Raw genomic sequence first — 144,179 nt, forward strand, 5'->3', positions numbered from 1 at the left:
ATTGGTAAAGAAAATTATGAATACACAGACAGAGAGAGAGAGCAGAAAATCAAACTACACATATAATTAATATGGAGAGACATCCTCAAGCTATTACTTGTCTACTAGATGGCAGGCTGGCCTTGAATTTCTATTATATCATTATCCTTCATAAAAACATGAAACATCTCATATTTTATAAAATTTACAATGTTACTTAAAATTGTTGACACTTATGACCACAAATAATAAAAATTAACCATAAAGTCATACAAAACCAATGTATCACTTTTAAGTATGTCAGAGAATCAAATGACACTGAGAGCAATTCATTTACTTGCCTCCTTTTCTAGACCCTTAAAGTAAATTTATTTTGTTAGGCAAAATGAGTATATCATTTACATTAAATCTTAGAATTAGGGAATTTAATTAGATAATAACTTCATCTTCCTGCAATTAAAACAGTAAATACTCCCATCAATTTTAGCATCAAAAGGAAGGCCTGCCTACAAGAAGGTATTTACACAGAGGCTCCTTTTAATGAGGAGCCTTCTGTGTTGCACTGAGGAAGCACAAGTAATGCTATCCTAGCTCTTGAGACTAGAGAGAAACAAAGGAAATTAGCAGGTTGTGAGTTAGCTCCGGAGCCCTGGTGGTTAAGAGCTCAGCTGCTAACCAAAAGGTCTGCAGTTCAACTCCACCAGCTGCTCTTTGGAAATCCTATGGTGCAGTTCTATCCTGTCCTATTGGGTCAGAATTACTTGATGACAACAGGTTTGGTTTTTTGGTTTTAAGTTACATCTTGGAGCCCTTGTGGCACAGTGGAAAAGTTGGCTTTCCCAGAGAAGGATGTGGCAGTTTGTGTTCATAAATATTACAGCCTAGGAAACCCTATGGGGCAGTTCTACTCTGTACCATACTGTCACTATGAGTCAGAATCGATTCAATGGCAATTCAATGGTTTAAGTTACCGCTACATGAGTGAAGCCCTTAGGATCTCCCCCAAAGTCAGAAAGTCCCAAATAACTTTTCTCTATGAGTTCCAAATACAAAAGACTTTTTAGTTAAGGACTGAGGGCCAAAAATTTGCCCCAGAATTATTTTGGAACTGTATGTATGGCTTTGATATTCTGAGGCCTCAAGACAAGAATAAAGGCTCAATCCAGAGAACTAATCTAGAACCAGAACACTTTCTAAAGGTGGTAAAGTAAGGCATATGGTAAACCCCAGTTTTGCTTTCTTATTTCAATTCGGTGTCAGTTTTTTGACTGGCCATGAGTTCAAAAGCTTGACTTTACATAGAGGTCAATGACTTGTTCATTAACTTTGCGGTGGATTAAAAACAGCTGCTCATAGCAAAAGGTGGCATCCATTGAGGAAACCCTGGAATTTAGGTTGGCTCTATAACTTGCTTTGACCAACAGAATACTGCAGAAGTGACATTGCAGGACTTCCAAGCACTGACGTCAAGATGCCTAGCAGCTTCATTTCTTACATGTTTAAAACCAGAGACCCCATGCTCTGAGGATGAAAAACCACCGGGAGAGAGAGTCCTACCATCTGTACAATTTCATCTGAGCCCAAGCCCCAGGTGTTGTGACAGCTGAATGTAGCACATGAGTGAGCCAAGAGGAGACCAGAGGGAGAAACAGCCAACTTAGAAAATTGTAAGAAGCCATAAATAGTTAAAGCCACTAAGTTTAAGGATGGCTTGTTATCCAGCAATACATAACTGAGACAAGCTCCTTGGGAAAAAACTCCTTTGTTTTCCTCCATCTTCTGGAAGAATACTTCTCATTGAGATAATCTTATGTACAAATATATAGGCGATTATCTGTCTAATTGGAAAAAGTGGCAAGCAGGCTAACATCCAAATGTCAGGCCCACTACTCAACCAGAGCCTTCCCTATTCCTTATTCCTAAAATGGCCACATCTGTGGCATATCCCATATGCCAATGGGAAAACAGTGTATTTTTAGAAGGAAAGGTTTATGTGTGAGAAAAGAAGGGGGGAATGGCAGAACTAAGCTAGCCCTTTGTCACTAACATGTGAACAAGTCTTAGGCTTCCAAGCAGGGAATTTCTAACTTGGGGAGGGTTGGAAAGTTGAGTGAATGACAGTCAGCAGGGAACTTTGGTAAGATTGGGTGAATAAAATACCATATGGGGAGAGCACGTTCCAGAAGAATACCAGAGTGTGTGGGGAGTTATGGGGCATGGGGGTTGGACAGGAAAATGGGAGCAGCCAGAGTCCTAGGACAGGTGACCCTCATTCCTTTGTCTGTTACAGTAAATACATGCAAACATTTCTAAGAAATAGGAGAAATGAAACACCATTTTTCCCACATGAGAGAAATATGCTCACATTGTAGCTACAGTAAACTGGTCAAATCATTAACCTATATAGACCCCCACAGAGATATCAGCCATTAACAACACTCCCACATGGTTAACACTGAGCCACAGTGAATTGTTGAAGGAGGAGGCTGATACCACCCTGCGAGTGTGGCTGCCTCCCTAGCAAGCAGGCAGCCAACCTTGACTACTGAGCTGCACAAAACAAGCCAGAAGAGCTTGCCCCTTCACCTCTGAATCAAGGCCAATCTAAAACAAAGAATCAATCCATGTCTGTATTAAGACTCACTGTCAGTCCTTTACACACTGTACATCTTAGACACAGTTGGATCTCTCTCTCTCTCTCCACCCCGCCTCCAGCATGGTTCCTCTTTTCTCTTCTTACAACACACCATAAGCCCTTATCACACAGCACTTAATTACAGGGGAACTTCAGTGCCTTCCTAACTGAGGATATTCTGCTTGAAGATGGGACCTGAATCTTCACAGATTTTTAAGTCAGAGCTTAGTGATTAAACTAGTGTTTTTAACCAGAGCACCAACAGAACCCATAAAGGACATACCTTTAATCTTCTTGCTTTAAAAGCATGCATTAAACTCTGTTTCTGTGTCTAACCTGGAGTCGCTCATAGCAGGCACCTTTAACAAATAATTGTGAGATGAATGAACGACTGATTTTTCTTAACTGGACCCTTCACTGCCGTTTCCGGTAGATTTCCCTTACTTACCTGTGAATTGTACAAGACTGGTTTTAGACCTAGCAGGGGAAAAAAAATAATAAATTTACTTAGCAAAACATGCCTTAAAATCAGTGTCACTGTCTGTTGCTGATGCTTCCTGACTGCCTCACTCTCTCTTTCCTGTTTATTTCCTTTTTTCTGATTGCCTGGCTACGATTTTGAACATGAACTGTACTTTGCTTCTTGCCATTCTGATGGTAGTTATTCACTCTGGTTTTACTCATGACCTCGTTCTGATCTTTGTTGTGTGCCTACTTACTTTTTTAAACCTTTCTTACTAGGCTTGTAACTCTCTCCTCTACACTGGCCCTCTCCCCTTCACCCAACTCAGCTATAATCAGAGCTCATTCCTGTGGAACGGCAAGATGATGTAGTAGAAAAAGCACTGGCTTTAAATCAGACAACCTGGTTTCAAATTCCAGTTCTGACACTTCTGTGTCACTTAGGGACCCAGGAAGAATTTGGGGAAGGCATTTTATGAAGGGACTACTTATAAAAGCATGGACAGGCTTAAGGAAGTCAACAGGAGCTGTTGAGCCACCCAGGGACTAGGAATAGTGGGAAGTCATTTCCATTCCTCACCCTGAAGAGTCAAGGGGAATAAATGGTGTTATAAATGATGATATTGAAGCTATGTTGACAGCTGGACCCATGAAATAGGGGCCACTTGACAGAGCTGTAGAAGATAGTCACTTCCAGAACAATGCCAAATCAGGGAGGTGGCGGGACTCCTCTTGCCTCCCACCATCTCATCTCCTGCTGGTGTGCCCCACTGGCTAAACTCAACCAAACACCAAAGAGCAAAGGAGGTTTGGTAATGTAGTCCATAGAGGTCAACATCCTGGGAATCAGGAAGGGAAAACAGAGCTTGGGGGACTAGAAAATAACCAGGAGATTTTCTTTCTTCATAAGCTTGGGCAAGAAATTTTAACTTCTCTGGCTTCATTTTCACATATAAAAAATGTTTTGTGAGGCCATTTTGAGATAATAAAATCAAAAGCACTTAAAAAATAATGTTGATTCATATTAGCCCTCATCTGGCCTTGCACTCTACATCTTATTATCCTCTCATGTTTCTGATAGTAATGCCTCAACCTAAAGCTATGACCACAGTTACCTAAGCTTCACTGCTGACCTTCTGAAGAGTTTTCTGGGACAAAAGAGTCAGAGATATAAATCCTCAACAAAAGATATAAATCAGAAAAAGAAAGGAAGAACACTAAATTAAAAGGAAGGTCTTCAGTGAAAGCCATGTTTCTTATTCACCTAGAATTCCTGAAAGCAAACCAAGATTGAGTGGTACCTACATGAGGGTCGGAAGTCCTTTTCCCTACTTTCTCTAGGAATCTGCCCAGAGTATGAGTTTAAAATCTGGGCTTCCCTATTGTCTTGCAGTCTAAAGACATCTAAACAAATTAAACTAGTCTTAAATCTCTCTTTGCTGGACCAGTGTCATCTAAGATTCTTGTAATGGGTTAGGCATTTCCAGAAACTCAAGGATTTTGAAAGCAGATTTCTAAATCTGGACCTATTCAATTAAACACAATTCCGTAAGTGAAAGCTGTGATGTCACATAACTACAAATAGCTTTGACATTTGCAATTACAAGCTTGTCTTTCTTTTTGGAGATATTGCCATTATTTTCAGAGCTACAAAAGACATTCGAGATCATTTAGCTGAATCCCTCATTGGAGACATAACAATTCAAATATAGAGAGGGGACTCACCTCAATCCCCTGATTCCTAGTCTGGTGCCCTTCCTACTGTAACACACAGTCTCTTTATATGAAAGCTCTATAAAAAACAAAACCAATCCCATTGCTGTCCGGTCGATTCTGACTCATAACCCACTGCCCTCAAGTTGATTCCAACTCATAGCGACCCTATAGGACAGAGGAGAACTGCCCCCATAGAGTTTCCAAGAAGCACCTGGTGGATTTGAACTGCCAACTGCTTGGTTAGCAGCTGCGGCTGTTAACCACTACTCCACCAGGGTTTCTTTCTGACTCATGGCGACCCTATGAGACAGAATAGAACTGCCCCACAGAGTTTCGAAGTAGCACCTAGTGGATTCGAACTGCCAACCTTTTGGTTAGCAGCTGTGGCTCTTAACCACTACGTCACCAGGGTTTCCAAAGCTCTATAAGCAAACAAAATTTCCTGAGGTGTTAAATTTTTTATATTAAATACTATTGGATATTCACTTTTTAAAATAAACCCAGTTATTAACTGGTTTGTGAAAATGAGAAGTTTTTAAAAATAGACACATCATACTATACAATTTATAAGTTCATATCTTCATCTGGGACATTCTTGTTGACAGAAAATAATCCATCCTGGGTGTTGATTCTCTCATTTTCCTAATGCTATATAACCATTTAATCACATTTTAAATAGCTATAATAATTCTGTCTCCTTCCTCTCTCTAAAAATAGAAGCTGTCCATCAGCTAATTTCAGTGGCTTTTAAATATCGCTGTCTGCTTTGTATTTCAGAAATGACTTCTAGCTGCCTCAGTTACACAGACCCCATCAGCAATACCCTGCTGAACTTATTCACTCAGATACCTCCAGATCTGAGCAACTGAGCAGTTTTAGAATCTGCATGTTAGCTCTGTGGTATAATGACTGATGTCAGCCAAACTTTGCCAAACATTTCTCATCACTACTAGTTACATCCCATTCCAAACTACTGGGCTCGCTCACTCTTTCTGGAGCACGCCCCCTTCCACATATTTGCAGTATGGATTCAACAATATGACAATCATTTTCTTTCCTTAAAGTGCCACTGCTGCAGTGGATAAAAATAACTTGTTACTGCTGTCACTGCCTGACTGGGGGAGGTGGTAGAGGAGAGACGAGAAGTTGCAGTAACTAGTCTGGATGTTTTTAACTCTCTATCTCTGTCCAAAAACTATTCTATTTCCTGGCCTGAGTCACTTAAACTCCTCCTAGTTATCCAAACTCTCTGGGACTTTAATGTTTTCTGGAGAAAACTAATAAATAATGACCTCCATGCTGAGCCAATGGTTTCTAACTTGTTTTAGGCTTGGGCCCTGGAATCTGCTGCCAGCTACAGGGCTTGTGTGAGCTTTGTTTTCTTGATAAAGAAATGGTGCTATGTTGCACAAAGTAGGGTATAGCATACTTTCCGTAAACTGCTAAAACTGTTCAGGGAATCCAAGACTCAGCCAGGCAAGTAAACACATTTAATAGTACAGTAACATGGATCAGGAAAAAGTTATTCTAAAGCACAGTGTCAAGAAAGAAAATACGCTCGCAGTTTATTTAATGTTTTCCTTATGTTTCCTCTGAACAGCGTTTATTCCTTGACAAGCTTCTCCTGTCCACTGCATCTAGCTCTCCTTTCCTGGGATGGTTCAATAACTGCAGTTTCTCACTGAGTTTGTTTATTTACTTACACTGCCATTCCTGTTCTCATCTAAACTAACACATGTCTGCCCAACACACGGTGAAAAGTAAATGTCTTTCTCCGTGTTTATTTCCCTGAAGTTGTCCACCAAATTGCTTTTTTACATCCCTCTTGCAATCTCATCCCATCCGGCTCAAGTATCCCGGATTAGAAAAACTGTCTCTGGAGTCCTTTTCAAAGGGAGCCTCCCACAGTCTTTGAATCTCCCGTGTTTTATGGTGCAGATATTCAGGATCTGAGGTATTAAATGAGAAGGAAAGCAAACCTAAGGAGGAGGAGCAGAGGTACAGGAAACGAGAATAACTTCTTTTTTGAATAACCATTATTGGAATTGCCCTGTTATCTGTAACTCTTCTGGTTCAAAGGGATTAACTAACAACATTTGCAACTGGACATTATGCAATGGGCGGGGGGAGCTCTGTGTGTGTGTGTCCTGTATAGGAAAAAAAGAGTTCCATTATAGAAATCAAAATGTCATAAATTCTTAAAAATAAGCCCCAAATCATAATCTTGAAAGGGTTGTCTTCCTCATAATATCAAACTGAAAGCAAACTTGATGCCTACCTTCAAAGTTCTAAAAATGTCATGTAATAAATGATATTTAATTAATTAAGGAATCATCACGGAAAAGCCAGTCTTTCAGATTTTAATTTTTAGCAACTTGACAAGAATGCGCATTTTATGTTCAAGTCCTTTTGTATCCAGGCCATTTCATCCCCTCAAACCTCACTTTTGGGCTGTTTGACAACTATACCACTAAAGACTCCAGAAATACAGGACAACTCATAATACTGCAAGCTAGCAAAATGGAATGCATTGGGTGATATCCTTTCTTTTTTCCTCCTCTAATTTATCAACACATAAATGGAAGACAATCCAAGAAGCTGAAACAGCCAAAGGGATTACAAATGGGAGAAAAAGAGACATACAAATTTCACCCACTCTTGTGCAAGGCTTTAGCCATTTTCTAAACCTAAATTATTTGGGCATAGGAATTGACAAGGTCTCTATGAATTAGGAGCGTTTTTTGAAGTGGCCTTCTATAAGTGTGTTGCTGTGTAATGAAGTGCTTTCAGACAGTCTGTTAAATACAACACATAAACCAACCCAGTGCCATTGAGTCGTACAGTTACATTAAAATAACTTTGGTGGCTTGTGACCAAATAATTACTTCTAAAAGCTCATTACCTTGTGCTACCGGAGAAGCTTATCACTAACAACAACCAGGGTGTACACCCCTCTATAGTACTGGCCCTCGGTTCTCCCATCCCTGAGTGGGCCAAGAAACCTTATTCTCTGCTGCCAGGGGTCCCCAACTTCTCCCGGAACAGAGAGAAGTAGTGGACCACCACCACCACCCCTCTCAAAGCTGGGAAAATCTTCTCAAATTATTACGCCCAGTTCTCCAGGGGAGACACCAAAATGCATATCAGATCCCCTCAGGAAGGCTGGGAGATGGAGAGAACGGGAGAGAGCGAGCCGATCGGGGACGAGTTAACTACGGAGCGAACTGCCTGAGGGGAGGAGGAACCCTCCAGAGCTGCAGCAAAGGCTCTGGAAGAAAGCCGCAGCACAACTACATTTCCAAAGGGACACTCCTAAGCGCATACACTTCTAGGTCCTCTTCCCTCCAAACAGGTAACTCCTGGCTCAGGCGACCAGTAGCTCCCAGTAAGCTTCCTCTGGACCACCCACCCGCCCAACACCCAACTGCAGCTACTTTTATTGAAAGAAAGAAAAAGAGCAAAGCAACAGAAGAGGCGCTAAGGAGGGCTGGGAAGGAGTGGGCAGCCAGAAAGCTTCCACCGATCTGTCCAGGCGCGAGAAGCGAGCTGCCCCGGGGCCAGCCGCTGCGTGCCGGAGCTGGGAGTGGGGTGGGGGCCCAAGGGTGCACGGCCCAGTAGAGCAGGGCGCGCCCAGCCGGAGGTGGCGGAGACAAGACGGATTCCGGGAGGGGAGCTCCCGCCCACGGGACCTTCGGCCTCCATACATCCAGCACGAGCGCGCCCACTTCTCCCCGCGAGAGCTGCCTGGCTGAGGGGCTCGTGTCGCTACGCAGTGCCTCCCCCACTCCTCCAAGCTCGTGTTCTCCCGCCGTCTTTGCAGTGTCCGGAGATGCTCCGCCGCAGACCCGGGACCCCTTAGGCGCCTCTTCCCGTCTCTCTGCCAAATCTCAACGCCTGTACTTTTCCAGCTCTCTCTTTCCCTCTTGAAATTGAAAGTTATTGAGGTCGCTCAGGGTTGTTGCTCCAGCAGTTTCCTTCCCCGCCCCCGAGCTCCCCCCGCCCCCCGCAGCCATCCCCCTCCTCTCCCCCTTCCTTCGTCCCCTCCCTCCTCTCCTATGGGATGCTCCCGGGAGCCCAGCCCAACACTGGAGCGGCTCCTGCTCGCGAACAGCAGAAGCAGCTCGGGGTCTCTCCGCCGCCCCTTGGCCATGGCCGCAGTGCCCGCGGCGCCCGCTCCCCTGCGCTCCCGGGGCCCCCGCCGCTGCCGCAGCAGCAGCCGCAGCCTCTGAGCCCCAGGGGCCGCCGTCGCCGCCTCCCGCCCGGATCCCGCCCGCGGCTGCCGCCGCCGCGCACCATGCTACCTGCGGCCGCCCCTGCGTGGCCGCTCGCTGCTCCCGGACCCCTGGCTTGCGGCGATGACAGCCACCCTCGAGGAGCCCCCGCAGTTCAGTGCTTGGACAATTTGAAAGTACAATAGTTGGTTTCCCTGCCCACCCGCCCCGCTTCGTTTGCCATCACATCACGCCTGTCGGATCTGAGTGGAGAATTGTCCCGCTGCTTGGGTTCTCTCTCTACCTATATATACGCCTAACACCTACATATAATTTTAAAACATTAAATATAATTAACAAAAGAAAAAGGAGAAAAAGAAGGGAAACATTACTGGGTTACTATGCACTTGCGACTGGTTCCTTGGTTTTTTATCATTTTGAACTTTATGGAATACATCGGCAGCCAAAACGCCTCCCGGGGAAGGCGCCAGCGAAGAAGTAAGTGCAGGGTTTTTTTTTTGTTTTTTTTTTTTTTTTGCCTTTGCTCCCTCCCGCCGCGTTCACCTGTCGGGTCGCTTTGCTTCTTCTGCGTCTGCTCCCAGGAGCCGTCCTCCCGCCCTGCACCCCAAGTCCCCCAGAGGATGTAACAGTTTGGGCTTTGGGGGGTGTTGAAGGCGTCTTTCACGCCTTCCTCTCTGTGCCCCTCTGTTCTCCGGCATCTCCCTGGGTGCCAGAGTCCGACGAACCAGGAGCTATGTGGCTCCCTCCTTCTTGTAACTTCAGGTTCGCGGAGAAGTCCCGACCTTCCTTAAACTCTCTCTAGGGATTTGGTCTTTCCTTCTGAGTCCCGGACAGGGGGCCTCAATCCTAGACCGCCCGGACGCCCGTACTGCGGGATGCCCTGAAGGCTGAGTAAACGCCAGGGGGAGACGCGGCTATGGCGCCCGCTCACCTCCTGTAGCTGCCTCGCGCAAGGGGACCCTCGGCTTGGCCAGGACGCTGCGCTCAGACGCCGAAGCGCCCACTGGCCCGCCGAGGATCGAGAAAGCGGGCGAGCGAGCGCCTGCGCAGCTGCTTGCCTCCACAAGCAGCAGTTGAGCAGCAGGGCGCGCAGGGCGCACAGGGTTCGCTTGTCTGCGCGTTTGCACTGCGGCCGGGTGTCCCACGCCCGAATGTACAGACCGCTGACCTCAGGCTCCTGGGAGCCGGAGGTGCCAGTTTTTCAGTAATTCCCATGTCTGTCACATGTGAGCGCTTTTACCATCTCAGGCCTTTTCGAGTAGGTCCCCTGGGGCAGACACATACTGACGGGAGAATTTACCCTAAAGACTGAATGAAGCTCGCCTCCTTGCTGCCTCTTCTCCTGACCCCTGTTACTTGTGAGGTTTGTTTACGAAGACTTCTACAGTGGTCTAGTTGGGCTTAAGTGGGCACCCCCATGGCAGCCTCAAACCCAGGTTGGCATGTGAAAGGTGGCGCCTTCCCGGGATGAAGGGTCGGATGCAAGGGTGGCACCTCTTCCTGATCCGGGAAAGCCCCCGCGCGCTCGCCTCTCTGATGTTTGTTCCCGCGTGGGGTGCTCCGTCACACATCACAGAACCAGGGGCGGCCCTGGCTCCAACGTTGAGGGTGCTGGTGGGGAGAGGGAAGGAAAAAGTATTTCCAGGAGCTCGCGGGGCGCACAGAGCGATGCTTTTGCCTTGGACCCTCAGACCTCCACGGCGGGGGGCCAACGACGAGCCGTGGTGCCTTGTCATCCGCGCGGAGCCCTCTTAGCTTCCGGCCAGCGAAGCCTCCCGGGGCAGGCGTGGGTGCAGCGCGGAGGACACACCACCAGCCTGTGTGAAATGTAGATTGAGTAATCGCTTCTCTGCCCTGCCCTGGGCGTCAGGATCCCCTGAAAGCTCCCTTTGTACCTCTCGCCTTGGGCAGACAAGGTTTAATTCACCTGAAATTTGTCTTTAAAACCGTGACTCGGCTGGAGCGCCAGGGGCTCCGGCCCGGCCTCGCCACCTCCAGGCTCGCGTAGCAGGGGGCAGGAGGGACTAAACGCAACATGTCAGGGCATCCGATTTATTATTCTTGGCCTCTGAATAGCTTGTATTCTTTTAACCCCCCACCCACTCTTTCATTCCAGCGGTGCGGCTGGCTAACGGGAGGAGCAGCCCAGGGCTCGAGCGGTGCCCTCACAGCTGGAGGTCCCCGCCTCCCCTCCTCGCAGGGCACAGCCAGGGTTCTTGAGTTGCAGGTCTTTGGGGGAAAGGGAGGCCAGACAAAGCACAACCTCCTACTTTCCATCCGCTCTTCCTGCTCGCGCCCACCCGCGTCCCACTGCCCCTTCACCCCATCGAGGACCTCCGGGTCGGGAGCCACACATTTGCGGGGTAGGCGCGAGGTCCCGAGTGTCAGAAGCGTCTGCGTTTGCAGCTTTGGGGCCCTTGTTTCTGAAGGCAGACACTGGAAAGAAAGCTTGCTGTTCAGTTCTTCCCACGTCCCCAGCTAGGCCCAAGGTGCGGGATGCTGCCCCGTGACGCTACCCCAGGGCTGCGGGGAGCGGCGGACTGATGCAACCCTAAACTTGGACTTTGGCACTGTCACTGACTCAAAAAGCAAATTGCTTTTCAGCCTGCTTTGGTGGTCTGTTTTGGTGGTCCCAAAATCCTGTCAAAGGCGATCTCTAGTTATGTCGCGAGGGTGGAAGAGGGAATAGGCGTAATTGGGTTGAAATTCCAATTATTCCGTGGGGTTGGGGCTGGGAGAAAGTTCCAGCAGAGGATGCGCCTTGCTCTTTTGCGTTTGAGTCTGCTTTTGCGGCGGGGTTGGCTGGTTCAATACTGGGAGAGTGGCGACCCCTTGCGTCCTCTGAGGAGACAGACTAGACTTTCTCTTGGCAGGTGCAGCCGGATTTTTGGGAGAATGGGGAAGGGGTGGAGGGTGAGGAGAGATCCTTACTAAATATCCAGAAACTCAAGGTCAAACTGCATGTGCACAAACCCATACGTATTGCTTAATAATAAAAAAAGATTCTTTGAAAATCTCTGAAAGAAATGAGTAAAAAACTTCTTCTCAAACAAAGACTTGGAAAACCTTTTAAAAACGAGAAATAAGATAGTGGCTAAAGAGATTTTAAAAAGAGACCGTCTTTTCTATTTTTTTTTTCTTCAAAAGGAAACTAAGGCGAACATTCAAGAGTATTTCTGCTGACCTGTAGATAAATAGCTTCACTTTTGAAAACTTTTAAATTTGTCACTAAAGATAGGAGATGAGAGGTAGAAAATTAAGGTCTGAGAATTATGTTTTCAAGGTTTCTTTAATGGTCTCTGAACGTTTTAATTGAAAATTTTCTTTAAAAATAAAAAAGATTTATTTTCAGCGTTGAATATTGTTAAGAGAAAATAACTATGGCTTATCTTCAGAAATAACAACCACACCAGTATCCTGCTTCCCTAAAGCAACAGCTCTTCCATGCGCCCCTACTTTGTTAAGAATTAGTGACCTTGGTTCCTCCTATAAAAGCAACAACATTTTAAATCAGACTCTTCTACTTTAAGAAAATGTCTATTGATTTATGGGTGAATAAATGCACAATAACTTTTTTAAATCCATTTGGATGGGTAAGCAGCTCCTAAACCCAAAAAACCCTATAAAGCAGCTCCTAGAAGTGATAAAATTGAATTAATTCAAGGTAGAAAATTAAATGTGGTCCTTATTCAAAAGTCACCAACCAGCAATGTTTACAGACGTAAGCCTTAGGTTGGAGGACAAGATGCTAAAGGAAGAACCCTAAATTCCATTTGCCTTTGCAGCTTGGTAGAGTCTGCCTCTGAATTCCATTTATCTGCTAATAAAGTTAGATATCGTATTTGCCATAATAATATAACCACAGTACCTTACAGCTGCATGACATTTTCACTTGGGTTATCTCATTTGTGCCCCTAAAAAGCCAGTTGAAGTATAGAAAAAAAATTTTTTTGAAGCATAGAGGCAGGTATTAATATTCCCATTTTGCTGAGAAAGAACCCCAAGAAAATAAAAGCTAAGTAATCTACACAAAGCCATACAGCTCATAAATGGAACTTGTCTCTTGCTATGAACCTCACAGTTATTTAAACTATATGCTGATCTATGTCACAGAGAAAATGTCAGGCTAATTAAATAATACATTTGAGGGTCTCCAGACCATTTATCCAGTATGTTTGGAGAATAAACTGTTCTGGCTGACTGAAAAAAAAAATTTTTTGACTGAAAATTTTTGAACTGAGGTTTATATGTATTATGCATTAGTCACCAATATAAAAGAATTAAATAATAATAGTGAAGCATCCTATATAGAATACAGTATTATTCTATTATTTAGAAGACATTGTAGGATCTTATTGTGCTATAAGGCTATCATTAGGAATATCAGATGCCATTGTAAAATCCTTTTTATTTGATGGCATCCATTATTTGAGTTTTAATTGTTGGATTCCAGATAAATACAAGTTTTTGAAAAACTATTATATGCATAACCTTAAAAAGCACCCCACTGCACAACCTATAAAACATTTAAAAGTTGTTCATAAAGGCATCTGGTAAAAGGAATAGGAACACAAAGGAAAGCATTTTTAGTGGTAAAAAAAAATAAAAACAAAGGTTTCTTGGAATATAATGGTCATTGCTCATTACATAGTTTCAGGTTTTGAGACAGTCTTTGAGGTTCTGATATACTCTTCATAATTATATTGTTAATCCTGGAAAATAACAAGTTCATAAAATAGTATAATCTAATTTTACCTTACAATTTGTAATATTATTTGAGTTATTTGAATGAAAGCATGGTTTGGATATTGGTTACAATGCTATTTTTTTTTTCTCACCTATCTGCTTTTGTCATCATTGTACCTTCTTTTTTAGAGAAACATTCTTTTACAGGTGGAAACATGGAAAAAAAATACTAGAGAAAATATCCTCAGCCACATATTATTTGATATCTTTATTAACCAAAGTCGGAATTCCAATCCCAAAGCAGTACTGGCAACATCTAAATGCAAGCAAAAGACATTTATTTTTTTGTGAACTCTAATCATCATTACACTCTCAGGATCATTTCTTAAAATACCCTCTTTGTTCTGTTATTTTTATTCTTTGTTTCTTACTTCAGTGTAAGGATTTCACTAAGAATATTAAAAATTGTATAAAAAAATGTCTTTTAGTCCCAAATTCCTCTAAGTAATTAGAAATACTAGAATGAACGTGAAACATATTTAATATCATCATTTCGGTATTCCTTTAAGCATGAAATATGAACAGTGTTTCAGCTTATAGGTAAGTAGGCTTTGCAAAATTATTTCCCTATTAAACTTTTCCCTGGCATTTAATATTCTACAAATTAGGTCCCCAGAAAACAATGAATGGAAATTACAACATACAGTAAAATTTGGTTTTCAAGTTATTATGGGAAAATCCATGCTATACTACTATAAAGTGAATTTATTGGTCACCTGATTATTTTAGAGTATTTGAATCTAGAAAGAGATCTCCAGGTTGCTACAAAATGCCTAAAGAATTTTCTAGGAAACTTAGTTAAATGGTTAATCTTTTTTTTTTTTTTAATACAGCAGTTTAAAAAATCCAATGTGATATCGTTATAATATTATGTAGAGTTTTCAGATACTTATGTAGGGTTAAGACCAAAAGATTCCTTTGTAATTATAAAAATGAACTATCAAAATATAAAATTATTCTAGCTATAGTGATTTACTAAATCATCTTTTCCCCTTTATCTTTCTCCAGATGCTTCATTTTGGACATTGTCCTGACCTCTCTCTTCCCACTTCCTCATGATTTCACACCCCCCCCAAAAAAAAATCTTTTTCCAAGTAGTGAATTCTTGAAATGCCATCAGAGTGGGTATTGTGTTTCAAGAAATGTGAGAATCAACTTTGGTTACCATTAGGAAAACATCATTCAATTTTGAGAGTATGGTAAGGATCATGCAAGACAGTGTGTTGAAATTATGTGTTTCACTTGGTTAGGACTCTTTCTCCTCCTAACAGTGCATTGCACACTGGCATTCCTTTGAGAGTGATAGTTTGAAAAAGTTTTGCATCATAAATTATGTAGATTTTTTTGCCTTGTTTCTTATTTTGAGGAAAATTTGGATTTCTTGTTTGTGGATTTATTTCTCAAGGTTTAAAATAATTGGATTATCTTAAAGTTTACCATCTGTTGGACAAGCTAGTAAGTTTGAGATGCTTTGCAATTGTACTTTAATAAAATATAGAACATATAAAATATACATCTGAAAATGGTGTTATCCATTTTTTCTGTTTATTTAATTCAGCCCATAAGATCTTTCCATTCAAGACTATTACCAGCATTCTGATTGAAAGAGTCATCCCACAATACTGAAAAGAATGGAATGTTCCATCTCGAGGATGTGGGGATGTTGAGAAAGCTTAACATCTGAATGCCATTGAATGCTAAGAAATCCCATTTTCTGCTCCAAAGGTTCCAATAACATGAAACTTTTAATCAAAATCACAAAATTCTTTTTGCATGTGAAAAGTCTGAATAATTCCAAAAACTTATCTTTAAAAATATAGTCACAGGTGCCTCGTATCTGATAAAAGCACTTTTGCCTTATTCATAATCTTAGCAATGGACCTAGCTGCCATTTGCTGTTACTACAATTCTTCTGAAAATTGTTAGGGAAAATTCAACGGTAGTACAGAATACGATTGCCTAATTGAATATAACTTGATAGCTTTTAACTGCCTTTATGTCTTATGCAAGAATCTCTTCTAATCTTCAAAACATTGTCTTATTAGTGTACCACCTGACCTTTAAGAATTTAATGAATAGCAAGCATCATAAGTTCATGGTAGACACTGAGAACTGAAAAGACAACCAGGAAGAATCCTTAGTATATATTGGGAAAAGTATCCTGAGAAGTAGAAGACCTGAGTTCTCCATTCAGTGCTACTACTAATTTCTGTATAACCCAGGCAAGTCCTTTTACCATACTAGATACAGTTTCTTATCTGTGAAATTAGGAGGGTTATCTAAAATTTAGATCTGAGAGATCCCTATAGTCTCTTCAACTTTTAATCTGTTGATAGGAGAACATAAATCTTGCTAAGGAGCCCTTCTAACTTAGTTGTTTTATGCAACTAAGATTAGCAGATGAAAATTAAGAATGCAAATAACCATCACCACTGTTTCCAGAGTTTTTCACAAGATGAATATAATAAATATAATATGTATAATAAATAAATATAATAAATGTCACTGAATTGTACATATAAAAATGTTGAAAGGGCAAGTGTTTTGTTATATATATATATATATATGTATGTATTTACCACAGTCACAATTGAATACTAGAAGGAAAAAATGGAAATAAATATAAGCATTCACTTATTATACCTAAACTCATCATATAAAGATTATAAGTAATTTATCAAAATAGAGAATGAATTAAATATGATATCCCTCATCCTTCACAGTCTCTGAACCAAAAAAATCAAACCCATTGCTGTTGAGTTGATTCCAACTCATAGCGACCCTATGGAACAAAGTAGAACTGCCCCATACAGTTTCCAAGGAGCAGCTGGTGGATTCAAACTGCTGACCATTTGGTTAGCAGCTGAGCTCTTAACCACTATGCTACCACAGTTAGTGCCCAAAAATCATAACCACAGAATCTATCAGCATATCTAGTCAATAGCAGCTTGTGCTTGAGTGTGGAGTCACAGGGAGCTGGTTTGGAATACCAACTGGAGAGTTGCTTCAGAGCTCCCCTACCATGGCAGGGCGTCAGAGCTGTCCTCTGCGGGTATGGAGTAGCAATTACAATAATCTAGGTTATGGGTAGTGACTGAGCAAGAGGGTGCATACAGAAGATGATTTATGTTGATCAATTCAGTAGATCATGACAACTAATTGGATATAAAGGGAAAGAAGAAGGAGGTCATATTTGGCACAAACCTTTGGAATATAAGGACTCAGGTATTAGTGAATATAAGGATGGAGACAAAAAGACAGGAAAGTTGGTGATGCAGGTTTTGGTAGGAAACTTATTTTTCTTTTGAGCTATCTTTACTTTGAGGGGGTGGTAGAATATCAGGGGCTGAAGAGAAGCACTTTAGAGTCACCCACATAAAGAGGATAGTCGAACACATAAGATGAAATCTAGTGGTGTCTCAGCTGTTATTATCAGAAGTGTTTGCATTGCTTACATTGAGAATTACTCTTGCTGCTGATATCAAAACAAGATGAAGTACATTAAGGTACTTCGCCTATTTTAAACAGTTTAATGTAGATTCTCAACTGTGGTTTCTCATTTTTGTGATACTCTCTGTAGTATCCCTAAAAGAATGTTTACTAGTATTGTGAGCTGCAGTTGTATATTGACAAACCTTCCAGTTGAAGATCATACTTGTAGTCTCATCACCTGTAGAACTATGTCACTTTGCCACAGATAATAAGGAGACTTAGAAAACTCTACACTAAGGAAAGATAAGAATTCTTAAGTTGTAAAGATGAAAATATTTTCTATCATTCCATTTGAATGTAGCATCTATTCATAGTAGTGGCATTCTACTTTCAAACAGATTTCGCTACAAAATGCGCTCTCTTAAAATGAAAGCATCTCGGAGAGGGAATCTAGTCCAGGCAGTCTACATAGTGCGTGGGTCACCTCGGCAACAATCCTACCGAGTAATTGTTCAGCCACGGTAACAGCCGGGCCTAAGCTCTCTTTCTCCTACCACTCAATATGGGGCTTCTGCATTAGAAGCAGGTTATATTTTCCAGCGTGTCTATTCTCGTCCTTTTCTGAGAGCTTGACGTGGACATGAGATTAGTTTTAGTTACCTTAAAACATCTTTCTAAAACAGATACACAATAATGCAGTGTACTGTATTCACTCCCCAAAATTGTCCTCAGAAAACTAGCTGGTAAGCATATTTATAATTATACCCCAATACAAAGCACATTCCTGAGAGTGAGTGGTAAATCGGCCCCCATTTTACAACCACATAATACAAACCACCACCACACAATATAAAATAACAGAATTTGTGAGCTGCTTATTTTAGAACACTGTTTTCTTAACATATGCTTGATATGTTGGTAAGAAAAAGAGCAGCTAGTTTCTCATTGTTTTATTCCCCTCTCATACAAAGGGGCCTCACAGGTATGAACACAATCATCTTGACAAAGACTGTTGATAAGCAGGAGAGGTATCAGTCACATTTTGCTGATAAGAAAGAGATAAGGTGATACATCAAAGCGTGTGTACATGGCTCATGTCAAACTATATTAATCCGCAGAGCCACTGTTATACCCTTGTGCATTTTATCTTAGGATACACTTATATTTGTTGTTAGAGTATTATAATAATGGTTATTATTTAAATAGCTGCCATTTTTTAGTCACCTGTAAGTGCCAGAGTCTGTACTTGATGTTTTTCCAAATATTATCCTCATTTAATCCTCACAACTACCCTGGAAGGAAAGTAGAAATAGTTCTACTTTGGTTGCCTAAGATCACTCAAGGAAGATGTGGTAGGACTTGGATTCCAGCCCAAGCCTAACTCCAAAGCCTGGGCCCTCCCTTAATTTCTTCACACCACCTCAACTACTGGGTCTGGTACTTCAGGCATTTTCTTTAACCTCGCCTTACTTTTTCTCTCCCCTACTCTCCCTTCTTCGCTCATTCTTTTTTTCTTCTCATTTAACAAACCACATGCCTTCTACAAATATTTACTACAGAAGTTATTTCTGTATTTTAATATTCTCCCCCACATCTTTCTTTTCTCAACTCTTTGTCCTGTCACGGTTTTTAGACATAAAACTTTCTGATTTTTTTTGTTGTTGTTGTTAGAAGCTATAGCATCGCATAAAAAAAAAAAAACTAGTGCATAAAAAAAAAAAGTGCATAGTTTATATGAAATAAGGTAAGCTTATTCTTTTTTATCTATGGTGTGCATATCCAAGAGAAGATTAACTTTGGCATGAGGATGTGGGCAGAGCCTATAATTTTGTAGTTAAATATCAAAATCCATTTATATAATTTACAACCACAATAGATATTTCACTGGCGAGTTTTTGTTATCCAGAAAAGTTATCTTTACTGTGCTTCATAAAATCTGCTATTTTTTTTTTACCATGTGCATTAACAGTAACCTCCACTTTGAATTCTTGCTTTACAGGCCTTGGTACAGTGGTTCTTACCTTGAGTTCCCATTAGAATCACTTGGGGATCTTCTTAAAAAAATACCAATGACCCTACCCAATGAAACAGAATCCCTGGGATGGGGCCTGGACATCGGTATTTCTGGAAGTAGTACTGGTGATTCTCATGTGCAACCAAGATTGAGAACTATTGTCAGATTCCTAATTCAAGAATAACTATTGTAGCTGAGCAACTGTTGAAAACAATGCTGGTTTCATGAGGATTAGACAGAATAGCCTTGTGTAGAGTGTGATGATAAGAGACAAGATATATGTCATTTGAACAAAGAGTAGTTTCAAATATAAAGCAATTTGATAGCATAGAATTGCTTACCAATAGACTGCTGTTAAACGTGTGGCACTGACAAGTACAGATAAGACTGTCTGATAAAGAATTGTCTCAATCAAGAGGTCAAGAAAAGAGGGCGAAGTGCACACAGTAGGACATGATAGTGAGTTTAACAGATACTGCCTTCACTGAATAAGAGCGTTACTGCTGGAGAGGAGTAAATCATGACTGAATGTGCCTGCTGCTGAATTATGCTATGGGTGGGTGAGTAAATAGGACAACTGTAGAAAATAGAGTATACCCAAAAATATTTTTTGAAGCTACTTAAAGGTTGTTGTTGTTAGCTGCCGTCAAGCACAAGGAAACAAAACACTGCTAGGTTCTACGCCATCCCCATGATCGGTTGGAGATCAACCATTGCGACCCACAGGGTTTTCATTGGCTGATTCTCAGAATTATATCACCAGGCCTTTCTTCCTAGTCCGTGTTAGTCTAGAAGTTCCTCTGAAACCTGTTGAACAATACAGCAACATGCAAGCTTCCACGTATAGATAGGTGGTGGCTGTTCAAAAGGTATGTTGGCTAAGAATTGAACCCAGATTTCTGACATGGAAGGTGAAAATTCTACCATTGAACCACCGATGCCTCTGTTACTTAAAGATAAACTGTTTTTCATCTCTTACCAGATGATTGGTAATATGCCCTAGAATCCTTTTGTCTTCTAGGAAAAATCTGATGGCTTGGAAACTGACTTAAGGAGAAATGTTCCCTTTATCTTTTATAGCTTCTACAATTCCTGGCCAACTCTAGATTGACACTGGTAATTAGTAAAACTACTGTAAACAGCATAGTTTTAACTCAATCTTAATGGGTTAAGTTTTGTGGTTGGTTGTTTATTCATGAGCTGTTTTTACTTCACCCCTAATATGCTCTTCTTTGGGTAGTTATCTTCATTAAATCTTGTTTATTATTCTTTTCTAGTCCATGAAGGATTTTCAAGCCTTGCTATAAAGCAGGGAAAGCTCCATTTAAAAGTGAGGTGGAAGTCTGGGCTTCCTGTCAGACTTAATTCTGCTTGTTAAGGGGGCTCCTTGGGAGAATTTGGGTTCCAGTGAGTCACTAGGCCAAATCCCAATAACCGCAATTGCCAAAAGCAATTAGACTGAGGAAAGCCAGGCTCCTTGGGAGCAGGGTCATCACAGCATACTTGAGCCATTGCCCCATGGTCAGACCTATTTACTTGTCCCTGAGGATTGGGAGCAATCATGAGTTACAGAGAGAAGGAAATCCACCAGAAAACAATGCTTTTCCACCAATTTTTTTCCTCAATAGGCTAATCACACTAAGCATGCAAGAGATGGAAATAGGCTGTCAGTGTGTGCACAATGCATCTCTGCACTAGCATCTTACAAGACACCTTTTCTGACTGCATGAGTGCAAATGCACACACACAGAACTCCCGCTGCCTTCATCGCAAGTTTCCCTCCCTCCTTCCTGAGTAGATAAAAAGAACTCAAGGAATTTAATCTGAGTCTTTGTAAAGGAGATGCCTGCCTAGAATGGGAAGGGAAGGGATTGGTTCCTTGTAAACATCCTTAGGCAAATTTAGACATAATATAGTTGAAGTAACACTTAAAAATAAGAAAATGGTAACACATTCCACCAGGAGAGGAATCCTAAAACCTCTAGAGGTAGAGAGACAGTCTTTCTATTTGCCAAGAGAAAATTTAGGGTTTCTTGTACCACAAACAATACCATTTAGAAATATGGTGTTATTAGTAGCTAAGTAGAAACTATCAGCAACTAAGTGTTGCTCTAATTTTAAACATTCAGTATATTAGAGATCAGAAGATTGTTGAACCTTTTCTATAGGAAAATATTCAAGTAGCACAAATGTATCTGTGCTTAATAACCGAAGTGCACGTTTTCCTTTGAAGCTGTTGGCACTGATGAAATACCTAGAAAGTGTATTGATATTCCATCACCTCATGTGTTGGATCTGTAATTGAACAAAAACACAGAGCACCCACTGGTCACTGTCCTTAAAGTGGTCAATTTCAAATTCCTTTGTGATTCATAATGACTTCAATACATGTCAATACTCCAACAAAAGCTTCGTCTACTAGATTCTTTTGCTTAAATATTTGGATGGGTGATGTTGTTTATTTTAAATCCACGGAGAGGCAGTCAGATTTTTTTTCTGGCCAGCCTTCTCTGGTGACTGGCAATTTGTAGGCATCATTTAGAAAATAAACCTTGACCTATATGCCGTACACAACTGAGAGTTTGAATGACCTGCTGTTGATATGGCCAGTTTAATAGAACAGTGTATTTGGTTTTCTTTGGTCTTAGTTTTGCATGTTTGAATAGTTAATGTTTTATTTTATTTTACTTTATTTGGCCTCATTAACCTGTTGCCTTGGAGTTGATTCCAACTAATGGTGACCCCATGTGTTACAGAGTACAACTGCTCCATAGAGTTATCTTGGCTGTAATCTTTATGGAAGCAGATTGCCAGGCCTTTTTTCCATGGCACCACTGGGTAGGTCCTAACTGCCTACCTTTAGATTAATAGTCCAGTGCAAACTCGGCCACCCACACCCTTGCTTTCCTGTGGTCTTCAGTTTGACAATCAGGTAATCAAAGAATAGAGTAACCATAATTTTTGTAAATTTATCAGCAAAACTGTGGCCTGTGTTTAATTATACCACTACGTTTTGATGGCAAGTAGTTTCTGCCATGAAATATAAAAGATATAGACAAATACTGCTTGGCCACACTCTAAAAGAGCACAAACTGAGTAGATGAATATGTGTTTCTTACAGAATTCAGTCTTTTTTTTTTTTTTCAAATCATGACTAATCTGTTGACCTAGAGTCCAAAAGGACCCTCATTGTTTGTTTGATAACAAGCAACAAGGCCCAAAGATACCATCCTTAGCCCCTCTGCCTTGACAACCCACTCATTTCATGCCATTCTCAAGTTGGTAACTCTTGGCTCCCTCCACAAAGACTGAATATAATTTTAAAGAGGAAGGCTCTCTTTGCTATAGCACATTTCTGTGACATCTAGGCAACTTTCCAGTTCTGTCCAGAGTTTGATGTAGAGCCAAGCTTTTAACATAGATCAGCGGGATTCCCTTGGAGGTAATTAGGCTTGCAGGATCATGTAGATGCATTCTTGGCCCTGGTACAATCAATAGTATTTGCCATTATACCCAGCACTGAGCCTGAAGCCCCGCCCCTGATTCATGTATGTTTTCAGTTCTATGGGCATTATGTGACCCTGCCTTAAAGTTTAATTTCTAATAGAATAAGGGAGATTTCCAGTCAGGGGAGCTCTAGACCATTTCAGGCCATGGCTACCATCTTCAGCACCCACCTGACTGTCCAGGAATGCACTATAAACTGCCTCTGACTTGGTATATTACTCATGCTATAAAATGAAGAATTTGCAGTCCCGGAAATGAGTATGTAATGGTTTTAGCCTAACTATTTAATTCATAGGCTCAGGGGCAGAAGTTCTCTAGTTCATTGGGTAAGAATATGTTTCAACTGAAAATTACCAAGATTTTCCAGTGCTGGGTATTTTCTCTATCCTTCTTAGCCCACACTCACATCCTCATCCACTCTCCAAATTCTGAACCAATAGTAAGATGAGTTGAACAGTCTTAATTTTAGAATCTTCCAAAGAAAAAACAAACACGCAGACAGCCGAGTTAATTTATAAAACACTGACACATTTATTTTGGCATTTGTATTGGCAGATTTCAGCTCTTCCCCTACTAACTCTTCCATGTTGACTGTCACTCAGCAACTCAGGGAAAGAACAAGTCGTTTCTATATATTAAGCACCTTGAGGGATATTGCAAAGAATAAGTTTGGTGTTTCTTCACATCTTTTGTACAAGTTTCTTTTGTCATATGCAATTTATTTGCTGGGTCTTTGAAACCTAAATAATTTCTTTAGTTGAAAACCTGAAGCAAATGGAGAGTTATTTTTACAAGAGCAATAAACTAAAGTGGCTGTTCAAATACTCTACTTGAATCGCTCTGCACACTGAAGTACCTTTTTGTTAATACAAACCCTTCATATTCTAGCAGGCAGCTCCCTGAAATTCTAGGACTGCTTAAACTACACAGCCAAGGATCTCCCCTCCCCCCACAGGCCAGCCCCCTGCTCCTGGGAGTATGCCAGCAATTTTGCAGGATTCATTCTGACAACTGTTCTGGTGTAAATATTTAGAGAACTCCTTTCCATTAGAGATTAAACAAAGTGTAAGTAACTGTTCCTAAATGATAGATCTTATTAATGTTTGCAACAGCAAGCCCTATGCTATACGGTGCGTAGACGATGATATGGTCGGTCACACTGGAGAGAGGACTAAGGGAGAAAGAATCAAGAGAGGAATTAGAATGAACTGTAACCTGAACTGCAAAATATTATTCTAAATTATCATTACAGAGATGACATCTTTAATGTGCAGAAAATTTAGGGGAAATGAGTTAAATTAAAAAGAGTAAAAAATTGCTACTGGTGTTTAATGGTTTCAAAGGGGTTGGAACCCCTGGAAGTGTAGTAGCTGAGAGCTACAGCTGCTAACCAAAAGGTTGGCAGTTCGAATCCACCAGGGGGCTCCTTGGAAACCCTATGGGGCAGTTCTACTCTATCCTCTAGGGGGGTGCTATGAGTCCGAATTGACTCAACAGCAACAGATTTTTTCAGGTTAAAAGGGGTTGAGGATTACTGATCTTCTTATCACCATGCCCTTTCAAATGCAATTCTTAGTTATTTCTTTGAGCTGACACCAAAATGACTTACCTTATCTGAGGACTTATCTGATGGAAGCTCTGGTTTCTTTATTATTATTATTCAAGGAATATTAAAAGGGATAATGGCTGGGCTGTAATGCTTATATGGGTGGTACCCTAGACAAACAAGCCTCAAAAGGTGGGAGCTCACTGGTATTCCTCTCCGCACTTTCCTGTTTGCACAGCATTTTCAAGTGTTATCAGTTAAGTAATTGAAAGCATTAAAGCTTTCACTGACTGCATTTCATATTCATTCTACAGTATTCATTATTAATTATACTGTATTAATTAATCCTATATTTGTAATAATAGTCTTAATTATTCCTGTGCCACTTGACTTGAAAAGATGTGCACCCTTTAGACCACCCATACCCATTACCGTCGATTCCAACTCAAAGTGACCCTATAGAACAGAGTAGAGCTGCCCCATAGGGTTTCCAAGGCTGTAATCTCTGCAGAAGCAGGAGGCCATATCTTTCTCCCGAGAAGCAACTGATGGGTTCAAAGGGTCAACCTTTTGGTTAGCAGTTGAGTGCTTTAACCACTGCACCACCAGGTTCCCTTATCCTTTAGACTAGCAATTAATTATTTCCACCTGCCCTTGATGATTTAAGGCTTACATTAAGTTATAAAAAGCAATGATTTTTAATTCAGTTTCTTTGTTGTTAAGTCATAATCTAAGCTTCCTGCTATTATCCACAGTTTTAGCTTTACAGGAGTATCTTAGGACATTATTTTCTGTGAAAAGCCGTTTTAGGGAAAAAAAAATGCTACATCAATAATATTGAAGCATCTGCAATGAGATTTTACTCCTCCTTGTTCTGCTGCAGTGCTAAAATGACAGTCATTCACTGCTGAGTCTGCAACTGAATCTCACTTGAATCCTGCCTTTGTTCATGGCTTAGCAAAGAAAATAATAAAAAGGGACCATAAGGGAGATAAAATGGAAACTTCATTACAACAGAATCATGTCTTTCTAATTGCCTTCTCAGAATCTAGATCTTCTTGGATTTGGACTATAATGAGAAAAGTCCCACATTAAGAGACAGGTAGACTGATTTCTAATTCATATTCTGTTGTATAATCTTAGATCATTTGGTCGGAGATTAGGTTGCATCACCTATAAAATGGGACTCATAATCTTTCATTTATCCTAAAGCAGGGGACTGATCTTAAAGTCCCTTCAACAGTAAGATCAATGAGTTTTCCTTTTTCCTTCTTGCAGCATGCTCTAACCTTACATAGTTTTCTGTCAACTTCAAGAGCTAGAGCTTGAATTCAAAAGCTTAAATTTCCCTTTGTATTTTCATGGAACTTGTTAGACCGTACTTTTAAAAAGCTGACAAATGAAAAGGAAGTCTTTTTAGGGGAAAAAATCTGGAAAAAAAAAACTAAAATTGAACTTAGCCTGAATTAAAACAGCATTAATTCATTCATTCATTCAGCAGCTACTTATTGAATATTTATTATGTGCTGGGATTACAAGAGTGAGTAAAACACACACATGAAACCTGCCCTGGTAGCATTTCACAGTGGTTAAAGAGAGAAAACACAGAGCCAAAATTGAAAAACAATATTCAGCTAAAAATCGTTTAGAACTCTTAGATATCCTTTTTAAGCTGTATCATTTTTCTTTTGTAGACATGTTTAAATAGACTTGGAAATTAGTGAGCGTTTACAAATGAGCCTAATGCACATGCAGATGTTTCTCTGGAAAACGGGTACTAAACAGCATGTGAGGATGAAGCAGGAAGATGGGTGGAAGATCGACTGAAAACACTGGAATTTATTAGGCCTTCCAGTATTTTCTGGTCTTAAAATTTATGACCAGTGAATAGGAGTGATCACTTATCATGACGTCTGTGACAATCATAGGAAGGATGCTGTCCGCACTGTTAACGTAGTTGGCATTGTTAGGTAAAGCTTGTAATGGAGTAGCATATTTTGGCTGAGTGGATTTCCATTTTCAGCAAGCTGACTGATTTCTGTAGTTGAACTTCCACACTAGTTCATTAACTGGAATTACTTTTACCAAACAAACACTAAAATATTGTATGATTAAAAATAGCTCATTTTTGTCCATCTCTCCGAGATGTTTTTCAAACCTTTTATGGTAACCCCTTGACCACTACATGGAATACACAAACCGATCTTAGAAGTGAGGATAGGGAGATTCCGTCTCACTTACTTTGGATATGTTATCAGGAAAGACCAGTCCCTGGAGAAGGACATCATGCTTGGTAAAACAGAGTGTCAGCAAAAGGAGGAAGACTTCAGTGAGGTGTATTGACACAGTGGCTGCAACAATAGGCTCAAACACAGCAAGAATTATGAGGATGGCACGGGACCAGGCAGCATTTCGTTCTATTGAACATAGGGTCTCTATGAACCAGAACCAACTCAGTGGCACCTAACAACAACAGTATACAGTGATCATTTATTATGGACTACAGAGGAAGATGGAAAAGCCCATGAGTAAGCTTGTCAGGTGTTTCTGCTCCTACTCCAGGATAATTTTCATGACTAACCTTCCAGGTCCTGACTTTATAATGACCGTTCACCCAAAAGTGAACATCTGAGAATGATTCAAACACTGGAATATGTTTTTAAAAAAAAAAAAAAAAAAAACTAGTGTGCTCCTAGGCAAGGGACTAAGCTTCATAAGGCCTGATTATTGGAGGGGTTTAATCTTTACCATTTATTGTGAACCTGTTAATGTGCCAGCTACTGTGCTATGATTTGGAATACAAGGAAGAATGAAGACAAGTCCAAGCCCTCAGGTCCTCAAAATGAAGTAAGCATTTTTAACTGCTTTTCTCCCTCCCTCAGTTATCTATGCTTCTAGTCTGGAATCTGAATGTCCTTATCTCAGTTAATTACATCACTGTTTTTTTGTTTTTTGTTTTTGCTCCAGTCTCCCTAGTTAGAAAGCCCAGAATCAACATACAATACTTTTTCATTTGCCCATTAAAAATTTTTTTTTTTAATCAGAGCCTGTTAACTCTGTCAGCTCTTCTTTGTAAATAACTACAGAATCCCACCCACCCCCTCTTTCTCATCCCGTTAACATTATCCTAATTCACCTAGCAGCAATGCCAGGAATATTGCGCAAAATCAAATTGAATCTCTCAACTTTTAGTCTCTCCTCCAAAAGGAGCCTCCTCTCTACCCCCAGAGAGTATCTACTTAAAACCAAATTAAATCATGTCATTCACTTGCCTATAAACATTTTCCCCAGATTATATGTAAAATTCAATCCAAACCCTCACCCTCCTCCCCTTACTTTTCAAAATCCAATTTGAATGTCAGGTTTTCCTAGAAGGTGCTTCCAGGTGGGTAGTTGCTTCCTTTGTAACAAGGCCTTTAGATAATATTTACCCTACTTTTTACATCTCTGTCACCATACTGGAGCTCCCAGATCTTATTCATCTTTCCATCCAAAGCAGATATTTGTCAAAGCAGTTGTTAGACAAACGGTCTTAAAGGAAGAGGAAAAAACTTGTTGGGTGTGCTCTATGGTATGTAGAACTTCCTGGGAGTTAGGATTAGATTCTATATAAGGATGTGTTTTTAATAAGTATGGCTGTAAAATCATTATATGGAGTGTTCCCAAATATCATGAGGATTATTTTACCACATATGATCAAGTAGACTGTTCTGGGAAGTAATTTAAACTAGATCCCTCTGAAGTTCCAAAGATTTTATGAGTCTATCAGCTGAAAGCTAATTAACTGTGTTGTTGGTAGGTGCTGTCAAGTTGGTTTTGACTCACAGTTACCCCATGGAGTAACTCATAGGGTTAGGGTGTAATCTTCATGGGAGCAGATCACCAGGTCTTTTCTCCTATGCAGCGGGAGCTGCTGGGTGGATTCCAACCCCCAACCTTTCTGTTAGCAGGTCTGCACTTAACCGTTGTGCCACCACAGCACTAAGAGCCTCTTAAACTACATGGTTATTTTCACTGTTTCTCAAATATTCTTTATGTATTCCTACATAAACACTTTTCACAACAATCTCCCTTTCCATCTGTCAAAATTTTTCTTTTCTTTCAAATTTCGTAACTCTTTTTAACTGCTCTCTTTAGTCTTCAAATACCTCAGCCATTAATGCCATTCGATGTCTCTTGAACTAACTTTCCAGTTCATCTATTTGTGACCTTTAGAATATAAAAATACTTATTATACTAACTGTATTGTAGGCTTCTTGAGTCAGAGACCAGGTTTTATCTCAGTATGAATAGCGCTACCAGTAATCACTGAATAAATACCTTTTTTGTAAAGATGGTGTAATACTGAAATTGTGACATTTGTATCACCTACCTCAGACTCACCTGGGGTGCTTCTGATACATACAGCTCCCTAGGACCCCGCTTTGAATTCCTGAATTGAAATCATTGGGAGTGGAACCTGTGCTCCTGTGTTGTAAACATGTACCTCAGGTAAGTTTTACACGCAGGAAAGTTTTATAAATGCTAGGGTCTTGGTAGCATACCAACATCATTCCTATGACACAGCTTTCTTCTTCCAGTCTTTTTTTTTTTAATAATTTTTATTGTTCTTTAAGTGAAAGTTTTCAAATCAAGTCAGCCTCTCACATATATACTTATATACACCTTACTACACACTCCCACTTACTCTCCCCCTAATGAGTCAGCCCGCCCCCTCTTCCAGTCTTTCCTTTTGTCTTCCAGTCTTTTTAAGCAGGTTCTTCTCTTCAGGTTCCAGAGGCATTCTTACCCAGAATGATGTGTGAGGCCACCATCAAAGCCTGTGTCTGCAGCCATTAAAAAAAGTAGCCACTCCCTATGACTGTTAGTGAGTCCCTGACTCCCCCAAGTCTACCACATTGCCTGTATGACAGAGAAGCATCAGCATCTACCCCTTCTCCAGCCTCCTTGCGTGGACGTTTTCAAGAGAATTTTATTGGATAAAACTGCCAGCTGCCTCAAATAAGGAAGAAATAACACAAGACTGTAGTTCGTGCTTCTTCAGTAAAACAGAATGTCTTACACCTACTGATTTTTAATGAAATCAGTAGGTATAAGACATCTCTGGGTGGCACAATCAATTAAGCACTCAGCTGCTAACCAAAAGGTTAGTGGTTCGAATCCACCCAGAGGTGCCTGGGAAGAAAGTCCCGGGAATGCCTTTCTGAAAGTTCACAGACACTGAAAACTCTATGAAGCACAGCTCTACTCTTGCACACATGGGGTCACCATGAGTTGGAATCGACTCCTCAGCAGCTTGTACTGTTATTAGGCTAATAGGTGCTTTATCATCATCTCACTTAATCCTCTCAGTCTCTCTCAAGTAGAGAGGAAGCCTAGGCTCAAAGAGGTTAAACAACTTTTGTCTAAATAAATAATCAGACTGTGAACTCCTTGTCACAGATAATTGGTTTTATTCATCTTTGTATACTCACTAACTAGCACAGTGTCTGGATGCTGAATAATTTAATTTTTTCTTTAATGAACAGCTGGATGAAGAGATAGATGTTGATTATTCAGTTAGTAAATGGCAGAACTGGGATTCAAAATCAGACTCTATATGGGTCCAGAGCCGGTGCTCCACCCCCCAGTCCCAATGCCCCTCTGGGAGTGTGCAGGGCCCATTCCTAAACTAGGTGGTGATGCAGTGAGCCACGCACATAATTTTAAAAAAATGTGTCATACTCACAAAGGTGCATGCATGTTCCTCTTCTGTTCCGTCAACATTCTTGTTAACTTGAAAGAAAAGTCCTCTTATTCTCTCAGCTCGGGATTTTGGCTGTGACACATAAAGTTGGATTTTTTTTTAATAGTATACCCCCTATTTGCACATTTTCTTGTGCCTGTTAAAATACCACAAGTCCCTCGCCTGCTGTTTGCTTATGCTAAGGCTTCAGCCATCAGATATGCTACTTTAGCATGCTATGTGGTGAGAAGATCCAAGTTTATTCATTATATAACAAAGTGGAGTTTGTTTTCAGCACAAACTGAAGTTTGTCTCACTCAAGAATGCAGAGCTAGTAACTGTGGGATCACACCCGTGCAGATTCGTTACCATTAAACTATCACATTTTCTGTTTATGTTGATTTCCAATTAGTTCTCTCCTTTAAAAAAAAAAAAAGAGGAATGGCTCTCCGAGCCAGGCCAGAGCACATAATGATTCCCACTGTTAGATGAACACTGTTGGATCTGTCTCATGAAAAACGCTGTTATTACCACCCACTAACTCATCAACAGGTTCTGGCTCTCTACAGAATCCGGGTCTCTGTTACCCCTATCCACCCCTTCTTGTCCTCTATTCACCTCCACTTGGGAGCATGGCCACTTGGAGAAGGGGAAGCTTTCCCTCCCTTTGCAACAGCTGGACATGCTGATTCAGTACCTTACATTTTACACCCGCAGCAGAGTGCATTAACTTTATGATAGATTTTCTACTGTGGTTAGGGAAAAAAAACTCTTCTGTAGTTTTGGTTCTACAAATGTTTTTTGTTACCGTTCCAGCAGTGCAATCAGCTATAGCTGTCTGGCAGATCATAAGAAAACTAATATGGTTTTCACTACTTTTGAAGACTCGACTTCGGAATTAGCCTATAGGTTGTTAATTCATTTGGTAAACAACATAGTATTGAGATTCAGAAAGGAAGGTTATGTTAGAAGTGAAAGCCATAGTGTTGCTCTGAATTATTTAGGCTGTGTCAATAAAAATATGTACTGCTAATGTCAACAATTTGGAGAACTACAAGAAAAGATTTTATGCATGATTACAAAAATTTGTACTTTTTATTCTCTGTCTTTGTTCTTATGACCTCTAATATATTTCATAACTTTCTTGTTTTTTCCTCGTGCTCCCCACTCGCCCCTATACTCCAATAAAAAGAGAATGAAAATTGAAAACCTCAAAGCAAACTAGAGTTACTGCTAGAGGGAGATGGGGAGGAAGAAATGAGACAGGAAATGTTCCCAAGAGCAAAGAACATGCAGATCAATACACAGTCTCTTCAAAGAATGGAATCTGAATATAAATTCCCAAGTTAGGGCCTAGTTACAACATTCTCCTCTAATATAAAAATTAATAAGAGAACATGTTTTCGTGAGATACCAGTTCTGTTGCAACATTCTTAAAATTAACCAAAATTAAAGTGAATAACAGTATCAGGCAGAATTTTTTCTTTCCTGTCCTTCTGATAGCTACTTAGTAAAGCAGAATCTAAATACACTTAGTATAAAATCCAGGTGATTTACCTTGGTCCATAAGGGCCTATAGAACCTGGCTCTAGCTTCCTTCCTTAACCTTATGGCATCACTCAGAGTGCTGCTGCCTCATTGGTTCCCCTGGTACTACTCCTCATACCCAGTTCTTCCACACAGTTTTGAAATCCTTGCAGCTGCTGACACTCTGCCTGGAATATTCTTCCTTAGGTTTGCTTGGCTGACTCCTTGTTCTCTGCATCTCAGCTAAAGGGTAGCCTCCTTAAAGGGGCCTTCCCTGACCACCTTATTTAATGTAGCTTTCCAGAGTTATTCTCCACCTAATCCACCATTTTATTACCTTCATAACACTCATCACAATCCTTAATCATTTAATTATTTGTTTACTTGCTTATTAACTGGTTAATGTCCTGAGACCTGGAACCAGATATCTTGCTAGCGCCCGCATTCTCTGCACCCTGTGTGGTGCTGGACACATAGTAGGCTCTCAGAAGTTTTTGTTGAAATAACTAATCATTGTATCCACAATGTATCCAAATATGATGCAACCAACTTTTGTTTCTTTCATTTCTGATTCCGTAGCATGTGGATAGACAAAGCAGGCTGACATCTAATCCACTGCCCTGGAGTTGATTCCAACTCATAGCGATCCCATAGGGTTTTCGAGGCTATAAATCTCTATGGAAACAGACTGCCACATCTTTCTCCTGCAGAGCCACTAGTGGTTTTGAACCACTGACCTTTCAGTTAGCAGTAGATCATTTTAACCACTAACTAAAAAAAAAAAAACTATCTACCAAATATTCATTATATCTTAGATTTCAGGAATTTTACGGCTGCCATCATTTGCTAGCCTTTTTCTTAATATTTTGAGCTGGCTTGATTTTAGTGGAAAGTCTAGCTAATTGCTACTGAATGTTAGGCCTGTTTTATTGCTGTGGTTTTATTTTAAAGTATTTATAGAATATAAATATTAGACTCCCTTCAGGAAATTATTATTCAGTAGGAGAAAAAGAAAGATTTTCCAAGTTCTCAAGGAAATAGTTTCCATTAAAAACAGTATGTTTCCCCACATAATAATGGTGGATTACTAACTGGGCTGCATTCAGCAGCTGGTAACTGCATTCCTCTCTCAGGAATTTTGTGAACCCGTTGGTGTGGGCACCAACTTTCAGAGCATTCGAAGTTGATTCAATGGGACAAAAGACACAAAAGACTCTATTTATTATCCTAACCCCTACAGGTCAATTAATGTCTGTGCCATTGACTCTGATAAAAAAAAAAATACGACACATATGTGTGCACACACATATTTAAAAAGCATAGGTAAAATTTAATCTATTTCATGAGTAAAACACTGGCCTATCAAAACATTAAAACCATCAGATAATAACCAGTATTTCAACAAAAGCCAGATCTATATGTATTTGTATATGGAAACATTTGGCTCTTTCAACAAATTATTATTAATCAAGAATAATAATGGAGTACTACTATGAATAGACCTCATTCACCTGGATTATCATTTTTTGAGAATGTAAATAGGTGTTATATCTCAGTTGGTAATGTTCAATCTAGCTCAGTTGGCATAACATAGTTTATAAAGAAAATGTTCTACATTCTACTTTGATGAGTAGCCTCTGGGGTTTTGAAAGCCTGTGAGTGGGCATCTGGGATTCCCCACTGGTCTCACCCCTTGGAGAGCAAGGAAAAGTGAAGAAAACTAAAAATATGAGGGAAAATTAGTCCTAAGGACTAATGGACCACATCTTCCATGGCTTCCTCCAGACTGAGTCCAGTAAAACTAGATGGTACCCGGCTGCCAACACTGACTGCTCTGACAGCAATCACAATAGAGGGTCCCGGACAGAGTTGGAGAAAAATGTAGAACAAAATCCTAACTCAAAAAGAAAGACCAGACTTGCTGGCTTGATGGAGAATGGAGAAACCCTGGGAGTATGGCCCTTGGATACCCTTTCAGCTCAGTAATGAAGTCACTTCTGAGGTTCACCCTTCAGCCAAAGATTGAGTAGGCCTATAAAACAAAACAAGACTGAAGGGGCACACCAGCCTAGGGGCAAGGACTAGAAGGCAGGAGGGAACAGGAAAGCTGGCAATAGGGAATCCAAGGTTGAGAAGGGAGAGTGTTGATATGTCGTGGGGTTGTTAACCAATGTCATAAAACAATATGTGTACTAGTTGTTTAATGTGAAACTAATTTGTTCTGTAAACCTTCATTAAACTACAATTAAAAAAAAAGTAATCCTGTTCATTCAAAAAAGCTTTTGTACATATTTTTCTTTCTATCCCTGACTCCCCAAAATTACCCAAATAGCTGTGGCAACCTAGCCAGTGTCAGTTCTGCTTTTATAACTTGGAAGTTTTAACTTATGAACAAATAAGAAATATTGACTCAATATTTTCTTGGGTCAACTCAACAGAATTTGAGGGAGACTACCACCTAATTCAAATTTTAACACAAATTTTTTTTTCTTAAAGTGAGCATGCCACATATTCCAGAGAAACCATAAAATCTCTTAATATTCAGTGACCGTAACATTACTCCAAATGTGATTCTGTAACAATGAAATCCCAAGGTACAGTAGAAAATTGTCTTAGGCAAGAAACAAGCCTGTTTTCTACAGATGAATAGATTACTGAAGTAAACAGCTTCATAATTTTATTTCGAATGATTAATTTTTCATAATTTAAGCATCCTCAAAGTGTATGTGATTTGGAACTTGATTTCTTTACCAGATACTCACAGGCACAACCCAATTAAAAGCAATTATTATAGGCACTTTATGTTAAATGTTTACTACTTTAATACCTATATTATTTTTAAAAAACACAAATAAATAGAATTTCTTTTATATTTACTGTCTTTATTCATTCAGTGGAGTTCCTGGGTGGTGCAAACGGTTAACATTCTCAGCTGCTAACTGAAAGGTTGGAGGTTTGAGTCCACCCAAAGTCACCTCTGAAGAAAGGCTTGATAAACAACTTCTGAAAAATCAGGCATTGAAAAACCCTATGAAGCACCCCAAACCAAAAAAACCCACTGCCGTCGAGTCGATTCCAATTCATAGTGACCCTATAGGACAGAGTAGAATTGTCCCATAGAGTTTCCAAGGAGCACCTGGTGGTTTCAAACTGCTGACCTTTTGGTTAACAGCTGTAGCACTTAACCACTATACCACCAGGGTTTCCCTATGGAGCACAGTTCTACTTTAACATACAGAGGGTTGCCTTGAGTCGGCATCAACTGAATGGTAACTGGTACTGGTTCATTCATCCAAAATTAACTCTTTATTGAGCAACTATTCAATAAGTAGCTGGATAGATTAGTTCCTAGGGCAGTTCTGGCAGCTAGAAGTCTGTAATCGAAGTTTCAGCAGGGCCATACTTCCTCTGAAACCTCTAGGAAAGAAACCGGCCTTTCCTCTTCCTAGTTTCTGGTGGTTGCCAGCAATCCTTGATGTCCCTTGGCTTGGGGCTACATAACTCCAACCTCTGCCTCCATCTTCACATGACCTTCTCCCCTGTATATCTCTCTGTGTCTAGATTTCCCCAGGCCTTGTAGTAGGGCTCACCCCAATCCAGTATGACCTCATTTTATCTTGATTACATCTACAAAGACTGTTTGCAAATAAGCTTGCATGCATAGGTACAGGATAAGTCTTGAATAAATCTTTTTGGGGATACAGTTCAACCCATAATACCTGCCCTGTGTGGGGGGTGGGATGAAGAAATGTTCAAACCCAACTAGATCCCTGCCCTCAAGATGTTTATAATCAGTGTAAATATCCTTATAAAAGCAGAGGGTGTGGGGGGAAAAGACAGATTTAAAAATAACTTTAATTTTGGAATTCCATTCTTCTCTCTACCCTGTCTCTTAAGGCCACTGCATAGATTAGGAAGTAAGTGTTGTGAAGACAATAATACCTTAGGGAGAATCTGTATATATTTCTTTAGTTGAAAATAATTTTTATTGAATATGTGAATTCATTGATTTTTAATTATCTAAATTATATAATTATGAAGTAGCTGTATATATTTGATACTTAACTTTTAACTTAGTCAAACCTATTTTCTAAACCTACGGTCTGTTACATCTTGTATTTCTGGAAACCCTTTAACCACAAATAAATGATCCTCAGAGGTAATTGGAAGCCTGCAATAATGGATTCCTTCCACATAGCAACTTACAATAGATATAGTACATTTGCAGTTGAGTTTTAAAAGAAGATTAAATTAAAACAAATCTTTGAACCTTGCAGTTAAGTTGTTACAGAAACAGAACTTGGGTTCCAATACTGCAATCAATTTGGTATGCCATAAACATGAATGGCCGAAGGTTTTGTATTTGCCAAATGCTATCTTACTTGGCGATCTGCTTCCGAAAGGTAAAAGTCTCGAAAAACCTATGGAGCTCAGTTCTACTCTACAGCCCATGGGGTCACCATGAGTTGGAATCAAACAGACAGAAACGGGTTATTTTTCAAAACTGTGTTCTGGCTGGTTTATCAAAGAAGTTGAATTAGCTCTCACAACAATAATACCTTAAAAACTGTTGTATCAGTTATGTATTGTAAGTTAAAAGTTATCAAACAGAGAGAGAGTAGGAAGGCTTGTTTAATAGCTAGAGAGGTAGAAGACATTCAGGTAGTGTCGACAGTCAGACATAGCAAATTGGTTTAAGGTATGCATTAATATATATTCTTTTTATATACTTAACCTTCATAAACAAGAAAAGGTCCTTCTCTATCAATTTTAGGGGAAAACACACTATTTTTTTGTGTTCACGTGATACATTTGTAATCAGAAGTTCCCAATTTAAAGTTACCATGAATTCTATCCATTTTTCTTCTCATACCTATCCCTGTTACACATCTAAAGTTTGCTTATATAAAACACGACCTGTACCAGATACTGAAGATCTAAGGTCTAACTCTTGATCAAAACTCACTACTTGTCCAGTAGTTTACAGTATTTCATCGAGTCTTAGTTTGGGGCTTCAAAATAAATAATTATGGTAGCCTTTACCCTTTTTTCATAGGGCAGTTACCACAGTTAATTTAGCATTATATTAAATACATACATTGGAAATCAAAATGGTGTAGAAATACAAATTATTATTAAACTCACCTGATAAACATCTTGTCTCTTGCCAAATATACCTTATTTTGAACTACGTTCCTCTTTTCTGGCATTCCTCAACACCTTCTCCCTTCAAGTTATCTTCTGTAATTAAGTAGCCGTCACCAGAGACTTACCTGTACATCTCCAGCCCCTGTGCCAGTCTTCAGTTCTAGAAACTAAACATCACTTCCTAGATATTTTGCAAAATTAAAGATCTCTTTATTCTAGACACCTTGCCCTGCTCTTCAACTATCATCTTTTCCTTCCCCTGGAACTCCTACCCTCTATATTGAGTGCTGGAACTAGAAATAACCCCCGAAATCATCTTTCTTGCTCACTCCACATTGCGTTGTTCACCACATTTGATTAATGCCATGTCCTAAATAGCCCTTGAGCATGCATCCCTTCCTCACCACATCATACTGCCTCTGCCGTAAATTAACCCATCATCAGTCTCTTTCCTTGACAACTGCATTAGCCTCTTCTATCTTCCATATCTGCACTGCTGCCATGGAAATTATCTTTCTAATACAGATCTGACCATGTTACTTCCCAGATTGAATCTGCTCCCCCCATTTCTACAGAACAATTTCCTTGGCACAGCACACAAAAAGTTCTGTAACCTAGACTATCCTTATGCTCCCAATCTTCTTGGCATTCTTCATACCTCCATTAACCACTACTTATGCACCAGTCAGAGCCCTGGTAGTGCAGTGGTTAAGTGCTCAGCAGCAAACCAAAAGGTTGGCAGTTCAAACTCACCAGCACCTCTGAGGGAGAAAGATGTGGCAGTCTACTTTCATAAAGATACAACCTTGGAAACCCTATGGGGCAGATCTGCTCTGTCCTATAGGGTCACTATGAGTTGGAATTGACTCGATGGCATCGAGTTTGTTTTTGGTTTATAGGATCGCTATTAGCTGGAATCAACTCGAGAGCAATGGGTTTATGCACCAGTTACATAGAATTCATGAAAATCTCTTTCTTAATTTGGGTACTTTGTGGTGTTCGCTCCACTAGTGCTACCATGACCACTATGTATTAATAAACTGCAGCTCATTTTCTAAGATTAAATTCAAATGTTAGCTACTCTATGAAGCCTCCTCTATCTCCCCGCCACCATCCCTATTTCCATGACTCCTATAAAATGATAGTAGAAAAGAATTGTTTAGAAAAAATGATTCAGAAATGCAAAATGAAGTGTGAATATTAGAATGGAAGAAAGAATCATGACAAACTAACATTCTATTTTCTGTCGTAGAAGCATAAGGTTTTAGAGCTGAAAGAGTTGTGACAGTCAATCCAGACCAAAGTTTTCTGCGGTTTCCACATAAAAAGTAAAAGCTCTTGCCTTAAGATGAAGTGTGGGAAATTTGTATCTAGTTGTGTAATACTGACTGTGTAATTTGACTGATCCTGATACAGCATTCGAGAAAGCAGTCTTTACACTACTCAAACATAAAACAAGTCTAAAATCATATAATCTGACCCTCACAGTTGCAATTTCCCTTAATTTCCACAGCATAGCATTAATCTTATAAAAGCAAAGTTTGTTGTCATTTGTACCCATCCAAATTCAAAATTCCTTAATTAAAGGAAAAAATACCAAATAAATATTCATTACAAGTTAAGACAATAATGGCTTCCTAGTTTTTTCAAAAATCAAATTTTTTTACAAAAACTTTTCATAATAAGACAAAATGAGAAAAAATAAATAAGCAAAAAAGAATGAACATAGCAAAATGTGTGAGTTGACTTGCTACGTTTTATTCGTAAAAATTTTAGAGGAAGAGGGAATTGAGCAAGGCACATTGTTAAAAAAAAAAAAAAAACATTGTTACATCTCATAAATTCAGCGAAAGCCATTACTGATTGTGGGAGCCATACAGAACTCTCTCCTAGAGAAGTTTCCAAATATCCAAAACCCAGTTTTTAAATGAAATTTATTTTAAGATATGCCAGGTCTTGAGGCTCTGAACATGAATCATGTTTATTTTCATAACTGCTCGATTTGAAGTCATATCATATTTGACAAAACTTTTAGGGTGGTTAAAATTAAAATTGTGTTTCCTTTTGGCAGCCACATTTTAGAAATAGGGGTAGATTGGATATGGACCAGCCTGATTCATCTTCCTTAAACTCAGACTCACTTAGTAGTACCCTGAGTTTAGAGCGATTTGCTTTCAAATCGAGGTCTACTTTTCAATAGACAATTCTTACAAAAATTTTTCTTATAGGTTGTTACCTACACCTCTGACTTCTTGAAATGGGTTAGTTTCTAAACATATGTGCTGTCTTTTCCCTTTCATTTTTAGGATATTTTCCCACTTAAAATATGCATACATTTTCTGTAAGTCACCAATACTGACTTACTGGCATGAAAAATGACCTTGTTACTTGGAAAGCAGTTTTTACTTGCAAGTCCCCCAGGTCCTATAATGTCTAAACCTCCTGTGCCACTTTATGTGACCACCCCGCCCCACAGAGGAGCATGTACAGGAAAAACAGGCTTCCCTTCCCTCACATATTTCCTCAGTTTATTTACAAAATGTCTTGGAATGAGAATGAGCTGCTTGTGGTTCCTGTGGCTGATTCAGGGATGGTTTCCTCCAGGCAGAGGACGCTGGTCAACCGAATGACCTCTTTCTAGCTAACCCGCGCACCCCTGTGGTAAGGTTGTGGATGCCCCTTCTAACTAAACTTGGTGGGATTTATTTTTGTGGTGAAGAACTTGGTAATAACCAAATATCCCTGTGTAGACAGGTTTAATAATGATGAAGTCCGTGAGAGGCTATCCATTCCGCTGCTAATAAAACAGAAATACTCTAGGATGCTTTCAGACTCCTGTGCCTCAACCTTTGTTTCTCAAAGGGTCATGATGCTTCCCTTATGGATTCCTGAAAGAACAATGAAGCTATTAATACCGTGTTTGTATAGAGAGTGCATTAGGGGAAGAAATCATCCCGAACACCAGCTGCATGAGAGATGCAGCTTATCGGAAATTCTCCACCAGCTCACACACAGGACAATAATGACTAGCTAATGTTTTTAATGGTCTTAAGCAGGTTTAACGTTGTGAAGATACCAATTAAACATAAGTCTCCCAAATGTTTGTGTTTATTTGTCCAGACTTACTAGTGAACAGTCACACGTAATATATCAGTGACTCTTGGAAACTTGAAATTCTTGGGAATAGGAGTAGCAGTAGTCCTCAGGGTGAGCTGAAGTACACCTTTCAGCCAAGCAAGTGAAAGATGACGGTACAAAAAGTATAAGATAGATATTGAACATAAGTCATTATAAGCATTCACATATGACCCACATGGAAATACTGATAAGAAAAATATCAAATTTTCACTATTACATAAGATTTTAATTGATAAATATTAAACTTATGTGAAAAGGAATATTTCAGGAAAGTATTAGTTGGGACAGAACACCTACACCAAGAATCAGTTTGCACTGAATCAGAATAAAATTGTGTTTTCTAATAGACCATAATTGAAAAAAATTTATCCCAGAATTTAGTTTCCTTGTTCAAGTTAAATCCTGATGCGCATTGTCATCTTTGCTTAAGAAAGTAGAGACATGTGCTTATCACCCACCATATAAATAAAGAACAAAACTAATAAACTAATGTGTATTAATTAAATGAGCACAAAATTACCCAGTCCACAATCTCCCAGGGTGCTGGTTCAATGATGATGCCAACTCATAACAACACTATAGGACAGGCTAGAACTGCCCCATAGAGTTAGTGATAATATATATATGTGTGTATGTGTGATATAATCTATAAGTAGTTTGAGGAATTTATTCTTTTTCAAAAGCTCAAATTTTAAGAGTTTCAAAATTAAAAACAATACATGTATTAAAAAGAAATACCGCATCAGAGAATAGAGAGGTGGAAAAAATCCCACCTCTTCTGCCCATTACCACTAAATTGAAAGCTAATGAAAGAAAAATGTATCCTGCCCCAAGAATGCTATTTCATGTCTATATCTATGATTTCACTTTGTTCGTGTCTTGTTACATTTGTCTCCCCAGTGCATCCTAACGTCAGTCAAGGCTGCCAAGGAGGCTGTGCAACATGTTCAGATTACAATGGATGTTTGTCATGTAAGCCCAGACTATTTTTTGTTCTGGAAAGAATTGGCATGAAGCAGATTGGAGTGTGTCTCTCTTCATGTCCAAGTGGATATTATGGAACTCGATATCCAGATATAAATAAGTGTACAAGTAAGTGCCTACACAAAACTGGTTTTATCTCATCCTTGTGAACTTTTCCATGTTAGAAGGGCCCTAACATATTGTTTATCTGATATTTTTGTTAAATGATCCTTAGAAAGCTCTCAGGGCAGGAATATTGTGCCATTAAAAAAAAAAAAAAAAAAAAAACCTAACTTTTTTTTTTATTGTAAAATCAAAAGCTAAGAACATGATTTTATTACTCAGCTAATCTACAGAAAAGTACTGCAAGTGGCAATCTCATCTTCGTTCTCGTTACTATCTCAACAACCCAAGTACTTGAAGACTTGAAGAATAATTTCAGCCATTTTGGCTTTAAGAAGGATTTCGGTATAGCAACTGAAGTGTTTATTTATCAATAAATAAATGACTCCATTTGTTTCTCCTTAACAACAGTCCTTAATTCAAATAAGTGACAGATATTTTCTTCTTAGTTTGGTAATATATAGACCAGAGATAACTTATGTATAGAGAGCCTATGACACTTCCCAGTGAGTCTCTTATTCTCACAGAGTAGATAAACTATGCTCTTCATTTCGTCATCTCCAGAATGAGAGTTCTCTCTTGCCACACTGAATATCACCACTTACAACAGGAATGGAGAGTAAGAAGTGCCCCATTAGCTGCCCTATTAAAAATTTAAATGATAAAAATAATGAGATAGAAAGAGAATTATCTCCACATTTCTGAAATTCCTAAATTTTCAATCTTAAATAAAATACTGTCCATTAACTTTCAGACTTTATTGAAATTTTAAAATTTCCCCAGACCAAAAATTTATATATTTGAGATACATTTTTCGTTTGATCTTAAACTGACAGCCAGATTTTAGAGTCCATTCTTTTGCGATTTTTCAGGTAAATGGTTTTTGGAGCATGTTTACAAATAAAAGTATTAGCATTTTCATGCCTTGATTCCAGATCTTTGGAGGAAAAAACATTCAATTATAAGAGACAATATTAATATGTAAATGAATATGATTATCACAAATAGAAAATAAATTTTATTCTTAATAATTGCATTTCAAAGTTTAAAGTAATCAAATGAAGTAAAGTAAAATGTTTTTACTTCAATTTTTCTAGTTTAATTTCTCTGATTACAGTCTAAAATATCTCACAAAATAAGAGTTTGTAGAGTGACAGCATTTCTTGTTGAGTATTTCCAACTCTTCTTTTGGAAAAAGATATTAAGCACCTAGAGAAATCTAGTGTGCAATCATTTTTCCTTTATTTCCTACAAATTCATCTAGACCGGTGCATTATGGAGTCTAAATTTTAGTGTTTTAAAGATAAAATAAGGCCATATTTGTTCATAATATGACACAGAAACAGAGATTGGAATAAGCACACTGAAACAAGGAGAAGATTTTTATTTTTATTAAATTTTATTAGCCCACTTTCTAAAATATGCCCCATTCTGATTTGGATTTTGTCCTCATAGAAGATAAAATGCAAGTATGTTTATTTGGCACAGAAAAATAGAATCATCAGCCAAATAAGATAAAAAGGAAATATATTTTATTCTCATATAACATTTAATTATAAATTATTTTTATGAATGAGATATATTGATTACAAAGTATACAGCATGTTGTTTAGTCATATAAGCACCAAAGGCTTCATGTTACCTTGTATTTTTAAATCAGGTTGTACATTCAACTGTTTTCCCTATCTCAGGAGATGACACCAATATTTTCTCAGTTTTCAAGTGAAAAACCTAAAAGTAACCTATCCTTTTCTTGTTCTCACACCCCGTATTCAATCCATCAGTTTTGTTGTTTGACGACCAATTTTAACAAGTCCCCAGTTTCCACCCTAGTCTATCCAAAAAAACCAAACCCATTGCCTTTGTGTTGACACCAACTCATAGCAATCTGATAGGACAGAGTAGAACTGCCCCATAGAGTTTCCAAGGAGCACCTGGTAGATTCAAACTGCCCATCTACTGGGTAGCAGCTGTAGTACTTAACCACTACACTACCAGGGTTTCCACCCTAGTCTAAGCACCCTCATATCACCTCTCACCTGGACCCTGAAAGCCTTTTCTCCACACTGCACTCACCTTTCAAAGCTGTAAATTAAAACATCGCTCCTCTATCCAAACACTGTATATGACCCTGCCTACCTGTCCAAACTCATCTCCTGTAACTTGTCATCATCTGCTTTGCAACAGCCACACTAGTCTTCTTAAAAGATTTTTTTCAATCTCAAGACTTTGCAGTTACTGTTCCACACTTATTGTTTCACACTTGCTGTTCTGGTTGTTTGGAAAGATTTCCCTCCACACCTTTCCATAACTGGATCTCTCATTTCATTCAGTATTCTGCTCATATGCCACCTCCTCAGAGAGACATTCCCTGACCATCTTATCCAAAACAGTCAACCTCTTCACCTTATCAGTCATTCTCCATGTCTCTTTCCTACCTACCCTGACCTCCTCTTCCCCAGAGTACAGTACTTATCACCCTGAACTAGACTTCCTGGTTTCAAATATAATCTGGTATATGATCTTAGGCTAGTTTGCATAACCTTTCTGAGCCTCAGTTACCTTATCTATAAAATGAGAATAATAATAGAGACTACCTCATTGAACTATTGTAAGGTTTAAATTACAAAGTAAAACACTTGTAGCAGTGCCTAACTTATAGTAAACACCGTATAAGGGTCAACTATAGTTATTATTTATTGTGTCTCTCATCCTACAATGTAAGCTTTGTGAAGTCTAGACCATATCCTCTTTTATATTGCTGTCAACCCAATGCCTAAAATAGCGCCTAGCACATAGTGGGCCACCAAATATTTGTTGAATGAACAAATAAATCTTAAGAACAGCACAATGGGAATATCCCAGTACCTGTTATTAAAATTATAAAACATTTTCATTATCCACTAGTGTAAATAGATACTTGGTCCTATAAACCTTCTTGACAGTAGACTAATTACCAAACATTACCAAAAAGAACAAAACCAAAAAAGAACACAACCAGGCCAGTGCTTTTGGAATCATTGACTGATGTATATCAACTGAATAACTGTGGAGGAATCCTTAATTCAGTTTAGTAAAATAATTTTTAACCCAAATTGTTTAACACAGAAGTTGCAAATGTCAGTGTTGGAAACCTGCAAAAGTAGACCAGCAATAGTTAAATGAAGGTAATGGAAACATGGTTCCCTTTGTTCCTTCTCTTTTAGAATGCAAAGCTGACTGTGATACCTGTTTCAACAAAAATTTCTGCACAAAGTGTAAAAGTGGATTTTACTTACACCTTGGAAAGTGCCTTGACAATTGCCCGGAAGGGTTGGAAGCCAACAACCACACCATGGAGTGCGTCAGTATTGGTGAGGAAGAACTCTGAGATTTAGGATGGATGATAAACACCTCAGATAGTAATTCAGTCTCCACGAGGGTGCCTCTCCAAGTCCTATTTCACAAGAACCTGAGGACCCTTCTCTAAAAGGCCCTCCCCATCCTTCTTTACGAAGATATCATCTTAATGGTGTCCCCATCACCTTACCCACCATATATCACAGTGCAATTCAAATCCAGTGGACACTACATTATTTCTAGGGGGCTATGATAATTGTTTCAACTATTTAGATCATTATAGATTTATTTTATATCATTATTTCATGAAGTTTTACTTAGACAGTTTATTTCCTTTCTGTTTATATATTTATCTTTTATACTTGATCTTAACCAAATCTCTACCTTAGGGCAAGAGTTTTATCACAAACACTGAGGTTTAATCTTGACCAGTGACCAAAGTTTTTTTCCAAGGGGGAAAAACATATTCTGTGATACATCCCGTTAATGCTCAGTAGAATGAAATAAATAGATATTTTAAAAATAATTTCAGAAGCATCTGGAAAACAACAATCCTGAAACAACACATGGCTTATCATGGTTATGTCTTTTTTCTTTAGTCAAGAAAAATAACTTAGAAATAGGGAAAATGTACATGAGAAAGCACTTTGAGTTTGTCTTTTAATAGGTCCTAAAAAATTTTTCTTTTTTTTTTTTTTTAAGGGCTAATGATTTTTTTTTTTTTAATGATTAGCAGTAATAAGTTCCAAACAGTGGGAAAAAATAGGAAGCAATTCTGTGGAATATTCAAAAACAGAAATTCAGGATGAGTTGCAGAAAGTTTGTGCTATTTCTCTGCCCAGGAAAAAGGACACATGTTTATATTTTCTTAGTTGTTTAAGGTGTAGCATTCAGCCCTTGAAAGGTGTTTTATCTGAAATGCTTTGTCTTGGTCACCTAGTGCTGCTATAACAGAAATACCACAAGTGGATAGCTTTAGCAAAGAGAACTTTATTCCTCGCAGTCCTAGTAGGCTAAAAGTCCAAATTCAGGACGTCAGCTCCAGGGGAAGGCTTTCTCTCTGTGTTGGCCTTCTCATCAATCTTCCCCTGGACTAGGAGCTTCTCCACACAGGGACCCCGGGTCCAAAGGACACACTCTGCTGCCAGCACTGCTTTCTTGGTGGTATGAGGTCCGCCTCTCTGCTTGCTTCCTTTTCCTTTTATCTCTCGTAAGATAAAAGGTGGTGCAGGTCACACCCCAGGGAAACTCCTTGCCCACTGGATCAAGGATGTGACCTTAGTGTGTTACAATCCCACCCTAATCCTCTTTAACATAAAATTACAATCACAAAATGGAGGACAACCACATGAGAGTGGGAATCATGGCCCAACCAAGTCAACACATATTTTGGGGGGGCACAAATCAATCCATGGCATACATTAATGCTTTTTATTTTATCAGAAAGTGCATTTAGCACTTGGTACTGTTAGATTTCGGAGGAAAGTCTTGGTGATCTACTTCTGAAAAATTATCCAATAAAAACCCTATGGATCATAATAGTCCAGTCCCATTGTACATGGTGTGGACATGAGTCAGGGGCCAACTAGACAGCAGCTAACAACAACAACTGTTAGATTAGCCTTTTAAGTTTACTGGTAATTTATACTATTGTCGAGACAAAGACTGTTTCTTAACACAATTAAATTTTGGAAGTGTACGTATATTAGAACAGGGGTTAGCACTCTACATGCCATTTACAGAACCTGCCTCAAAATGACTGAGGCCACAGTAGTACCACACATTAGCAATTTTTGTTCAGAGCCAGCTCTTATTGCTTTCTTCATGTAGATGTCTTCTATTATGTGGTGTCTAGACTACAGGCCCTACACTTGCTATACCTATGGCCTTGCCACAGTATTTCAGGGAAAATTATGACCTGCTACATTATAACAAAGGAATAGCAATGCCTGTTTCCTTAACAAATGCAGAAATTAGAACCCAGAGAGCGGAAATGATGACCACAAGGACAGTTATTGTCAGTACTGTAATTAGTACCTTGACTCCAGCTCCCCAGTGCTCATCTAAAAGGCTGAAGAATCTTTTTCTCACTTTGCTAAAATTTGTACTATATCTGTTGTTTCCTACCCAGATTTCAAATTGTGAGGAAAGATCATAAACAGAGAAAATATTCCCCTGATACAGAAGTAGGATGAACAATGTATGCCACAATATATCACTCCCCATGGTTTACAGGTCAAATTAACCAGAAATGTCCAATTTTATAGAAGAGCATATCCCTTCCACTTTGTACTTTAAATTTCCTACCTTTCTGCACTGTCCTGTCATCTCAGTGCTCCTCCTGAAAAGTTTGCCTTGTTCAGGTAGTGACAGAGGGAAGACGTACAGCTCTAAACACTGAGTCACAAATGACATGCCCTGGCTATGTTCCCTGTGGAGCCATGCAGTCCATCAACAAGGATTAAAGCAAAGAGTAATGGTGGTGTAACATTGTGTTCAATGTTCCTCCCAATTCAGGAATCCCTTTTGCAGTATCCCAGACTAATGATTAACCACTGCATGACTGCTTCCAGGGATAGGGATCCCATCGCTTTTTTGAGACACTCGTTCCATTAGTAAATAGCTGAATTGTTAAGACTGTTCTTAATACAGATGATAAAAGAAATAGAGAAGTTGAGTAAATCTGTTTTTCTTAACTATCTCTTAACCAACTAGTGTCCCAGTCTCTGCATTGTTCATTTAATGACCTGAATATAATATAAATCACCTTTTTGTTGTTGTTGTTGTTATCTTCAGCATTTTTTCTAAAGCTTTCATTTATTTCCAGAAATAGTTTTTGGACATTAACATTGTAGGTTAATTCTACAGTATTTCTCTTTTGTAGAAGGGCAAAAATCACCTGCTATGAAATGATTATTGAAAAGAAGGACTAATACATACAGAAGAAGGAAACTAATCTTCAAAAAAAAAAAAAAGTCTTCTGGAAAAGTTAATCTTAGAAATCACTCTGTCAAGTTAACTCCAAAAGCAGCATATCAGCTAAAATCAACCCAGACTTTACCTAAAATACATGCTGATATGCCTAAATCACATCTAGTAACAAATGACGATATTTAAGTGTCCAACAGCACACGAAGTAGAAAATAGAAAAGGCTGTGAATTATAAGGCAAAGACCTGGATTTGGTTTCTTACTCAACCGTTCTCTAGCACAGAGGCTCTCAAAATGTGTTCCCAAACCAAAACCAAACCCACTGCCGTTGAGTTGATTCCGACTCATAGTAGGACAGAGTAAAACTGCACTATAGAGTTTCCAAGGAGCTCCTGGTGGGTTCAAACTGCTGACCTCTTGGTTTGCAGCCATAGCACTTAACCGCTATGCCACCAGGGTTTCCTCAATGTGTTCCCAGTATCCACAAATCAGCATCACCTGGATTGTTAGAAGTGCAAATTCCAAACCCCATCAGACCACTGAATCTGAAACTCTGGGTGTGGAGCCCAGCACTCTGTGTTTTCACAAGTCCTCCAGGTGATTCCGATGCATGTTAAAGTTTGAGAATCAGTTCTGTAGCACCTAATAACAGCTAGTTCATCTTCCAAACAAATTCTTGTTAGGATCAATCAGTAGTTGTAGCTGCAAAATGCTCTGGAAATGGTAAAGCACTGGCCAATTGTGAGTAATTACTTTAGTGACGGGGCTAACTCAATCTAGAGTAAAAAGTAAGCCCAATGCAAGGATGAGTCTACCTGATAGTGTGGTACTGAAAACATTCTATTCTTGCCTTTCTCTTTCTCTTTGTTTTATCTTTAAGTCATCTTGCCCAACTTTGGTCTGCAGGATTTCTGTTCAAATTTGGTTAAGTATTGATGGAAGCAAACGTTTTCTTTATTTAACAATAGTGAAAGTGGTTTCTGCCATTTCAGTGCACTGTGAGGCCAGTGAATGGAGTCCTTGGAGTCCATGCATGAAGAAAGGAAAAACATGTGGCTTCAAAAGAGGGACTGAGACACGAGCCCGAGAAATAGTACAGCATCCTTCAGCAAAGGGTAACCTGTGTCCACCCACCAGTGAGACAAGAAAGTGTACAGTGCAGAGAAAGAAGTGTCAAAAGGGAGAAAGAGGTACAGCCATATTAACAAAATGTGCTTGCATGAATCTTCATAATTTGATGCATAAATTCACTTTATTTCTTGGGAGACATTTAACATTATCATTCATGTCTAAAACCCTACAATATATACTGAACAAAGACTATGCCAGCTGTAAATTAAAGACTATAGACACTGCAGTTTTAAAAAATATAACCTGATCTCAGAACTTTAGACTACTACAAAGAGTGTTAATTGAATTCTAACAATCAGAACTGTATAATAGGCATTTGGACTATTATCTTTCCCAACATCCACCTTCCTAGTGCCTAGAAAACTTTGGGGGAAGCCTCAAAAACTCAAGACCCAATGCCATTTGGTACAAGTCCACGGTGAGGAGACATCAGCCATCTATTTACTCCTTTCCTTCTTACCTACAAACCAAAACAGGGCAATTAAATTGCAAACTTCTTAGCTAAATATATTTCACAGATTATATAGGGTTTTTAAAATACTTAAATGGACAGATATTTTTAATACTGGCTTTATGTTTGAAATAAATGAACAAGGGCATATTTTTTGTGAATATACTACAGCCATTAATGACATTCTACACTCAGATTTTTTAATTATAAAAAATATTTTAAAATACAAAAAATGTATTACAATTTATATTTGCATACCAGATTATAGAATCTTTTAGATCAAAATTAAATAATTCTGTGTCAGAGCCTGGTTCTTAAGTCTTAAGATCGCCAAGGGGAAATATACCATTTCCTATGTTGGGTTTTTTATGTTGGGTTGGGTTATGACGCCCAAGGGTTATTAAATTTCCATTTAGAAGAACCACGGCTGTTGACCATTGAAATATCATTTTTATATCTTTCACATTACTGTCCTCAGCATCACTGCCTACAAATATATTTGCAGCTTTATATAACTATTGGTAGTTGTCTGGTGAGGCTATAAATTATCTTCTCAATTAATTGCAACTTGAAATAAGAGTAGTTGAAATTGCTTAACTTATTCATTCATTTAGCACAGTTTTATTGAGCTCTTATTTTATGCCACACACAGTGCTAAACCTTGGGGATTCAGAACTGAATACAGCTAGTCCTCACTTATCGACTATCTTGTTATTCAGTATTTCGCATTTATGACAATAGTGATAAAATCTACTATTCTACTATTTTGCAAATTTACGATGTACGTCTGGCAGTAATGAACACCAGGGAGCAAGGCGAGAGTAGTGCTGGCTGTGGTGGTTAAGGTTATTTGTCACCTTGGGTGGGCTGTGATTCTCAGTGGTTTGGCAGCTATGTAATAATGTAATTTTGCAGTTATGTAATGATGTAGTCATCTTCCATTTCGTGATCTGATGTGATCATCCTCCCTTTTCTCATAATGCCAATTTTTGTATAATAACCTGGTCTTTGGAACCTAACCAAGTCGATAGGGTGAGGAGTGGGTGTACTGTACTCTTCTATCGTGAAGGTACACTCAGAGTCCAGTGGAGGTTTGAGATGTTTAAACATAATCACAATATCACATAGTAATGGAGATTATAGACATGTGAATAAAGTTCAATGGGAACTCAGAAGACGGTACTGTGCAAATTCAAACACTGCTCGTACAAGAAATAATTTGGTTCACCAGTACTTTGAAAAGTGTTCTTTCACTCTACCAAGAAAATTGTCCATCTCCAGAATATATAGAGCCTGTTGTTGCCATTAATAACCAAGTAGTTAATGTGATGAAATTCTTGAAGGCAAAGGTCATTTTAAAGAGAACTTCAAGCTTTTGTAAATTTGTAAGAGGTTTTGATTAAAACTTAGTTTAAGGAATGAAAGTTGGCTAGTGAAAAAGGTCTTTCTGGCATTTGTTACCAATTAATTTAAAACATCTTAGATTTTAAAAGTTGGATTTGGAAATCAAATATTTCATCACTCTGCTTGTTGGTATGTCCCATAGTTGTACATTTACTTATGTTTACTAAATTTTCTTGAAATTTAATGACTTACAGGTGGTCTTTGCTCATTTTATTCTTTCCACAAATATTCTAAATTACTAATTAGTATTCGGCACATTTTGCTTTTAACATAAGTGCAAAAAAGCTCACCCAGTAGAAAACTTAAATTATAATACTAATTATGTTGTACTTCTTTTATTTGAGAATGTGGTCTTTTAATATTTTTTTGCCAACACTCAACTTAAATAATAACATTGGAAATGTCAGTTCTTATAACTAGTAAGGAAACCCTGGTGCCGTAGTGGTTAAAGTGCTATGGCTGCTAACCAAGAGGTTGGCAGTTTGAAACCACCAGGTGCTCCTTGAAACTCTATGGGGCAGTTCTACTCTGTCCTATAGGGTCACTATGAGTTGGCATTGACTTGATGGCAGTGGGTATAACTAGTAACTGATAAGATAAATAATGCCACAGGTTTAAAATAGTAACCTGTGACTTTGTGTAAGATTTCTTTCTGGTCTTTCCTCTCCGCTTTCAGTAGAATACAGTGACATTGTACATTTGCAAACAAAACTTTATACATCTAGAAAAATTCAAGTGTGCATTCTTTTTCAAATTTGATCATACAAAGAGTATTGAAAAGAGAATGTGGGTCACGTGCCTAATTAAATTCCAGATTTAGCTCCACTTTTATTTAATCTTCATTCATCTTTTTATATGCCAAAAATTTTTCTCAAATAGTCCAGAAATGTAAGGTAGGAAGGAAGTTACTTTTGCCTTCATTCCCCACTTCTGTATCTTAACATTTTCCTTAAATGCTCCTAACAGTCACTTATCAAAGCTCCTATTCGAACATGAAGAAACCAAATAGAATGTAATTATGACCTCTGGACACCTCACTAAACCAAACATCACATTATAATACGAAAATTACCCCAAGCCGGGGGGAAATTATCCAATAGGCAAGGTAAGCACAGCGCTTACCTTGCTTACCAGATCATCTGTAGTGAACAATTTCACGTATGAAATTAGTAAGTAAGCACAAGTAACCTGTGCTTACCTTGCTTACTGGGTCATCCGCCTGTCAGGGACTATAAATTTGAAAAGAGGCTTTGATTCTGCAGGAAGGTACTATGGGGTTGGGAGAGAGACAGATGCCAGCCATACCTAGACCCAGAATCTTTGATATGATGAAAAATGTGAAATTGTTCACTACAGAATAGTAAGTAAGCACAAGCAAGCCTATGCTTACCTTGCTTACTGGGTTATCCTCCCCTTATTACAATTACTTCTAGTTTGAGCCTATCTCAATTTGAAATATCAAGGTAAATAACATATATCTTAAGATATTATAAAGCCTAACATCTAGACTAGTCTATACATTAAGACAGCATATTAAAATAGGAGTAAGGAAAGAGAAAGTGCACTTTCAATGATTGTCGATATATATTTTTGATTGTTTTGATGTACTGAGTGTAACCATCTTAAATAAGAGGAAGTAAAACAGGACAGGGAGATATATGTGTTTCTGATTTGATGCAAAAGGGTATTTTTTTGGTGAGGAAAGAAAGTCACCAAACATGTTTCTCATTCATTTGTAAATTCCTCTGATTAACTGAAGAGAAATTCCCATAGGTGAGTTTTCAGGCAATTCACAAAGAATGAAGAATTTCACTCTGTGGCTAAATGCATTAAGAAGATACTCATTAATTACAGGTAGGTCATTGTAAAGATCAACCAAATACATTCAATTCAGTTCGACTCCTGTGATCGTTAAGGTTGTGTGTCAACTTGGCTGAGCCATGATTCTCAGTGGTTTGGCAGTTAGGATGTAGTTTGTCAGTCGTATGATGATGTGATCAGTTCCATGATGAGATTTGATATATATAATGTGATCACCTCCATGTTGGGATCTGCTGTGAATAGCCAGTCAGTTGAAAAGGAGTGTCCTTGGGATGTGGCCTGCATCCAATATAGGTGGACTCTCTGATAAGTCTTGCGGGCTTTTGCTTACTCTGGATCCTGCAGCTGGCTTCAGTTCACCTGATCTGCAATTCTTGGGATTTGAGCTTGCAGCTTATCTGCCATCTTGCCTGCCGATCTTGGGATTCATCGATTTTTGCAGCCTTTGAACAAGAACACTGCTGTCTGACCTGCTGATCTTGGGTTTGCCAACCCATGCAGCTTCGTGAATCAGGAAAAGTCTTCAGCCTGACCCATGGATTTGGGATGTTCCAGCTTCTACAACTGTGTGAGCCACTTCCTTGATATAAATCTTTCTATATAGATATTTATAGGCTTTACTGGTTTTGTGTCTCTAGAGAACCCAGCTTAAGACACCACCCAACTGTTCCACTTCTGTACTGACACCTCTGTACATGTAGCACTTCTTTGTCTGACAGTAACCACCCTGGCTGGGCAACCTCGCAAGTTAAAGGACACAGTCCTCCAGACTGATGCCAGCTGCAACTTTGGGAGTTCACACAACACCTTCACTTCTGATCTGCTGTCTACAAATACAGGGATTCCCTTCCCTTTACCCTCTCCTAACATGCCGGCTCCTACTTCCTCCACAGGTTTGATACTTTGCCAGAACGACTAACAGAACTCATGGAAAAGTACTATACTTACAATTACAGCTTCATTATAAAGAATACGAATTAGGATTAGCACAAAGAAGAGACTCATAGGGTGAGGTCTGGGAGGGAGCTTCCATGTCCCAAAGAAGCCATGCCGCGTTACCTTCCCGAGGACAGATTTCTTTCACCAACCAGGAATCCCTTGGAAATTCATTGTCCAGAGCTTTTACTAGGGGGTCTCATATAAATCAAACTCTAGCCCCATTCCCCTGAGGCCATGTGATATCACAAGGTCAATATCAGGAGGTCCATATCACGAGATCAATGTTGCATGGCACTGTGGGTCTTTCTGGCATAGTCAACGACCACTCAACATGACCCAAAACCTTTAGGTGTGGTCTTGAATCCTCATCAAAGACACTTCAGTCATTGGGGGAAACTCCAAGGTTTTAGAGCTTATCTCTCAGGAACCAAGGACAAAGCCCAAATCCTTTGGGTAAAGTTAAAATTTTTCCTCACAGGTATGTTCTTGGGATCGAAAGAAGAGAGAACTGAGTCATAGAAAAAATGGGGGCAGGTCTAATTTCCTGAAGTAAAGAAGATCTAACATCCAGTCTAGCAAAGAAGGACAGAAAGAATTCATTACAATAAAAAAAGCCAAAATGTCCAGGAATGTTTCCAGGGAAGAAACAAGTGTGAATTGTTACATTATTGCATTGATTTGAATAGATTGTAGGTCAGTTTATATGCTTTGCCAAAATTAAAGTAAAAGTCTACTAACCTTTACATAAAGGAACTTATGCAAAGTTAACTTATAAATTGTTATTAATTGTACCCTCAAATACCGGTTTTATACTTATGCATTATGTTTATCATGAGTACTATATTTAAAATTATAGTACAATCAATTTTAATAAATCAAACTAAAAAATAATGACAATAAATCTGCTCTATTCTTAGGTTTGCTCCTCTGTCCCTTAAAAAAAAAAAAAAGTTTACTTCAAAAATTTTTTATAACTACTCCAGTGCTATGTAGTTGAATTTTTTTATAGGAAGCATTTATGTTAAATATTCATTCAATTTCAAAGCAAGACGTTTAGCCAGGATTCTCAAAACAGTTCATCAAAATCCAAATAGATGGATCCATTTGCTCAAAATTGTAGGATGCCAACTGGCTTAGAATATTTGCATTATATCCTCTCCTCACCTTCACCTCATGGAAGAAGACCAGCTGGCCTACAAACACTCAACCTTTTTAAGCACTGGATGCTGGGAGCTTTCTGCTCTATCCCTACACAGACACCCTTCAACATAAGTCAGAGAAAAATCAACAAAGTACAGAACTGAAATGAGAGTGGAGCCAGAGACTGTGGTTCTCATTTGGGGAGAATTTTGCAGCCCTCAGGGGACATTTTTTATTGTCATCATGACTTGGGGAGACATGGTGCTACTGGAATCTAGTGGATAGAAGCCAGGGGATTCTGCTCAACATCCTGTAATGCATAGGACATTCCCAAACCCAAAACCAAACCAAACCCATTGTTGTGAAGTTGATTCCAACTCATAGCAACCCTGTAGGACAGAGTAGAACTGCTCCATAGGGTTTCCAAGCCTGTAAATCTTTACTGAAGCAGATTGCCACATCTTTCTCCCCCAGAGTGTCTGATGGGTTCAAACTGCCGACCTTTCAGTTAGCAGCCAAGTTCTTAACCACTGCATCACCAGGGCTCCTTACTACAGCCCCAGACAACAAGAATGATGCGTTAATAATGTTAAGGATAAGAAACCCTAGTATAAACTCATTAATCTCCCTTAGTTATCCCTTTTGGTGGCCTAGTCATCCCTACCCAAATGAGATGCTTATTAAGATTCTGGGGAGGATCAGTTGCTGCCAGTAATAACCTGGCTATGGTGGGAAACTTTGGTAATAAGGACCAAATGGTGGAACAAGGGTGGAAATTTTGCTACTCAATCAATTTTACTAAAAAATAATATTCTTTTAATTTAAAATATCCTGTGGTACACAAAAATATTCAGCCATATTTAAAACCTCTAAGAAAAGTAGTCCATTGTAGTATACAGCACCCCTTGCTCTAAGAGAGGCATTTCTTATTATAGATGTATATTCAAAAAACCCAAACCCATTGGCATCAAGCTGATTCCAATTTATGGCTACCCAATGTATGTCAGAGTAGAACTGCTCCATAGGATTTTCTTTGCTGTAATCTTTGTGGAAGCAGATCACCGGGCCATTCCTCCACCATGCTACTGGGTGAGTTGGAATTGCCACCTTTTAGTAGTCCAGTGCAAACCATTTGTACAACCCAGGGACATAAATGTACATACTTTCTTTTAAAACCACAGCCCAATTTTTCATTTAACGTCCTCAGTGGTAAGGCCTGCCAGGTGTTTAATCACTATTTGACTTTTTTCTCTACACCAAGATTAATTTTGTGGTTGGAGGTGCTCACTCATCTATGCCAAGAAATTTGGAAGACAGTTACCTGGCCAACTGACTTAGAGAGATCCATATTTGTGCCCATTCCAAAGAAAGGTGATACAACAGAATGCAGAAATTATTAAACAAAATTACTAATATTACACATAAGTAAAGTTTTCCTGAAGATAATTCAAAAATAGTTGCAGTAGTACATCAACAGGGAACTTACAGAAATTCAAGCTGGATTCAGTAAAGCATGTGAAATGAGGGATATCATCGGTAAGTCAGATGGATCTTGTTTGAAAGCAGAGAATACCAGAAAGGTGTTTACCTGTGTTTTATTGACTATGAAAAGGCATTCGACTGTGTGGATCATAACAAATTATGGCTAGCATTGCAGAGGGTGAGAATTCCAGAACACTGAATTGTGCTCATGCGGAACCTGTACATAGATCAAGAGGCAGTCATTGGAACAGAACAAGGGGGTACTGTGTGGTTCAAAATCAGGGAAGGTGTGCTTCAGGGTTCTATCCTTTCACTTTACTTATTCAATACGTATGCTGAGCAAATAATCCAAGAAGCTGGACTATATGAAGAAGAACGGGGCGTCAGGATTGGAGGAAGACTCATTAGCAACCTACAATATGCAGGTGACACAACTTTGCTTGCTGAAAGAGAAAAGGACTTGAAGCACTTACTGGTGAAGATCAAAGACTGCAGCCTTCAGTATAGATTACACCTCAGCATAAAACAAAAATCCTCACAACTGGACCAATAAGCAACATCATGATAAACAGAAAAGATTGAAGTTGCCAAGGATTTCATTTTACTTTGATCCACAATCAACATCCATGGGAGCAGCTGTCTAAAAATCAAATGGCACATTGATTGCATTAGGCAAATGTGCAGCAAAAGACCTCGTTAAAGTGTTGAAAAGCAAAGATAACACTTTGAGGACTAAAGTGCACCTGACCCAAGCCATGGTGTTTTCAATTGCCTATGTGCACCTGAAAGTTGGACAATGAACAGGGAAGACCAAAGAAGAATTGATGTCTTTGAATTATGGTGTGGGTGAAGAATATTGAACGGACTGCCAGAAGAATGAACAAGTCTGTCTTGAAAGAACAGAGCCAGACTGTTCCTTGGAGCGAGGATGGCCAGACATTTTCTCTCATATTTTGGACATGTTATCTGGAGGGACAGACCCTGGAGAAGGACATCATGCTTGGTAAAGTAGAGGGTCAGTGGAAAAGAGGAAGACTGTCAGTGAGATGGATTGACTTAATGGCTGCAACAATGGGCTCAAACATAGCAATGATTGTGAGGATGGTGCAGGACTGGGCAGTGTTTTGTCTGGTCTGGTTGTACATAGGGTTGCTATGAGTCAGAACCCACTCGATGGCACCAACCAACAACAATAAGAAGCCATGTTTTGTTTTGTTTTGTTTTTTAATACTCTCTTAACTATCTGTTTATGGAGGAGTTGGAATCCACTCAACAGCAACTAGTTTTGCTTTTTTTTAATTGCTCGTGAACCATATGAAATTTCCATTTCATATGCAAATGGTTGCAAATGGTTGAATATTTACAGTTTCGTATGGTTCAACCTAATACTTCAGAATTTTGTCTCTCTAAATTTGTGAATAATAGAATCAATTTATGGTATAAACTGTTACTGATTGAAAGATTACAGTTTGTATATGCCACTCCTGTTTTAAATATTAGACTTGTAATAATGATTCAAGTGTACTATTTCCTTTGAAAGGGTCTTATGTTGTTGTTAGGTGCCATCGAGTAGATTTTGACTTATGGCAACCCCATGTGACAGGGTAGAACTGCTCCATGGAATTTTCTAGGCTGTTATTTTTATAGGAGCAGATCACCAGGTCTTTCTCCCGCAGTCACTGGATTGGTTCAAACTGTCAATCTTTCAGTTAGCGGCCAAGCACTTAAACATTGTCCCACCAGGACTTTTGAAAGGGTGTAGGTACCACTACTGGAGCCCTGGTTAGGCACTCAGCTGCTAACTGAAAGGTCAGCGGTTCAAACCACCAGCCACTACGTGGGAGAAAGATGTTGCAGTCTGGTTCTGTAAGGATTTACAGCCTTGAAAACCCTATGGGACAGTTTACTCTGCCCTATAAAATCGCTACGAGCTGGAATTAACTTGACAGCAGTGGGCTTGGTTTTAGGCATCACTAATCTCTAAAGGCCTCATAAAAACATGTTTCCTCTTCAGATGTTTTCTAGTCGTGTTCATTCATGACCTATTCCTTGTCTTGATTGTGTTTTTCTTCTTGGCTATGTTACTCAACTCTTCCTTCATTTTGTTGCTTTCCCACCAACTCCAATTTAATTCTTGAAGCAATCGAATCAGCTTGCAAACTCAGTGGACATGTGTCAGAATTTATTATTCATATAACTTCAGAGACAGGCCCCAACTTCTCATTGTTTCCTCTGGAGTTGACATGGCAATGACAGGGCCTTTGCAAGGATTCTCTGTTGCCCAGGTTTGTGGATTGACGACCATACACACACACCAAGATCGTTAATATATACAGGTGACTCCTCTATATAATAATGAAGGAGGACCACAGTCAGCACTTGAATAGATGCAGAAAAAGTGAAATGACATTAAGTTTCTTACCCCTAACACATTTTACTTCTCTGTTGTACGTTTGTAACTTCTCAAGGTTGAAGAAAAATCTCTGCAGAATATGTGAAACCTTTTTCTTTCATACTTGCAGCCCTGGGTACTATACTATTCTTTACGACTCAGCCAACAGTGATTATCTCTTTAAAATTAAGATCGAGTTCATATCATTCTATTATTGCATATTCCCTGAGATTTTGGGGACATCATTCATGGTGGTTACATGTATATTCAAAGAAATACTTAAATGTTACTATGATCTGTGCATTCCCTTCCTTTCTGCAATGGCTTCTCTGCTATGTTGCTGTGTACCTCAACGTCCCCATTATAAGACAACCGATATATCACCCTTGAAAGTGTCTATATTTCTAAGATTTCTTTTTTGTCATGTTTAGCAACACCTAATGCTTTTTTTTTTTTTTGGTTGGGGGAGCAGGGCCTGGTGGCACAGTAGTTAAGTGTTTGGCTGCTAACCAAAAGGTCAGCAGTTCAAATCCACCAGCCACTCCTTGGAAGCCCTATGGGGCAGTTCTACTCTGTCCTATAAGGGTCGCTATGAGTCAAATCGACTCAACAGCCAGGGCTTTTTGTTTTGTTTAATGTTCTTTTACCCATTGGTGTGTGTAACATGATTCACAGTGATCAGGTTATTGAACAGAGTGATAGCTGTAGTACACAAAATATACAGTGATTTTGCCATTGTTTAGACCCTGTGCATGAAAGTGAAATTGTTTTAGTTAGTTTTTGCTGCATAACAAATAATTCTAAAACATAAAAGCTTAAGATAACAACCATTTGTTTAACACTCTGTGGGTGGGCAGTTTGGACTGAGATCCACCTGGCAATTCTGACCTTGGCTAGGCTCCTCATGTGGTTGGCTGGCTGAGGAACTGGGGAATCTGCTGTTTTTCTATTATCATCACTTTGGCTAAGAGTCTACAGTGTTCCAAGAGGGAGAGGAGAAGAAATTCCTATTGAGGCTAGGCACAGAACTGGCACAATTTCACTTTCCCCACATTCTTTTAACCTATGCAAGTCACAAGGCCAGACCTGATTCAAGAGTTGAAGAAATAGATTTCACCTCTTGTTGGGAGAAGCCACAGTTACTTTGCAAGGGAGCATCGATTTACAGTGAGGAGTGGAAAATTATAACCATTTTTGTAATCTACCGCAGAGGTCTTTCTTTTGTTTGCAATTTGAAGAGTCTGATTACTCATTCATTCAACAATCTCTTGCTTTCTAAGATAGTGTCTCTTTCTTTGTAAAAACACAGTCAAATGGTTGATACAGGAGATGTTATGTCATATAGGAAATCATCTGTATTATACATTCCAATTTATAAAGAGCAGAATACAAAGAATAAATAAGAGGCCAGACTAAGATAAATTCATACACTTAGCAAATACTTAATAAGCACTAACTGTATGTCAGGTGAAGTTTGGTGGCACAGTGGTTAAGAGCACGGCTGCTAACTAAAAGGTCGGGAGTTTGAATCCACTGGGTGCTCCTTGGAAACCCTATGGGGCAGTTCTACCCTGTCCTATAGGGTCGCTATGAGTTGGAATGACTCAACAGCAACAGGTTCAGTTTGGTTTTGGTGTGTCAGGCACTCTTAGGTACTGGGGCTACATCAGTGAACGAGAGAGACAAAAGTTCCTGCCACCATGGATCTTATATTCTAGATATCAGCATCATGGTTTATGTGGGTCCACAGGTTATGACCATCAATGATCAGCTCAACTGTAGCATATACCTGTTTTGACAGTTTTCATCTCTGTGACTTGTTCCATCAGTGTCTGCAGCCTTCATTAGAGTTCATTAACAACATTTACAAAGATATTTATTTACACTGACAAAGATAAAATATCTCTGCCTATTTTTTGCCTGGTGGCACAGTAGTTAAGAACTCGGCTGCTAACCAAAAGGTCAGTAGTTCGAATCCACAAGCTGCTCCTTGGAATCCCTATGGGACAGTTCTACTCTGCCCTGTAGGGTCGCTGCCAGTCGAAATTGACTCAACAATGGGTTTTTTTTTTTTTTTTTTCCTTTTGCCTACCATTTTGAAGTGCTAGTATGCGTTTGTAAGATGACTAAATGGGGTTAAAGATACAGCTTGTGGCTCTGGAACAGAGCTTAGTTAACTGGCCCTTGGGAGAAATGACTGTACGACTTTGGCCCCATTTGTAACCTGTCCTAGCCAACTGAGATCCCTGCCAATTAAGAGGGTTCCCTAGAGAGAAACTCTGAGAGCATCAGCATAAATTTAAATTCTGGACCCCCAAATATAGTTTCCAAAAGGGCCTTGTTGTCCTTTGCTAATTACAAAGCAAACATTTCTCCAACAGAAAAATACTTTCTGCTTTCATGCTCCTGTCCTCCTTCCCACCACCCTAATACCGTTACTTCTTGAAACTGCTTATGTCGCTGAGCCCTCTTTGGCACAGAAAACATCCCATATTTGAAGGCACAAAAGTATTATTCTTTCCATAGGTCATTATCATCTCTTTTTATCTACTCCAGCAGCTTTTTCATAGAAGCATTACAGACTAATTTTGTAGATTGTTATAGACTAACAGAAAGGACTAGATAGGTTGTCCTTAGGCCTCCCAAGAGTTGAGATCAAAGCAAATACAACCAGATTACAATTAAGTTCTGTGACATCATTAAAACGAAACCCATTTACATTAAACTGTATCATTTTTATCGTCATGAATGGGAGTGTACCAAGAATAGGCTTTCTCTCTTTCAGTATCTATTCATCCAGCCTCAGGAAAGAACTCAAACTGGCCCTGCCTGCATCACATATCCACCCCTTGACCCATTCACCATGGCAGCGGAATTGAGGGACTATGACTGCTATGCATAAGTCACGTGCCCACCATTGAAGCCAAGGAACAAGAGGGCCATTTTGAATGGTGGTTCTACTTAGAAATAAGGGTGCTTAGGCTGACAAAAACACAGATGTAAATAGCCCCCCTCAAAAAAAAGTTGTTCTTAGAATTTACCAAGTCTGAAAGTATCTGTTCTCCAAGATAGTTCCTCTACAATATTTGTGAAAAAAAAAATTAAGTTAGGGAAAAAGAAAATAAAACCCATTGCCAGCTTGTCGATTCTGACTCATAGTGACCCTAAAGGACAGAGTAGAACTGCCCCATAGGGTTTCCATGGAACAGCTGGTGGATTCGAACTGTCAACCTTTTGGTTAACAGCTAAACACTTAACCACAGTGCCACCGGGACTCCAAGTGAGGGAAAGTAACCAAAAAATTTTTTTCCATCTAGTTTAGACTGGACAGGCATGTATAACATAATCCTAGCAATATTCTAACGTACCTAACTTTTGTTTGGTTTATCTGGATTTTTTAGAGATGTTTTTATGTGCGTAAACTGGCTTTGAAATTAATGGAAAAAGAATCCACTACTCATAAGAATGGTTTCCAGGATTGATTTGTGCAGTCTTAAGTAAAGACATGTCCACGTCCATTTCTGGCTGCTGAGTGTTCTGTGTGAAATGCACCAGTGTGGGTAATGACCTTTTGCTTGGTTATGCACCAGGCCACTGAAACTTTCAAATTAACTAAACCCAATTACTGAACTCTTGTGTTTATACTGTGTATACACCAGCAGGTCATAACTCTAGCTTCTGTGAGCCCAGGCTGCCATAATTGAGAAATCTGCCTTATAAAGCGTGGTTTTGTTCATTTGTTGTTTCTGCTGGAAAAGCCTGCTTTTCCTATTTTTGCAAAGGATCAGATTTAGGGAAGAGTTTCTGAGTAGAGTCCAACTGCATTTTATATCTCAGTGCAAAGTATGTCCGTTTTAAACTGAGCTATCCCTATTGCTTTTGCATTACATGAACTCTAATATCTGGAAGCATAATTCTACTTACCTTTCACTGATTTTTTTTGAAAAGTTTCACATTTTAGGCAAGGAAATAAGATACTGAACTCACATTTGGGAAATAGCAATAATTGCTAATTCTAAAAATAAAACAGATATGAAAATGTATGCATGCATAAAATCAGCAGATAATGTCTTATTAACCTATGAGGGGGAATCATTGTCCTAGTTGAAAAAAAAAAAAAAAACTAGTTTTCCATAAAGTAATTAAGCCAAAAGAAGTAAAAAACAAATCAGTAGCTCTTGAGTCAATTCCAACTAATGGTGGCCCCATGTATTGCAGAGTAAAACTGCAGTCCATAGGGGTTTCAAGGCTGTGAGGTTTCAGATGCAGATCACCAGGCCTTTCTTCTGAGGCACCTACCTATACGCGAGTTTGAACTACCGACCTTTCAGTTAGTAGTTAAGTGCTTAAAACTTTGTGCCACTCAGGGACTCCTATAATGTAATTAGTAGACAGCTAATTAGATAACCCACTACTCAGTAGTCAGTTTGTCTACTGTGGTGGCTTTCATATTGCTGTGATGCTGGAATCTTGTTGTTGTTGTTGTTATGTGCCGTCGAGTCAGTTCCAACTCATAGTGACCCTATGCACGACAGAACAAAATACTGCCCAGTCCTGTGCCATCCTTACAGTTGTTGTTAGGCTTGAGTCCATTGTTGCAGCCACTGTGTCAGTCCACCTTGTTGAGGGTCTTCCTCTTCTCCGCTGACCCTGTGCTTTACCAAGCATGATGTCCTTCTCCAAGGACTGATCCCTCCTAACAACATGTCCAAAGTATGTAAGACGCAGTCTCACCATCCTTGCTTCTAAAGAGCATTTGCTTTTCAACACTTTAAAGAAGTGCTGGAAGCTATGCCACCAGTACTTCAAATACTAGCAGAATCACCCATGGTGAACAGGTTTCAGCAGAGCTTCCGGACTAAGACAGACTAAGAAGAAGAACCTGGAGATATACTTCTAAAAATATTGGCCAGCGAAAACCTTATGAATGGCAAGGGAACATTGCCTGATACACTGCTGGAAGATGAACCACTCAGGTTGGAAGGCACTCATAAGACAACTGGGGAACAGCTGCCTCCTCAAAGTAGAGACGACCTAAATGACATGGATGAAGTAAAGCTTTCTGGACCTTCTTTTGCTAATGCAGCACAACTCAAAATGAGAAGAAACAGCTGCAAACATCCAATAATCAGAACGCAGAATATATAAAGTATGAAACTGGGAAAACCGGAAGTTGTGTAAATATGAAATGGAATGCTTCAAGGTACATATCTAAGGCATTAGTGAGCTGAAATGGACTGGTATTGGCCATTTTGAATCAGATAATCATATGGTCTGCAATGCCAGGAAAGACAAATTGAACTGGAATGGTGTCTCATTCATTGTCAAAAAGAGCATTTCAAGATCTATCCTGAAGTACAATATTGTCAGTGATAGGATAATATCCATACACTTACAAGGATATTACTATTATTCAAATTTACACACCAAACGCTAATGCCAAAGATCAAGAAATTGAAGATTTTTATCAACTACTGCAATCTGAAATTGATCAAACATGCAATCAAGATGCATTGACAATTACTCGTGATTAGAATGTGAAAGTAGGAAATGAAGAAGGATCGGTAGCTGGAAAATATGACCTTGGTGATAGAAATGATCCCAGAAATTGCATGATAGAATTTTCCAAAACTAATGACCTATTCATTGGAAATACCTTTTTTCAACAACATAAACAGTAGCTTACATAGGAGAAAGAATTAGTCGATGTTCAACCATTTCAAGAGATAGCATATGATCAGGAACCAATGGTACTGAAGGAAGAAGTCCAAGCTGCTCTGAAGGCATTGGCAAAAAACAAGGCTCCAGGAACTGATGGAATATCAATTGAGATGTTTCGACAAACGGATGCAGCACTGGAGCTCACTCGTCTATGCCAAGAAATATGGAAGACAGCTTCCTGGCCAACTGACTGGAAGAGATCCATATTTATGCCTCTTCCCAAGAAAGGTGATCCAACTGAATGTGGAAATTATAGAACAATATCATTAATATCACACCCAAGCAAAATTCTGCTGATGATCATTCAAAATGGCTGGAGCAGTATATTGACAGGGAACTGCCAGAAATTCAGGCCGGTTTCAGAAGAGGACGTGGAACCAAGGATATCATTGCTGATGTCAGATGGATCCTGGCTGGAAACAGAGAATACCAGAAGGATGTTTACCTGTGTTTTATTGACTATGCAAAGGCATTTGACTGTGTGGATCATAACAAATTATGGATAACACTGTGAAGAGCGGGAATTCCAGAACATTTAATTGTGCTCATGAGGAACCTTTACATAGATCAAGAGGCAGTTCAGACAGAAGAAGAGGATACTGCATGGTTTAAAGTCAGGAAAGGTACACGCCAGGGTTGTATTCTTTCACCATACCTATTCAATCTGTATGCTGAGCAAATAATACGAGAAGCTGGACTGTATGGAGGAAGACTTAACAACCTCTGTTATGCAGATGACACAACCTTGCTTGCTGAAAGTGAAAAGGACTTGAAGCACTTACTAATGAAGATCAAAGATCACAGCCTTCAGTATGAATTGCACCTCAACATAAAAAAAAAAAAAAAAAATCCTCACAACTGGACCAATAAGCAATGTCACGATAAACGGAAAAAAGATTGAAGTTGTCAAAGATTTTGTTTTACTTGGATCCACAATCAACAGTCATGTCAAGAAATCAAAAGATGCATTGCATTGGGTAAATCTGCTGCAAAGGACCTCTTCAAAGTGTTGAAGAGCAAAGGTGTCACCTTGAAGACTAAGGTGCACCTGACCCAAGCCATGGTATTTTCAATCACATTATATGCATGTGAAAGCTGGACAATGAATAAGGAAAACAGAAGAAGAATTCATGCCCTTGAATTGTGGTGTTGGTGAAGAATATTGAATATACCATGGACTGCCAAAAGAACGAACAAATCTGTCTTAGAAGAAGTACAACCAGAATGCTCCTTAGAGGCAAGGATGGCGAGACTGCATCTTACATACTTTGGACATGTGGTCAGGAGGGATCAGTCCCTGGAGAAGGACATCATGCTTGGCGGAGTAGAGGGTCAGCGGAAAAGAGGAAGACCCTCAACAAGGTGGATTGACACAGTGGCTGCAACAATGAGCTCAAGCATAACAACGATTGTAGGGATGGTGCAGGACCGGGCACTGTTTCGTTCTGTTGTGCATAGGGTCACTGTGCATCAGAACTGACTCGACTGCACCTAACAACAACAGCATACACAGGAAGCAAATCGACTAAATCTGTAGAAAGAGATGATGGAGACGCTCAATGTCATCAGTCAGAACAAGGCCAGGGGCAACTGCAGAACAGACCACCAATTGCTCCTATGCAAGGTCAAGTTGAAGCTGAAGAAAACTAAAACAAATCCATAGAGCCAAAGCATGACCTTTGTATATATCCGAGCTAAATTTAGAGACTATCTCGAAAATAGACCTGAAGCTTTGAACATTAATGACCAAAGGCCAGACAAGTTGTGGAATACATGAAAAAAGCAAAAGGTCATTAAAAAGACAGAAGTGAAAGACCAAAATGGATGTCAGAAGATAGTCTGAGAAACTTGCTCTTGAACGTAGAGTAGCTAAAGCAAAGGAAGAAATGACAAAGTAAAAGAACTGACCAGAAAATTTTAAAAGGCAGCTCAAGAAGACAAAGTAAAGTATTATGATGAAATATGCAAAGGGCTGGGATTAGAAAACTAAAAGGGAAGAACACGTTTGCCATTTCTCAATCTGAAAGAACTGAAGAAAAAATTCAAGCCTCAAGTTCCAATATTGAAGGAATCTATGGGCAAAATACTGAACAATGCAGGAAGCATCAAAAGCAGATGGAAGGAATACACACAGTCACTGTACCAAAAAGAATTAGTCGACATTCAACCATTTCAGGAGGTAGTGTACGATCAAGAACTGATAGTATTGAAAGAAGTCCAAGCTGCATTGAAGACATTGGCTAAAAACAAGGATCCAGGAATTGACGGAATACCTACTGAGATATTTCAACAAACGGATGCAGAGCTGGAAGCACTCACTCCGTCTATGACAAAAAATTTGGAAGAGAGCTACCTGGCCAACTGATTGGAAGAGAGCCATACTTGTGCCCATTCCAAGGAAAAATGATCCAACAGAGTGTGGGAAGTATCAAACAATATCATTAATATCACATGTAAGTAAATTTTGCTGAAGATAATTCAAAATGGTTGCAGCTGTACCTTGACGGGGAACTGCCAGAAATTCAAGCCAGATTTCAAAGAGGATGTGAAACGAGGGATATCACTGCTGATGTCAGATGGATCTTTGCTGAAAGCAGTTAATACCAAAAACATGTTTACCTGTGTTTTATTGACTATGCAAAGGCATTTGACTGTGTGGGGCATAACAAATTATGGATAGCATTTCTGAGAATGGCCTTCCAGAACACTTAATTGTGCTAATTCAGAACATACACAGACCAAGAGGCAGTTGTTCAAACAGAACTAGGGGATACTGCATAGTTTAAACTCATGAAATGTGTGCGTCAGGGTTGTATCCTTTCACCATACTTATTCAGTCTGTATGTTGAGCAAATAATCCGAGAAGCTGGGCTATAAGAAGAGGAATGGAGCATCAGGATTGGAGACAGACTCATTAACAACCTTTGATATACAGATGACACAACCTTGATTGCTGAAGAGGACTTGGAGCACTTACTGCTGAAGATCAAACACCACAGCCTTCAGTATGGATTATACCTTAACATAAAGAAAACAAAAATCCTCACAACTGGGCCAATAAGCAACATCTTGATAAACAGAGAAAATATTGACGTTGCCAAGGAATACGTTTTACCTACCTGGATCCACAATCAACGCTCATGGAAGCAGCAGTCAAGAATTGAAATGATGCATGACATTTGGCAAATCTGCTGCAAAATACCTCTTTCAAATGTTAAAAAGCAAAGATGTCCCTCTGAGGACTAAAATGCACCTGAACCAAGCCATGGTATTTTCAGTTGCCTCATATGCATGTGAAAGCTGAACAATGAAAAAGAGAAACCGAAGAAGAACAGATGCATTTGAATTATGGTGCTGGCAAAGAATATTGAATATACTGTGGACTGCCAGAGTGAACAAATCTGTCTTGGAAGAAGTACAGCCAGAATGCTCCTTGGAAGCGAAGATGGTGAGATTTCATCTCATGTGCTTTGGACATGTTATCAGGAGGGACCACTCCCTAGAGAAGGACGTCATGCTTGGTAAAGTACAGGGTCAGGAAAAAAGAGGAAGACCCTCAATGAGATGGATTGACACAGTGACTACAACGATGGGCTCAAACATAGCAATGATAGTGAGGACGGCACAGGACCGGGCAGTGTTTCCTTCTGTTGTAGGTAGGGTCACTATGAGTTAGAACTGACTTGAAGACACCCAACAACAACAACAATTAGATAACTAATTATTTTTTGAATATGGACATATGATTAGTGAAATATTACTCAGATTAATGGATACACACTGTAAGCATTTGATGATGCTTATCTAGCCTTCAACCAACCAATAATTCAACCATTAATAAAGAGATTTTATTATTAAAATTTGATCTGTTTACTCCATAGAGTTTACTAAAGTATCTCACGAGCAGACCTGCGGTACATTCACATTTGCCCTGTCTGTCAAGTTTTTTTTGAAATGTGTAAGAGAAGGGAGTTTTTATTTTTAATTTCTCTCCCTCCACCATTTAGCTTCCTACAATGATGTATACCCTTAGTGCCCCTTCTCCTGTTTGGTATCTTCTTTATCATCCTTTTCTCCTACCCCTGCAGGTTTCCTTAATTTTGAAATAATTACCTCCTCATATAATCGGTTTCTTTTCAGTTTTCCAAAATCTTCAAAATATTATTTTTTTATATTTCCAATATCAGCCTAACAAACAAAATAATTTGAAAATCAGAACCATTTCAGTTCAACTCTGGGTTTGTTGTTTGTTCCTTTAACTTTCCAAAAAGTATATTTTTTAATATCAATAAGAGTATACATGTAAAAACTTAAAAGATATATAAAAGAAACTAATACTCTCACTCTCCCTCAGTTCAGTGAGAAAAACAATGTTAAAAGTGTGGTAAATACCCTTATTTATTTTTTCTTATGCCTGTGGAAATATGCATATATGTAAACAAATATTCACATATAGAATGAATATTTTCTTTTCAGAAAGTATTTCGCCTATTCTTTCTCTGTCTGTAGAGAAAGTTGGACAAAATTGTGCATCTAGGTGGCCCAATAAACCCTGGTGGTGCAGTAATTAAGTGTTCAACTGCAAACCAAGATTGGTGGTTAGAACCCGGCAGCCACTCCATGGGATAAAGATGTGGCAGTCAGCTTCTATAAGGATCTGCAGCCTAGGAAATCCTATGGGGCAGTTCTACTCTGTCCTATTGGGTCGCTATGAGTCAGAATTGACTCCACAGCAGTAAATTTGACTTTTTTGGTTTTGATGGCCCAATAGCTTATGTGTGTTTCTGTGCCATTTTTAGCTTTCATATTATGGACATCTTTCCAAGTCAGTCTTTTAATAGCTGCAAAATGTTACATTCTGTGAATAAAATATAATTTATTCAATCATTCCATTATTGATGGAGAGTAAAATTGTTTTCCAGTTTTTGCTTTCACTAGGAGAGCAAAGAGAAAAAAATCTCTGAATGATAGTAAACTGATGCTCTCACTTTGTATCAGAGGTAGAAAAAGGGTGATACATCATAGTATTTAGAACACCAAACCAAAAATCAAACGAAACCCAGTGCTGTCGAGTTGATTCTGACTCATAGCGACCCTACAGGACAGAGTAGAACTGCCCCATAGAGTTTCCAAGGAGTGCCTGGTGGATTCGAACTGCCAACCCTTTGGTTAGCAGCTGTTGCACTTAACAACTACACCGCCAGGGTTTCCATTTAGAACACAGGCTCTGAAAACACATTTTTTATTTTTTTTTAATGTGTTTTCACCTGTTTTCAAATTTCAGTTGAGCTTTTTCCTAGCTCTATGACTTTAAGCAAACTACTTAGCATTTGTATACCCCAGTTTCCTCATCTATAAAAATGAGGATAATAGCAGGAACTACCTTACAGAACTGCAGTGAGGAGTTATGTCTTGAGGAGTCCATGAGTATGTATAAAACTCTTAGACTTGAGCCTGGCACATAGGAAGCATTTAATAACTATGAGATTTAATTTAAAATGGAGGCCCAAACATTGGATGGATAAATCAAAGTATGTGCACGTTTTAAACATTAATGTATTCTATGAGATTACTTTTCAAAAAGGTTTTAACAGTTCACACATGCAGTATACCAGAAATGCATGTTTCTTCATATCCTTGCTAGCACTGGATATTTTGTCTTTTTAAATTTGGCCAATGTGGTGAATTAACAAGTGATATCTTATCGTTTTTATTATTGGCATTTATACAACTCTCAATAAAACTAACCTCATGTTTATTGGCTATTTGGATTTCTATAAGATGCCTATTCAAAGTTTTTACTAATTTTTTATAAATTTTTCTTTTCTGAATCATTTGTAGGAACACTTCGTATGGTAGTGATACTAAACTTTTGTCATGTGTATAGAAAATATTTTTCTTATTCTGTAATTTATTTGACTATGTTTATAGTGGGTTTTGCCTATCTTTTAAGTAATCAAAACTTTTCCTCCTGGGTTGCCGATTATTTAAAAATATGTTAAATACTGTAATCTTGTATGTGTAAGTGTTCATTCTACAAACATTTAGGGGTGACAGTTGTGTGCTGAACATAGTGCAGGACACACTAGTGTGAATGTACTTGAGTGCACATAAAAAATTTTATGATGATATATATGTGTGTGTGTATATATATATATATATATATATATATATATATATATACATACATACATAAACTATCTTGCCCTAACCAAAAAAAAAAAAAAGCCAACAGTTGCCATCGAGTGAATTCCAACTCATGGCAACCCCGTGTGTGCAGAGTAGAACTGCTCCATAGCTCCCCAGGGTTTTCAAGACTGTGACCTTTTCAAAACAGATCACTAGGCCTTTCTTTTGAGGTACCTCTGGATGGGTTTGAATTGCTAACCTTTCACTTAGATACCCTATGAACCCACTTTGTCCACTGCTGATGTAATTAAGAGGGCATACGTATTAGAATTAATCTTATTCCAGAAGATTTCCTTTTCTTGTACAGTAACAACAACATATGAAACATCAGAATATGAGAGTCAAAAGGGACCTTGTGGATGTATGGTTAATCAGTCTTTTTTGTAATGAATGACACTAAGACCTAAAGAAATTGAGTGAGTTTGCCTAAGTGACCTTATCACAAGGCTAGTTAATGTCAAAAGAGGAATGAGAATCCTGTAGCATTTCCAGCTTATCACGCTGCTTTATGGACGCATACCCTCTATAATATTGTTTTATTGCTTTCTATTAACAACTGTGTCGATGTTATTAATCCAGTTTGTGGAGTTATCCAGACGTTTGATAATATATCATTATATTAACTTAACCTGCTTTCTCTTTTTGAAGTCACTTTTCATCAGCCATATTTTTAAGTAGCAAAAGGAGCCACCTATGTGATCTACCAGCAGCTGCTACAGTGAAAGCAGGCAGTCTCCCTTTGCTTTCATTTCCTGGCATGGGTTGGGAGCAGATATTTGGGAAGGCAGATTTGGACATGAGGCTAAGACAATGCTCACGGGAAGCAGGTACCAAAAAAGGTGGGACCAAACAGAAAAGGAAAGTAATGAAGAGACAGGCTTGAGGTATCTTATAGGCGGAAAGCCGTTGAACCTGTTGCTGCCCAGTCAATTCCGATTCATAGTGACCCTTTAGAACAGAGTAGAACTGCCTCATAGGGTTTCTAAGGAGTGGCTGGTGGATTCGAACTGCTGACCTTTTGGTTAGCAGCTGAGTTCTTAACCACTGCACCACCAGGGCTCCAGCAACCCTATAGGTGGCTTTTAATTGGCATTTTCCTGGGACTTGCTTTGTTCCTGGTAGTACATTGCTTGGTTATCTGCAGATAGTGATAAGATGAGAAAATTGGGTTGGAAAAGTGGTTTTAAAACTAGCTTTAGTAACAGAACCCTTTGCCTAATTGAAATCTTGTACAGAAACCAATAAATAAAATATATAAAAATAGAAATAGTTGTATTGAAGTAAGGGCTGTGCAGTAGTCCTGTATGTGAAAACCATTAAACAAGATGATTTCTGAGGTCTCTTTATGTCTTTTGGTAATATTCACACTAAAATGTGAACTGGGCATTGCTATGAGCACTTTGGTATAGAAAAGGACAATATTTTTTCTTAGGAAAGTTGCATGACTCTCAGAAGGGAAAAATATATTGGTGCATCTCCCCGCCACCACTACCACGCAGCCAGTCATTATGCAGAGGCCATGCCAGAGGTCTTAGTGTGCATTATGCCGCAGTGATAGCATGTTGTAGAGTGGAGAGAAATGAGTAGCTGTGAACAGTAGCTCTCTTGGGATACATTAAGACGCCAGGCTTGTGTGTTTCTTGGTTTTCTTCTCACATTTCTATGTACTTATATTCATTTATGGAATTGACCCTTCCACATTTGTTGTCTGAAGCAGCAAAGCAGTATGGAAAACAATGAAATTTTGTAACGTACCTAACACATACTATACATAACCCACTGCCGTCGAATCAATTCCAACTCTTAGCGACCCTATAGGACAGAGTAGAACTGCCCCATAGAGTTTCCAAGGAGCGCCTGGCAGATTCGAACTGCCAACCTTTTGGTTAGCAGCGATAGCACTTAACCACTATGCCACCTGGGTTTCCATACTATACATATAACCTTTAATTTATTGTAATATTTAACATATCATTTTGAACAATACCTCTTCAGGTTGTTTATTCCATCTAATCATCTGATAAAATGCACTTTTCAGGATTTCTACCATTTATCCCTCCCTTTTTGATTTTGATTGCTAAATGCGTAATCTAAAATACTAGGTTGCAGAACGGCCTTAAATTGGCTAGGAGCTTAGAAGAACTACACTGAACACTTTTTATATAAACTCTAAGAAGGTCAAATCTAGAAAAATCTCAGCTGTTGGACTTGGATTCCATGAGCCACTGACTATTTATAATTAATATTAATGAATGACAGATGACAGATGTTTATTGCTTAACTAAAAATGTGTGCACGATGCTAAATTCAAAAAAAACGAAGTTCATTTAAGACCTGAAGGACTTGAATATATACATTGGAATAATGAAAAGGAAAAAAAAAAAAAAGGAATAAAACTACCGAATCTTCTAACTGCCAGCACCCAAAATTCCATAGGAAACATAGACATATTTTTAATTCATTATATTAAAAATTGGATTGCCTTAAAACTGAATACCTTTAAACTACAATGTCTGTTTTATAAGTCTACATTTCTCTGGAAAAGAGGCTTATGAATCATTATATATATATATTTATATACATATATATACATGTATATATATATATTCTTATCTTTTGATCTTACAGGCTACAACCAAACTGCTTAACATGTGCTGCTTTTAAAACTAGAAATTAAAATAATAATATCCAAAAGCTGAGCTGGTTTAAAATTCCAGTGTTCCATGAAGCCCCACTGAAGAATATAACAACTCACAGGGATTTATTCACCTCTGGACGTTAAAGTGTTAGGACAGGGTAGTTCAGTTACCTGGTTATAGAATTCTGAGAACTGGTAAGATGATTAAAGGTGAGGTTTCCAGTTATTCCAGAGGAAGTAAAAATGGTTTTCCAGGGGAGTTACACATAGATTCAAAATCATCCTACAAAAAGCCAAAGGCAGGGAAATAATTTGCTTAGATTGTATGTCCTTTTCAAATGCAATTGCCATATTTGTTGACATCAATTCTTTCCAACGGGGGTGCAATTTGTTTAAATATTTGCAGTTTTACATAATTATCTCATTCACCCCTATAAATATTCCTGGCATTTATGCGTTATTGTTATCAACCCCATTTTAACAGTAAGGAAATTGAGGCTTTGGTCGTGAGTGGTTTGCTTAAAATCACGCATGGAAAGTGGCAGACACAGAATTCAAACCCAGGCTGACTCCAAGGTCAAAGCAAATTCAAGGAAGAGTATATAACTATTTTGAGGTGTTAGCTAGTTAAGTGACTCAGTACTAGAACCTGAACCTTTTAACTGTTAATCCAATGTTCTTCCCATGGTGTTTGTTTCAGTACTTTTGCTATGTCTTCAGAATGACCATTTATTTCTATTTGGCTGCCTTTTTCTAATCATGCCCACCACAAATGTGGGTTGGCATTAGCCATTATTTCTTTATCATTATTGTCCTTTTTGTTGCTGTTAGAATTGGAAACTTTCTATTTCTACCCCCAAATCCACTAAGTCTTTGCTTCTGTTTTACAACCATTCTGTTCAGTTCAAAGAACAAACTTGAACATAATAAACAAATTGGCCAGTGATTCCCCTTTTACGTCAAATCACACTGATGTTTTAAAGTCAAATGGTTTCACAAACTGGCAATGTCATATTCAAATGCTGTAAATGGTTATGCTTAGCAAGTATTGAGCTCTCTAAACAGACATAATGTCAGTCAATAGAGTCTGACCTTTGGGCTGTTTACGTTTAAATATGAATTCTAATAAAGGTTGTAGAAATTAATACCCCATCCAACTACTATAAAATAACTTTGAAGACAAAATAAAATTCACTAAGAAACATATTTGAAAGCTGTGGATTTTCAATTCAGTTTACAAAACATATACGGTCTTCTAAGTGTTGTGTGAATCAGTGGATATGCCAGACATGAGCAGTTTCCACCCCAGGAGGCTTCCAAGCCTGAAGCAAGCTGTAAGTGGGTGGAGTTCCAAGAGAGAACACAGTGTGCGCGTGCAAATAAAGCAGACACAGCATGACTCTTGGTTTGTTCTTTGGGAAAGCATCGCGGCTGTATGGAAAAATCACATGCTGCTCTCGGTTGCTGTAGACATCTGCTGAAGGCACGGGAGACTGAGGCTAAGGCCATGACACAGAATTTCCCCTAGAATATCAAAGTTTAACTTTGGAAATATGGGAGAGTGGTTCTTAACAGGATAATGGTTTTATTCTGGCATTATAATTGTACAGCATGCTCATACTTGTAGGCAAACAGAAGGCATCAAGCTATTTGCTTGGAAAAAGATGGAAGCATTTATTCCCTTTAATGGTATTATTCAATATCTGTTCACAGCCTTTAGTGTGGATTGTTGAAGACCAGTCCATTTCTAATGGCGTGTGTGTTTGTGATACCTTGTTCTTGGCAAAGACTTAAAATTTTAAAGAGGCTTTTAAATACTTTTTAGACATGAAATTGAGCTTACAAAATAAGCTTAATGGCAAGTTAGGCAGAAACACATGGATATGTTTCCTTTAAATTATATACAGATTTTCAGTATCAAGATGTGGTAAAAACCTACTAGAGGCCTATTAAGCCTTCTAAAGCACTTGCAACATAATTAATTAAAGACTTGCAAATTCAAGGATGGGCCTAATGGAAATAAGAACAAATTTGTGGTTACCATTTTGGCATTGCCTATGTATTTTTTTTTATATAAACACTTCATTTAGTATAATTTTGAAATAGTGGCTATGCCTCCATCTGCAAAAGGGCAAGTGGTATGAAGAGAGCAACAGAAACACGAGATATTAAGAAATCGGGGTAACAGATACATTATGAAACTGCTTCTACCCTAGATTTTATTTTGTTGCTGTCCTACGGGAAGATAAGAGCCACAGCTTTTCAGGTTCACCTCACTAGTACTGCATTCTCTAGAGCCATTAGAATGGACCTAGTCCATTTTCCTCAAAGTTTGTGTGTACTACACAGCAATTAAAAATAATATGTATGGAGTCAGAGAACTGGAAATATAGTCACCAACCAATTTTTTAAAAGACAAAGTCTCTATTATGGTCTATTTGTATTTATTCTCTGCCATCCAGTAGATTTCCATTTGACGTACTCAGTAGAGTTTTCCTATGTCAGTTTTCAGGGCTGTCTGACAGAAACAGTGTTTAGGTTTATGGAGAAGATTTCTACCCTCAAGCAGCTTTGTCTTAAATCTTCGAACTAGTCATGGAAATCCAATGAGTGAGGAATTCTTAGACTTCCTCCGTTTATATCTCTAACTTTAGGCACAGATGCATTAACATTTATTTGATTTTAAAACTTCTTAGTGACTAGATTTTATAGTGCATTTCAGTGCAAAGAGAAGTGATTTCTCCCAGCTTCTCCAAAGTGCTTAATGTTCACCTTGTTCTTTTTACCTTCTACAATTCATTCACCCCCAGACACGTACATTCTCCCAGAGTAAGTTATTTATTGATTTCTGTGAGTTTTTTTTTTCCTAGTATTTGTCCCTTTGTTGTATCTTCTATTATGATCATTTTTGTTTGCTTTGTTCTTTTGTTTACCTGAGAAAATAGAGTTCCTTTATTGAAGATAAAATCCCAAAACACATTATTTAGTTTTTGTTTTGTTGGGGGATTGGAGAGAGTCATACATCTTGCACAATATTGAAAACCCAGAAAATCTAAAGAAGCAAAAACTTTGCTAGTCTGAATTAGGGAAGATTTTTGAATTACAGGATATGTTTGAGAGACATACAATTTTGTTGCCTTCTTTAGCCGCATTTGGTTAATATATCACTACTATGTGGAAATTGGTTAAGTGGCTATTTCAGTTATCAAATAATATTTCCTGATAACATAGATTTTTTTTTTTCTTAAATGAGTAAAAAGTGCTGGAAAACATTATACTTTTTGATAATTTAAATATCTATCTAAAAGAGGTCTATTTCAATATGAATGTGTTTAACAAATCTTTTTTCTCCCTGATAATATTGCAAAGGTCAGTTTTATCACATTTATCACAATCGCTTCTAAATCATAAATTCAGAATTCATGAATTTAAGCTTATTTCTTTATTACCTAAGCTGATTTCTGCATTTCCAGTCTGGTCTCAGCCTGAAAACTAGTGAGAATTGCTCCAGTATCAAATCTGGATATTCTTAAAGACTGGCTAAACAGTCTTAATACTTTTTATTAAGTTTTGTCTTTAATTTTAAATACTTAAATTTTAGTATTACAATTTTCTAATACTGATGGGGGAATACATTGTATTGAATGAGGGTATCACTCGTCATTTTCTCTGAAATATTTATCTGAAGTTGTTTTCTTACAAGCATTGTGCATCTATCATCAAAAAACATCATCGTTATTTTAAAATGCTTACAAAGTGCCCATCTGAAAATGATATGCTGCTGGATGCTCTATAATGTTAAACAGATCCAGACGTAAATAAAGACAAAAGCAAATTCCAGAGTATTTTTGCAGCCAGGAAACCACCATAAAAAGAGGTTTGTGAGCCCAGCGTTACCTTAACATTGTCTTCAGCATTTCATACTTAATTATAGTGGATTACTCACCAATATAATAAATATAGATTTATGAGATACTTTAATGTTCTTAAAACAAATGAAAACCACCCAAGATGAGCCTCACCAAACCTGAGGCTGTCCAGATTGCATTGCCTAAGATTAAGTGGAAGATCATTCTTCTCCAAAGGTCATGCAATTAATCTCAGAGTGGGAGTTCAAGCAATGACTAATCAGAGAAAGTAAGCCGAAGTACAAGCCTGTAACAAAAGGGGTTGGAACCTCCAACATCAGGAAACTCGCTCTTTCCTTTTTTGTGAATAGGCCTGAAATTATCAGCTTATTGGGTCTTAAAACCCTACTTGTTTAGCTCAGCTGTTTTTCATGACTATTATTGCAATGGTCAAACAAATGTAAAGAATAAGCTTTTAAAAGAGCACAGTGTGTTTTAATGTCTAAGAAGAAAAAAAAAAGGCACTCGGTCTTAGGAGTCAACAGAAAGTAATTTAGGATGAAGTTATGATAATCCAGCATTTGGACATTGAAAAAGCTTACAGCAGATTTTAAAGAAGAATATTCTACTCCAGGGTTTGTGTATTTATTTAATTTCAAATAAAAACCTCGTCTTCATTTAGCTCAGGTAACACCTGTGGCTAAATACAGAGGAAAATATTTGGCCATCGTTCTTGTAGCTGAATTATTATACCCTTGATGATCCGTATGATTCCCTGTAGCAGCAAATTGTTATTTCTGATAAACAGTGTCTTTCCTGCTCCCACTATACCGAGATTCTCAAACCTTATATTTTAAGCCAAGAATTTCTTTGAATTTGCTCCTTCCTCAATGGTAAGGCCTTTCTGTAACTGGGGAGAATTCTGACCCAAGACTGGCCTGCTCTTAGGGTTTTTAATGTGAAGTGCACAGCTGATGGCCCACGAATGCGATTGTTATGGCTATTGCTCACGTCAGTGTTCCCACTGGATAGTTTGCTCATTCCTTGGGAATTTAAAAGAATAACAAATAACCAACAAATCATCAAAAACTATAACATGTTACCCAATTCTTGGGAATACGCCATTGAGTCTAAAATCTGCTGAAAAATCACAAATGTGAAGTCGCAGCCTTTCAAGCTACCGAATTGTACCAAACACTCATGGATTACAAATACATATCTCAGTTCTACGGAAGATGTACGTTCAGCTGGTAGCTGTTGACTGTAAAGTTTGACCTCCTTCCTAAACCCAGCTGACCGTCCGGCAGGCGGGGGCTGCGTGTTTGCCCCTGAGACAGCAGAGGGTAGTACCCTATCAGTAAGGATGTAGATGCAAATATAATTGGAATTATTTCGAGGTTGGCACTAGATGTTCCATGCCAGGAATAAGTGCTGGTCACAAGAACTGAATTCTATATTCTGTTAGAATTAGTGACAAGGCATGAACATAGCATGTCAGAAACTATAGTAAAGAACAATAAGAAAAGGATGAAATATAAATGGTGTAAAAAGAACAATAAAGCTTTTAAAAAGGTAAATTGAAAAGATTTGCATTTGCTTTCTCTGCTTTTATAACTTGAGTAAAAGAGATGAAAGACAAAGGAGAAAGGAATTACAAGAAGTCAAACTTTTTTTCAATTTTTGTTTGTTTGTTTTTTCCTCAATAGTCAATTGTAATGCTGTCCAGAAAAGGAAGTGAAAGAGAGCCAAATAGTGGTCTTAAAGTTTTGTTTTTGTTATTTGTTGGCATTGTTGTTGTTTTAAAAATAGAATGACAAAACAACTTTTATCACATTAGTATTAGTCTCTTATAATCTCTGGGACACAGTCTTTCTTTGGCTCATTTCTGAAATAAAAATGAAGTGCAAAATGACCTGGAATTAATTGAACATTAATAGGCACTTCCTTTGCTGCCCTTTCTAGGGCTGTGCATCCTATGAGAGAGTCTTTACTAGTTATCTTGAATCCAAATACTGAAATAGTGACCAATTGCATTTCACTGCCAGAAATCAACATATTTTTAAAACAGTAGTTTATGTGTTCTAGTTGACAAGGACAAACATTGTACATAATTTGGGCTAGATAACAACTAATAATATCACAGAAGCCTCTGAGATTCTTTAAATTATATATACAAGTTTCTCAGTTAGTAAACTCATAACAGAATATATGGTTTAAAACAGTTTTAATCTGGGCCATATATTTTCATATAGTCATAAAAATAAAAAAACAGTAAAAAGATGAAATGTGTGACATCTTGTTTTCAGGTACCTCTTCAAAGATCTTCCTAAAATGATTAGGAGTCTGAGAAACAGAAATATTCGTCCTGCTCAGTTGTAAGTCAGAATAAAGTAGTAGAATATCAATGTCCTGTGAATTTTCAAAGAACAAGATGCTGGGCTACATGAAAAAGCAAACATGATAGAACTTTTATTGCCTTGTATTACACGGTTAAAAAATATACCTATCTTATGCATTTTCCAGAGAACCTTTATAAATGAAATTGATCGAATATATAGGTATACAATACACAGATGGTTGTAGATTTCAACTAAGTTTTTTTCATATTGCACTTTAAAAGTATGAAAATATCACTGAGAAAGGGGAGCATCTGTGTCTTTTCACATATAACTTTTCTTGATTATTTCGAGGAAAGCAGACTAAACATGCAGTTCTGACATAAGGCAGCATCACGTTTTGATTTCTGGTTAGCTCAGAAACCTCCAGCAGCTGAACGAAGTCTCTGAAAAGGGCAAAACTTCCTGACCTCAGGAGGTTCTGATAGGAAAAACTGAAACAATGAACACTGAGAGTAGCAAAAACATTGAAATAAATTCTGCAAAGTTCTGTAACTACGTTGGTGTGAGCTGGTGGAGGGAGACATAATTTCATCCCTAAAGAATCTGTTTTCACCTTCTTTCATTTGTCTTAAAGCTGGTCTTGCAGATGATATAATCCAGATGAACTTCTGTTTAATAGGAATTCTCATTCACAAATTGACACTGAAAATATACCCACCATATATATGTAAAAATAAAGTGGGGATGACCCAGGCATTCTACAATACCTTGTCTCACAATTCAGCTAATAAATAATCAGATCATTTTTACGAAAAACAAATGTTTGGTTCTCAGAGGTTTTGGAGTGGTGGTAGAGACATGAACTTTTAATAAAAAATTACGATGTGGTTTCTTTCTGACACTGAGATGCCTTTGATTTATCGTTTACACATCAATCAATTCAACTTCTCCAAATTTCCTGGGACAAAGTTTCCAGGAAGAAAATCAGGGTGCTTAAATTGCAACAGTCTCTGTAGACAGTTAAGAGCTGTTCATGACAAAGATGATCTCAGATTACCCTGGAGCATTTGGATAATGGAGTAGTGGCCCTTAAAACTGTTTTTGGCATATGTTCATGAACTGAAATATGAGAAAATCATTACAAAGTTTGGGCTGTATTCATTTTCTATTTTTGTCATAACAAAATATCAAAAACTTAGCTTAAACAACAGCAATTTATTACCTTACAGCTCTGTAGGTCAGAAACCCAACACAGGACTCACCAGATTAAAACCAAGGTGTCAGCAAGGATGTGTTCCTTTCTGGAGACTCTCAGGAAAAGTCTGTTGCCTTGCCTTTTCTGGCTTCTAGAGGCCACCCACATTCCTTGGCTTATGGCCTCCTTTCTCTGTCTACAAAGCCAGAAACAGCAGGTTGAATCCTTTTCACATAGTATCTCTCTGGCCTTCTCTTCTGCTTCTTGTTTCACTTTTAAGGACTCGTGTGATTAGATTGGACCTACTTTGGATAATCCTGGAAAATCTCTCCATTTCAAGGACAGCTGATTAGCGACCTTGATTCTCCTTTGCTATCTAAATAACATATTCACAAATTCCAGGGATTAGGACATGGATATCTTTGAAGGGCTATTATTCTGCCTACCACAGAGCTGTTCCAGAAAAATGGGTCATGCTTTTGAAAATTTGAAGGGTCACCATGAAAATAATATTCACTTAATGGGCCCTAGGCTAATGGTCAGGGAGCCCTGGTGGTGCCACGGTTAAGTATTTGGCTGCTAACCTAAAGATTGGCAGTTGGAGCCCACCAGCCATCCCAAGGGAGAAAGATGTGGCAATCTGCTTGGGTAAAAATTACAGCCTTGGAAACCCTATGAGGCAATTCTGTTCTGTCCTATACAGTTGCTATGAGTTGGAATCGACTCAACAGCACACAAAACAATAGTTTAATGGTCACCAAGCCAAGGGCAAACATTAACTGGCATTGCTTATTTTTGTGAAGTGGACCCTCTGGATGATAATTTTGTCTATGAGAAATTATATAGAAATTCAGCTAGGTCTGCCCAGTTTTTTCATTACTCTGTGTGTGTTTCCCCTCTATTTTTCACTGATTTCAAAAGGAAATTTAATCCCCATAAACATGGTGTAGAAAAATGTGACTAAATCTATGATCCCTAACTCATATATGTTTGTGTTGTGCATATTAATCAGAGGATAAACTGAGGCCTAGAAATTGGAAGCTGGATACAATAGTACTGTGAGTAAGCCCTATGTCCTCACTGCTCCCAATAACATACTTCATTGTTGTTGTTCGTTGCCATGGGGTTAGTTCTGATTCATGGTGACCCCATGTATAACAGAACAAAATGTTACTGGGTCCTGTGCCATCTTCACAATCATTGGTATGTTTGAGTCTATCGTTGTGGCCATGGTATTAATCCGTCTCATTGAGGGTTTCCTTGCCTTTGCTGGCCCTCCACTTTAGCAAATATCATGTCCTTCTCCAGTGATCAGTCCCTCCAGATGACACACCCAAAGTCTTGGACAATATTCTGGCATCCACAGGATGTTCATTGGCTATGTTTTGGAAGTAGATCTCAGGCCTTTCTTCTTAGTCTGTCTTAGTCTGGAAGTTCTGCTGAAACTTGTCCATCATAGGTGACCCTGCTGGTATTTGAAATACCAGTGGCATAGCTTACAGCATCATAGCAACACACAAGTCACCACAGTATGACAAATTAACAGACGGGCAGTGGGTACATCATATAGAACAATTTTATTTACTAAATTACATCATGTCCAAAAGCAAAGATTCCTTTTCTAAGAACAGCAAAAAGAAACTTCTAAATCAATATAGTCATGACAAAGGAAAAGTAAGTCAAGTAAAGTGAAATAGAGCTAGAATACTAGGTTTTATGAGTAAAATTGCCATTAAACTGTTTTATTGTTTGAGCACTGTGGTATTGCCACTCACCTTGCTTCCCACAATTCTGGTGCTGAAGAGTCTATCTATTCACTCTTTCATTCAGCTCTTGCGTATTAAGTAACTACTATAAGCCCAGAACCCTGCTAGATGTTAGATGTGAAAATAACAAAGAAAACATACAAATATGTGTGAGACTCATTTAAAGTTCATAATTTCACGGGAGACTTGATCATAAACAAATACCAGCAAAACACACAGATGCACCTGGTGCTCTGGAAACAAAGGAGTTAAATTGTTATTGGTTCTTGAAGGCCAAGTAGAATTTTTCCAGCTGTAGAAGGGAGAAGAAGCTTTCCGTTGCAGAGCAGCATCCAGAAAAGCACAAAAGCAAGGAAGAGCATGATGTGATCAAATTATAGTGAGACGTGTAGTATGGCTGAAGCAAAGGCAAATTAGGGGAAGAGATAATGCTCTATCAAATAGGTTGGAGTCAGATTCTAAAGGGCTCTTTAAGCCACGCTAAGAACTTTGAGAGTACAGGCTGTCTTAGTCATCTAGTGCTGCTACAACAGAATTACCCACAAGTGGATGGTTTTAACAAAGAGAAATTTATTCTCTCATGGTCTAGTAGATTACAAGTCTAAATTGAGGGTGTCAGATCCAGAGGAAGGCGTTCTCTCTCTGTCAGCTCTGGAGGAAGGTGCTTGTGAAGCATCAGTCTTCCCTTGGCCTCGGAGCATCTCAGCACGGGAACCTCAGGTCCAAAGGATGCGCTCTGCTCCCGGCACTGGTTTCTTGGTGGTATGAGGTCCCCACTCTCCGCTAGCTTCCCTTTCCTTTTATTCCTTGAGAGATAAAAGGTGGTACAGGCCACACCCCAGGCAAACTCCCTTTACATTGGATCAGGGAGGTGACCTGAACAAGCATGTTACATCCCACCCTAAACCTTTAACCACAGGCAGAGATTATTTATTACACACAGGAAAATCACAAAATGGAGGACAATCACACATGGCCTAACCAAGTTAATACAAGCATTTTGCGGGGTTCATAATTCAACCCCTGACAAAGCACTTGGGATATTTAAAAACAAGATACCAACAGAAATAAGTGACCAGTCCTCTGGGATATAGGAAGGTAACCTGACATCAAGGTGGAAAATGCCTGGAAACAAAACAAAACAAAAAAAATGAGCCAATTTTTAAAAAAATACAAAATGATGGAGGCTGACCCATTTGAGAGATATGTAAGAGGTAAAATGTTTTGTAATTTTACTAAGGCAAATAGACTTGAGCGGGTGAAAGACTTTCACCAAGTCGTAAAGGAATTTAGTGTCCCTGAAACTTTTACCCTGACCAGTTTAAGGGTGTTCTATTTTCAATGTTGACTAGATTCACATGGTTGTTTTATATTTCCATAGATACCATATTTTTATTATATTGTTTTAGGCATTAAAATTTCATAATTCCGTTTTCTAGGTACTTATTTAAAATGTTTTCCTCACGCCTTCTCCAATAGTGAGAATAACAGGAATTTTTGGTCCCATTTTATAAATGAGGCAACTGAAACACACAAAGTGCTTCACTTAGGGTCACATTGCTGATAAGGAACAGAGCCAAATCTAAAATGTGTATTTTCTGATACCATTTTTACGTTTTTAAAATTCAATTTAATGCTATGTGTGATTTTTAAGCACATATTTTTAAAAACTCAGTCTTCAGAGTTTAAATAGAAAATGAGTACATGGTTTGGCAGAGAATCAGACTAAGATCTTTCTGACTTCTGAGGAAAAACATTAACTAGCATTGTTCTTTTTTGTGACGTGTACCCTCACAGTGATGATTTTCTCCATAAGAAATCGTACCTGTACTCCTCACTTATTGACTATCTCATTTTCCAATATATTGCATTTAGGACAATAGTAAAAAATCTACTATCTGACTATTTTGCATATTAACAACATAAGTCTGGCAGCAACAAACACCTAGGTGTGAAGCCAGAGTAATGCTGGCTGTGATGATTAAGGCTATGTGTCAACTTGGCTGAGCCATGATTCTCAGAGGTTTGGCAGTTATGTAACGATGTCATTTGGCAGTGTGTAATGATGTAGTCATCTTCTGTTTTGTAATTGGATGTGGCCATCTTCCATTTTCACATAAGGCCAATTTTCACATAATGACCTGGTATTTCAAACCTAACCATGTCAGTAAGTGAGGAGTGGGTGTATACAGATTCAGCTAGGCCTGCCCAATTCTTTCATTACTTTCTGTGTGGGTCATAGCATCTACACTTTTCTGTATCTTTCCTCACCTGCTGGAGAATGACCAGGGAAGACTTCATGGAGAAAGCAGCCTTTGAAATGTACCTTGAAGGAGGCATGTAGGCGAGGAATGATTCTTAGACTATTTAATTAGTATGGTAAAATATGTTAATATATAAATCCATGTAAATCAGAAATGTTAAATATGCTAACATGCCTTGATACAGAATACAACCACTTATCAGCTCTAATAAGTGGTAGTGAAAATTGTCTATTAGTTTATTCTAGTGATTTCTGAAATATTTGCTGCTTTTTAGAAATTATTGGTATCATTTTCTGTTTGTTGGGGCAGATTCACACACCTACATCCAGACCTGTCCAAATGCAGGGAAAGCTACCCTAGAGACACTTTATGCTTGATTCCTCACAGTCTCTGCAGAGTTTGCAGGGCCCAATAATGCCCTTGATTAAGGGTAGCTGAGGTATAATGGAAGAGAAACAATTCTTTCTCCTATCCCCCCAATCCCAACATAGCAGAAGGACAGATTTGCCAATCTTACTTCTGCCTTCTTTAAATATTTTTACTCTCCAATATTTTTAATCACCTCCTGACCACTACCCACTTGCCTAAAAATTCCCTGGAGGTAGAGAGGAGCTTATTTACAATCATGCACCACGTATCCCCCTGTCTACCTTCCCAGGGTCTTCAGGCACACAGGGAGAATGTTCACTTTGCTCAGAAAATAAAAAACCAAAAATGTGGGTTATCAAAAGCTATTTTTCCCTTTTGAACTTTTTTTGCCTGTTTCAGTAGGCCTTCTTATTCTCAGGATCATTTTATTTGATTCCTAAACACTACAGTTAAGCAATAAATATTCATTTTCCTGGATATTGAGTAAAACAGTCCATTCCCTCAGGAATTGCCACATTTTCTTTAATTTTCAGCTCATTTGCTTAAGTCTCTCCTAGCACTTTCTCTCCACCATTAATTGTCTTACACATGCCGTCTGCTGCCTTTGTTACACCCTCTTAAATTGGAAGTTTCATCATACTAGCCAATGATTCTTCAGTTTTGGTGGTATTCCACTGAAAGCAAAATTCAATGGATTAAGACAAAAGCCACAGTCATTGACAATTCAAGGGGAAGTCAGGCCTCTGAGATAGTGTAGTACTACTTCAAAAGAACATACAAAAACCCCAAGATTGGTGCAAGATGGGCCAGGCCATATTTCATGATTTTAAAAGAAGACTGCATTTGCAACTAACTCCACCAAATAAAGCATCATTCATGCGTGCTGTAACAGATAGTTTAAGTAAAGATCGTTTTGACGTCTTTTGAGTTTTCACACTTATCCAGGACTCCCTTTCCCCCTTCCGTCCCTCTCCCTGACCAACTCTTTCCTTCTAAAACAGTCTCCGGAACATTTTGTTAGGCCACTTTTCCCAGCTTTGGGCTGGGAGATTGACCTTGATCAACACCTCCAACCTCAGGGAAAATTTAAAGCCTTCCAACCTCTAAAACTGTAGAATTTAAACTCCTTCTCAAAATAGAAGAAAGTGGAATCCTTTGTAACCTCTCTCTTGCAACCTAGAATTTCTGAGATTGCTTCTTGAAATAGGCTTAGGGAATGTTCTAGTTGTTCATTGCTGGCTTGGTCCCAAAGATATCTGCTAGAGCGTCACAATAATTTCCCTAAGACCATAATGTAGCTACTTGAGGACAAAATTGGGACAGAAGTGGCTGACTGAGGACTCTATACTAATAAATGGGGCTCATTAACACAAGTTGTTTGGAATACTCAGTAATCACAGCTTGCTTGCTTATGTGAAAGTATTACCAAAAGCATCTCTCTGTGTGCCTGTTCTTCTCCAACTCTCCCTCAAATTGAGTATTGAGTAGTGGCCATGAAATCAAGAAAAGGGCACATTATTCATCTTTTAATTTATCCAGCAAATATTTATTGAGTAGATATGTATGCCAGTTCTTCCCACAGAGGGAGGTAAAGCACCCGTAGTCTTTGGAGCAGTGGTAGTGCTTACCACTATGCCAGATATGTGGACCTCAGAGGTATTGCTGGCATACAAAATTATACAATCAAATCAGAAGCCCACTGGTAGAATCCATCCTATACTGTACACCCCAATATAAACTGTCCTGTGAATAATTCATCCTTTTTCAATATTTTTAGCTGGATCTAAATTAAGGTCAAGTTTCAATAAACAATAATTTCATCATATTTTTAGTCATTACTGTTAGCTCTTCTATTAATATTCTGAAAAATAGGAACATAATTCAATATCACCTTGACAATTTACGGGAGGGCCTAGAAATATAGTTCAAAATTCAGTAGATACATATTGTGATGCACTTTGAGACCTGTCTTAGTTTCTTAGTGCTATTATATGAGAAATACCACAAGTGGGTAGCTTTAACAAACAGAAATGTATTTTCCTGTGGTTAGAAGGCGAGAAGTCCAAATTCAGGGCATCGGCTCTAGAGGAAGGGCTTCTCTTTCTGTCACCTCTCAGGGAAGGTACTTGTCTCAACTAAAAAGTTTCTGTTGCTGAGGTCCTAGGAGATCTATCTTCAGGTAGCATCAATCTTCCTCAGTTTGTGCTTCCTTCTCTGTACCTATCTGCTCTTTTTATATCTCAAAGGTGATTGGTTTACAACACACCCTACAGATATGGTCTCATTAATCTAACAAAGAAAGTCCTATTCCCAAATAGGATTACATCCACAAGAAGTGCCCTGTAGGGTTTTCTAAGCTGTAATCTTTATGGGAACAGATCACCAGGTCTTTCTGCAGCAGAGCCACTGGGTAGGTTTGAACTACCAACCTTTCAGCTAGCAGCCAAGTACTTAACCATTTCTCTACCAAGGCGCGTTATAGGGGTTGGGACTTACAACACATATTTTGAGGGGGATGCAATTCAGTCTATAACAGGGCCCAAGTGAAATGATCAAAGGAAAAGAACTAGTTAGTAACAAAGAAAGAGAAGACAAATTTGACTACTAATATCAGTGTTGGGAGATGATGTCCACATATAAAAGGATAAGTATGAAAGAAATGAAACTAATTCTTTGCTCTCTTCTTCAATAAATAGGTGGTTAATAGACAACCATATTCAGTTTTCTCCACAACATTTTGAACGTTTGTGAAGAAAAAGAGCAGAGGGCATAGGTGTGATAATTTAACACGTGGAAAGTACGTTTTGTAAGAAAAAGTTAAAAGGCATACTACTTGGAGAAGTCTCTTAATTTGAAGGTTTGGATTTCTGAAGAGCTCTTGTAAGAGGATAGATCTCATTTCTGACCATTGAAAATTAAATTCGAAAGCAGACTTTCTGTCTTTGAATTAACATTTTAAAATCCACCAGAAAAAGAGAGCTTTTCCATCTGTGCAGGGAGGGACCTGTATATAAATATGTAGATATATATGTCTCTATATACATACCATTTGTTGCACATGTGTCTCTCTACTTTCCCAACGCAGCTCCCCCGCCATAACACACATCAGTTCAATGATAGAATAAAGTAAAAAGCTTTAAAAGGAAATGAAGTAAAGTTTAACAGCCTGGCCTGATTACAGAGTGGATATTTCTAGTTTAGTGAACACTCAACTTCCAAAATATTTTAAAGTATGAAATAGTTGTATTCCACTCAGGTATATGCAGTCACTCTTGAGGAAGTAATTATAAGGAAATATCTTGCTGGTTGTGGAAATGCAAGTGGAAAGACTTTGTAATTAATAACAGCTATTTGCACCAACAAATAGAGTGGGAGAAAAAATACTTAAAACAGATTAATTTGGGTACCAGAGTGGTACAAATGGTTAAGCCTAGACTACTCACTGAAAGGTAGGCAGTTCAAGAGCACCTGGTGGATTTGAACTGCTGACCTTCTGGTTAGTAGCCATGCCTCTTAACTGCTACGCCACCAGGGTTTTATTGTTCTATAGGGGAGAAAATGTAACTTTAATCTGGAATTACATCACAAGTGGGGAAAACAACTAACAAGTATCTTATTTAGTGTGCACTATTCCATGGTATTTTAGCTAAAGATATCACTCACAGGCCTGGTGATCTGCTTCTGAAATGTCACGGCCTTGAAAACCCTATCGAGCAGCTCTACTCCGCACACATTGAGTCGCCATGAGTTGGAATCAACTTGACAGCAAACTAACAACAACAACAGGTTGTGGAAAAGATTTGTACCTCTTCACCTCCTACCAGATATTATAAAAACAAATTAAGAAAAAAGATTTCCTTATTTAAAAAGAAGAAAAAGATTCACTTTCTTCCGAAGGTGAAATATGCCTCTATGATCTTATTTACATTATGAATAAAATAAATGTATTACAGATTTTAATTTAGAAGAGACTAAGTGTGGTTTTCTGTTTTCCAAATCAGTTAAGAAATCAGCAGTTTGAAACAGGGTCTGCAGTAAACAAAAAAGAAAGAAAAAAAATGCTGAAGCAAAGTGAAAACATTTAAGAATATAGGTGAAGTTACATGAAAAAATTAGCTTGACAGATAGAGACAAGAAATGGCTAGAAATAACTATATTAAATTATAAAAGTGAGTGATATCTTTAGCTAAAATACCATGGAATAGTGCACACTAAATAAGATACTTGTTAGTTGTTTTCCCCACTTGTGATGTAATTCCAGATTAAAGTTACATTTTCTCCCCTATAGAACAATAAAACCCTGGTGGCGTAGCAGTTAAGAGGCATGGCTACTAACCAGAAGGTCAGCAGTTCAAATCCACCAGGTGCTCCTTGGAAACTCTACGTGGCAGTTCTACTCTGTCCTGAGTTGGAATTGACTCGATGGCAATGGGTTTGGTGTGTTTTTTTTTGGTTAGAACAATAAATAGCTTCACAGAAAAGACATACTGGGCTGTGATAGAATGAGAATTAGACAGCAGAGTCAACTAGTGCATAAAATAATGAAAGACAGTAGAATAATATCAGCATTTCTTGTATAATCAATCATGCAAATGTGTCAGCAAGTATGAGGCCATCCACTCTTGTCAACAGAACCAAGTAGACAATTTGGGTAAGGGAGGAAGTACAACACAGTCAAACATGGCTATCAACACTTCTTTTTCTGTCTCAGAAGAACAAAATCCTGAGACAAGTTCTTGGAGTAAATGGAAAATTTATCCAAATGAAAATCAAATGATAAATGCCCAGAGAATATTCTTTCTTTGGAATTCTTTCAATTCTTCAATTTAACCAGCTGGAATGAATTTTCAAGTAGCGTTCTGTTCAGCCTTTTGAAATGAAGGATTTTCCTGTTAATTGGAAAGCTATATTTCATCAAAGATGAAGACAGTGTTCTTGGCTTAGCAATTGTCTTTTAAAAAAAAAAAAAAAAAATGAGGCATTTGGCATATAAACAGATTCCATAACATGTATTTCAAGGATGAAAGACTGAACCGTGAGCCTACACACCTAACTAAGGAAAATGGGGAAAACGCAAATACCAGTTTTAGTCTAAACTCTACATGATTAGTTGCTGTCATTGTGCTTCCTCATGGAGAAAAATATATAAGGAATTAAAAAAAATATTAACTTTTGGAATCAAATATTGATGCAATTAAGTTCTGGTTTCTACGTGAGATATTAGATAACTCAACAAATATAAGTGTTCATTGTTGTGTTATGTGAATATGTGTTATTGGGGCAGGGAAAGCATGATAATCAACTCAGAAACAATGAGAACAAGAGAAAAAAATTCTAAGGAAAATACCCTTTTAAGATTCAGATTTTCAAAGCAATCTGTACTATAGGCAGTGTTTTCAACTTATTTATTAGCAATATTTTTTTTGTTGTTACATTAAAATTTATATGGACAAAAAATCAGGCAAACTAATCTATCACAAAGAATGTGAAAAGTTTAAAAGATGAATTAATTTAATCAAATAGTAAAGAAATAATTTTTGCAGGCTTCTTAAAGGAACCACTCAATAGACTGGGCTGAATGGTAATTTGTATTATGGTTTAAAAAGAATTTTACAGAAAAATTTATATATGGTGTTATTTATATACATTAAGTCTAGCAATAATGGGTATGATAGGAATTTTCTAAGAGGCACTGCTTTTTATATTTACATTGCTGAAATGCCTTTTTTTAAGGATGGTATGAAAGAAATACTTAAATAACATTTCATAACCACAAAAAAAAAAAAAAAAACCTGTTGCTGTCAAGTCGACTCTTATTTATAGTGACTCTATAGGACAGAGTAGATCTGCCCTGTAGGGCTTCCAAGGCTGTAAATCTTTATGGAAGCAGCCACATCTATAACCCTAAGAGAGGCTGGTGAGTTCCAACTGCCTACCTTTCAATTAGCTGCAGAGTTCTTAACCACTGCACCACCAGGGCTCCTTTAGAATCCCACATTTTCACTATCTTGAGATATAAGATGGTGGTCTAAAGCAGCAGCATGGAGTAGGTGGGGTGGTGGCAGGAGTGGAGTATGAGTGTTACAAAGAAAGATGAATAAATCCATTCATTTTTGAGATAGCCATTAATACTTTGGTCTAAACTGAAAATTTTGGGTCTAACACTTGATGTTCTACTAGACAAGCTCCAATGGTTCTTGAAACTGAAGACCAGCCATGTTGTTGTTGTTAGGTGCTATCTAGTTGATTTCAACTCATAGCACCCCATGTGATAGAGTAGAACTGCTCTGTAGGGTTTTCTAGGCCATAATCCTTAGCAGAGCAGATTGCCAGGTCTTTTCTTTGGTGGAACTGCTGGGTGGGTTTGAACTGCAAGCCTTTTGGTTAGCAACCAGTCACGTGACCATTGCATCACCACAGCTCCTTGAAATCAGCCATACCTCTGTCTGTAAATATTTGAAGATGAGCAACATAAAAATGAATTATTATGAGCTCATAACTCCCACACTTCTGTTGGTTTATCTTACTGGGGGGACTTGTGTGTTGCTGCGATGCTCGAAGCTATGCTACTGGTATTCAAATACCAACAGGGTCACCCATGGCGGACAGGTATCATCTGAGCTTCCAGACTAAGGCAGACTAGGAAGAAGGACCTAGCAGTCTACTTCTAAAAAGAATTAGCCAGGGAAAACCTTATGAACAGCTACATTGTCTGATATAGTGCCAGAAGATAGCCCTTCAGGTTGGAAGGCACTTAAAATATGACTGGGGAAGAGCTGCTTCCTCAAAGTAGAGTTGACCTTAATGATGTAGATGGAGTCAAGCTTTCAGGACCTTCATTTGCTGATGTGGCACAACTCAAAATGAGAAGAAACAGCTGCAAACATCCATTAATAATCAAAACCTGAAATACATGAAGTATGAACTAGGAAAATTGGAAATTGCCAAAAATGAAAAGGAATGCATAAAGATCAATATTCTAGGCATTAGTGAGCTGAAATGGACTGGTATTGGTCATTTTGAATCAGATAATCACATGGTCTACTATGCTGGGAATGACAGCTTGAAGAGGAATGGCGTTGAATTCATCATCAAAAAGAACATTTCAAGATCTATCCTGAAGTACAACGCTGTCAGTGATAGGATAATATCCATATACCTACAAGGAAGAGAAGTTAATATGAGTATTAGTCAAATTGACACACCAACCACTAGGGCCAAAGATGAAGAAATTGAAGATTTTTACAAACTTCTACAGTCTGAAATTGATCAAACATCCAATCAGGATGCACTAATAATTACTAGTGGTTGGAATGCAAAAGTTGGAAACAAAGAAGAAGAATCAGTAGTTGGAAAATATGGCCTTGGTGATAGAAATGATACCAGAGATCACATGATTGAATTTTGCAAGACCAACGACTTCTTCATTAAAAATACCATTTTTCACCAACATCTATACACATGGACCTTGCCAGATGGAATACACAGGAATCAATATGACTACATATTTGGAAAGAGATGATGGAAAAACTTAATATCATCAGTTAGAACAAGGCCAGGGGCCAACTGCAGATCACATTATCAATTACTCATATGCAAGTTCAGATTGAAACTGAAGAAAATTAGAACAAGTCCACAAGAGCCAAAGTATGACCCACCTGAATTTAGACACCATCTCAAGAATAGATTTGACGCATTGAACACTAATGACTAAAGACCAGATGAGTTGTAGAATGACATCAGGGACATCATACATGACGAAAGCAAGAGGTTATTAAAAAGACAGAAGGGAAAGAAAAGACCTAAATGGATGTCAGAAGAGACTCTGAAACTTGCTCTTGAACGTCAAGTAGCTAAAGCAAAAGGAAAAAATGAAGTAAAAGTGCTGAACAGAAGATTTCAAAGGGCAGTTTGAGACGACAACAACATCATAAAGTTTTATGATGACATGTGCAAAGACCTGGGGATAGAAAACCAAAAGGGAAGAACACTCTTAGCACTTCTCAAGCTGAAAGAACTGGTAAAAAATTCAAGCCTCGAGTTGTAATACTGAAGGATTCTACCAGGAAAATACTAAACAAAGAAAGAAGCATCAGAAGAAGATGGAAGAAATACAGAGTCACTCTACCAAAAAGAATTGGTTCATGTTCAGGAACTGATGGTACTGAAGGAAGAAGTCCAAGCTGCACTGAAGTCATTGGCGGAAAACAAGTCTCCGAGAATTGAAGGGATAGCAACTGAGATGTTTCAACAAATAGATACCATGCCAGAAGTGCTCACTTGTCTATGCCAAGAAATTTTGAAGAGAGCTACCTGGCCAACCAACTGGAAGAGATCCATATTTATGCCTGTTCCCAAGAAAGGTGATCCAAAAAAATGCTGAAATTATTAAACAATATCATTAATATCACATGCAAGCAAAATTTTGCTGAAGATCATTCAAAAGTGGCTGCAGCAGTATATCAACAAGAAAATGCCAGAAATTCGGACCGGATTCAGAAGAGGATGTGAAACTAGGGATATCATTGCTGACGTCAGATGGATCCTGGCTGAAAGCAGAGAATACCAGAAAAATGTTTACCTGTGTTTTATTGACTATGTTAAGGCATTCAACTGTGTGGTCAGGAAAGGTGTGGGTCAGGGTTGTATCCTTTCACCATAGCTATTCAATCTGTACACTGAGCAAATAATCTGAGAAGCTGGCCTATCTTAAGAACATTAACAACCTGCATTATGCAGACGACACAAATGAAGGAGAACATTAACAACCTGCATTATGCAGACAACACAACCTTACTTGCTGAAAGTGAACAGGACTTGAAGCACTTACTGATGAAGATCAAAGACCACAGCCTTCAGTATGGATTACACCTGAACATAAAGGAAACAAAAATCCTTACAACTGGACCAATAAGCAACATCATGATAAATGGAGAAAAGATTGAGGTTGTCAAGGATTTCATTTTATTTGGATCCACAATCAACAGCCATGAAAGGAGCAGTCAAGAAACCAAAAGATGCATTGCATTGGGAAAGTCTGCTGCAAAAGACCTCTTTAAAGTATTGAAAAGCAAAGATGTCACCTTGAGGACTAAGGCATGCCTGACCCAAACCATGATGTTTTCAATTGCTTCATATGTATGTGAAAGCTGGACAATGAATAAGGAAGACCAAAGAAGAATTGATGCATTTGAATTGTGGTATTGGAGAAGGGTATTGAATATACCATGGACTACCAAAAGAACAAATAAATCTATCTTGGAGGAAATAGAACCAGAATGCTGCTTAGAAGCAAAGATGGCAAGACTGTGTCTCACATACTTTGGACATGTTATCAGAAAGGATCATTCCCTGGAGAAGGACATCATGCTTGGTAATGTTGAAGGTCAGGGAAAAAGAGGAAGACCCTCAATGAGACGGATTGACACAGAGGCTGCAACAATGGGCTCAAGTATAGCAACAATTGTGAGGATGGTGCAGGACCAGGCAGTGTTTCGTTCTGTTGTACATAGGGTCGCTATGAGTCGGAATGAACTTGACAGCACCTGACAACAACAACGAGTTCATAAATAGTATCTAAAACTATGAAAATATGCAGAACCAATTTTTTTCCTTAAGGGGGCAATAATCTTCATTTCATAAGCTAGTCAGGAATTTCATTGTAAAAGCCCATGAGCATAGTTTTACTAGATTTAATACATGAAGTCTATCAACACACTTTTTTACATCAAATGAAAAATCACAATAAATTTACATGCCTACCCAATAGATGGAAACCCTGGTGGCGTAGTGGTTAAGTGCTACGGCTGCTAACCAAAGGGTCAGCAGTTCGAATCCACCAGGCGCTCCTTGGAAACTCTATGGGCCAGCTCTACTCTGTCCTATAGGGTCGCTATGAGTCGGAATCGACTCGACGGCACTGGATTTGGTTTTGGTTTTTATCCAATAGATAAAATTGTTTAAGACTTGAAATTTAGTTTAAAACATAATATGCAAGCATGATTAGATCAAGAAATTTTCAACGTGTAAATTAATAATTCTGGTTTAGTTTCTAAGAGTTCTGTGATCCACCTTAATATGGTGAGTAGGATTTCAAAGTCAAGTTAAAAGCTTTTTCACAAAAAAAAGAACAAAAAAAAGAAAAACACTGCAATTATTATTTCAAATTAACTTTTAATTAAATGATAGTTGATTCAAGAAAAATAACCTCATTTAAAGTAATTATAAATGTATAATATTCATCTGATGTAAATTTTATCATCCTGCTATGTTTGTAAAATATTATAAAATAAAATACAGAATACTCCTTACTTTTATAATGAGTAATAAATTGTAAATACTGCAAATAGTTAAATCGTTGAGGGCTTTCTTCCATTTGCACTTATAACTGGTCTTTTAATTCTGATGATTTACAACAGGAGGATGTCCTCAGTGTTCAGTATTCAATATCATTAACAGTCTTTTCTGGACTCCTGTTAATGTCTCTTTTAAATGCAAGGAATCAAGCCTGGAATTTGGGTCAAAAAAAGCAATGAGATTGAATGAAGTGGCCTTGGGTAAAAGGTCATGTAAATTTCTGTTAGGACATAAAGCCAAAATTCAAAATTTAAAATCCTGAATCTTCAGTTGGTCACTGTCAGTTGAAACTGACTTGACGGCTATGGGTTATACAATGAGGGTGGGGGAGGGGGGCAGAGTGGAAATACTAGGAAATAAATGGACTTACATTAATAAAAAAGAACAGAGAACGAGGTAACTGAATGGTGCTAACACGAAATATCTGGTCCAAAGTGCTGTTAATTCCAAGTTTTGAATAAGCAATTTGGTGCCTAGTAAATATATTCTAAGCTTTCACTTCTATAAACCCTTTCTTTTTTCAAAAGTTAGTCCACACCTGGACACTTTCCTTGCCTTGATTTTTCTATCAGTAGCTTAAGTGTGAAATAAAACAAGAACATATGTCACGTTGTGTTCTGTTGAGATACAATATGGAGACAGAGAAGTGCAGTGGTTAAGAGCTCTCATTTTCTTCATGTGTCAAAATGGGGCTATGATAGAACTTGTAGACATGGTCTAGTCCCTGGGTGGCACCAATGGTTAAACACTGAGCTGCTAACCCAAGGTTGGTGGTTCCAGTCCACCCAGAGGCACCTCAGAAGAAAGACCTGGTGATCTATTTCCAAAGATGTCAGCCATTGACAATCCTATGGAGTGCAGTTCTACTCTGAAACACACGGGGTCACCAAGAGTTGGAATCCACTCAGTGGCAACCGGTTTGTTTTTGTTTCTTTTTATAGACATGGTGCCTGTACATAGATGGTACATAGAAGTGCTCAGTTTTAGTTATCATTACTCTTACTATTTTCAAAAACAATTATCATGACTCATCTTCATGTTGGTTATTGCAGTAGGTTTCTACTTGGGTGCTAAGGGGCACGGAGAGAAGAAACATAAAGAATCTAGCCAAGAAAAGAGTTAAAAAAAACCATGAAGTTATCCCTGAGGGGTGGCTTGTGGGTAGAGAATTAAATACTGAGTTAGAGCAGGCAATACCAGAGACTGCATTCTAAGTAGACGTATCCAATGTGGGGTCAGTAAACATTGTGTGCTGTGCTGCGAAGAATGGAGGGGTAACTAGGAAGAGAAGTGGGAGGTCAGGGATGTGGGTGAGAAGTAAGTAGGGCCAGGTCACAGAGGACACTGAGTGCCATGTTCAGAAGCTTGGGTTTTATTATTCACTTCCATCTCAAAATTTACACTCAGGCTCTTACAGTCAAGACACTTTTGTTTCTGAATTCCCAATGAAACATGATGCACATAGATGGCATCTCTTTAATTAGCCCTTTTCAATTGGTGGCAAAATGCTATTTTAATCTTAGTATCTTTTAGTGAATACAACTATATTTTTAAAAACAGTTCGTCACAAAGTGGTATCAGAAATTAACATTTAGTAAATAATGATATAAGTCAAATTATTTTTCTGTGAATAATTAATCAAAAGCATATTTGAATAGAAAAACAAGAGAGCTTATTCCCCAAGAAACTGCAGAGTAGGTATTTAAGTAGCTTTACACTTCAATCATCTCTATTCTTTCGTATTTTCACTGTATGTGTTATGAATTTCTAGGTTAAAACAATAGCAGAAGGAATATGCATCTCTATTTCATTAAAACAAGACAAGACAAAGGGTTTGAATACATTTTTCAAGTCAATTCCGCTTGGTAACAATATAGCTGAGAAGGAAATTTGGCACTGTTGACTTCCAGCTGTGTTCCTAACTGCTGGGTCTGGCTGTCCAATGATTATATAGCCTACAGTGCAAAGGCCTTTCAATATGAATCTACACAACAGATCATAATTGCTGAATAAGTTACAGTGTAGCAATTTCTCCTCCCTTGCAAATTTTCTACAATGAAGTCTTATCTAAAACAAAAAGTTGGGGTTTTCCTTCCCTGGTGGCTCAGTGGTTAAGCTCTATGACTGCTAACCAAAAGGTCTGCAGTTGGAATCCACCAGCCACTCCTTGGAAACCCTATGGGGCAGTTCTACTCTGTCCTAGAGGGTCGCTATGAGTCGACTCTACAGCAGTGGGTTTGTTTGTTTTTTGGCTTATGCAAAACAACAGGAAGCCCTGGTGATGCAGTGGTTCAGAGCTACCGATACTAACCAAAAGGTCTGCAGTTTGAACCCACCGAGTGCTCCTTGGAAACTCTATGGGGTTAGCTCTACTCTGTCCTATAGGGTCGCTGTAAGCTGGAAACCACTGGACAGCAATGTTTTTTTTTTTTTTTTTGTATACAAAACGACAACAACAAAATACATAAAAATCAGGTCCGCAGGTTCAATTCTAGATTCAGGAATCATCTGATTAATCCCATTTTAATAGTGTGTGTGTGTGTGTGTGTGTGTGTGTGTGTGTGTGTGTGTGTGTGTGTGTGTGTGTGTGTGTGTGTGTGTGTGTGTGTGTGTGTGTGTGTGTGTGTGTGTGTGTGTGTGTGTGTGTGTGTGTGTGTGTGTGTGTTGAAGGTATAAAGCCTTGGGCTTCTAATCGAATTTCATTCTACGCCGAATAAAGAGAAAGGGCTTACCAACAAATTTTCTTTTTAATGGAATATTTATTAAGTTGGCTTGAGTCATAGATTCAGTGATATTTAGTCCTCAGTCTAGAATGTGGGATAAATTTTTAGCTTTTTGAGAAAAATTATAACCCAGCTTGTTTTAGGAAGTGGAGCCATTTAAAGCTTAATGGCTCCCCCTAGTGGAACATTGCAAGAAAATCACAAAGAAGTTGCTTTTGCGGGGCGGGTGGGGGTGTTTAACAGAAATTTGTCTCCTTATGGTTTAATAAGCTAGAAGTCAGAATTCAGGGCACCGGCTCTAGGGAAACCTTTCTCTCTCTCTTCTGGCTCTGAGGGAAGGTCCTTGTGTCTTTTTAGCTTCTGTTCCTAGGTTCCTTAGCGATCTTCATGTGGCTTGGCATCTCTTTCTCCATCTGTGCTTCCTTACTTTTGTGCCGGATCTGCTCATTTATGGTTCAAAAGTGATTGACTTAAAACACATCCTACACTGATATGGTCTCATTGACATAAGAAAGAAAACCCTATTCCCAAATGGGATTACATCCATAAGTAGTTGGGTTAGGATTTACAACATAGATTTTGGGGGGGCACACAAATTAAGAAGTGGATCTTTTAAAAAGATCTCTGTACACGTATTTCTAAACCTCCAAGGAAATTGTGATCTGATATTTATAATTTGAGGAATTCTCAATAAATGAATTAGATTTGTGGTTCTAGTAAAAGCAACCTTTTAATCATAACCCGATTACATTTAAAAGGGTAATTGAACAAGCTCAGTAGTTTATATTTTCACTTGGAACTTTTGTACAATATGTGACTGAGGACCAATAATTCAGGGTCATTTTCTTCTCTTAATTCTTTTTACGTGTTTATTCTTTTTAGTTCATATTTGAATCTGAACACATTCTGAAAAGACAATCTGCAGCTCATTTTCATTTCCTATCTGGGTGCCTAATCCAAATGTACCCTATCAGAAAACTGGAGTAAAATAAACATATTCACTATCCATTAGTAAAAACAAATTAGATATACAACCATGTGAAGTAAAGTAATTTTCATATATATTTAAGGAAATTAGGTTCTATCTGAATAACAATGGTTCATAAATGTGGCTGCACAGGAGAATAACCTAGAGCTGAACTTATATAACTACTGGGCTCTTTGTAAGATCTAACCCATCGCCCTTGAGTTGATACCAACTCATAGCAACCCTTTAGGACAGAGAAGAACTCCCCATTGGGTTTCCAAGGAGCAGCTGGTTGATTTGAACTGCCCACTTTTTGGTTAGCAGCCAAGCTCTTAACCACTTTACCATTAAGGCTCCTTATAAAATCTTCTAATCATAATCTCCAGGGTGAGACCTAGGAATCTATTTTTTAAAGTCATCTATGTTTGGGAAGGAGTCCCTGGGTGGTAGAAAGTATTAAGGAGCTCAGCTGCTAACTGAAAGGTTGGTGGTTGCGTCCACCCAGAGGCATCTCAAAAAGAAAGGCCTTGTGATCTACTTCTGAAAAATTATCCATTGAAAACCCTATGGAGCACAACTCCACTCTGACACGCATGGGATCATCACGGGTTGGAATTGACTCAACAGTAATTGGTTTCATGTTTGGGAGCCTGATCTGCAGAAGGCACTAGAAAGTGCTTATATAAAGAGTTATATATATTCGTGTTAATAGGAAATAATTTCAGAATCTCGATAATGTCAATCTGTTCAATTATGTCGTACTAGTTTTCGACAAAATTTTAAATAATATGTGGCAATATGGTCTGCACAGAGATTTTAGCTACCCTTTTTAAAGTTAAGGTTCAAAAATAAATACCAGCCATTGACTACACTCCCTCTAAGGAATTCTTTTACTTACAGCAATGTTTATGAAATAGGAAAGAAGGTCATATATCAGAATATTCTATTGGCCTTTTCTAAACTATTCATCCAAACATCCAAACTCTGTCCTGCTATCAGATTCTAATACTTACTCTTCTCCAGTTTTCAGTACTACTGGTCCTCAGGATAAAGTGCCAACATAGCAGCTGAGTCCCGTATACCTTTTCAGCTTTGCTGGGCAATATCCTATGTATAAACTCTGATCCAACCAAGGATGTCTTCTGCCTGCCTTCATGCCATTGACATATTGTTCACTGCTCAGCATAACCTTCTTTCCTCATCAGCCTGGCCAATTCTTACTCATTCTTTAAGCCTCAGCTCAAATATCACTCCCTGTGGGGAACCTTTTTCAATCTCCATCAGCAAAGTTCGATGCTTTTCCTGCTGTGCTCCCAATCAGATCTTGTGCATGTCTCCATTTTAGCATTAGTGTGTGACTGTAATTATCATGTCTGTCTCCATATGTCACTGGTATCCCTAGGCTTTAGCACTCTTTTTGACAAGGAATAATGGCTTAATTCATGTTTGTATAATGAGTTAATAAAACTTGCTTTCATTTGTTCCATGATTAGCATGTGCCAGACACAGTGCAAAATGTTCTACAAACATTTCCTTTAATCTTCACAAAAATTAGCAAGTAGTAATTATTATCCATATTTTACATAGCAGGCAATTAAGCCTGAGTGATATCAACAACTAGCCAAAAGTCACGTAACTTGTTTGTGTCAGACCAAGATTATAAATATGGCATTCTCCTGACTCTAAGGACCATATTCTTAAACATTTCACCATAGTGCTTCTCTGCAAGGGTTCAGATTATACTTGATTGCTAATAGCAATTTCTCTTTGATGGTTTCTACCCAAACACCATCTTCATAGCTGGAACATGAAGGGAAGGTGAACATTCTTTTAATCTTTGAAGCACTCCACAACCCAGTTCTGGCACACATATGCTTGTGCCAAAAACCAAACCAAACCCATTGCTGTCGAGTTGATTCAGATTCATAGAGACCCTACAGGACAGAGTAGAACTGCCCCATAGGGTTTCCAAGGAACAGCTAGTGGATTTAAACTGCCAACCTTTTGGTTAAAGCTGAGTTCTTAACCACTGTGCCACCAGGGCTCTGGGGATCCTTTAAAAAAAAGAAAAAAATCATTGCTGTCGAGTTGATTCTGACTCACAGCAACCCTGTAGGACTGAGTAGAACTACCCCACAGGGTTTCCAAGGAGTGACTGGTGGAGTTGAACTGCTGACTTTTTGGTTAGCAATCAAGCTCTTAACCACTGCCCCACCAGGGCTCCATGTTTGTGCCAAACATACACATAAAAGGAATGACAAAATATAGTCCTCTGTGTAAGACTGTGATAACTAGAATGCTTAGTTTGCAAAATTGAAAAGAAAAAAAGTTGAAAAAGTAACTACTGACCACATCAATGAAAAGTCACCAGAATAGAAAAGAAACCCCTTTTAATGAAAACCTTATAGCATTTCCCAAATTGCACATGATTTTTAATGGACTACAGCCACTCTTCTACATTTCTAGTTTATTTCTTGGACAAGAGGAAAATATATTATTTACGCAAAAGGGTAGTTAGTGTTTCTAACCGCTAACACATGGCCCGTAAAAAATAATAATCCCATCTCTCTATTGTGCAATAGCTCTCTGTATGGCAGCAACAACGTACAATGTGCTGGTTTCCTGTTACTTTACTAGAGCCACCCCTTTCACTCACCGCCCAGACTAAATAGTTATTCCTTGGATAATAAAGCTATAATACTGAGTTTCAAGCTACCTCCAAAAATATTTCTGCCTGTCTTAAGAAATAATCATGTCAGGGTGCTAACAAACAGAAATGCTCTGCAAGTTGAGTATGTTGTCACAAATGGCTAAAAAACATATAAATCAATCTGCAACCAAGAAAGAAACAATATATTTCTTCGGTGTCCAAAGCACTATGGTTGGGATCACAGCTGTAAGATGTTGGACCCTCATTAAGAGAACAATGTCAAACACTAAAGTTCTGGATGATTTCCATAAAATTCACAACATTTTGTTTGGTGTCAGTAGTTTTTATGGAACCTTGGAGTGATTCTCATTGGCAGTTTTTCAGAGCTGAACTCAAATACCTCCAAAATGCTCTTCAAAATGGAAATATTATGTAACCTAACTTTGCAGTAATCTCCCTCTGAAAACCAAGCACATACCATGAAAACCAGCATTTCTCTCTCTCAATATGTGTAGCTTTATTAAATACAAATTAAATTATGCTATCTATTCAGGAAGGTAAATTTACTCTTCATTTTTCTCCTTTTACTTTCCAAGTTTAAGTCAGCACTTCAAATACATGGTCACTAAAGCCAGAATGAAAAAAACAATTTTTTTTAAAGGCCTGGATCCCTTTTGCAGAAAACTATATCAACTCATAAATATTTTTTGATGTGAAAAGAATAATGAAATTGGTGGATCAGTACACAAATCTTCAGCCTTAGGCATAATAAACCCAAAACTCGTTGCCTTCGAGTTCACTCTGACTCATAGCAACCCTATAGGACAGAGTAGAGCTGCCCCAAGGAGTGGCTGGTGGATTTGAACTGCCGACCTTTTGGTTAGCAGCCAAGTTGTTAACCACTCTAAACCACTGCACCACCAGGGCTCCTAGGCATGATAGTCAACTTTAATATTTTTTGTTCTCTTCTATGTATTCGTAACTGATATTTCCCTCTCCCTGGTCTGGGTCCCTACTTTGTTAAACGTTTTTCAAGAGGTCAGAATTTTGGAGCTGTATTATGTTGAGCACAAGGCAAGTTTTCATAAATCAACTGGGAGGTTTTGTAAATGTAGTCTTATGACAAAGCTAACTGTGGCATAAAATCATCAATCCAAAAAGACTGTATTGGCTTAATATATTTATGTAGTATTAATAATACTGCTCCCAAGGATTCCGTTACCAGAGTCAAGAAAAGGAAAGCCAAACCACTAAATTCAATATTTTCAGCCTGTTTCAGGACATGAAAATATTTTGGTTCTCCCATGCAAATAATTTCTGCAAAAGACTTTGTCCAAAGTGACTTTATTGTAGACAGAGACTAATTTCAAATATTATATGACTCAGTATGTGGGAATACACACTATCAAAATTTTGTCCCACATCAGGGAACAGTTGGCTCCTAGTTTTCATTTCCCATGATTTTGATTGAAATCAGTAATTTCTCATAGGGAAATATGCATTCATGGATATTTCTAAAACCATGCCCTCAAAAATTACATTGTAGATTTCATGTGTAAAACGTTTACATGATTAAATATCTAGTTAATGTATTATTTAGAAAAAAATAAAAATAGCACTTCCAATTTAGTACCAGATACATTTATTTTGATTAAATTGTTCTCTTCCTCTAAACTCTCAGTAGTTCTCTATTGCCAACAGACTGAAATTCAGTTCTGCACCCTGGCCCCAGTATTCCTTGCAATATGAATCCCCACCTAAAAATCTTTAAAAGGATATTCATTCCACTTTTTAAAATGCCTCATAGTGTGAATCAAGTCAACTCCAACACATGGCAACCTTATGGACAACAGCACAAGTCATCCTCATGATCACCAGTATGTTCAAGTCCTTCATTTTGGCTATTGTGTCAATCAATCTCACAAGGGTCTCCCTTGACCTTGTTGGCCCTCTACTTTGCCATGCATGATGTTCTCCTCTAACAATTGATCTCTTCTGATGACGTGTTCAAAGCAAGTGAGTCTGACAGTGTTCTGTTGTGATCAATAAGATTTCATTGGCTTATTTTCAGAAGTAGATCACCAGGCCTTTCTCCCTAGTCTGTCTTAGTCTGGAAGCTCCACTGAAACCTGTCCACTATGAGGGACCCTTCTGGTATATGAAGTACCTGTGGCATAGCTTCCAGCATCATAGCAACACGCAAGCAACCATAGTACAACAAACTGACTGAGTGGTGGTATTAGCTTATACCATAGGTGTCTTAGTCATCTAGTGCTGCCATAACAGAAATACCACAAGGGGATGGCTTTAACAAAGGGAAACTTATTTTCTCACATCTAGTAGGCTACAAGTCCAAATTTAGGACGCCGGCTCCAGGGGAAGGCTTTCTATTTCTGTCAGCTCTGGAGGAAGGTCCTTGTCCTCAATCTTCCCTGGTCGAGGAGCTTCTCAGGCACGGGGGACCCTGTGTCCAAAGGATGCACTCTGTTCCCGGTGCTGCTTTCTTGGTGGTATGAGGTCTCCAACTCTCTGCTTGCTTCTCTTTCCTTTTATCTCTTAAGAGATAAAAGGTGGTGTAGGCCACACCCCGGGGAAACTCCCTTTACTTTGGATCGGGGAGGGGGGGTGACCTGAGTGAGGGTGGTGTTACAGTCCGACCCTAATCCTCTCAACATAAAATTGCGATCACAAAACGGAGGACAACCACATAATGCTGGGAATCATGGCCTAACCAAGTTGACACATATTTTGGGGGGGACACAATCCAATCCATGACAATAGGACTATTATTAAGTTATAATCACCACTACCACTGCATACAGAGAAAATACAAAGTACATAAATTTCAATATAAAAACATTTGTGCTAAAATATATTTATTCTGGTATTCAGCATGAACTTTTATTTCCATGTTTGTTATACAAATCGATTCTGTTCTTGTAGATGGCATCCAGATATAGCAGCAGATTGCAAATATGTTACTTCCAGTTGAAAATTATTGAATACAAAATTATGCCTTAAATAGAGGCCAGATCAAATATACACATTAATAAATTTCTTAGATGATAAGTCTGTTCAAAACTTTCTGTTAAATATATATAAATAACTACCATATAAAATAAATTCTAAACTTGTAAGAATAGAACTCTCTAGTATTCAGAACTATCATGTATTAATTGCTTCATTATATTTTGTACATGTTTCATATTCAAATTGTTTGGAGTATTGTAAAAACTTAATCAAGAGAAGATGCATAAATGATTTAAATAGTAGATATTTGGTTTCTATGGGTGTGGGATGCAACCTTAGAGAAGTTTAACCCTTTTTTTTTAAACTTAGAAAAACCAAATAGAATATAATTGAATGTATTTTTTAAAGGAGTATGCTTTCTTTTCAGGAAAAAAAGGAAGGGAGAGGAAAAGAAAAAAACTTAACAAAGAAGAAAGTAAGGAAGTAATACCTGAAAACAAAGGTCTGGAACCCAGCAGAGGAACCCCAGAACCACAAGAAAACAAGGACAAACAGCAGCAGAAGAAGCGAAAAGCCCAAGATAAACAACAGAAATCGGTATCAGTCAGCACTGTACACTAGAGGGTCCCATGAGATTGTTGTAGACTCATGATGCTGCTATCTCAACCAGATGCCCAGGGCAGGTGCTCTAGCCATTAGGACCATAAGTGGATGTTATCAGTTACCGCTCAGTCTAAACAACATTCCACATAGTTGCTATATTCTTCATACAAGCGTAGTTAACAACAAAGAGCCAAAAGTTCAAAGAAGGGATACTTTCAAATGGTTATCTTATATGCTTCTACACATTGTTAAGAAACAAGAAATTTTGTATATAATTATCAATAGGCTATATGATGTAACAACATAATGATGACACCTGGAGAAGCAACATCTTTTCCCTATAAAAATATTTTCAAGCTATTGTTTTAAGATGGAAAAGATAGTTCTACAAATGCAATGAGGCAGTATCCCTTCAAGACACATAAGAGATCAGGGGAGAGAAACATCTTTCAGAGGACAGTCTTGTTTTGTCCAGGAGGTCTAGAGAGTGCTCAGAATTAGGGCCTGGCATTTGGAATCCTAAGATTTATCATCACAGAAACAGCTCTTTTAAGATTGTTCTATCGCCCTCATCCTGTGCCTGCGAGAGCGTGAACCAGAGTTGAATATACTGTATGGGATTGGAGAAAGGCAAAATAGGGAAGAAACCATAGAGTTGGAGATTATTTTTGTGCTTTACAAAACTGTGAAGGGATGTGATTACCTGGAACAGGACTCCAATCTATGTTGGCAATATGTGGTTCAGCCTCTGCTACTCCTTGGGTTATATGTCTGTAAACATGTACCTCTAACATACGCCCAAAAGCAAAATCATACTTACTAGAAGAAAATTCTGATTTCATAGAAAACAAAAAACTAGAGTAAGGAGAGTAGAACATGTTTGCCAAGTCATGTATTTTCTTTCTCTCTCGATGAAGGAAAAAAAAGTTTCATTACCTGCTTAAAGATCCACCAGGAACTAAAAGGGATACTACTTTCTAACAAGGTGTATCTAGTAGGGGGGAAAGCCACCACAATAAATATATTTGTTGATAGTTTTTAAAGTTCTGTTCACTTTGTTTTATTGTGTGCTTTTTTGTTTTTTTCAATTGGAAAAATTGTTATTCTTACTCTAAGAGATTCATGAATCAGGAAAGAGAATTCTGTTAAATCAGAGAATGCGTTACATGTCTGTGTTTGCTTTTTGAATCCACACTTATCTGAGTCAACGGAGATTGATTTATAAGGTATTAGGAGATATTTAAACAACATTTTTCTTATTTTCATCAAGAAAAATGCTAGTTATATCTGCATAAATATATATATATATAGATAGGCAATAGGAAATAATTTCAGTGCTTCTTTCATTGCTTAGAAATCAGCACCTTTTCTTGTATGTCTGGTTCCTCCTGTACCTTCAACATTTGGCCTTTTCTTCTCCATATTTTCTCAGTCTGTGAACCTCTTTGGGGGATTGAAGTCACCCTAGCTGAAAGCTCACCAATGTTTCACAGCGGACACAGCCCTTTCAGTCCAGGAGGAAGCATCTCTGAGTGTGTGGCACAGAATCTCATGCCTCACCTTCACCTTCCTGTTGTAATGAAAGGACACCCAGCTTCTCTGTCCACCACTCTTCCTAGCCCTCTCAAGATCACTGCTTTCTGAAGAGCTTGCAATGATCTGGCTTCTGGCTGCCTATCTCTGAGCACCCTTTCTCTACCAACTGTATTGCTCATGTGGACTGCTTGGCTTAATTGGTTTTCTATTTCACTTTTCTTCTTCCAAGATATAAAATTTTTGAATGATGTATTCCTGTTTCTTACTTTGGTGTTTTCTTTTCTTGTCTGCCAAGAGATAAGTGTTTCCACTAACTAAATCTATTCCCGATGTACGAAATGACTCTATCTTCAACTAAAACTTAGGCTACAAAGGAGAAACAAAGCTTTTCCACAGAACTGTATTTAAGAAAACAACAACCATACTCATTGACCTGCCCCACAGAGTTTCCAAGGAGTGGCTGGTGGATTCAAACTGCCAATCTTATTATCAAGGTTTAGGACTTTGGATGGTTTCAAATGCCACCCTTGTCTTCAGTGCTATCTAGTCAAGCATAAGTAGCTAAATCACTTTTGTGTATCTTTTTATCTTTGTTTTCATTCATTCAAGGTACACTTGCTGGCAGAGTCCCTAGGCAGAGTTGGAAAAAGGGTTAGTTAGCCAGGACACAATTGTAGCAAATGATTATCATGTCTTCCCATGTGTTTTGATTCAAGGCTTTTGTTTTGCTGTCCTCCAGGCCATGGCGGACTACGTCCTTGAAGCGACATTTAAATAAAACTAGAATTGCTACAAAGAAAAATGAACTGAAAACTAACATTAAGCTTCATACATTAGGTGAAATATATTTGAAGACAAAGGTATCATCAATTTTAACTGCAATTCTCAGTTCACCTGTAATAGAGCCTTAAGCACACAGACTCATTATGATCTTCAAACTAGCTGCCTTCTCGACTTTGAACTAAAACTCTTGATCAACTTCTGATAAAGTTCGTGCATTGGTCACAGGAAGCATTAACTTTCTGCTCTAAGGGCTGGTAAGTGGTTATGGTAACAGGGCTAGTAGGTGCTTAATATGAAGACAAAATCAAGAGAAAACAGCAACAGTAAGTCTTTTTGGAGATTAATGCTCTTCCCTTGGTCTTCAAAATCTGCTTTATGACTGAGAAGAGGCAGAGTAATTTGGAAAAAGGCCCCTGTTCTACAAGTAAGAAGATTTGGGTTCTAGTCCCAGGTGTGTAACCATTGGCAAATCACTTAACAGCTCTGGGTCCCCATTTCTGGTGAGCAACATGAAAGAGTTGAGCTGGAGGTGATCCCTGTAGACCCAGACTGGGGAACACTTGACACTTCTGTTACTTCAGGGTGATGCACATAGTCCTCATTAATGACATTGCCTTTTGGGTTCACCAACAGTTCTTTTTCAAAAATGGAAAATATATATGCTGTCAAATGATGCAAACTGAACTCTGCTACCCTGATGTTACTGAATTGAAAGTTACTCATATTGTTGTCATTGTCTTTAGGAGCAGTTGAGTCAGCTCAGACTCATAGTGATGCCATGCACAACAGAAAACAACACTGCCCTGTCCTGCGCCATCCTCACAATCATTGCTATGTTTGAGCCCATTGTTGAAACAATTGTGTCAGTCTATCTCCTTGAAGGTCTTCCTCTTTTTTGCTAACCCTCTACTTTACTTAGCATGATGTCCTTCTCCTAATAACATATCCAAAATAAGTGAGACAAAGTCTCACTATCCTCACTTCTAAGGAGCATTCTGGGTATACTTCTTCCAAGACAGATTTGTTGGTTTTTCTGGCACTGCATGGTATATTCTATGTTCTTTGCCAGCACCATAATTCAAAGGCATCAATTCTTCTTTGGTCTTCCTTATTCATTGTCTAGCTTTCACATGTATCTGAGACAATTGAAAATCCCATGGCTTGGGTCAGACACACCTTAGTCCTCAAGATACATCTCTTTTTAACATTTTAAAGAAGTCTTTTGCAGAAGATTTGCCGAATGCAATATATTACTTCATTTTTTGACAGCTGCTTCCATGGGCATTGATAACTGAGAAAACTGAAAACACCATGGCTTGGGTCAGACCCACCTTAGCCCTCAAGATACTTCCTCACTTTTTACCATTTTAAAGAAGTCTTTTGCGGCAGGTTTGCCCAGTGCAATACATCATTTAATTTTTTGACAGCTGCTTCCGTGGGCATGGACAGTGTATCTGAGTAAGAGTAAATCCTTGACACCTTCAATCTTTTCTCCATTTATCATTATGTTGCTTATTGGTCCAATTGTGAGGATTTTTGTTTCTTTATGCTAAGGTGTAATACATACTGAAGGCTGTAGTCTGATCTTCATCAGCAAGTGCTTCAAGTACTCTTTACTTTCAGCAAGCAAGATTGTGTCATCTGCATATCCCAAGTTGTTAATGACTCTTCCTACAATCCTGATGCCCCATTCTTTTTCACATAGTCCAGCTTCTCAGATTATTTGTTCAGAATAAAAACTGAATAAGTATAGTCAAAAAACACAACACTGACATACACCTGTCCTGATTTTAAAACATGCAGTATCTCCTTGTTCTGTTCGAACAGCTAGCTGCCTCTGAATCTATGTACAGGTTCTCCATGAGCACAATTAAGCATTCTGGAATTCCCATTCTTCACAACATTATCCGTAATTCGTTATGATCCACGTAGTTGAATTCCTTTGCATACTCAATACAACACAGGTAAACATGTTTTTGGTATTCTCTGGTTTTAGCCTAGATCCATCTGACACCAGCAATAATATCCCTCCTACTGCATCCTCTTTGGAATCCAGCTTGAATTTCTGACAATTCCTTGTCTGGGTACTGCTGCAACCATTTTCGAATCATCTTCAGCAAAAGCTTACTTACATGTGATATTAATAATATTGCTCAATAACTTCTACATTCTGTTGGATCGCCTTTCTTTGGAATGGGCACAAATATGAATCTCTTCCAGTTGATTGGCCAGGTAGCTGTCTTCCAAATTTCTTGGCGTAGATAAGTCAGCACCTCCAGCATCGCATCCATTTGTTGAAACATTTCCATTGCTATTCCATCAATTCCCGGAACCTTGTTTTTCACCAACGCCTTCAATGCAGCTTGAACTTCTTCCTTCAGTATCATTGTTTCTTAATCATATGCTACCTCCTGAAATGGTTAAACATCAACTAATTCTTTTTAGCACAGTGGCTCTGTGTATTCCTTCCATATTCTTTTGATGCTTCCTGCGTTATTCAATTTTTTGCCCATAGAATCCTTCAATACTGCTATTCGAGGCTTCAATTTTTCCTTCAGTTCATTCAGCTTGAGAAATGGCAAGCATGTTCTTCCCTTTTGGTTTTCAACTCCAGTTCTTTGCACATTTCATTGTAATACTTTGCTTTGTTTTTGTAGCCTCCCTTTGAAATCTTCTGTTCAGCTCTTTTCCTTCATAATTTCTTCCTTTCACTTTAGCTATTCTGTGTTCAAGAGCAAGTTTCAAAGTCTCTTCTGACACCCATTTTGGTCTTTCTTTCTTTCCTGTCTTTTTAATGACCTTTTTTCTTTCTTCATGTATGATGTCCTTGATGTCATTACACAATTTGTCTAGTCTTTGGTCATAAGTGTTCAATATGTCAAATCTATTCTCGAGATAATCTTTAAATTTAGGTAGGATATCCTCACAGTTATACTTTGGCTCTCGTGGACTTAGATTAATTTTTTCAGCTTCAACTTGAACTTGCATATGAGCAATTGTTGGTCTGTTCTGCAGTCAGCCCCTGACCTTGTTCTGACTGATGATACTGGGCGTCTTCATCGTTTCTTTCCACAGATGTAGTCAATTTGATTCCTGTGTATTCCATCCAGTGAGGTCCACAAGGATAGTCACCATTTATGCTTTTGAGAAAAGGTATTTGCAACGAATAAGTCATCGATCTTGCGAAACTCTATCATGCTGTCTCCGATATCATTTCTATCACCAAGGCCATATTTTCCAACTACAATCCTTCTTTGTTTCCAACTTTTGTATTCCCATCACTAATAATTAACAATGCATCTTGATTGTGTGTTTGATCAATTTGAGAATGTAGAAGGTGGTAAAAAATCTTCATTCTCTTCATCTTCAGCATTAGTAGTTGCTACATAAATTTGAATAATAGTTGTATTTACTTGTCTTCTTTGTAGGCATATGGATATTATCCTACCAATGACAGCATTGTATTTCAGGATAGATCTTGAAACGTTCTTTTTGATAACGAATGCTACCCCTTTCCCTCTTCAGTTTGTCATTCCTGGCATAATAGACCATATGATTATATGACTCAGAATGGCTAATACCAGTCCAGTCCATTTTAGCTCACTAATGCCTAGGACATTGATCTTTATGCATTCCATTTCATTTTTGACAACTTCCAGTTTTCCTTGATTCATACTTTGCACATTCCACATTCCAATTAATAATGAATGTTTGCAGCTGTTTCATTTCATTTTAAGTTGTAACTCATCAGCTATGAAGGTCACAAAAATTTTACTTCATTTACCTCATTAACTTGAGTCTACTTTGAGGAGACAGCTCTTCCCCAGTAGTATTTCAAGTACCTTCTACCCTGAGGGGCTCATCTTCTGGCACTATATCAGACAATGTTCCACTGCTATCCATAAGGTTTTCACTGGCCAATTTTTTTGGAAATAGATCACCACATCGTTCTTGCCAGTCTGTCTTATTCTGGAAGCTCTACTGAAACCTGTCCACCATGGGTGACTGCTGGTATTTGAAATACCAGTGGCATAGCTTCCAGTACCACAGTAACACACAAGCCACCACATTATGACAAGCTAACAGACAAGTGGTGGGTTATTCACATTAGTAGTTATTAAAATATTGAAGTGAATAACATTGGGAAGAAAAAAAATATATTAAAACATGGCCGATACCAAGAATAGAGGCTGATCTCCACATAGAGAGATAGCAAAAGAAGTGGAAAATCCCTGCAGATATTAAATATACTAGGTTAACATCCCAGTTATCCTACTGACTGGTCATAACCATATGACCTTGGGCAAGTTGTATGGCTTCTCAGAACCTTCATTTCTCATTTGTAAAGTGGAAGTGGCAATAACAATCTTGCAAAGTTGCTGGGAGAATTAAAAACTTGGGCACTCAATGTAATTATTCTATATACAAATAAATATCAGTGAAAAGTAATGACATTTCACAAGTCACATTTAAATCACTTTTAATTTCTTGACTAATGATATGTGATAATATGCATGTAACTATACATGTATAATAATTCCAAGAAATAAGTATATATATATGAGAATCACAGAAATGAAATGAATAAGAGTTACTACACTGTTAGTACCAATGTTGTTTTAGGTCCTCTTAGAAATGAGAAATTACTCATTGTCTTAGCCTGGGTTCTCTAGAGAAGCAAAACCAGTAAAGGGAATCAGAGGTGGAGCCAAGATGGCGGAATAGACAGACGCTTCCTTCGAGCCCTCTTTACAACAAAGACCCAAAAAAACAAGTGAAACGAGTATATTTGTGACACGCTGGGAGCCCTGAGCATCAAAGGCAAGCTTAGACAATGAACTGAGGGGCAGGGGAAGGAAGAGACTGTTCAGAAGCAGAGAGGAGTTGCCGGACCTGAATCAGGGAGCCCTCAGGCACCATTCCCGGAGCAGCGGCGGTGGTGGCAGTGGTGGGCTGGTCCTAGCATTAGGCCACAGTTTCCTCAGGGAGAAGCAGTCAGCCACACAGCACACTCACACCTCCGGAACCTAAGCAGAAGGGCGCTCTAGGCAAAAGCTAAGTACTTGCGTATGTTTTTCCACGCCCCCCATCCCCAACCCAGCTTGAGTGGCTTAATCCCTAGGCCTGAGATAGACCTTGATGAGCACCTAGAGCCGTCTTCCTGGCCTTGGGGAAGGAAAAAATTCCCAACTGGGGGGAAAAGATAATTTGCTAGCTCCATTAATTGGGGGAGCTCAGGACAGAAGCGGCTCCTGTCCAGGCATAAACCGTCCGTGGAACTTGAGCACCTTTCCCTTCTGCATGGACCAGTGTGGGCCTATTTCGGGAGAATAGGCCCTTGTTGGCAAACTCCAACCATTTCAGCTGTGCGATGGAGAGGTGGGCTTTTGACATTTGACATTGCTTTGCCTATTAAACAAGGTCTTCACCTTTTTTTTTTTTTTCACCTACCCACAACAGGGACCTAAGGACTGGTGGCTCCACTTGGGTTGCCCAGCCACCTGTGACAGGGGCCCAGGGATAACTGGTACCTCCCAGTCCTTACAACAAAATCTTTGGGTCCCCATGGTCCCTCTGCAGAGCCCACCCACCAGCACGCTCTAGGGAACAGGGAACAGAGAGAAGCATTTTCCTCAGAGACACTTGGGGGTCGGTTCTCAGCCCCCTGCCTTGTTCAGAGCGTGACCCCCTGCTGCAATAAGATACAGGTATATATGCCAATCACCCCTGCCCCTCTAAGACTATAGGACAGAGGCTGTACCACGCATTTGATATCAGCTACCTGGAAACCTGAGCTGAATTCATAGAAGAAAACTGAATGGACTCCTACAATGATATACCTGACTACAGGTCTAGCCAGCTGAGGACAAGACACCAGAGCTCCAAAGGCGAAAATAATCAAGCTAACTCACTCAAGCAACCCATAGGGGTATACCAAAACAAAACAAAGCAAGTAGCTATGACACAGTAAGCAAGCATAAACTAATACAATAACTTATAGATGGCTTGGAGACAACAGTCAATATCAAGTCACATAAAGAAACAGGCCATGATCACCTCAACAGGCTCTCAAAGGAAAGAATCCAGGGATCTTTTAGATGAAAATGCGTTCCTGGAATTATCAGATGCAGAATACAAAAGTTTAATGTACAGAACCGTTCAAGACATCAGAAAGGAAACGAGGCAATACGCAGAACAAGCCAAGGAACACACAGATAAAGCAATCGAAGTACTCAGAAAGATTATTCAGGAACATAATGAAAAGTTTAATAAGCCGGAAAAATCCGTAGACAGCAATCAGAAATTCAGACGATTAACAATAAAATTATAGAATTAGATAACTCGATAGAAAGTCAGAGGAGCAGAATTGAGCAAGTAGAAGCTAGAATTCCTGAACTCAAAGATAAATCACTTGGCACTAATATATTTGAAGAAAAATCAGATAAAAGAATCTAAAAAAATGAAGAAACATTAAGAATCATGTGGGACTCTATGAAGAGACATAACCTACGAGTGACTGGAGTACCAGAACAGGGAGAGAAAACAATAAATACAGAGAAAATTGTTGAGGATTTGTTGGCAGAAAACTTCCCCGATATTGTGAAAGATGAGAAGATATCTATCCAAGATGCCCATCGAACTCCACATAAGGTAGATCTTAAAAGAAAGTCACCAAGACATATCATAATCAAGCTTGCCAAAACCAAAGATAAGGAGACAATTATAAGAGCAGCGAGGGATAAAAGAAAAGTCACCTACAAGGAAGAGCCAATAAGAATAAGCTCGGACTACTCGGCAGAAACCATGCAGGCAAGAAGACAATGGGATGACATATTTAAAAAATTGAAGGAAAAAAATTGCCTGCCAAGAATCATGTATCCATCAAAACTGCCTCTTAAATATAAGGTGAAATTAAGACATTTCCAGATAAACACAAATTGAGGGAATTTGTAAAAACCAAACCAAAACTACAAGAAGTACTAAAGGGAGTTCTTTGGTTAGAAAATCAATAATATGAGGTATCAACCCAAGACTAGAACACCAGGCAGAGCAACCAGAAGTCAACCCAGACAGGGAAATCCAAAAAAAAAAAAAAAAAAAAAAAGCCCAACACAGGGTAACGGCGATGTTATTATATAAAAGAAGACAACATTAAAATAATAAAGAGGGGCTAAGAAATGTAATCATACACCTTCCATATAGAGAGGAAGATACAGTGATACAAAGAAATACAAGTTAGTTATAAATTTAGAAAAATAAGGGTAAACAATAAGGTAACCACAAAGGAGACAAACTATCCTACACATCAAAATAAAATACAAGGGAAAAATACAGACTGATCAGAAACAAAATCAACAACAAATATGAGGAAAGGACAATATATAAAGAAAATCTAATCAGCACATAAAATCAAGTGGGAAAAAGAAGCTGTCAACACACACAAAAAAAATCAAAATGACAACACTAAATTCAAACCTATCCGTAATTGCCCTGAATGAAAATGGACTAAATGCACCAATAAAGAGACAGAGTGGAAGAATGGATTAAAGAACAAGATCTGTCCATATGCTGCCTACAAGAGACACACCTTAGACTTAAAGACACAAACAAACTAAAACTCAAAGGATGGAAAAAATATATCAAGCAAACAACAATCAAAAAAGAGCAGGAGTGGCAATATTAATTTTTGACAAAATAGACTTTAAAGTTAAATCCATCAGAAAGGATAAGGAAGGACACTATATAATGATTAAAGGGACAATACACCAAGAAGATATAACCATATTAAATATTTACGCACCCAATGACAAGGCTGCAAGATACATAAAACAAACTCTATCAGCATTGAAAAGTGAGATAGACAGCTCCACAATAATACTAGGAGGCCTCAACACACCACTTTCAGTGAAGGACAGGACATCCAGAAAGCAGCTCAATAAAGACACGGAAGATCTAAATGCCACAATCAAGCAACTTGACCTTGTAGACACAGAACACTCCACCCAACTCCAACTAATTATACTTGTTTTTCTAGTGCACATGGAACATTCTCTAGAATAAACCACATATTAGGTCATAAAGCAAGCCTTAGCAGAATCCAAAACATTGAAATATTACAAAGCATCTTCTCTGACCATAAGGCCATAAAACTGGAAATCAATAACACGAAAAGCAGGGAAAAGAAATCAAACACTTGGAAACTGAACAATACCCTGCTAAAAAAAGACTGGATTATAGAAGACATAGGAAGGAATAAAGAAATTCATAGAATCCAATGAGAATGAAAACACTTCCTATCAGAACCTTTGGGACACAGCAAAAGCGATGCTCAGAGGCCAATTTATATCAATAAATGCACACATCCAAAAAGAAGAAAGGGCCAAAATCAAAGAACTATCCCTACAACTTGAACAAATAGAAAGAGAGCAACAAAAGAAACCCACAGGCACCAGAAGAAAACAAATAATAAGAATTAGAGCTGAACTAAATGAAATAGAAAACAGAAAAAAAATTGAAAGAATTAACAAGACCAAAAGCTGGTTTTTGAAAAACAACAAAATTGATAAACCATTGACCAAACTGACAAAAGAAAAGCAGGAGAGGAAGCAAATAACCCGAATAAGAAATGAGACGGGCGATATTACAACAGACCCAACTGAAATTAAAAGAATCATATCAGATTACTATGAAAAATTGTGCTCCAACAAATTCGAAAACCTAGAAGAAATGGATGAATTCCTAGAAACACACTACCTACCTAAACTAACACAAACAGAGATAGAACAACTAAATAGACCCATAACAAAAGAAGAGATTGAACAGGTAATCAAAAAAAAACCCAACCAAAAAAAAGCCCTGGTCTGGAGAGCTTCACTGCAGAGTTCTACCAAACTTTCAGAGAAAAGTTAACACCACTACTACTGAAGGTATTTCAGAGCATAGAAAAGGATGGAATACTACCAAATTCATTCGATGAAGCCACCATATCCCTGATACCAAAACCAGGTAAAGACACCACAAGAAAATTATAGACCTATATCCCTCATGAATGTAGATGCAAAAAAACCTCAACAAAATTCTAGCCAATAAAATTCAACAACATATCAAAAAAACAATTCACCATGACCAAGTGGGATTCATACCAGGTATGCAGGGATGGTTCAACATTAGAAAAACAATTAATGTAATCCACTGCATAAATAAAACAAAAGGCAAGAATCACATGATTTTATCAATTGATGCAGAAAAGGCATTTGACAAAGTTCAACACTCATTCATGTTAAAAACTCTCAGCAAAATAGGAATAGAAGGATAATTTCTCAACATAATAAACAGCATTTATACAAAGCCAACAGCCAACATTACCCTAAATGGAGAGAGCCTGAAAAAGTTCCCATTGAGATCGGGAATCAGACAAGGATGCCCTTTATCACCACTCTCATTCAACATTGTGCTAGAAGTCCCAGCCAGAGCAATTAGGCTAGATAAAGAAATAAAGGGCATCCAGATTGGCAAGGAAGAAGTCAAAATATCTCTATTTGCAGATGACATGATCTTATACACAGAAAACCCTAAGGAATCCTCCAGAAAACTACTGAAACTAATAGAAGAGTTCAGCAGAGTATCGAGATACAAGATAAACATACAAAAATCAGTTAGATTCCTCTACACCAACAAAAAGAACATCCAAGAGGAAATCACCAAATCAATGCCACTTACAGTAGTACCCAAGAAGATAAAATACTTAGGAATAAATCTTACCAGGGATGTAAAAGATGTATACAAAGAAAACTGCAGTACACTTCTGCAAGAAACCAAAAGAGACTTACATAAGTGGAAGAACATACCTTGCTCACGGATAGGAAGACTTAACATTATAAAAATGTCTATTCTACCAAAAGCGATCTATACGTTTAATGCAATTCCGATCCAAATCCCAACGACATTCTTCAATGAGATGGAGAAACAAATCACCAATTTCATATGGAAGGGAAAGAGGCCCCAGATAAATAAGGCATTACTGAAAAAGAAGAACAAAGTAGGAGGCCTTACTTTACCTGATTTTAGAACCTATTATACTGCCACAGTAGTCAAAACAGCCTGGGACTGGTACAACAGACACATGGACCAATGGAACAGAATTGAGAATCCAGACATAAATCCATCCACGTCTGAGCAGCTGATATTTGACAAAGGCCCCAAAACAGTTAAATGGGGAAAAGACAGTCTTTTTAACAAATGGTGCTGGCATAACTGGATATCCATCTGCAAAAAAACGAAACAAGACCCATACCTCACTCCATGTGCAAAAACTAACTCAAAATGAATCAAAGACCTAAACATAAAATCTAAAACTATAAAGATCATGGAAGAAAAAACAGGGACAACGTTAGGAGCCCTAACACATGGCATAAACAGTATGGAAAACATTATAAGGAATGTAGAAGAAAAACTAGATAACTGGGAGCTCCTAAAAATCAAACACTTATGCTCACCCAAAGACTTCACCAAAAGAGTAAAAAGACTACCTACAGACTGGGAAAAAGTTTTTAGCTATGACATTTCTGATCAGCACCTGATCTCTAAAATCTACATGATACTGCAAAAACTCAAGTGCAAAAAGAAAAATAACCCAATTAAAAAATGGGCAAAAGATATGAATAGATACTTCACTAAAGAAGACATTCAGGCAGCTAACAGATATATGAGAAAATGTTCATGATCATTAGCCATTAGAGAAATGCAGATCAAAATTATAATGAGATTTCATCTCACTCCAACGAGGCTGGCATTAATCCATAAAACACAAAATAATAAATGTTGGAGAGGCTGTGGAGAGATTGGAACACTTCTACACTGCTGGTGGGAAAGTAAAACGGTACAACCACTTTGGAAATCAATTTGGCGCTTCCTTAAAAAGCTAGAAATAGAACTACTATACGATCCAGCAATCCCACTCCTGGTTATATATCCTAAAGAAACAAGAGCCTTTGCACGAACAGATATATGCACACCCATGTTTATTGCAGCACTGTTTACAATAGCAAAAACATGGAAGCAACCGAGGTGCCCATCAATGGATGAATGGGTAAATAAATTATGGTATATTCACACAATGGAATACTAAAACCCAAATGGAATACTACGCATCGATAAAGAACAGTGAGGAATCTGTGAAACATTTCATAACAGGGAGGAACCTGGAAGGCATTATGCTGAGTGAAATTAGTCAGTTGCAAAAGGACGAATATTGTGTAAGACCACTATTATAAGAACTTGAAAAATAGTTTAAACTGAGAAGAAAACATTCTTTTGTGGTTATGGAGGGGGAGGGAGGGTAGGAGAGGGGTATTCACTAATTAGATAGTAGATAAGAACTACTTTAGGTGAAGGGAAAGACAGCACACAGTATAGGGGAGGTCCGCACAAATGGACTAAACCAAAAGCAAAGAAGTTTCTTGAATAAACTGAATGCTTCAAAGGCCAGCGTAGCAGGGGCAGGGGTCTGGGGACCATGGTTTCAGGGGACATCTAAGTCAATTGGCATGATAAAATCTATTAAGAAAACATTCTGCATCCCACTTTGAACAGTGGCATCTGGGGTCTTAAATGCTAGCAAGCAGCCATCTAAGATGCATCAATTGGTCTCAACCCACTGAATCAAAGGAGAATGAAGAACACCAAGGACACAAGGTGATTATGAGCCCAAGAGACAGAAAGGGCCACATGAACCAGAGACTACATCATCCTGAGACCAGAAGAACTAGATGGTGCCTGGCTACAGCCAATGACTGCCCTGACAGGGAGCACAACAGAGAACCCCTGAGGGAGCAGGAGAGCAGTGGGATGCAGACCTCAAATTCTCATAAGACCAGACTTAATGGTCTGACTGAGACTGGACAGACCCCGTTGGTCATGGCCCCCAAACCTTCTGTTGCTCCAGGACAGGAACCATTCCCGAAGCCAACTCTTTAGACATGGATTGGACTGGACAATGGGTTGGAGAGGGAAGTTGGTGAGGAGTGAACTTCTTGGACACTTGAGACTATGTTGGCATCTCCTGCCTGGAGGGAATATGAGAGGGTGGAGGGGGTTAGAAGCTGGTGAAAAGGACACGAAAAGAGAGAGTGGAGGGAGAGAGCAGGCTGTCTCATTAGGGGGAGAGTAATTGGGAGTGTGTAGCAAGGTGTATATGGATTTTTGTGTGAGAGACTGACTTGATTTGTAAACTTTCACTTAAAGCACAATAAAAATTATTTAATAAAAAAAAAAACCAGTAAAGGGTGTGTGTGTGTATGTGTGTGTGTGTAAAAAAAAAAAAAAAGTGTGTGTTTATGTGTATATGTATCTATCTGTGTGTGTGTGTGCATGTGTATATATGTACAGCTCTTTTACTTCATAATATATAGAGAGAGATTTAGAATCTCAAAGAAATGGCTTATGTGGTTGTACAGGCTGGCAAGCCCCAAGTCTGTGGGTCAGGCATGAGGCTGGAGGCTTCTCATGACTCACATAGTTGCAGGGGCTGACGAACCCAAGATGGGTAGGTCAGACAGCAGTCTGCTGGCTCACAGGCTATGGAGGCTGATGAATCCAAGATCAGCAGGTATGATGGCAGGTTGCTGGTTTGCAGGCTGTGGAGGCCAGTGAATCCCAAGATTGGCAGGCAATACAGCAGACTGCTAGCTCAAATCTCAAGAACTGGAGGTCAGATGATGATGAGCTGGGTGAAGGATCCAGAGCAAGCAAAACCAGCAAGCTTTGCCAGAACATTCATACATATTAGATGCAGTCCATGTAGCTGAGGAAGCTCCCCTTACAACTAATTGAGTGATCAAATGAGACCACATCCTGAAGGTAATTACATCATAAAATGGAGGATAACTACATCATTACATAATTGCCAAATTACATCATTACATAACAGCCAAGCTACATCATTGCATAACTGCCAAACCACTGAGAATTGTTGCCCAGCCAAATTGATACACAACCTTAACCATCACACTTATTCTTAAAAGTATACATTTTTATAAATGGGCATAAATACAGACACTTTCTCTTTCCCATGGATGTATTTTAATACTAGAGAAATTCACTAAATTTCTTTTTTCTGTGTGACTACAACTATCCCTCAGCAAATTGGAGGAAAAATGTTTATTTCTAAGGCTGATTTGTTATAAACAGGGTGTTACCTCTTGTGACACAAAGAGATTTCTTCTGGAAACTCATGTAGATTCATCCTCCCATTACAAGAAAGCTGCTGCTTTAATCAATTGAGACTTTTTCATTTCAGGCAATAACATTAAAAAAAAAAAATCTCACTAATTTAGTAGATGTATTATTATTTTGGGGCAGTGATGGCACGATGGTTAAGAGCTTGGCTGCTAACCAGAAGATTGGCAGTTCGAATCCACCAGCACTCCTTGGAAACCCTATGGGGCAGTTCTACTCTTCCCTAAAGGGTCACTACGAGTCAGAATCAACTTGACGGCAACAAGTTTGGTTTGGTTTTTATTATCTTTTTATCACTTTTTGAGATTTCTTTTAAAAAGAGAAACAAAACAAAAATTTCTGTACCTCTTTTATGCTAGCCGCTTAATCTTTGACTGCATTAAAAAAAAAAACAAAACCAAACCCACTGCCATCGAGTCGACATTAGATTATATAATTATCCCAAAAAAACTTCAGAGGGAATTATTAATATCTTTGTTTTACAAATGAGGAGATCAAGGCATAGAGAAGTGCCCCAAAGTCACACCCCAGTAACCATTGGGCCTGGAAATCACACTTAGCTGTGGATGACTCCAAAGGCCTTGCTACTTCCTCTACATCACATCCCTTAAAGTCATACTTGTTATTACTTCCAAGACTGCCCATGACACACAATATTAAAGTGCTTTCCCATGATTTGAAATAGTACTTCATGAAGAAACATCCTGAAAAGTCAAATCACAGAGACCTCAAGCCGGGATAAGACTTCAGTGTGAAGATGTGTGTGTGTGTATATGTGTGTGTGTGTGTGTGTGTGTGTGTAAATTCAGGAGGGCCTTTGAATTAGCTGGTGGGGCAGTGGAAGGAGAATGCTACGGTGTTGAAAGGGAAAAAGAAGGGATAGATAGAAATGAGAGTTATGTGCCATCAGAGAAAGACCAAAGTTCACACCATAGGAAGCAGCAGGTATGGCTCCCTAGGAAAGTCTTGGGTTGCTATAGCCCATTATCATGGTGGAATGGTCCTCAATTCAGGTGTCTTCCAGTGGAAGCGATGTAATTTTCCAACACAATCATTTTCCCCCGAGCCCTTGTTCAGAACTGCAATGGTCCAAGAAGAAATATAAACAGATATTCTTTACTATTGGAACTACCAAGCAACTTCATTTTCCCCCAGGTACTTCAGACATTTAATATCATTATTTTAATTGCTAATCATCTTTTCTTGCCCATTCCTGTTTGTAAAGTAATTCAGAGAGCAACAAATCCATCATGTAAACAGGTACATAAAAAGGAAAGAAGGAATAGCAGGAGGGAAGGAGGGAGAGAGGAAGCTAAAAAATAGTAACTGCTTTTATTCATAGTCATTAAAATACAGTTATAGGAAAACCTCAACTAATTAGAATGTCTTTGTTACCTAGTGCTGATATAACAGAAATACCATCTGTGAACTTACAGAATGCCTTATTCATTGTCATGGTATCCCACACAGCATCGCTTCAGATCAAGGGACTCACTTCATGGCAAATAAAGTGCGGCAGTGGGCCCAAGCTCATGGAATTCACTGGTATTACCATGTTCCCCATCATCCTGAAGTAGCCGACTCAATAAAACAATGGAATGGCCTTCTAAAGACACAATTGAGGTGCCAGCTAGGTAGCAGTACCTTGCAGGGTTGGCAAAATATTCTCCAGGAGGGTTCATGCTCTAAACCAGCATCCAATATATGGTGCTCTTCCTCCCAAAGCCAGTATAAATGAATCAAGGGATGAAAATGGGAGTAGCAGCACTCACTATTACTTCTAGCGACCCACTTGCAAAATTTTTTTTCCTATCCCCGTGACCCTATGCACTACAGGTCTAGAAGTCCTAGTTCCAAAGGGAGAAATACTCCCACCAAGAGATACAACACTGATTCCATTGAACTGAAAGTTAAGAATGTCACCTGGCCACTTTGGGCTTCTCATGCCTCTGAATCAATAGGCAAAGAAAGAAGTTATCATGTTGGCTGGTGTGATTGATCCTGATTACCAAAAGGAAATCAGATTGGTAATAAATAATGGAGGTAAGGAAGGGTATGTCTCCTCTGGAATGCAGGAGATCTCTTAGGGCACCTCTTAGTATTACCATGTCCTGTGATTAAAGTCAATGGAAAACTACAGCAACTCAATTCTGACATGACTACTAATGGCCCAGACCCTTCAGGAATGAAGAACCACGACCAGCTGAGGTGCTTGCTGAGGGTGAAAGGAATACAGAATGGGTGGTGGGAGAAAATAGTTCTAAATACCAGCTACGAACACGTGACCAGTTGCAGAAATGAGGACTGTGATTGTATGAATATTTCTTCCTCGTATGTGTGCATCAAATATTTTTTTCTTCACTTATAAAATATGTGATGTAAACTGGCTAGTGTGTTTTTGGTTGTACATGTGCTAGTTGTATCATGTTAGGTGCAAGTATGTCTTTATAATTGTCTTTATTTAGAGATTGTGAATGGTTTAGGGAGATGTGTACGGGTGCCAAGTTGACAAGGACTGGACTGTGGTGGTTAAGGTTGTGTGTCAACTTGGCTGGGCCATGATTCTTAGTGGTTTGGCAGTACCGATGTAGCATGGCAGCTATGTAATGATGTAATAACCTCCATAATGAGATCTGATATACTGTAATCACCTCCATGATGAAATTTGCTATGAACAGCCAATCAGTTGAAAGGGACTTTCTTTGGGGGTGTGGCCTGCATACAGTATATGTAGACTTTGTGGCAAAGCTTGCAGCTTTTGCTCACTCTGGATCCTGCATCTGACCTTTGGTTCTTGGGACTTGAGCTAGCAGCTTTCCTGTTTATCTTGGGATTTGTCAGCCTCCACAACCTGTGAGCCAGTGGCCTGCTACCTTACCTGCCAAACTTTGGATTCTTTGACCTCCACAGCCTGTGGGCCAGGGGCCTGCCATCTGACCTGCCAATCTTGGCTTTGTCAGCCCTGCAGCTACTTGAGTCAAGAGAAGCCTCCAGCCTAACCCACAGACTTGGAACTTTCCAGCCTCTACAACCATGTAAGCCATTCCCTTGACATAAATCTCTCTCTCTCTCTCTCTATATATATGTGTGTGCTTCACTGTTTTTGCTTCTCTAGAGAACCCAGCCTAAGGCAGAATATTCCATTCAATGAAAAAGATTGTTTTATTTCAAAAACAGAAAATTGGCAAATATATATATTTTTTAAATTAAGCAAAGTTGAATAATAACAAATTAAAACCCATTGCTGTCAAATCCATTCCAACGCTCAGCAATCCTATAGGACAGAATAGAACTGCCCCATAGACTTCCCAAGGCTGTAAATCTTTGTGGAAGCAGACTGTCACATCTTTCTCCTGCAGAGCAGCTGGTAGTTTCTAACTGCTGACCTTTCTGTTAGCAGACAATTGCTTAACCAATGCACCACCAGAGTACATTAATAACTTAAGTTACCAAGCTAATTAGTTAAAAATTGAGAGTTAACTGATCTGCTAGCTATTGTAGCTATTGTTCTATTGATATCAGTTACTATTTAAGTTATTCCAATCTAGCTTTCATCACAAATAGATTTCAAGCAAGAGCTGGATTTTTTACAACCAATTTAACAACTCGTTTAAATCGTTAAAGAGGCACCTACTTTATAATAATGTGTAAAATAATGCAATGCATTTCTAAGTAATTTGAATTTGTAAAGCACAATAAATAGAAGCTGCTGTTGTGAGGCAGTTGCTTGCTGTAGCAATAGATGGACTTTCCTTTTCCCATTTCTTCCACTGCTGCACTCACTGGAGTCTTTATCTTAGGAGAAATTATCCATACCCTTCCCAAGAAGGAGCCAATGAAAGTATTCATTCCTGAGGTGACCACGTATTTGAGATGTAGCACTGCACCATTTCCTTCTGGAATATTTTTCTGTAGCTGCTGGCATTAAAGCTCTGTCAAAGACAAGATCAAGATCGGAGGGATGACTTCACTTTGTAAATGTTTTGGTACCCAAACACAATAAACAAACCCAAAACCAAACCTACTGCCGTCGAGTCTATAAACAAAACCAGTACTAAATTTTGAACCTGTACCAGAGATATTTCTGAGTCAGCTGTTGTCCCCGTGTGTGGTCTCCTCAGACCATACACGCTCTTGACTGGTCCCAATCCCACAAGTGGTAGGAAGTTCTGCAACAGCTCAACCACCTGTCCATGACTATCGTGAGATTTGAAAAAAAAGAAAATCTGATCCCATAACTAATGGGGCCCTTACTTTGATTTTTATAGCTCTTCAGTAACAACCATGTGTTGTCTTTCCCAGAATGCCATGCCAAAACAAAAGCCATGCTCCCAGTCTTGGGGCAGTGGACTCTCCAAGGTGGCAATGTCAATCCATTCTGGCCCTTAGCCTCTCTTTCTGCTTTGGTTCTATATTTTGCTTATTTACGTATTCTGGTTGGTTAGTTTGGAAAGGGAAAAAACACTCTAATAACTTAGAAATGAATTTAGGAATACATTTGAGAAAAAATGAGTTAGTAAGTTCCTCTGCTCTTAACATAGAAATAATAAAATTGTATTATTTGCACTTCTTAAATCAGTGGTTTAATTAAAAAAAGAGAGAGAGAGAGAGAACTAGAATAATAAAGATAAATCACTTGGTATTTAAAAATCCAAGGGATTTTCCTCATGTGATAACTATTAAGGAAGAGGTCCTATTAATCACTGTGTTCGTCTCTACTGATCTTTTTCATAGTAAACGCTGGTTATGACTCACTTCAGGAAGACAGTAAATTCTACAAGAAAATGGATTTTCATTTTATCCGGACTAATGGTGAAAATAATTTATAACTCCAAAAAGGCATAGATGCTTGGAGTCAGTTTAAGAAAGCAAGTCAGTTTCATGCAGATAAGTTCTGGCTTTCCTGATTGCCATCTTAGTCTCCTTTTAAATGCTGGAATTTTAGGGTAGAAGTGGTGGGGGGGGTGAATTATTGTGGCAAACTGATATCTTTGCTTGCTGACTACGGAATATTTAAAGCATAGCCTAATATGCAACTTGCGAAAGGGTCAATAGAATAGAGTTTAATTTATATATCCATATGAGACAATCAAATCCAAAATGGTATTATTTATAGAAAGGAAGAGATCATTAGAATGTGCTGTTCTAAGGTCTCCAGATTTTCCAAATTTACTACAAAAATTATTCTTTCCACAATTATCAAAATCGATTGCTTGGCCATAGACATTCCTTTGAGCCTAAGCAATCTGAAATTCAGAGTCAGTACTAAGTTTCTTGCCTTCATCCTTTCCACCTCAAAAATCAACCAGTCAATTAGATAATAGATAAATAAGACCGAATTGACAAAGATTAAAAATTAATAGGCTTAAAGTTACTGTAGAAAACATCATTTGTTTCATGTTTAACGTAGTCACTTTGGAAAGTAGTTATAAAACTAGTCAGTAGAGCCACATTTCCAATCTATTAATTAGGTATCACTTAAATATTCAATTTATAGATTCTGCAATCCTTATTGTATATCTAAATAGCAAGTAAAGCTACTGTCTTTCACAGACTCTCTAAAGTAAAAATGTCCTTTTCTGTGATTCCATAGCATCTTGCATTCCCAAAGGCAACAAGGCTTTGAGGGGTCACTTGAGCTACCCAACTAAACATTAATATTTTCATAAGTACTTTGTTGTTGTTATGTTGTTAGGTGCTGTCAAGGTGATTCCAACTCATATTGGCCCTATATACAACAGAACGAAACACTGCCCAGTCCTGCAGCATCCTCACAATTGTTGCTGTGCTTGAGCCCATTGTTGCAGCCACTGTGTCAATCCACCTGGTTGAGGGTCCTCCTCTTTTTCGCTGACCCTCTACTTCACCAAACATGATGTCCTTCTCCAGGGAATGATCCCTCCTGATAACATGTCCAAAATATGTGAGACACAGTCTCGCCATCTTTGCTTCTGAGGAGCATTCTGGTTGTACTTCTTCCAAGACAGATTTATTCATTCTTCTGGCAGTCCACGGTATAGTCAATGTTTTTTGCCAACAACACAGTTCAAAGGCATCAGCTCTTCTTCAGTCTTCCTTATTCATTGTCCAGTTTTCACATGCATATGAGGTGACTGAAAACACCATGGCTTCAGTTAGGCACACCTTAGTCTTCAAGGTGACATCTTTACTTTTCGACACTTTAAAGAGGTCTTTTGCAGCAGATTTTCCCAATGCAATGCATCTTTTTATTTCTTGACTGCTGCTTCAATGAGTGTTGACTGTGGATCCGAGAAAAATGAAATCCTTGACAACCTCAATGTTTTCTCCATTTATCGTGATGTTGCTTATATTGGTCCAGTTTTAAGGATTTTTGTTTTCTTTATATTGAGGTATAATCCATCCTGAAGGCTGTGGTGTTTGATCTTCATCAGTAAGTGCTTCAAATCCTCTTCACCTTCAGCAAGCGCGTTGTATCATCTGCATAACACAGGTTTTTAATGAGTCTTCCTCCAATTCTGATGCCCCGTTCTTCTTCCTATAGTCCAGCTTCTCGGATTATTTCCGCAGCATACAAATTGAATAGGTATGGTAAAATGATACTACCCTGATGCACACCTTTCCTGACTTTAAACCATGCAGTATCCCCTTGTCCTGTTCTAACGACTGCCTCTTGATCCATGTGCAGATTCCTCATGAGCACAATTAAGTGTTCTGAAATTCCCATTCTCCGCAATGTTATCCATAATTTATGATTCACATGGTCGAATGCCTTTGCATAGTCAATAAAACATAGGTAAAAATCTTTCTGATATTCTCTGATTTAGCCAGGATCCATCTGGAATCAGCAATGATATCCCTGGTTTCATGTTCTCTTCTAAATCCTGCTTGAATTTCTGGCAGTTCCCTGTCAATACGCTGCTGCAGCTGCTTTTGAATGATCTTCAGCAAAATTTTGCTTTCCTGTGGTATTAATGACACTATTCGATAATTTCTGCATTCAGTTGGATCAGCTTTCTTGGGAATAGGCATAAATATGGATCTTTTCCAGTCAATTGGCCAGGTAGCTATCTTCCAAATTTCTTGGCATAGACAACTGACCACTTCCAGCACTGCATACATTTGTTGAAACACCTCAATTGGTATTCCATCAATTCCCAGAGCCTTGTTTTTTGCCAATGCCTTCAGTGTAGCTTGGACTTCTTCCTTCAGTACTATCAGTTTTTGATCATACATTACCTCCTGAAATGATTGAACGTCAACCAGTTCTTCTTGTTATAGTGACTCTGTTTTCCTTACACCTTCTTTTGATACATCCTGTGTCATTTAAAATTTCCCCCATAGAATCCTTCAGTATTGCAACTTCAGGTTTGAATTTTTTCTTCAGTTCTTTCAGCTTGAGAAATGCCGTGTTCTGCTCTTTTGGTTTTCTATCTCCAGGTCTTTGCACATGTCATCATAATACTTTGTCTTCTTAAGCTGCCCTTTGAAATCTTCTATTCAGCCCTTTTACTTCATTTCTTTTCTTTTGCTTTAGCTACTCGATGTTCAAGCTCAAGTTTCAGAGTCTCTTCTGACATCCAGTTAGGTCTTTTCTTTCTCTCTCCTGTCTTTTTAATGACCTCTTGTTTTCTTCATGTATGATGTCCTTGATGTCATTCTACAACTCCTCTGGTCTTCAGTCATTAGTGTTCAACATGTCAAATCTATCCTTGAGATGGTCTCTAAATTCAGGTAGAATATACTTAAGGTCATACTTCGGCTCTCGCTGACTTGTTCTAATTTTCTTCTGTTTCATCTTGAACTTGCACATGAGTAATTGATGGTCTGATCCACAGTCAGCCCCTGGCCTTGTTCTGATGGATGATGTTGAGCTTTCCCATCATCTCTTTCCACAGATGTAGTCAATTTGACTCCATCTGGTAAGGTGCATGTGTTTAGTCATCACTTATGTTGGTGGAAAAAGGTATTTGCGACAAAGAAGTCATTGGTCTTGCGAAATTCAATCATGTGATCTCCGGCATCATTTCTGTCACCAAGGCCATATTTTCCAACTACTGATCCTTCTTCTTTGTTTCCAACTTTTGCATTCCGAATACCAGTAATTATCAATGCATTCTGATTGCATGTCAATCAACTTCAGAGTAAAGAAGTGGGCAAAAATCTTCAACTCCTTCATCTTTGGCCTTAGTGGTTGGTGTGTAAATTTGAATAATAGTCATATTAATTGGTCTTCCTTGCAGGCATATGGATATTATCCTATCACTGACGGCTTTTTACTTCAGGATAGATCTTGAAATGTTCTTTTTGACAATGAATGCAACGCCATTCCTTTTTAAGTTGTCATTCTTGGCATAGTAGACCATATGATTGTCCAATTCAAACAGGCCAACACCAGTCCATTTCAGCTCACTAATGCCTAGAATATTGACCTTTATGCATTCCTTTTCATTTCTGACAATTTCCAATTTTCCTAGATTCATACATTGTACATTACAGGTTTTGATTATTAATGGATGTTTACAGCTGTACATGCTACCTAAATATCCCAAATAGGCTAAATTTTTCTAGTAAGTCTCTAGGGGAAGGGTAAAGGCTTTAGGTTATTTTGTGATAATTGATATACCAACCTTGGCATTTACAGTAAATATTGATGCTTTCTATTCTGTAAAATTCATATGAAATGCTTTTGTAGTTATATAACTTTCTAAGTTATTGATACAAAAAAACAGAAAATGTGAAAACTGCAGAGAATTATGTAAGCATATCTTCACTAAATGACCAAGAATGATTTAATTATCACATTGAAGGAAAACACCTTTACCTGTAAAAACAATCATGACTGAACAGTGCTTCACATAACTGAAAAAAAAAAAAAAAGGAAAATACCTTTTGAGTAGCATTCCAACTGAAGAAACAGCCAGGTGTAATGTCTAGCCACAGGCAAGGTATTAACAAATGTGTCTTTTCAAGAGTGTAAGGTTATTTCAAATCTTCAAAGAAAAAGTGGTGTGTAGCCCCTCCTTTACTTGTGTCACTTGAAACACTACACAAGATTCAAACTTTAAGATAAATCTGAATGGAGAAGAATACTTCAGAAAAACAAAATCATTTCCAAATCAATTCTTAAAACACAAAAACATAATGCTAAACCAAAAAAAAACACCAAACCTCTTGCTGCTGAGTAGATTCCGACTCATATCGACCCCATAGGACAGAGTAGAACTGCCCCATGGAGTTTCCAAGGAGCGTCTGGTGAGTAGATTGATCTTCAGCAAAATTTTGTTAATAGTTAAAAGTGGAATTCCCTATGTATTCTACTTTGCAAGATGAACCTTGGGTCTTACTGCAAAGTACAACATTACAGTTCTAAAGACGTCATGCCACGTTAATCTAAAAACTGTCCATAGCACCTCCCCAGCCTTCACTGGATATCACATTCCCAGCTTCTATTTTGTAATGCCTGTATTCCCACAAACCCAGTGCCAGATTTCCCAGTAGGAAAACTGAAGGGCTCAGCAAAACTGAAGTAAGGAAAAACAATTTATTGGGGAGTGGGATGCTGTATTTTTTATTTGAAAATAATTTTTAAAAGTTATTCGATATTGCTAGGGGCCCTGATGGTGCAACGGTTATAGCGCTCAGCTGCAAACCAAGATGTTGGCAGTTCCAACCCACCAGCCACTCTGCGGGAGAAAGATGTGGCAGTCAGCTTCTGTAAAGATTTACAGCCTTGGAAATCCTATGGGGCAATTCTCTGTCCTGTAGGGTCATTATGAGTCAGAATTGACTCGATGGCAGTGGGTTTAGTTTTATTCCGTATTACAAAAAATGGCTTTAAAATAGTCACAATTGGAAAAATGAGAACTTTGTTGAGTTTTTTTATACTGGTTTCACAGTTTAATATTGTTTCATTTTGCAGTACATACAGGAAAGAGGTAACAAAATCTTTTGTCACTGGAGGCCTCCAACAACCTTTACCCAGCCCTGCTGCACCTACATAACCCCCTACTGCCTCCCTCCTTGCCTGTTTGCCAGTCCTAAGCCTGGTCTGAGCAAGCATCAGTGATTTTCTCAAACTACAACAATTGCTCTTTATCCTGGGTGCCATGGGAAAATCTTCCAGCTATTCCAGCTTCACCTTAAACAGAAACCAAATTTGGAAGCAAATGCGCTAAGGCTCAATTACCTGTTCTGCCTGTGTTTCTTTCATATGCCGTGCGGGGTAACAGTTCCAGGAGCTAAACTCATTTTCATGGAGCAAATCATTTAAAACCCTACAGGGTATTTAAAAAAAAAAAAAAGAGTTCTCATAATGGAAGAAATAATAGAGAACACACTGGAGGAAATCAGCAACACCCATTCCTTCTAGTGCTGTGTAGCTTAACCCATATCCAAAGTAAATTGCCTTCATTTCAAGAAGCTGTCTCCCTGTAAATAAACTGACCACGTCTATAAGATGTGAACAGTTTGGGCTGTCACGATAAACATTGCAAAATAAACAAGAAATCACATCTGGAGGCAAAGCCTTGGATGGGTGGAGTGAGAGGAAGTGCTAACTTTCCTTAATACCAATAGTAAAGTCTGGATTTCATTTTTTTTAATTTGGGAAATGCTTTTCAGTCTTAACCAACCACAAACCAAAGTCTTACTGATTTTTCCTTAAAATTCCAAAGAATATAATACTGTGTGTACATCATTTTTTTTCACTAGCTGGGCTTATCTTTTTAATTCTTATGTTTTCTATTATTTGAAACTAATGGAGCAAGCATTCAAAAACTAAATAAGCAAGTTCACTTAGATATGAAAATGGTTCATATTTAGCTATAAATACAATTGGTACTTGTAGACAAGAAATTACCCTTGGCAACTGTCTTAGTTGTGTCATGGTGCTGTAACAGAAATACTACAAGTAGATGGCTTTAACAAAGAAGAGTATTCTCTCACGGTCTAGGAGGCTAGAATCCAAATTCAGGGCACCAGCTCCAGGGGAAGGCTCTCCATCTCTGTCACCTCTGGGGGAAGGTCCTCGTCATCAATCTTCCCCTGGGCTAGGAGGTTCTCAGTGCAGGAATCTCAGGCCCAAAGGATGCTCTCTGCTCCCAGCGTTGCTTTCTTGGTGGTACGAGGTCCCCTGTCTCTCTCCTTACTTCTGTCTTTTATATCGCAAAAGGAATTGCCTTAAAACAAAACCTAATCTTGTAGATAGAGCCCTGCCTCATCAACATAACTGCCACTAATCCCACCTTATTAACATCATAGAGTCAGGATTTACTACACATAGGAAAATCTCATCAGATGACAAAATGGTGGACAATCACACAATACTGGGAATCATGGACTAGCCAAGTTGATGCACATTTTTGGGAGACACAATTCAATCGAGAACAGAAACCAAAATCTCCAATGTAATATACTAGGAAATGACACTTCCATTGTAAGCGAATATTGAGTAATTGCGGCTTTGAACTGTTACTTCTTATTGCAATGACAAGAAAAAAAACATATTTCATGTGTTTCCCGTATTCATTCAACTTAATGTTTAGGGAGAGCCTACAGCAACTGTCTTCCTGTGCAAAATAATGACCTGGAATGTCTGAGTTGCTGCTAGCAAATGTAAGAGTTGTGTATGTACTTGGCCTAGTGTCACATCTCTAACCACTGTCCTTTTGGTTAGTAGCTGAGTGCTTAACCACTGTGCCACCAGGGCTCCTTGTAAAATTTTTGTGAGTGACATAGTAAGCATTCTCTGCACAATGCCAAAGAAACAATAGCATTGGAAACCTAAGTAATTTGTAAGACAATTTAATACCTCCTTAAAAATCTTTATGCCTAAGTTACAGTAAATAATAATAAAGAATTAGAACCATTATTCCATACTTATATACCCTCAGTTGTTTCTGGTTCCCAGTTTAAAAATCTTGATTTTTTTTTTTTAATGAAACAAACCTGTTAATTACTAGTAGAATTAAAATGTTTCCATTTAGTCAAATAAATACGTAAGGATATTTAATCTCATGTAAGCTTTTTTACAAAGTGCTCCCTCCCCCCCCCCCATAAGAAGTAGTGTTTGGCAGAGGAAAACGACAGGTATGGTCTGAGATCTTGTCAGAACTGAGTCGATGGCACCTAACAACAACCACCAAATGCCAATTATAGCCAGGCTGCATAAAGGATTTTCCAAATATCAGTCTTGCTTTCATCAGATATTAAAAAAAAAAAAAGATATTTCAGAAGTTAAATCTTTATGGTAAGGTCAAGCTTACTCAGGTCACAAGTTGTAAAAAATTTTAAATATCATCCTCAGCTCTCATGATTAACCCTTTCCTCTCTTTCAGCAAACACCTGATTCATTTATATTGTGAAATTCAAAAAGGACACTTTCTTTTCATTCCATAGATTTCTAAATGTGTGAAAACAAAACATATCTAGGCAAAAATAAATATTCCATAAACAAAAAGGAAGGGGAAGTACAATCACACTGTGCTAGCCCTTTGGGGGAATTCTTTCATGAAGCCCACTCTTGCTTATCTAACTCCTGTTGCTCAGTCTATCACTTATCCCACCTGACTACATCATGAGACAATCCAAACCCACTTCTGTAGAAGCAGCCAAGATAAATCATTAGATGGAATCATTGGAGATCACTGGGAAATAAGTCTGGGGTGGTCTTATTGAGTGAAAGCTAGTGGGAAGAATCCAGACTTCAGAAACAAAAAGACTTGAATTTAAATCTCTTCACTGGTGATAAACTCTGCAATCTTGGAAAACTAAGTTTTTTGATTCTAAGTATCCTCATACCTTATTAAAGACCATATAGAGTTGTTGTAGGTATTAAAGGAAACAAAATATATGGTATATCAGGCACATGGTAGGTGCTCAGTAAAAAGTTGCTATCACTGTTAGAAATGTTCATGATTTCCAAGGCACTTTGAAAAAAACAGCTTTATATAAATATGTATGTTTGTACATTGCTTGCTGTGTTACCAGGTGGAAACCCCAGGTTTTTATTCAGCATGACACCTATTGGCCAATAAATAAGAAACCAAGGTGGGAGAGCAGGAAAGCCACCTTTATTTCATTGCACAAGGAAAAGGAGTCAGTCAGAACTGCTGCTGCCAAGACTGTTCCCTGAGGGAGAGAAGAAAAGTTACTTTTAAGGAGTTTACAAGTAGGGAGTTCATACAGATCAAGCCAGCAACACTCTTAATCATACAGAAAACAAAAATCTTCACAACTGGACCAATAAACAACATCATGATAAATGGAGAAAATACTGAAGTTGTCAAGGATTTCTTTTTACTTGGATCTACAATCAACGCCCATGGAAACAGCATTTAAGAAATCAAGTGACACATTGCTTTGGACAAATCTTCTGCAAAAGACCTCTTTAAAGTGTTAAAAAGCAAAGATGTCCCTTTGAGGATTAAGGTGAGCCTGACTCACACTGTGGTATTTTCAATCACGTCATATGCATGTAAAAGCTGGACAATGAATAAAGAAGACTGAAGAAGAATTGACGCCTTTGAATTATGCTGTTCGTGAAGAATAGTGAATATATCACAGACTGTCAAAAGAACAAACAAATATGCCTTGGAAGAACTACAACCAGAATGCTCCTTAGAAGGGAAGATGGCAAGACTTCATCTCACATACTTTGGACATGATATTCAGGAGGGATCGGTTCCTGGAGAAGGACATCATGCTTGTTAAAGTAGAGGGACAGTAAAAGGGAGGAAGACCCTCAACAAGATGGATTATCACAATGGCTGCAACAATGGGCTGAAACACAGCAAGGACTGTGAGGATGGTGTGGGACTGGGCAGTGTTTCATTCTGTTTTACATAGGGTCGCTATGAGTCAGAACCAACTTAACTGGCACTTAACAACATGTTTGTATGGATGTATGTTATTGTTGTGTGCTGTCAAGTCAGTTTTGAATAGAGCTGCCCAATAGGGTTTCCTAGGCTGTAATCTTTACATAAGCAGATCACCAGTGTTTTCTCCCACGGAGCTGCTAGGGGATGCAAACTACCCACATTTTGGTTAGTAGCCAAGTGCTTAACCGTTGTGCCACTATGGCTCCTTTGATTATGCAGAAAAATCTGCAAAAGCCAGAACCTGTTTAAAGCAGAAACCTATTAGAGAAACCAAAAGTTTCTACAGAGTCAATTCCGACTGATAGCGATCCTATAGGACAGAGTAGACTCGCCCCATAGGGTTTCCAAGGCCGTAATCTCTAGGGAAGCAGACTGCCACATCTTTCTCTCACAGAGCAGCTGGTAGGTTCAAACCACTGACTTCGGTTAGCAATCAAGCATTTAATCCCCCTGCCACCAGAGCTCCTTTGTCAGAGAAGGAAATCTCAAATATTTTCCACTAATAGAGAGCAATAAAAAAGTTAAGACCACCCTGTGTCAAAGGCAGAAAACTTGCAAGACCCAAAAAACAAGGCAGTCCCGCTGAGTCTGGCTTGCACGGATTTCACTGTATATATACATTATATAACTTAAATAAATAATTCAATATAAAATTTTGCATATTATAAAATATATATTATACAAAATTTAATATAACATTTCCCCCAATATTTAATCTCTCTGTAGTTTTAATTCAATCACTGATATCTCTATTATTTCCTGGGCAGCATGCTTGGCACTCCTGATACAAACTCACAAGATGAAATCCTTTTAAATCTTCCTAGTGGAGGAAACACATTAGATATCCACATATTACTCGTGTGCTTTTACCTAATTATGTGCCTGCTGATGTGGGGCCAGGAGGAGGTCAGGAGACTTTGAGTAGCCAGAAACCTGAAACAATTCCTGGGGTAGCCTCTTGCCAGTAAAACAAGATAAGAGAGGAGTGATGGGCATCACCAGCCATGAAAAGAACTTGGCATGAAAGAGCATATGCTGTTGAGGAACTGCAAGTCATATCTGCATTCTCTTGCAAGAGACTCAGAAGTGTGTGGGCAGGGACCAGATGACAAATGGCCTTAAATGATATATGAAAGGGTTTGGATTTTATCCTGAAAACAGTGAGGAGTCTTTTAAGAGTTTTAAGAAGGAAAATGAAATGATTCTATTGTCTTACAAAGATGTCATTGGTGGCAATAAAAGTATGGATTTAGCCACAAAATATAGTGACTAATCTGAGAGAGTGAGGGAGGTGAATCCCATTTCTCATGGGTGTTTCTGAGGATAATGGTGCCATTAATCAAATAACTGATCACAGGCAAGAGTGGGATTGTTTGTTTGCTTTGTTAATTTTGAGATGTATGAGGGAAGTTCAACAGAGGTGCTGTCATGGGAGTCTGAAATCTAGGTGTGTCCCTGGTAAAAATGTATGAAAGGTAGTTATAGATTTAGGATAATTTATCAAAACAGTAATAAATAAATCAAAAGGCATGGGTGAGTAGGCCTGAGGAGAGTATAGTGAATAAGAAAAAGGATTGAAGATAATTACCAATATTTAAAGAGTGAGTAGAGGCAGAGGGAATTATGCAGGAGACTGAGAAAGATGGACTGAGAAATAGGTAAAGAACACAGAAAATTACAACACAAAAATATTGGGGATGAAATTACAAGAAGGTGTGATTATATCAAATGCAGCATTAAAATCAAGCAATCTGCAGACTGACAAGTATCCTCTGAATTTGTCAGTTTGGTAATATTTCAGAAGTTATTTCAACAAAGATGTGAGAACAGAACCCAGAGTTCAGTGAGGTGAGGAAAGAATGGCAGGTGAGGAATTAGAGATGTAGAATGTGAGCAACTCGATAGAGAAGCTCTTCTACTATTGGATGAGAAAGGAAACTCAGAGCAGGACCTAGACAAAATGAAGTTATGTGTCTTTGGTTGGGTTCTCTAGAGGAGCAAAACCGGTGAATCACATATAGAGAGAGAGAGAGAGAGAGAATTTATTTCAAGGTAATGGCTCACACAGTTATGTGGGCTAGCAAGTTCCAAAACTGTGAGTCAGGCATCAGGCTGCAGTCCTCTCCTGACTCACTTGGTTGCAGGGACAAATCCCAAAATCTGCAGGTAAAACAGCAGGCTGGTCGTTCACAGCCCAAGAGCCAGAGGTCAGAGTATGACAAGTTGGATAAGGGATCAAGAGAGGGTGAGCTCTGCCAGACATCCATATTTATTGGCTGCAGGCCACACCCCTAAGGAAACTCCCCATTCAACTGATTGGCTGTTCACATCAGATCACAAAATGGGGGATGATTACATAATATCTGCCAAACCACTGAGCATCATGACCTAGCAAAATTGATGCATAACCTTAAGCATCACAGTCCACCCCTTGTCAACTTGGTGCCTGTATGCATCTCTTTAAACCACACATACATAAAGTCATACTTGTGCCTAACAGGATACCACTAACATGCTTACAAACAAAAACATCCTAGCCCCTTTTATGTCTTATGTTTTATAATAAGCAGTGGAATAAAGGAGGGAAGAAAACAAAGATACTTGCTATATGTTGTTGTTGTTGTTAGATGCCGTTGAGTCAATTCCCAGTCATAACGACCCTATGTACAACAGAAACACTGCCCAGTCCTGCACCATCCTTACAATCTTTGCTATGCTTGAGCCCATTGTTGCAGTCACTGTGTCAATCCACCTTGTTAAGGGTCTTCCTTTTTTCGTTGACCCTCTACTTTACCAAGCATGATATCCATCTCAAGAGACTGATCCCTCCTTATAACATGTCCAAAGTATGTCAGATGAAGTCTCACCACCTTCATTTCTAAGGAACATTCTGACTGTACTTTTTCCAAGAGAGATTTGTTCATTCTTCTGGCAGTCTGTGGTATATTCAATATTCTCTGCCAACACCATAATGCAAAGGCATCACCTTTTAATGAGCATTCACATGAGACACAAATACCTTCACTTCTTTGGCTTATTTGGAGAGGTCTATCTACATACCTCCTCATCTCCAAATTTCCAATCATGTTCATTCCAAGTCCCTGACCTTCCAGCCAAACTGTTGATCATAGCTGATCAATCAGCATACAGTCACACATCTGGCTATCTCTCCAAACAAGCAAAATGAACAACCAGGTGCACTGCTCAAAGTTCTGCCCACTAGTAGGATTTCTTTTCACCACCGTACTTCAGGGAGGTCCCAGAAAGGGACTGCATTGCTGCTGCTCTCCTCTTCTGAGTGGTGCCAGCATATCGCACAGAACCATCTGTAAAAGGAAGAGTTTTCTCTTCCTCAGTCAACTGATCATAAGGAACTCTCCATGAGGCCATAGGTGCAGACTGGGGGAAGGCAGCTAATGTAGCAGGAATGGGAACTATTGGCATTTGGGCCACTTCCTCCTGTAACTTACCTGTGCCTTCAGGTCCTGCATGAGGTCAATCTTTATATAACACTTCCATTTAATGATGGAGTGCTGCTGTGCATGTCAGACTTTATGGCTCTGTGGGTCAGGCAACAATTCACAACAGGCAGCTCAGACTGCGTAGTGACTTGGTGGTCTGTGGTTAGATGTCCAGTCTCTACTAAAGCCAAGTAACAAGCCAAAACTGTTTCTCAAAAAGAGAGTAGATATCCGCAAAAGAGAGCAGAGCTTTGCTCCAAAACCCTAAGGGTCTGCCCTGTGATTCACAAATAGGGGCCTACCAAAGACTCCAAAAAGCATCTCTATCTGCCACTGACACTTCAAGAACCATTGGCTCCACCAGATCATATGGATCAAGTGACAGAGCAGCTTGCATGGTATCCTGAACCTGTTACAGGGCCTTCTCTTTTCCTGCGTCCCACTCAAAACTATCGGCTTTTTGAGTCACTTGATAAATAGGCCAGAGTAGCACACCCAAATCAGGGAATTTTTTGCCACCAAAATTCAAAGAGACTCATTAGGCATTGTGCCTCCTTTTTAGATGTGAGAAGGACCAAATGTAACAACTTATCCTTCACTTTGGAGGAATATCTCAACATGTCACACACCACTGCCCTAGAAACTTCGCTGAAGTGGAAGACACTTGAATTTTTGTTGGATTAATTTCCCACCCTCCAGCATGCAAATGTCCTACCAATAATCCAGAGTCATTGATTCTTCTTCTTTACTAAATCCAATCAACATAATGTCATCAATGTAATGGACCAGTGTGACGTCTCGTGGAAGGGAAAGGCGATCAAGTTCCCTGCAGACTAAATTATGACATAAGGCCGGAGAGTTGACATACTCTTGAGGTAGGACAGTAAAGATATATTGCAAGCCTTTCCAGCTGAAGGCAAACAGCTTCTGGTGGTCCTTTAAAACCGCGATCAAGAAAAAGTCATTGACCTGATCAATAGCTATATACCAGGTACCAGGAGATGTATTAATTTGCTTAAACAATGAAACTACATCTGGACCATCAGCTGTAACTGGAGTCATACCGGGTTAAATTTAAGATAATTCACTATCATTCTCCAAGATCCATCTGTTTTTTTCATAGGCCAAATAATTAAGTTGAACAGGGATGTGGTGGGAATCATCACCTCTGCATCCTTCAAGTCCTTCATGGTGGCAGGAATCTCTGAAATCCCTCCAGGTATGCAATATTGCTTTTGGCTTACTGTTTTCCTAGGCAGGGGTAGTCCTATTGGCTTTTGCTTGGCTTTTCCTACCATAGTAGCCCTTACTCCACGTGTCAGGGATCCAATGTGGGGGTTTTGTCAGCTGCTGCGTATGTTTATTCCAATTATGTCTTCTGGAACTGGGAAAATCACTACAGGATGGCTTCAGGGATTCACTGAACTCACTATTAGAGAGAATTGAGCTAAGATTCCATTAATAACCTGACTTCCATATGCCACTGCTCTTACTGGTGAGCCACAGTGATGTTTTGGTTTTAGTGGCAGTATCCAATAATCCCCCAAAAGTCTGATTATTTCCTCTTCCCCAATGAACAGTCATTCTCATAAAAGACTGTAGATCCCATTGGAGAAGGCTGGGAGAAAGACAAGCTGTATAAATTTTTGGAAGTGTAGTTGGGCCCTTCCTCAGGGGGACGCAGCCTCCCTTCCATTCAAGAGGTTGTGGGTCTGTAAACTGGTTTAAACCTGAGAACTGATTGAGGGGTCATGACTCTCTATTCTGGTGATTCAAGTTAAACTGCCTTTCACTTGATCTAGAATTCTTCCGCTTGTACAGGTCAAGTAAATATTTAGTAGATTTCCCACTCCTAGGGACACCATGACTAAGTAGCCAAGGCCATAAGTCTATATAAGTCAGTCTAATCTGATTACTCCTTTGATTCTTCTGTCCATTATGGTAACCATGCCCACTTTGTCTTTTTTGATTCCTTGCTACCACTTGGCCCCTATCACCACAGGGTCCAAACAGCTCCTTTGTAATTAGGTGTCTTAATTCAGTTATGGCAGTTCCCACTGTCAAATCTGACTTACATAAAAAAGCAATCGCAGCAGTCTTCAAGGATGCTGGGGTTCCCTTCATAAATTTGTTCTTCATTATTATAATAAAAGGTGTGTCTTCTGGGCACTCCATGGGTGGGCCTATGGGTCCAAACTGATAAATCCACTCTAACATGCCAATTTCTCAAAGCCTTTGTATACCTTCTTCTACAGTATCAAGGCAGGTCTGGCATTTCAACTTGATTTAATGTAGGCCACCCCTCAATCCATGCTTCAGTGAACCAACTGAATAAACTATTAAATCCTTTTCTAAGCTCTTGAGCCAAAATATTGAATGAAGAATCTGTGCTTAGTGGGCGCATATCAATAAACTCAGACCGATGCAACTTTATGCTCCTTGCACCATTATCTCACACCCTTAATAACCATTCCCACACATATTTCCCAGGTTTCTGTTTGTATATATTAGAAAAATCAAGCAGTTCTTTTGGTGTGTAGCATACCTCCTCCTGGGTCACACTTCTTGAGGTTCACTGGGACTTAAGTCTAGTTATAGGTATTGAACCAAAAATCGGTGGTGGGGCTGGATACTGGGGACATTCAGCAATGTCTTATAAGGAATCTGGCTTTGGCAATGCCCCAGACAATACCCGAGGCACTACCCCAGGTGGTATCTCAAACAAAGACTCTTAAGGCACAGCTAGGTTAATCTCATCAGGTGGGGGTGGAAGGAATAATCATTTTACTGGGGAGGATGACTTACCAGACAAAGATGGAGTAATCTCTTCAGATGGGAGTGAGAGGGCTGGTTCTGTTAGCAAGAGTGACTGAACAGAATTAAGGGGCTCAGTGTACCCAGTTTCCTGATTATCTGCCCATATGTCCCCATTCCGTTTCAGGATCCCATTTTTTTCTCAGTCAATGCCCTCACTTTAACTTTGGACACAATTTGAGGTTGGGAATTCAATTGGTGTTGTAATTCAGCCGCTTTTACTATAAGATTCTGGACTTGGTTTTCAGCAATATCAGCTGCTATCACAAGAAATGAGGCTTTCTTTCAGGGCACAAGTGGAAACTGAGGTCTTGTATGCTGCATTTGAGCTGTGACTCTGGAAGCTTTGATCTCATCCTTTTCTTTCATCACTTCGTCTAGCAAAAGTAAGACCAACCAACCAGCTTCCTTATAATTGTCATTCTGACAAAACTGTAGAAAAGTATCAAGTATTCAGTCACCTAGAACCTTGTCTCTCACAAATATTTGATCCATTGGTGGTAATATTTCCTGTATTTCTATTTCCATCTCACATCATGATTTAGCAGTGCCCTCTTTATTACTGGGAGCAGAGTCCTCAACATCCTTAAGACTAGTCAGACTTGAGAACCAATTTAGAAACTCATCCTCACAATTTTGTTTCTCTAGAACTGCTCTCAATATCAAATGTGTTAGGCTGGGTTCTCTAGAGGAGCAAAACTAGTGAAGCATATATATGTAAGTATATATATATATATATATATATGTAAACTCAAAAAACCAAAGCCATTGTCGTCAGGTTGATTATGACGTAGAGTGACCCTATACCACAGAGTAGAACTGCCCCATAGGGTTTCCAAGGAGTGGCTGGTGGATTCAAAATGCCAACCTTCTGGTTAGCAGTTGAGCTCTTAAACACTACACCACCAGGGCTCCAAATATATACAGAGAGAGATTTATTTCAAGGAAATGGCTGACAAGTTGTGAAGACTGACAAGTCCCAAATCCATGGGTCAGGCATCAGGCTGGAGGCTTCTCCTGACTCATGTGGCTGCAGGGGCTGATGAACCCAAAATTGGCAGGTAGGATGGTAGGCTCTTGGCTCACTTCTCAGGAACCAGAGTACAGAGTATGATGAGTCAGATGTAGGATCAAGACAGGGTGAGATTTGCCAGAGTATCCATATATATTGGATGCAGGCCACACCTCCAAGAAAACTCCCCTTTCAACTGATTGGCTGTTCACATCAGATCACAAAATAGTGGATGATTACATAATATCTGCCAAACCACTGAGAATCATGGCCTAGTCAAGTAGACACATAACATTAACCATCACAGTATGACTTATTTACTTCTGCATTACAAAGAAAAAGATTAGACTAGAGCATGCTGACTTGTTGAGGTAAAGGAGAAAAAGAAATAAACATCCCAGCTTAACAGACAAGGAATGGATTTATGCTAACCTGGAGTCCCTCTGTGGGCAAACGATTAACATGTTCACCTGTTAACTGAAAGGCTGAAGTTTCAAGTCCATCCAGAGGTGCCTCAGAAGAAAGAAAAATTAGCCATTGAAAACCACATGGAGCATATACTGTGACACACATGGTGTCATCATGGGTTGGAATTGATTTCGTGTCAATTGGTTTGGTTTTGGTAATAAAACTAAAAATATTGTGTTAAGCACAATGAAGAAATGTCAAATAAAACAGTATTTCCATTCTAAACTGTTTTCCCCAATGCACTTTCCCAACTCTCACTTGGCTCCCCGATATCATCTCACAGTTCTTGGCAAGATAATTTCTTATTACTTCTCCTTTACTTGACTCTTTCCTTTTCTATATAAATGTATTTGAAAATGCTATTTCACATTAACCAGTTTTTCCATCTAATAGCAATCCATGTATCCTTAACACCTAGTTTAAGCTTCTGAACTTCTAGGCAATATTTCTACCCAACTTATTGCCCAAAATGTATACTGTATGCTATATTAATTTCCACTTCTTTGTATGTTATTTTATAAATGAATTATAAACAAAAGAAAATAATGGATGTAATCATCCTTTTTAAAAAGTAATATGCTATAAGATATGATGCAATAATAACATTGATATGAATTTAAGACTGCCTTGAGTTGATCAGGTTGTAATCCAGTGTTTGAACAAATAATCATGAAACAAACGTTGACCAGAAAGAAAATCATTCAAATCAACTGATAACTACCTAATAGAAAAATTTTACTAATAAAAATTTAAATCCAAATATGTTTTTTATAGGAAGCATAACTGTTTTGTTCCATTTTTCCTTTCCTTTTTTTTTTTTTTTTGATTCAAATACATGCAGCAACGGTTCCCTACATCCAGTCCTGCTTGACACAGCCTATTGTATTTTGTAACAGTGTATAACTCTGTCTTTCACAGACTGGCATGATTTCAGCTATTCAATTAAAAAAATGACCTGTTTTATTTATGTATTCAGTTGCTGATAGGAAGCATCTTGTGCCTAGCATATTCAATAAAAATAGGGCTGAATCATTTCCAGTAAGTTATTGTTTAAGCTGTAAAAACTGAAATCTACCGTAATGCTTGTAGTATGGATCTAGTGATAAATACAGAATTCTGATCTTCTGCCCTATAGAAACTTTGTTAGACCAGTAAAAATTATGCTCCCTCATAAAAAAAAAAAAAAAAAACTAGTTTTTTTTCTTTTTTTTAGCCTCTCTTAAATCAATAAAAGAGAAATGTTTACTAGTGGGTTAGATTCTGAATCATAAAATTGGGTATATAAGGACAAAAAAATGAAGCAATTTTCTTGCATCTATTGTATATTCAACTTTGATTCACACTCACCCCAAAACTGCTCATTTAAAAAAAAATTACTTTATTTTCAAAAAATAATTTCTTTTGCCTAAACTACAGGGCTTGCTCTGAAGACTACACTTAAGTCATATATTTATATCTGACAAGATTCTAAAAATAATATTAAATCAATGGTGTAGGAGCAAAAAGACCTAGATGTTAGTATCAGAGGGGACCATACAGCACACATGGAAACACCACTGCTCTCAGACATCAGCCTCTGCCTTATTAATCACATTTTCAGTTTCTTTCTTTTTTCTTTCTTTTAGAATTTCTGAACTAATAAGTTAGGGAAGGTTCATAGATCAAGTATATCTTGAATTGACAAAGGGTTTGACAAAATTTCTCTGGATATATTTATTAAAAAGATATAAAGAACCAGCTACAACTAGATGACTCCATATCTGGAAGAACAACCCAGTGCAAGGGGAATTGAAAAAAATTATTGATGTCAACCTGCAGCATTCTATAAGGGGCACCAAAGGCTTTTGTCCTTCATCCTGTGCTGTTCTGCTTCTTCTCATAGCTTAGATGAAGCTTCAGAAAGTATGCTTGCTTCAGGGAGAATGAAGAAAACCAAAGATGCAAGGGAAAGATTATTCCAAAGGACCAATGGACCACAAGTACTACAGCGTCCACCAGACTCAGTTCAGCAAAGCTAGATGGCATTTGCTACCACCACCAACTGCTCTGACAGGGATCAAAATAGAGAGTCTCAGATAGAGCTGGAGAAAAATGTAGAACAAAATTCTAACTCACAAAAACAAACAAACAAAAAAACAGACTTACTGGTTTGACAGAAACTGGAGAAACTCCGAGACTATGGCCCCCGAACACCCTTTTAGCCCAGTAATGAAGTCACTGCTGAGGTTCACCTTTCAGCCAAAGATTAGACAGGCCCATAAAACAAAACGACTAAATAGGCACACAAGCCCGGGGGCAAGGACAAGAAGGCAGGAGGGGACAGGAAAGCTGGTAATAAGGAACACAAGGTGGAGAAGAGGAAAACAATGACATGTGGTGGGGTTAGCAATGAATGTCACAAAGCAATATGTGTACTAATTGTTTAATGAGAAGCTAGTTTATTCTTCAAAACTTCATCTAAGGTACAATAAAAAAAAAAAGAAAGCATGC

General features: G+C 38.5%; 1 protein-coding gene across 2 annotated transcripts; it reads left to right on the forward strand.

Moving 5' to 3' along the window:
* Positions 1-9,269: 9,269 nt before the first annotated feature.
* RSPO3 (R-spondin 3) lies at positions 9,270-106,851 on the forward strand. Of its 2 annotated transcripts, XM_049903217.1 has the most exons (6): positions 9,270-9,501; positions 40,708-40,899; positions 44,100-44,246; positions 48,155-48,352; positions 104,345-104,514; positions 106,796-106,851. In XM_049903217.1, exons 1-6 carry the CDS (start codon positions 9,405-9,407, stop codon positions 106,832-106,834), a joined length of 843 nt encoding a protein of 280 aa, XP_049759174.1. In that variant the 5' UTR covers positions 9,270-9,404; the 3' UTR covers positions 106,835-106,851. The 2 variants fall into 2 exon arrangements, with proteins under 2 accessions (XP_049759174.1, XP_049759262.1); XM_049903305.1 differs by lacking the exon at positions 106,796-106,851 and having other exon boundaries at positions 9,278-9,501; positions 104,345-105,557.
* The last annotated feature ends 37,328 nt before the right edge of the window (positions 106,852-144,179 follow it).

This window comes from Elephas maximus, chromosome 1, assembly GCF_024166365.1.
Source record: "Elephas maximus indicus isolate mEleMax1 chromosome 1, mEleMax1 primary haplotype, whole genome shotgun sequence".
Lineage (NCBI taxonomy): Eukaryota > Metazoa > Chordata > Mammalia > Proboscidea > Elephantidae > Elephas > Elephas maximus.

Bases quoted from the DNA above. Each gene is read 5' to 3' on its own strand.
- RSPO3 (XM_049903217.1), top strand. From the start codon at position 9,405: ATGCACTTGCGACTGGTTCCTTGGTTTTTTATCATTTTGAACTTTATG. The intron at 44,247-48,154 runs GTGAGGAAGAAC...CTGCCATTTCAG, and splicing joins CATGGAGTGCGTCAGTATTG to TGCACTGTGAGGCCAGTGAA. The intron at 48,353-104,344 runs GTACAGCCATAT...CTTTCTTTTCAG, and splicing joins GTGTCAAAAGGGAGAAAGAG to GAAAAAAAGGAAGGGAGAGG.